This window comes from Scleropages formosus, chromosome 25 (assembly GCF_900964775.1).
Source record: "Scleropages formosus chromosome 25, fSclFor1.1, whole genome shotgun sequence".
NCBI classification, from domain to species: Eukaryota; Metazoa; Chordata; class Actinopteri; order Osteoglossiformes; family Osteoglossidae; genus Scleropages; species Scleropages formosus.
This window is the reverse complement of record NC_041830.1, coordinates 2,655,932-2,800,110: the sequence shown is the minus strand read 5'-3', so window position 1 is coordinate 2,800,110 and position 144,179 is coordinate 2,655,932. Positions and strand designations below refer to the sequence as shown.

At 44.2% G+C, this 144,179-nt stretch overlaps 5 protein-coding genes across 11 annotated transcripts; 1 reads left to right on the top strand and 4 right to left on the bottom strand.

Annotated features, from left to right (window-relative positions):
• Positions 1 to 7,586: 7,586 nt before the first annotated feature.
• On the bottom strand, positions 7,587 to 17,405 carry tmem82 (transmembrane protein 82). Its single transcript, XM_018741871.2, has 6 exons — positions 17,026 to 17,405; positions 16,850 to 16,922; positions 14,491 to 14,674; positions 12,601 to 13,018; positions 10,337 to 10,521; positions 7,587 to 8,346 (listed from the first exon to the last, which is right to left on the bottom strand). Exons 1-6 carry the CDS (start codon positions 17,105 to 17,107, stop codon positions 8,254 to 8,256), a joined length of 1,035 nt encoding a protein of 344 aa, XP_018597387.2. The 5' UTR covers positions 17,108 to 17,405; the 3' UTR covers positions 7,587 to 8,253.
• A 7,549-nt stretch (positions 17,406 to 24,954) lies between these two features.
• LOC108928050 (F-box only protein 42-like) lies at positions 24,955 to 48,556 on the bottom strand. Of its 3 annotated transcripts, none has more exons than XM_029249475.1 (10): positions 48,162 to 48,422; positions 46,280 to 46,536; positions 45,871 to 45,987; positions 45,549 to 45,683; positions 45,246 to 45,399; positions 45,044 to 45,154; positions 44,826 to 44,922; positions 44,658 to 44,714; positions 27,718 to 27,834; positions 24,955 to 26,861 (listed from the first exon to the last, which is right to left on the bottom strand). In XM_029249475.1, exons 2-10 carry the CDS (start codon positions 46,533 to 46,535, stop codon positions 25,812 to 25,814), a joined length of 2,094 nt encoding a protein of 697 aa, XP_029105308.1. In that variant the 5' UTR covers position 46,536; positions 48,162 to 48,422; the 3' UTR covers positions 24,955 to 25,811. The 3 variants fall into 3 exon arrangements, with proteins under 3 accessions (XP_029105308.1, XP_029105309.1, XP_029105307.1); XM_029249476.1 differs by having other exon boundaries at positions 46,403 to 46,536; XM_029249474.1 differs by lacking the exon at positions 46,280 to 46,536 and having other exon boundaries at positions 48,162 to 48,556.
• Positions 48,557 to 59,223: 10,667 nt separating this feature from the next.
• Positions 59,224 to 65,947, top strand: szrd1 (SUZ RNA binding domain containing 1). Of its 3 annotated transcripts, none has more exons than XM_018741851.2 (4): positions 59,224 to 59,407; positions 61,997 to 62,046; positions 62,367 to 62,639; positions 64,590 to 65,947. In XM_018741851.2, the coding sequence occupies exons 1-4, from the start codon at positions 59,357 to 59,359 to the stop codon at positions 64,702 to 64,704; spliced, it is 489 nt and encodes a 162-aa protein (XP_018597367.1). In that variant the 5' UTR covers positions 59,224 to 59,356; the 3' UTR covers positions 64,705 to 65,947. The 3 variants fall into 3 exon arrangements, with proteins under 3 accessions (XP_018597367.1, XP_018597366.1, XP_018597368.1); XM_018741850.2 differs by having other exon boundaries at positions 59,231 to 59,407; positions 64,587 to 65,947; XM_018741852.2 differs by having other exon boundaries at positions 59,399 to 59,513; positions 64,587 to 65,947.
• A 5,095-nt stretch (positions 65,948 to 71,042) lies between these two features.
• atp13a2 (ATPase cation transporting 13A2) lies at positions 71,043 to 119,463 on the bottom strand. 3 transcript variants are annotated; one of them, XM_018742140.2, is made up of 29 exons: positions 119,392 to 119,463; positions 98,321 to 98,382; positions 93,511 to 93,678; positions 92,832 to 92,890; positions 92,677 to 92,746; positions 92,508 to 92,587; positions 92,309 to 92,386; positions 92,074 to 92,143; positions 91,832 to 91,966; positions 91,019 to 91,085; positions 90,808 to 90,939; positions 89,668 to 89,829; positions 89,389 to 89,499; positions 88,588 to 88,634; positions 84,235 to 84,423; positions 83,670 to 83,876; positions 83,327 to 83,443; positions 82,946 to 83,102; positions 82,644 to 82,752; positions 81,848 to 81,972; positions 81,439 to 81,608; positions 81,150 to 81,242; positions 78,786 to 78,865; positions 75,872 to 76,024; positions 72,850 to 72,946; positions 72,367 to 72,590; positions 72,087 to 72,238; positions 71,748 to 71,920; positions 71,043 to 71,451 (listed from the first exon to the last, which is right to left on the bottom strand). In XM_018742140.2, exons 1-29 carry the CDS (start codon positions 119,399 to 119,401, stop codon positions 71,284 to 71,286), a joined length of 3,465 nt encoding a protein of 1,154 aa, XP_018597656.1. In that variant the 5' UTR covers positions 119,402 to 119,463; the 3' UTR covers positions 71,043 to 71,283. The 3 variants fall into 3 exon arrangements, with proteins under 3 accessions (XP_018597656.1, XP_018597658.1, XP_018597657.1); XM_018742142.2 differs by lacking the exon at positions 119,392 to 119,463 and adding an exon at positions 100,223 to 100,286; XM_018742141.2 differs by lacking the exon at positions 119,392 to 119,463 and adding an exon at positions 100,003 to 100,083.
• A 2,359-nt stretch (positions 119,464 to 121,822) lies between these two features.
• Positions 121,823 to 130,092, bottom strand: LOC108928062 (succinate dehydrogenase [ubiquinone] iron-sulfur subunit, mitochondrial-like). The gene is made up of 8 exons (XM_018741834.2): positions 129,942 to 130,092; positions 127,445 to 127,584; positions 125,500 to 125,585; positions 125,009 to 125,145; positions 124,485 to 124,601; positions 122,942 to 123,043; positions 122,637 to 122,759; positions 121,823 to 122,190 (listed from the first exon to the last, which is right to left on the bottom strand). The coding sequence occupies exons 1-8, from the start codon at positions 130,011 to 130,013 to the stop codon at positions 122,110 to 122,112; spliced, it is 858 nt and encodes a 285-aa protein (XP_018597350.1). The 5' UTR covers positions 130,014 to 130,092; the 3' UTR covers positions 121,823 to 122,109.
• Between the last annotated feature and the right edge of the window lie 14,087 nt (positions 130,093 to 144,179).

The window sequence follows — 144,179 nt, the reverse complement described above, 5'->3', positions numbered from 1 at the left end:
CAGTAATTTACAAGACTGGAGATACGTTGGGAACAATGCTTCACCAGTGATTTACAAGAAATAATCTGAAAGTGCATCACAAAACGGAGAACAATTGTAGGCCGGTACGCATACAGCTGGTGCACTATTAACAAAAGATCGCACGACTCGACATCAAAGGCAAGCTGACAGTTGTTGAAATGCTGATTCTCTTTAACCGAATTCCAAAATATCTGAAACTGCCGTAACAACATTGATTATCTGTTTCTTACAGTTTTAAACTTTTTTCATGTGTGAGATACAGTATGTGCGAAACTTATTAAATTCTATTTCGTAAAGTAAAATTGGGGGTGAGATATATGTGAGGGCGAGTTATATTCATGTAAATATGGTATATGGGCTAAAAAAACAGAAACTTAATTGGTTTTATGGACATATGAGTCAAAATCTGAAATATTTGGGACCAACTGCTCAGTAATTGTAGCATGCAATGTGATGAGAGTGAGCACGTGGATCTTGCCTGTGTTTCCACCGTCGCCATGAAGGTGTTTGGCTGTTTGATGACGTGGCGCTGCTTTGCTTTTGACAAAACTGCTGATCTTTACCCGGTCCATGGTGATCTCAACCAGCATGACCATGATATGACTGTTCCATGCACTTTTCCATCAGGATACCTCATTGGGCAGTCCTGTACAAGAACAACCTGGTGAAGAAGGACAGTGAAGGACAATTTAGGCTAATTCAAGCCCCATGATCTCACTTCCATAGAACTTGTAAGGGAGGACTGTACAGAGGGGTGAAGGTAAACCCACCCACAAGAGCCCTACATCTCTGGGAACTGCTGCAGAAGAGCTGAGACCATGAGTTGGCCAATTTGTTACTGAATCATGCTTATGTTTGTGAAGCTTTTATAAAAATGAATAATTATTAAAGCAAAGGGTGGTTTACTTGGGGAATCAAATACAGGTCGTCCCCAACTTACGATGGTTTGACTTACGATTTTTTTCAACTTTACGATAGTGAGCTGGCAATAGACATTCAGTAGAAACCATACCATCTCCCAGTCTGTCACGAAGAGGTGTGTATTAGGTAAACATTAAGTTGTCATGGAAACAGGAAGAATATGAAATGATCTAGGGAATCCTTATTTTTAACTCTCTGTGAACTGTTTGGGTTTTGAGGTTGCAGAGCAGTGGTGGTTACAAGTAAAGGCCCATTTAATAATATAGTAAATGTGGTAAATGAAATTTGGAGCTGTGTAATGAAACAGATAAGTCTAGAGTCTGCTTCTGAGTACCACAGTGCAGAAAAGGAGACATTCCTTCTCCACAGGTCAAAAGGCCACATTTTTAAATGTGATATATAGGTGTGTTTATGGAAATGTTGAAATGACCTTTTTATGGATTTCCCTTTTATGGCTTTAGCTTTCTTTAAACTGTACAGAGCAACAGCTTTTGTTAATTATAACAGATGGATGGATGGCATTAGATGTTATAGTTGTACAAGTAAATTTGTAGCTACAAACCACTTCTTAAAATGTACAGCATTTCTTACATCTTTAATTTTGAAAGAAATTTTAAGAAAAACAATTTTTTTCTGTTAAACTGGAGTCACAGAGATGTAGAGCACATGTATCCTCTAGAGGCCAATAAGGAAATGAGTAACACTCATCCATTGTCTGGTGAAGGTAAATGCATGTGTGTTAAGGTTTATGCACAAAATTAATACCCTAATCTATCGGTAGTAGTAGATAGCAGTGCTATAGACACTATTACATTTACATTTATTTATTTAGCTGCCACTTTTCTGCAAAGCGACTTCCAATGAACTCTGTGTAGTGTTACTATCAGCCCACACACCTTATTTACCATGGTGACTTACACTGCTAGATACACTACTTACAGTGGGTCACTCATCCATACATCAGTGGAACACACTCTGTCACTCACACACTATCGCTGAACCTGAACAGCATGTCTTTGGAATTGTCTTTCATGGAAATATAGGGTCAGATATTATTACCTGATTTGGCATTGTTGGGATTATAATTGATGTTCAGATACTTTTTCTTCAGAGACAATGGGAGATGCTAATTTTCACATCTTTCACTTGGATACTGCACATCTTTTACATTTAGATTGGATATGAAGTTGTCTGGTGCCTCAAACATAGTAAAGACAGCAACAGAAGGAGAATGCAGGTAGATTAATTTAGATTTAAGACACTGGTTCCTCACTTACTTTTGACAATATACATATGTGGTGACCATCCTGTATGTAATACACTTCACATTTCCTGATTGTATAACTCTGTATAATCCTTAACTCCCCATTTCTGCTGTGACCAGTGATTTCTAAAGACACACACACACACACACACACACACCGTCTAAACCGCTCGTCCCATATGGGGAGCCGGAGCCTAACCCGGCAACACAGGGCGTAAGGCCAGAGGGGGAGGGGACACACCCAGGATGGGACGCCAGTCCGTCGCAAGGCACCCCAGGCAGGACTCGAACCCCAGACCCACCAGAGAGCAGGACCTGGTCCAACCCACTGCACCACCACACCCCCCATACAAACTACTCTTGTTTGTCATTTTCCTGCAAGCAGACTGTAAAAGAACATGAGCTCAGACTGTAAAGGTTTATTTACAGACCAAATGTAACCGGAACATACTCTAAACATTAAAATTTTGATTACAGTCTCTCCCCATTTTATGAAGATAATGTGTTCCTAAAAAATCCTTTGTAAGGTGAGTTTTTATAAATCAGACACACAGTTACCATTAGTTTCAATGATATGACATTTATAGGTTTCTCATTTATTCTCAAATATGAAATCTCATTTAAATATTTAGTAGTTAACATAAATTACAGCACAATATAGCAAAAACATTTCTCTTCACTGATTACTGTGTTATACTTTATAGAGTGTGTCTCTGTGACCCAGTGAAGTGAATAATAATATTTTTTCCTTTCACTTTGACTAACAGGTCATAGTGTAACAGAACAGGGTCCCATTCAGAGTCTATCCCACTAAGGAAAAAAAAGCTCAGAGATGCTTTGTCTTGTTGGAACAGTGTGTGAGAGATGCTTGATTGTCTCCACATTATTTTTTAAGTTATTTGAAATTTCAAGTACTTCAAATAAATGTATAATACTTTAAATAATGTTTAAATTATTGAAAAGAAAAAAAATCACCTCCTCCTATTCAATTCCAGTTGCTGACCAGTTCATTACTGAAGCATGTCAAATTATATACAGCTTCCCGCCACTTTAGATGTGATATTTTTAAATTTCACACACACACACACATTTTCAGAACCGCTTGTCCCATACGGGGTCACGGGGAACCGGAGCCTACCCGGTAACACAGGGCGTAAGGCCAGAGGGGGAGGGGGACATTGGTTCTGTAAAAATCACGGACATAGCTAACAAACTGTCACTGGCATCCGCGTGCCTGACAACACGATGCAACACAACAACTCGACGCAACAACATGGTCACCGTGACCTCCTCCCTTGAGAACCCCGGGATGCAGTATAAAAAAACTTGCTTCGACGCACCTGGCTGTGGAACTTCCAACTGAGAGACGTTCTCCTCACCTATCTCTTCCAGGATGACATTCTGATCTTTTCCAAGTCCCAAGAACAACACGTTCACCAGGTAAGGACCGTGTTGCAGCAGCTCCTGCAAAATCACCTCTATGTCAAGGGGAAGAAATGTCTCTTCCACCTGTTGCGGGTGCCATTCCTGGGCTACATCCTGAGTGACGAGGGCGTGGCCATGGATGTGCAGAAGGTCAGAGCAGTGACCGACTGGCCACGACCGACAACCGTGAGGGCCCTACAACGGATCCTGGGTTTCGCTAACTTCTACACGAGGTTCATCAGGGACTTCAGCTCCATAGCTACCTCTCTCACGGCCCTTACAGCAGGTAAGGAAACCCGCCTGGCCTGGAGCAAGCAGGCACAGCGAGCATTCCTGGAGCTGAAAAGGTGCTTCACAACCGCACCGATTTTGCAACACGCAGACCCCACACCGCCGTTTATGGTGGAGGCGGACGCCTCGGAGGCAGGGGCTGGGGCGGTGCTGTCTCAACGGCAAGGCAACCTACCAAAACTGTCCCCCTTTGCATACTTCTCGCGGAAGCCATCTCCAGCTGAGCAAAACTATGACACTGGGAATTGGGATCTGTTAGCTATCAAATCGGCTCTGGAGGAATGGAGGCACTGTTTGGATGGGGCCTTGCACCCCTTCCTTGTACTGACTGACCATCACAACCTTGAATATCTCCAGAAAGCACGCCAATTGAATCCACGTCAGGCCCGGTGGGCCCTGTTCTTCACCAGGTTTGACTTCACGGTTTCATATCATCCAGGGTCTAGGAACACAAAGGCTGACGCTCTGTCACGGTTGTATGCCAGTGACGCATCAACCAAAAACCCTGAACTGATACCATCTGAGAACTGTGTTGTAGCCCCAGTGCATTGGCACTTTTTTCAGGAACTCCAAGATGCCCAAACAGCCGAACACAGTCCGCCCAAGGCACCAGAAGGTAAGGAATACGTGCCTGTAAACATGTGACCAACACTGTTGCAGTGGGCCCACGACTCCCTCACAGTCGGCCACCCCGGCACACTGGGGAGGTTCTGGTGGCTCTCCATGCAGAAGGACGTTCAGGAGTATGTCGCAGCCAGCACCGTCTGCTCCCAGGCCCGCACCCTGACACAGAAGCCCGTGGGTCTGCTGGAACCACTCCCAGTACCCTCACGGCCATGGTCCCACGTAGCAGTGGACTTCCTGGTGGACCTTCCCCCCATCAGATGGTAAGACTGTGATACTGACCTTAATTGACTGGTTTTCCAAAGCCTGCCACCTGATCCCCCTGCCATGGTTGCCCACAGCCCTGGAGATGGCAGAGGCACTGTTCCAACAGATCTTCCACCTCTATGGCCTGCCGGAGGACATAGTATCGGACCACGGACTCCAGTTCACCTCCCGGGTGTGGAAGGCATTCTGGACTAAGCTGGGGGTCTTGGTGAGCCTCACATCTGGCTACCACCTGCAGTCCAACAAACAGGTGCAGCAGCTGCAGCAAGACATCGACCATTTCCTCCGCAGCTACTGCACCCAACGGCAACACCACTGGACCCGGTATCTGCCCTGGGCCAAATATGCCCGTAACTCCTTGACCCACTCCTCCACAGGTACGTTGCCATTCCAATGTGTCCTAGGCTACCATCCTGCACTGTTTCCCTGGTGTCCCGCTCCGGGCAATGTCCCTGCGGTCGATGCCTGGCACCAGGCCAGCGGTGAGACGTGGAGCTGTCAAGACTCACCTCCAACAGAGTGCCACAAGCAACAGGCGGACCGCCACCGACATGCCCTCGCCTTTCAGCCAGGGCAGAGAGTGTGGCTGTCTACCCGGGATTTGTGCTTGCGTCTCCCTTCCAGGAAGCTCAGTCCCTGCTTCATTGGCCCCTTTGAGGTTCTTTGTCAGGTCACACCCATCTCCTACAGGCTCCGTTTGCCCCCGCACATGCGGATCCACCCCACCTTCCATGTTTCCCTGCTCAGGCCCTGTGGGACCTCTGTCCTCCAGGTGCCCGATGTTGTTGTGCCTGGCCCACTGGCCAAACCGCTGGTGGTGGAGGGGGACCCAGGTCTACGTTGTCCGGGCAATCCTGGATTCCCTTTGGTGGCAGGGGATCCTGCAGCACCTGGTGGACTGGGAGGGCTATGGCCCAGAGGAGCATTGTTGGGTGTCCCGCGTGTGATGTTCTTGACCCTGTACTGATTGCTGATTTCCAGAGGAGGCATCCAGACCAGTCCACGCCCCGCATCTTAGGGTGGCAGGCACTGCCTATCGGGAGAGGGGGGTACTGTCACTGGCATCCGTGTGCCTGACAACACGACGTGACGCAACAACATGGCCACCGTGACCCCCTCCCTTGACAACCCCGGGACGCAGTATAAAAACACCTGCTCCAACACACCTGGCCGCGGAACTTCCAACTGAGAGACGCTCTCCTCACCCGTCTCTTTTGAGGGTGAATGTTCTGCTCTGCTCTCTGGGTGCAACCCCGTGTGATACAAATAAAGTGAGTTAGCATCAGCACTTGAGTCTGCTCTCCTGATCCCCCACACTCGACAAAACACAAACGCTTTGGAAGACTTTTTATTTTAACATCCTTGTTAGCTTCCAGATACATTAAAATTAAAATACGCTAGTATTATAAAAACACCTTTTCTCCACACACTCCTCTTCAGTGCTGGCTTTCCATTTATCCCACAAACATGTACAGCGTTCCTTGTCTTGTTATTGATCACAGACTCTAAGGAATACCCAAAATGAGGTGTAAAATCATTTTCAGCTGCTTGTCATTTAAATCTGTGTTATATTAAATACATGCATGTATGAAACGGAACCTCTTTCAAACAACAAAGCAATATAAACATCACCACAATAATAAAGAGACTTATGACATACTGCATCAGGACACAAAAAAAAAATTGTGTATGTTTGTTGGAATAAATGCATATCTTATATGTATGTAAGCTATATTTTCATTATAATTTATAAATGGGAATAAAAACACAGCACCACCACGTACTAAAAATATTCCAGCAGATATTAACATAAAGCATTGTGGACGACCCCCTCACCCCTCTCATGGAGTCTCTGCCCTGTTGTAATCTGGCAGGAGGTACAGGAGCATCCACGCCCTCACCAGCCGACTCCAGAACAGTTTCTTCCCGGAGGCAGCTGTCTCTCAACGCTCACCTAGCACCGTCAAACAATTAACTCAGCACTAAACTACACCACAACTGCCTACACTTCGCAGCCATACCCGCATCCATGCCCTGTCCTGTGTATTATTTATTGTCTTGTGCTGTTCTGTGTTGCACCATGGTCTCCGAAGAAACATTTCATTTCACTATACACAAGCTGTATAGAGGAATGACAATAAAAACAACTTGAACTTGAACACACCAATTAATCACCAAACCAGATATAATAAGGTTAGTAAGTTTCCTAAATGAGCATGGGGTCATGGGGTGTATCGCAATGGTTTCATAAGACTAGACAAAATTAAATCAATTAACTGTTGAATAATTGGCCCAGGTTTATTTTATTTAATATTTATAAATATCCACAACACTGCACAAATGCTGCAGTCAAGAAGTTCAGTAAGTAAATGTCTTACTAAGTATGTAACATCTTGTACTGTTCCCCATATGCACATGCTTTACAAGAAGGCAATGATTTAAGAGCAGGTATTGTATACAAAGGTGCAAAAGACTTACATTACTATTTCAGATCTTATTATTTCAAATTAGATTAACATTACTCATTTTCAGTTTATTCCTGAATATTTTGAAAAATTAAAAATTGTATCTGCATCATAGTAATTAGAATGAATATAACTCAAAATAAAGCTTTTTAAACACTGTAGAAATACATACTTGATCAACTATAACTATCTTCCAGTAAGGGTATGTTTTGTTTATGGACTATAGTACAGTTGTTGAGGTGATTAGCAAGACCATACTAAAACAATACAAATGGGAATCTTTGTTATCCCAAGTTTATTTACCTGCATAAATATATAGTTTAACAAAACATGTAAACATTCTAGATGTTTTTTTAAAGACTCCAAGTAGTTTTCACACAAAAATACCCATTTTGCATGCAAAAATTATAATTCCAAGTGGGTGTAATTGAGGAAAAATTGACAAAAGCAGTGATTTCAAATCTTCACAGAGGTAGCATCTTAGACCTGCAATTTCACACATTTCATCCATTTGTCTAAGGTAACATTACAGATGTTTTCCTCATTCAGTGGCCATATTTAACAATCTGTAACTGCATTAGCCACCAACAGCCAGAAAATGATGATGATAAAAGCAGTTTAAAAGGAAAAACTTAGCAATAAACTTAAGACAGAGTGAAGTTCTAGTCATATTACTCAAAAGGTTTGTGTGTCATATTAATCTAAACATATTCTACTGCGAAAGGTGTGCTTTGTATCCACCCCGTTACATGATTTTCTTGACTTCCATTCATTAACATTTCCCTCCCCCAATTTTCTCTGAGCATTCTTATTAACACTCCATCATATCCTCGTGCTCTAGTTTCACATCATTTCTTAGATCTTTCTCTGCTGTAATGCATTGCCCTAAATGACAGGCTGATCCTTCACTGTAGATAATCAGATGCTCAACTCCACAAATGAATAAGTCTGATGCATCCTCCCTATTGTGGGCAATTAAAGGTCTTCATCTCTGGTGGGTGTATGGGTGACCTCAGAGTTCTTGGTATCAATCTGTCTCCTCGAAGGTTGCCATTCAGTATCCAGGTCCTGCAGATATATAGACAGGCTTAGGTGGCACATAACTTTCACCTTTTGCAAATACACAGCTTCCCAATATGTCAATTGATACATAGCTCACAACAGGAAATGTGTTTTTTTTATATTTTTATAGAGCGCTCTTCTCATCAGGGTGACACAGAGCACTGAACAACGTGCCAGGGAGCGACACAATCAGAGTAACAGCAGTTATAGTTCCCCAATAGGATAAGTCAGCTGGCAGCTAAGGAGAAGGGGAAAAAAAAAAAAAAAAGACTCTTTGCTATGTACTCACTGACATAAAAGGTTATTATTCAAAACTCTAAACTAACATCTGATTATCTGAGTTCTTTGTGTTATTTAAATATTAAAAATACTAATAGTTCCCAAAGTTGATAATTTAAAGAGTTGAGCCATCTCATTTTTAATCTGCAAGGTTATAAAGGTATTACCGCTACTGATCTCTTAAAGAAACAGCTGGGAAAAACATTTTTATAGTAATTTGTATTTTGTTCGGGGGTGCGGTGGTGCAGTGGGTTGGACCGCAGTCCTACTCTCCGGTGGGTCTGGGGTTCGAGTCCCGCTTGGGGTGCCTTGAGACGGACTGGCGTCCCGTCCTGGGTGTGTCCCCTCCCCTTCCGGCCTTACGCCCTGTGTTGCCGGGTAGGCTCCGGTTCCCCGTGACCCCGTAAGGGACAAGCGGTTCTGAAAATGTGTGTGTGTGTGTGTGTGTATTTTGTTCCTGAAGATTAATTTAAAGGGGGAAAATGGACAGCGTGTACCCGAGTCAGAAAAGTTTCACCTTTTACAGCTGAAGTAAAGATGTGTTTACTCTCTCAGGTGACCCACCTAAGGAAGAGGAGGATTGTAGGTGATGCAGTGTATAGCAGAGCAACAAAACAGGCTCTTGTTTCTGCCTGCCCCAGCTCCTACACACTTAGACAGCAAACATGAAAAAATCCTGCCTCGCAGGCAAGTCAAAGTCTAATTTAGAACTAAGTGCAGAATATCACAGCTGCTCCAGACATCTCTACATTCAGGCTTAAGAACCACATGTTCAAAATCAATTTTTGTATTTGCTGCAGAGTAAATACCTTTTTGATAACACATATTACTACTATCTTATCATAATAATATATATCCTATCATAATAATATCCTATCATAGCAATAAAACTATATCTTACTGTATAATCTTGCATTGACATATTTTCATTTTGCTCTTTTGTTCTGCTGTAAATGGCCCAAGTGAATAAGATGGATTTTACATGTTTGTGCTCTTTGGTATGTGGCTGTGGGGGATGTCAAAATTAAAATACTAACTACTATTACCCAGAAAACAAAAACGGGACAAATTGTGATTTTCCTAGGCCAGAGCAGCTCAGTTACAGAAGTAATGGAATATGAGGGAACCTTTCTTTGTGCCACTTGTAGGGAGGAGGCCCCCTGGAGCTTCGCACAGCCCCGAGAGTGTCAGTTTCAATCCCTCTCAGTGTGCGGAGTTTGCATGTTTAACCTATGCTCAAGTGGCTTTCCACCAAAGTAAGGAACAGAGTCCAAAGACACGTTTCTGGTGAACTGGTAAGTCTAAATTGCTCATAGTGTGTGTATGTGAGTGAATGAGTGTGTGTTACATTGCTCCATTGTGTGGATGGATCGAATTGTAAGTAGCTTAGTGTTGCGTGCGTATCGTTGCAAGTCCCCTTGGACAGAGGTCTCTGCTAAATACAAATTAAAAATAATACATTCTTTAATTTCGCGGTTATGCCTGTGCCTTTTGGGCATAAGAGGCAAGATGTAATCAAATTAATTGATTGATTAAATCCAAAGAGACTAACAAATAGACAGGAGAGAGCCTAAAACTAAGATGGACCAAAGTTAGACAAGTAGGTACAGAGAAGACGGATGAATCTGAACACGAAAACACTGGTTTCAAACGAGACACTGAAGAACGCTGTGGCAGAGGAGTATTAGAGTCAGACCGTACAGAAACTTGTGCTCACCTGTACAGCAGCATCCAGCAGGTCTCGACTGGGAAGTAGGCAGGCAGCCTCACCCAGAAAGCACAGCAGAATGTGGAGCACATCCACCCAGCGGCCAACGGTCAACATCAGTACCAGCAGTGCTCCCAGTCGGACCCCCACGGCCTGAAGGAGGGCATCTGTGCCAGGCCGCCGCCGCTGCTCATCTGCCAAGATCCAGGTTCGTACAGGAGAACAATAAATGTTACTTTCTTACTATTACTTAACTGGGAGTGTATTACATAGTAACATGAAGGTGCCTATCTTATCGAGAGACCATTTTCAGACACACCAACAGATTTCTTAACTGAGTTGTAGATTTAAATTTACACTTAGCTGACTATTCCAGCAACTTGCACACTGATATACCTATTTATACAGCAGGGAAATATTTACTGTCTCAATTCATAGCAGGTAACCTGACGAATGAAACTACAGCAGGAGGTGAAGTTGAAATTTGGGTCCTTCAAGTCCAAATGCAGCAGATTTAACTACTACACCGCTTGCTGCCCTAGTTTTGTTCCTGAGTAGCTACTAAGAGGCATGTGTTCTATTATATTTATCAATAGCTTGTTAATACTATCAAAATTAATTTAAATTTTATAGAAGGAATACAGGATAGGCTCTAGGTCTCTGTAACCCTGAGCAGGACAAAGGGTTAATGATAACAAGAGAGCGAGTCTATATATTCTGAGCCTTATCTTAAAACACTTGTACCTCATCTTACAAACAACTGGAATCAGAAATTTGTTCATAACTCAAAATTATTTGTAAGTCCACCCACTACAATTAAAGCCTAATAATACCACTCAATCCCTTAATTTTTCACAACTTTGATTCTGTTAAAAACATCAGAAGTAAAGGTATTACCGCTACTGATCTCTAAAAGAAACAGCTGGAAAAAAACATTTTTATAGTAATTTGTATTTTGTTCCTGAAGATTAATTTAAAGGGGGAAAATGGACAGCGTGTACCCGAGTCAGAAAAGTTTCACCTTTTACAGCTGAAGTAAACATGCGTTTAAAAATTCACTCCAAGACTATTCTATTTCCATTAGCAGCTCTTACAATAACACCAGTTTACTCTAATTCGTATTACCATGCAACGATGCAAAAGTTAAGCCTACTTTTAAATGGCGAAAAATAAAAATAATGTCCATAAATTGTATTCAGTGTGGGGTGCGGTGGCGCAGTGGGTTGGACCGGGTCCTGCTCTCCGGCAGGTGTGGGGTTCAAGTCCCGCTTGGGGTACCTTGCGACGGACTGGCGTCCCGTCCTGGGTGTGTCCCCTCCCCCTCCGGCCTTACACCCTGTGTTGCCGGGTAGGCTCCGGTTCCCCGCGACCCCGTATGGGACAAGCGGTTCAGAAAATGTGTGTGTGTGTGTGTACATTCAGTGTGTTGTTCTGCTTTACACACACAAAACAGTGCCAAGTAATTCTAGCATATCAGGTAACTCAAGGAAATGAAACAAAGGAGGGTGAGTTGCAGTATAATGGAGGATCACGTGGGGAGAACATATTAAACAGCCTTTTGACCTTAAATGTGGAGTGTATGTCTTATGTTAAACTTTAACAAAACTTGCCACAAGGAAGAGACCAATTTATTGGCCGGGTAGCTTTTGTAAGTCTTGGACATACTTATACCACCTCAAAATATACACACACACACACACACACACACACACACACACACACACACACACACACACACACTGAAATCACACACCTACTGTTTTAAGACACTGCTCAAAGCACAGAACTGTTTCAGTTATGAATGTTTTGCTCTCTATTGGTGCCAAGTGGTAATCCAGGCCATAGTTTGTTCATATCTTCAAAAATTCATAACTGAGATGTTCATAACACAAGGTACAAGCGTATTCAGAACTACAAGTAATTAGCAATCCAGAAAAGGCTCAGAATAATGAATGTATTTTTAAAAAAAGGGTAACTCAGTTTCTCCCTGCTTACACACCATCTTGGCATTTCTTCCGGCTATCATTTTCTGTTAGGGTCATTCCATGTCAAATCAACTGAGGAATTTAGAGAACCACAGATACATGGGTCATAAGACCAGCAATTTTTTCTTACTGCTGCTGCACTGCTTAAAGCATAAGTGTGACAGCTGTCCTCTCTCTTATACTGACAGCCAGCAGTGTGGATCTCCAAGCTTCACTTTCCATGGACCACCAGCAGTGTCTTATATAGACAGTTCCCTCTCCATGGACTACAGCAGTGGCCTCACTCACCCTGCATGTAGACCACTAGCAGTGTGTAGCAGATGGTTAATGGCGTCCAGAACTTCAGCGCTTCCGTGGCAGACAGGAAGTAGCGGTTAACAATTGAGAGCCCAGCAAAGGCCCCCACGCCAAAGCTCATCACAACCACGCGTGTCAGAAGGGGCAGAAGGGAATGCCTTGAGGTAAGGAGACCAATGCACAGACCACAGTAGCGCTGGGAACTATGGAGCAAGTACAGGGTCAGTACGTGGCGCCACATGCGTGCACTCAAGTTGGCTAAGAACCAGCTGAGCCCCATTGCAAGCAGGAGACTGAAGGATCGCTGTGGTGCGCCCTCCTGGAGGAACTGAAGGCTGCAGGTCAGGGCACAGCCCAGGGAGAACTGGCACTGGGTGAGGAATTGCAGAGTGCTGCTGTGCTGCAGATCCTGAGGTGAGGAAGGAAAGACAGTACCAAAACACTGTAGAACCCCTGCATCTGTCATTCAGAAAATAAATGAACATGTTCTGTCAATAATACCAATTATTTAGATTATGGGTACCGTAAAATCCCTATTTAATGCCCCCGGGGGCGTTACATTTTCCAAAGGGGGGCGTTTATTGGAGGTCATATATTAGTGAAATCGATCATCATTTCTTTCCCTAAAAAGTTAATGCAAATGCCACAAGTACATCAGGTATTACCCCTTAGCATCCTGAGTGAAAATGTGCTTGAGAACGTTGCTGGGTATGAAATTTCGGACTCTGAATCTGACCACTCGCATGTGACAGACGTCAGGGAGGCGTCGGATTACGATAGTCCGGGACATTAATAAACCAGTGGATTATCTTTGTTATTTAGTGTGTAAATGTGTTAATACAGTTTAACAGTTGTCAATGTCAGTGTTTTTCACAGAAGTTCAACATGTTCACAGTTATTAATAATGTGTTTGTGGATTGTTTCATGTTACGGACTACGGAGGAGAATGGGATTTAAAACTTGATACCGGCAAGTTTTTTTTTCCCATTCTTTTCTGATTACTTGAAAAAAATATACTGGGTATTTTCAAAAATGGGTGGGGCATTAAACAGAGATTTTACAGTATATGAATGCATCAGATTCAAAATACCCTTGTAACTTGTGTAATGAACAGCTAAACTACAAATTTTTGAAGATATGACTATTTCTGAGTTTATTTTTCATTTATTTTGTCGCATTATATTGCATTAAATAAATTAATGTAAAATGGAAATTTCGCATTTATTCATTCTATTTTCTGAAATTTCTCTTTTGTGGAGCAGAGGGGGAGCAGGAAGCACCACGATTTGATATCATGCAGTGTATCTTTTTATTACTTATACTTATTATATTACTTATTTATAAATGTTTTAGAGAGTACATGATGCATTGATTGTGGTCAGTTTTGTGAACTTCACCATGAGACACACGACAAATATTAAAGGTGAAACGCTTTTTAATAAGTTCTCCCCACACAACCCTCCATTACACTACAACTTACCCTCCTTTCTTTTTATTTTCAGTTTTAAATTAGACTTGGTTTCTTCATGTTAATAAAAGATAATAAAATAAACTAGCATCCACGTTGTATCCTGTCTTATTCCTAGTGTTTCCAGTGTGGAGAAATATTGAGACTAGGACCTGTTGATTAAAATAGAATAAAGTCTTACAGCAAATTTTAAATTCATCTGAGCTTTATCTGAAGTTTTATCAGAATCTTACCCACAAATAAATGGAAGGATTGAGTCATATTATTAAGCTTTTACTGACTGTGACTTAGTGGATGGGCTTACAAACAATTCAGAGTTACGAAGTAACCGCCAGACCTAATTGCATTTGTAAGAGGATGTATAACGTACATGATTTTGTGATTTGGATTTTCCCAAAGCCACTGGGTCTTACCGGTCCTGCTGTCACTTGGGCCATGGCAGCTCTGATGATGAACTCCAGAACAACCAGGGAAGCAACCCGAGAACCCACCAAAAGCAGAATGCCAGTGACAAACCAGAACTGGAGAGTTCCACTCAGCCTGGCCTTGGCACCACTCCATGGCCTTTCACTTTCCTTATTGTTCCCATCATGCTCACTGTTGCCAAAAGACCCAGAAAAAAAAATGGTAGGATGAGGGAAAGGAAGAGAAAGAGCAAGAGATGTCCGTGTCCAGTGTGATTAAATTGAAATTGAAGGCAAGTGAAATCAGCAAAGTGTGCTGGTGCATGAACAGAGAAAGCTTCAACTCAACAGCTCACAAAGCACAGCTTATGTTGCATGAGATTCCCAGCATCCAGGAGCTGAATGGTTCTCCTACAGGCTCACAAGTCTGTGATTCTGCCTAATTATCTGTAAGGTTCTGAATGTATTACTGCTAGAAAATAAACCAATTAGCACAGGTTGTTACACTGTAACTTGAGAGCTTCACAATTTTCAAAATATATTTGATCTTTATGTGCAATATAGCACCTGGTAACCAGCGTTACGCCACTGATTTACATGACTTAATAAGGTGGGCTGAGTTTGTAACCCAACTGTTTGCTGTCACATAAGATTTTAACCGGCAAGAACGTTTGCACACGCGAGGCATCTGACATGGTGGGTGCTCCTTGAAACACACTTTAACAGAAAATCAATGTGGTAGGACAACCACATAGTACACAAAGTCTGAAGAAAAATGCAATAAATATTACCCAAACATTACTTACAGTAGTTGCAAGACTGAAGTCAAACAGTGCAGTTGAAGACACTTCAATATATTATTTCAGGACAGGGGTCCGATGTGCAACCCAAAGGAACATTTGTAAAATTAATAATACAGACAGCCCTCTACTTAGGCAAATAGACCATTCTTCAACCCCTTATGCAAGTCAAGTTACGTATGTCGGCTCCCCCTCCACCCCCACCATTCAACATAATATTAATTATTCCATCTCAGTTATTGCAATTTCACATTTCTTCATTATCAGTGTTTTCATGCTAGCTGTTCTTTTCAGGTTCTCCTTAATACGTGCAGCATGCTACACTATCGTATTCACAATCGATACAGCTATACCTGGTTCCCGTGCGAGAGACGATAATCTTTGCCCACCTTCATACTTCCTTTTTATTGTCAATTTCATCTCCAAATCGATTGCTGTACACTTGCGAGACAGTTCTCATTTTCCTTACATTTGGTCATTTAGAAGAGACTTTTCTCCAAAGCGACGTACGTCTCATAGAAAATGCAATGTGTACATTACATTAGGAGGAAGACACTTAGATGCAGACGTATGATTCTTAAGTTCAGTTAGTTTGTTTCTTTCCACCACATGAATGAATGTACTTCACACGAATGGCTGTATAAAACTATCAGAATATTGATGATTCCTTCCTAGTTATATATAAATACTATATAAACATTTACGTTACATTACAGGAGTAGTTGCGTGAAGGTTTATCCATTGTTTAACAGGCATGATTTCAAAGTTGTAGTGCATGAACATTTACACCTTACGTGAACTTAGTAGGTCATCGTCAAAGTGAGCCCGGAAGAGGTGAGTTTTAAGAGCCTTTGTAAATATGGACAGTGATTTGGCAGAAAGTGAACCCTTCAAGTGCACGTTTACCACCAGGCATTGTGAATAATGAAATGGGTAAAAAATCTGCAAAAAATGCACTACAGTAACAAGAGGAGGTGCGTTCACAGCTCAAAACACGCAGGAACTGGGAAGATGCAGCTTCCTGCCTTGTCTGGTTACACTGACTTGCGCTTCACATATTTCAAATGTTTTGCATAAAATAAAAGCGCTATCCGTAAATAATGTGTATGCTGAGAATTTTTTACGTAAATCTGGCTTTACACAAGTCAAATTTACGTAAGGGGTATCTGTATACACTATAGCTACCTACCCTAAAAACCATGAATTCTCTTGAATCACATGATGAAACAGTTATAGTTAGACACACACTTGGAACACACCCTCACCTAAATAAAAGATATATACTTTTTCCAATGTAGACATTTAAGATTTAGCATCTCTTACTATGACTTTTACACCAGCAGGCCTGTGACCAATTCTGAGACCCCAGGTGAAGGACATTACACTACTGTACCTGAGCAAAGTCTTCATTCATTCAATTGTATTGTTAATTCAACAGAGACTACAACAGTGGAGTCTTTGTGTCCTTTCCAGTCACAATATGGATTATGATATGCACTTCTTGAGAGGAAGAATCTATGCCATGAACTTCCTGCACGCATTACCCGGCCTGTGTTACCCGCTCTCACCTTGCTGCCTCGAGGAGCACGTGGACCCTCAGCAGACTGCAGAGCACGGAGATGCCGCACGCGCCCACCAGCCCTGCAGGCCACACACACGTTCAATAGGCTACGTGACGCAAACTGAGCACAAAAACACTTAGCTAATTGCCACGTTTGCGGAGACGGTTCCACAGTGGGAGGACCTTGCAGCAGGCTGTCCAGCGGGTTTGCCTCCAGGACCATCCAGCGGGGGGTCCCGAACAGCCACGAGAAGGGGGAGATCATCGCGTCTCCCACAGCCTTTGCACTTCCACTCACTGCGATTTAGCACAGACTCTCACACTCGTAGCACTAATGACTCAGAAGGGGCCCGCTATTACGTCAGTAACTAAATGCTTGGCAGCGGAGACGCTGAAGAGCGCACTAAGTTACTTCCCGCAGTAAAACACTTATTTCCACGCTTCGTTCCACATCACGTTGTGTTTTTCACTCGCCGCGTATAGTTTCACCGTCTTTTCCACGCGCTTCGCTCCGCCAGCGATTATTTGGACGTTTCAAAGGTCGAGGGGGGCGGTTCGCCCGTGATAACTTGCGCGCAGTGAACGCGCGCAGGTGGTGATGCGGGCGGATCGATGGATCGTGACGACAGGTTCAAAGTAGAACGCGGCCGCCAGGTACTGGCTAACACCGCAACTGTGCGCGGTGGTAGGAGTGCAATACATTCACTACAGTTGAGTACAACACAGCAGAGTGCAGTAAAATACAGTGCAATACAATGCAGTACAGTTGAGTACAATAAAGTAGAGTACAGTGCGGTAGAGTTCAGTACAACATTGTACAGTACAGTGCAAATGCACTACAGTTGAGTACAACACTGTAGAGTACAGTTAGGTACAACAATAGAGTGCAGTAAAGTACAGTGCAATATAATGCGGTACAGTTGTGCACAACACAGTACTGTATGTTTTTAGATACAGTAGTATACAGTGAGTACAGTTTAATACAGTGAAGTAGAGTTCAGTACAACACTAGAGTATAGTATAGTGCAATACAATGCACTACAGTTGAGTACAACACACAGTATAGTTCAGTAAAATAAAGTGCAATACTATGCAGTACAGTTCAGTACAACACAGTAGAGTGTGGTAAAATACTACGCAGCACAGTTGAGTACAACAAAGTAGAGTACAGTGCAGTAGAGTTCAGTACAACACTGTAGAGTGCAAATGCACTACAGTTGAGTACAACACAGTAGAGTGCAGTACAGTGCAATATAATGCAGTACAGTTGTGTACAACATGGTAGTGTATGTTTTTTAGATACAGTAGTGTACAGTGAGTACAGTTTAATACAGTGAAGTAGAATTCAGTACAACACTAGAGTATAGTACAGTGCAATACAATGCACTACAGCTGAGTACAACACAGTATAGTGCAGTAAAACAGCAGAGTACAGTACAGTGCAGAACAGTTTAGTAGAGTGAAGCAGAGTTCAGTAGAACACAGTACAGTTTAGTACAGCACAGTAGAGTTCAATACAACACTGTAGAGTTCAGTACAGTGCAGTCTCAAGTGCACTTGTATCATCTCAGCTTTGCGTTGGGGGTTGGCCATATTTATACATTTTTTGGGCGCATGTCGGTGTCGTTGCTGTTCATAAATATGTTTATAATTATATGCACTGTTGTAGTTTTATCCACCTAGCAGTGTGTGTTGGTACAGATCACATAATATGTTCACTGTCACATGCTGATGCAACAATACCTGCTATTTTACCACTCTTTCTGTTAATTATTTAAATAATTCAAGTGAAAAATTCCCTGCCACACCCATGCCATCACCATAATCAGATACACCTGGACCTGGCAAGATATAAGGCAAAAACAAACAGAGAAGGATGTGGAACCTTGTTTGCTGACCCAGCCAGCGCACTTGCTTAAGTTAGCCTGCTCCTTGCTTTCATCCTTGTTCCCAGTCCACCCACCCGCCCGACTCCTTCTCCCATGACCCCTACCTTCCTGTGTTTTGATCTGTGTTTTCGTGTTTGACCTATCGCCTGTATTCACCGACAACGATTCTGGATTTCCCAATAAACAACGTTTGCAGTACGAAGACCCATGCCTGTCCCCGACCACGGTTCCTGTCCTGTCCCTCAAACTCCTGTGTGCTCCGCAATTGAGTCCGCCTTCTACTTCCGGACGAGAACATGGCATTCCCTTCCTCCAGGGGAGACATTCACCGAACATTCTTTGAGTGCGAAGTTTTTACCAAAAAGGCTCATAAGATTTTAATATGATTATGGTCTATCCTTTATTACACACATAAATTCTTCATGCAGGATGTTTCCCAAAACAATGCAAAACAGGTTGCTGCTTTTTGTTCAAGATAACAAATACTATATTGGTCCATATAATTATTTATTCAGTTTATGACTTTTCCAAGGTGGCTTACAGTGTTTATATTGGAATGAAATGCAGATGCAGGTTCAGATCATCATCTCCTAGTCACAAGACTGAAGATGAAACTGAATAAGAACTGGAGAGGAGAGTTGACCCAGCAAATGAAGTTCAACACAGGACTTTTGAAAGATGCACCAACCAAAGAGAAGTTTTGAATAACCCTCAGCAACAAGTTCCAAGCCCTCCAAAAACTGGTAGAAGAAGAAGAAACTATTGACAGCAAGTGGCAGAAGGTTAAAGAGGCAGTCAGATCATCGTGTAAACAAGTACTGGGGCCAAGAAAACACCAACACAAAGAGTGAATTTCTGCAGACACCCTACGGAAGATTCAAGTGAGTAAAGAGAAGAAAGTAGCGGTTAATAACAGCAGAACCCAAAACTCAGAATGTCAAGCCATAGGCAGACTATGCAGATACAAATAGGGCAACCAAAAAAAGTATTAGATGTGACAAGAGAAACAACATAGATCATCTGGCAGCAGAAGCTGAGGAGGCAGCCCAACATGGAAAAATGAAGGAGCTCTATGACACCACCAAGAAACTCTCAGGGAATTTCAGCAAGTCGGAGAAACCAGTTAAAGACAAAAAAGGTAGACATATTGTTGGAAAGGAAGGACATAAAGCTAGATGGATGGAGTATTTTGAAGACCTATTAAACAGACCAGCTCGACATCCCCCCAGTGGAAAACAGCTTGCCCATAGACTGCTGCAAACCAACAAAAGAAGATGTCCGCAGTGCCATCAAACAACTCAGGAACGGCAAGGCAGCAGGACCTGATAACATCCCTGCAGAGGCACTCACGGCTGACTTAGAAACCACCATGGAGATGCTTACACCCCTTTTTGAGAAGATTTGGGAAGAAGAAGAATTGCCATCAGAGTGGAAGGAGGGTTACCTTATTTAGCTGCTAAAGGTGATCTTAGCCCCTGCTTGAACTCTAGAGGGATTACTCTACTGTCCATCCCAGGTAAGGTGTTCAACTGTATCCTCCAGAATGAAGAAGGCAATATATGCAACTTCTAGATCAGCAGGCCAGCTTCCACAAGGACAGATCATGCACCAGACCAAATAGCAACACCGGGCATCATGGACCTCTCCCTTGTATGTCAACTTTGTCGACTATGAGAAGGCGTTTGACAGTGTGGACAGAAAGACGCTCTGGAAAGTGCCAGGGAAGATTGTCTACATTATTGGGAACTCCTGTGAGGGAAGGACCTGTTGAGTAGTTCATGGAGGGCAACTCCCTGCTGCATTTAGAGTGAAGACAGGTGTCAGATAAGGCTGCTTGCTCTCCCCTTTCCAGTTCCTGCTGGTTAAAGACTGGATCATACGGACATCCACAGCTCATAAGCAGAATGGAATCCAGTGGTCACACTAGAAACAACTGGACGACCTCGATTTTGCAGACCATCTGGGTCTATTCTCACACATCCACCAGCAAATGCAAGAGAAGGCCAACGAGGTAGCAGTCCCCTCATCACGTCTGGGACTCAACAACCACAGAGGGAAGAGCAAGATCCTCAAGGTAAGTGCAGCTAACACAGACCCTATCATGCTGGATGGTGTAGCACTGGAAGGAGTGGACACAGATAGATAGATAGATAGATAGATAGAATACTTTATTGTCACTGTATACAGTACAGTGAAATTTCATATGGCAACCCTCAAAAGAACAGCAGCGGAAAGAACACTTGATACAAACAGTCTTGCTGTATGGGGTCGAGACATGGAGAACCACAGTGGCTACTACCAACATAGTCCAGTTCTTCCTCAGCAACTGTCTGTGAAGGATTCTTGAAATCTGCCAGCCTGACATCATCAGCAACCAGCAGCTGTGGCAGCAAACAAACCAGATCCCAGCAGAAGAGGAGACACTCAAGCGACAATGAAGGTGGATTGGACACACTCTTCATAAACCAGCTTCACACATCACCAGACAAGCCCTCTCATGGAATCCACAAGGAAGAGGAAAAGAGGTGGACCACAAAACACCTGGTGCTGAGACCTGGAGGCTGACACCAAGAGACTGGGTTATACCTGGGGTTAGCTGGAGAGAAATGCACAGAACAAAGATGCTTGGAGGACCCCAGAGGGGGTAATAGGTGTAAGTAAGTACTGTGACCTTATACTGACTGGGTCCACACACTGCCTGCAAAGTAGTACTAGTCCCTAAAAAACTAATTAAGAAACAGTTTAATATACTCTGTGGGTGAACCCTTTGCACATATTTTAAATCCTTAATTAAGGAAAAAAAAATCACTTACATTCTAAAAGAAATTACATATTTGACTTTTTTTGTCAATGAGTTTTCCACATACGCTTTTTAAGCATCCCGTTACTATTATTTACAAAGTCATTTATTCAAGAAGCACACACACCTTTCTTTAAATTCATGGTACACCATTGCCGTTCAGTAGAAGCTGTCACACTTGACATCTTGGTGTGGAGCGAACGTGCTTCTTTTCTTCAAACAGTGGTAGGTCACAACAGACTTTTTTTTTAATGTCAAAGGTGTTTATTAAATAGTTTAATTAGTTTATTAAAACTAAATAAAATTATTAAACTTTATTAAAGTAAGACAGAAACAAGAACTATACGGACACAATATTTACAAAAGTCCACAATACTTTTCATTTCTTTGCCGCTGTCGTCATCGTTGTCGTCATCACATCATCACACTATATTGTAACGACCCGCTTTACTGATTCAATGTAAATAGTTGCATTATGGGAAATAATGTTAAATGCGTGAAACCACTGGGGGCACTTAAGGGGAAAATGGTAGGGTGACCGTGTCTCCTAGGGTGGTGAGAAGAGTCTAGGAGTGCTGAGGCAGGCTAGCTGTAAGCGCCCTTCCTGGAGGAAAACGGGGTTCTCGGATCGAGAGCATTATTTTCCTTGTGCTGGTGTTCAGAAAAAAACGTTCGTTATGAACGCTGCCTCCGCGTCCTTCTTCGCTTTCTCCAAATCCACAGCGCTCTGCGCCACAATATATACCTACACCTTTCCTTTCTGGAGCGCAGAAAGAGACCGTTACATAGCCCTCTTTGTTCTTTACTGAATATTAAGAAGGCAGCGCGACAGCATTTCTGTTCTTTCCACTTTTCTTATAGACACCGCGTATGGTGTCAAAAGGGAAGCTCCTTCTCCTCGCGAAGTTTCCTCAGTAGTTCATTCGATCACGTGTCCGCCTCCCAAAGGGGCTTTTATTGAGCACCATCTGGCCACCAGGTGTCGCTGTGGTGTCGTTTGTTTCAGAAGGATGAATGAATGAGTCAATGAATGAATGAACGATGTTCGAAATGCACAGTTCAGTTTTAATGAGCTTTGATAGGAAAGAAAAAGGGAAGTAACTGATGTTTAAACAAAAAGTGCTGATTGGGTTAATTACACATATGTGGCTTAATTACACATATGTGGCTTAAATGTGCTAAAGTGTTTCATATGTTTTAATAAATTTACACTCTGAAATAAAGTTTGATGAAGAAAGGCCGTAAGAGCCCTTGCTTTATAATCAAGATAATCTGCTTTAGTACCACACACACACACACACACACACACACACACACACACATTGGCTGAAGCTGCTCGTCCCGAGCAGAGTCGCAGCGAGCCGGAGCCTAACCTGGCAACACAGGGCATAAGGCTGGAGGGGGAGAGGACACACCCAGGACAGGATGCCAGTCCATCACAAGGCACCCCAAGCGGGACTCAAACCCCAGACCAACCAGAGAGCAGGACCCGGCCAAGCCCGCTGCGCCACCACGCCCTCTCATACTTTAGTACTAATAGACCTTAAAATTTATGCTGTAAATAGTTTATAATATTCTGCAAATACCACAGCTCTTTGTAAACAAACTAGGTTTCCTTAAGAATCACATGTCTGCAACTATGTCTCTTTCTCCTAATGTAATGCACAAATTGTATTTTCTCCGAGATGTACGTCGCTTTGGAGAAAAGCGTCTGCTAAATGAATAAATGTATATGTAAATGTAAACACTGAGTGCCAAATTAAACTATTATCATATTAATAAATTATCCGTTTCACTTGAATCCCTCAAGATTATGTGTATGATATGTGTGTATTACATACTGTATATATGCACATAAGCACACACACAGTGCTGTCTGGAAGTATGTGAAACTCTTGCGTCCTTTAGTTTTCCCATGAAATGGCTATTAATGAGAAGCAGTCTTTCTCATGTGACATAACAAGTGTGTAATGACCAATTCTGTATATTTCTTTGGAGGAAGTCATGCCTGTAGTAGAAAACACAGAAGCAGTGTAGGTGCAAAAATAAAAGAAGCCCATGTTGCACTGGTTACACCAAGTAGGTAAGTAGAATCAGGTGTGTAAATTATAATCATTTAATCATTTAATCAGTTTAAGATTTAACAGTTAAATTTTTAAGCTTATCTTAATATTTTATACAAGAATAATGACCACCCCTACAGGGTTTGCATACTTTCAAGAAGCACTATACCATATATACATTTACATTTATTCATTTGGCTTACGCTTTTCTCCAAAGCAACTTACAATGTTAAGGTCACAATTATTAGAGGCTTACAATCATTTACAGAGCTGGGTGATTTTACTGGAGCAATTTTAGGGTAAGTACCTTGCTCAAGGGTAGTACAGCCATAGGTGGGATCAAACCTGCGACCTTTGGGTCCAAGGGCTCTAACCACTACGCTACCAGCTGTCCCCATATATATATATACACACTTTTTAAATAAAGATGATACCATAGACATTTATTCATGAATAGCTTATAACTTAAGTCATTCTATTATTTTTGCTTTTTTAAAATAAACTATGCTTACAAAGGATCTTACGAAATACCAGATAGCAAGTGGTCCGTCAGAAGTGGAAGTGCAATGGTTTGTCCGCTGCAGGCCTCAACAGAAAAAAAGTATTTTAAAGTCAGGAGAACAGGCAGCCATCGGCCCTCCTTCTGACACCTCTGGTTGCTTCCAGCAGCAAAGTTCTCACTCTTTCAGAGGAACTCGGGGGCCTTGCAAAGACACTGTCAGGCACAGAGGAGCAGTTGGCAATGGGGCTGTACAGTTTCATCAGTGGAGTTCTCAGGTACATGTGCCCCATGAACTATGCAACGCGACACACTTCCCTTCTGGGATCCTACCAGAGACATTCAGGGTTGTTATAGGGAAATGGCGAGAGGGAGAAAAAGAACTAGGGAAAGCATTTCTCCCTACAGACACTATTTGACCCATTTCACTGTATCTGAACCTGGTGTGGTTTCACAGTTTAGTAACTGACATTTTCTGCAGCACAAATGATCTTATAACAGCTGTGTACATTTCTTCAAATACAGTAACAGTTATAAGGTGAGGAAAGACTGTAATTACAATGAAAGGCAAGGTCAAAGGTCAGACTGTTCTCATTTATCTGACACTTTTCTCCAAAACACCTTATGGTGTTAAGCTGCTTACAAATATTGACCCATCTGTAACAGCTGGGTAATTTCACTGGAGCAATTTAGGGTTAAGTACCTTGCTCAAGGGTATTGCAGCTGGAGATGGGATTCAAACCTGTGACTTTTGAATCCAAAGGCAACAGCTCCAACCACTACATGACCAGCTGTCCCAAACAATATTCTCTTGTATTTACATTCACATCTTTGTTGTTCTGAAATAAAGACAGCTGTTTCAAACCTAAAAATATCTCTTTTTCAGCACTTCAGTGATAGGAAAGAAATCTACGACTTCATCTGTTTGCATAGAAAACCTTGGGCGTGTTCCTAAATAAATGAGATCGTAGACTTGTGTTAAAACAAACACATGTATGCTATACATAAGAGTTATAGGTTACAGTACATACATCCGCCACACAAGTACTTGGCAACTCAAGCTCCACTTCCTTTTTTTATTCTTTCAAGAGCAACATTCATATTTATCTTTACAGAGCCACATGTATTGTTTCCTGACCACCGTCTCTTGCTCCATTCATTAGTCATACCAAGGCCAGCCTTCTTGTACACACACACACACACACACACACACACACACACACACACACACACACACACACGCACACGCACACACACAGAGATCACTGTAAACAATGCACTTTAAAAGGTTTCCTCCATTAACAGGAAAGACAAAACTGGGCAGCACTCTTGTCATCTTATTGCTCCAGCTGCAGAACAATAGGAGAAGACCTGGATCGTGTGTTGTCTTCTTTCTGACAGAGAAAGACATCAGGATGGACAGGCCCATCCTCCATTTGTCATTCTACCTCTGGGGACAGCGAACAGAACGTTCAACCACTTTCTGATGCGACCATGACCATGGCCAGGCAGTTCATTCCACTCTTTTCTTTTTTCACTGAACAGAATTTGCGTAAGGTAAAAGGCAAGCAAGAACTGAGCTAGAAACCATCCCATATGTTCCCTCCATCGCCAAACAGCCTTCCATCTGGAAGCGTTGGTGCCCACCTTGTGCACAGCTCTCTGCTCTCCCCATCAGTGTTTTCCCCGTACCGTGTCTCCTTCTCATCACTCGCTCATTATCTCTTTGCACGCACAAAATACAAGGCGTTGGTTTTGGGGTAGTACTTAACATTCTGCTTCTTGTCCATCAAGCCACCGAAGATAATCAGCTCCCCTCGGCCTTGGACCACAGTGTGGAGGCTGGTCTCAGGGGGCCCCAGCACTGGTCCACTGCTGCCCACGACCCCTCCTCCACTCCCAAACACCTTCCAGGAAACAACACCATCTTTGTGGGCCCGAGACACATCCAGCACATACATCTGCATGGGCTTGCAGTTGAGCGACTGGTAAAGGGGCTTGCCAACATTAAGACTCTGGGGTGGGTGGTGGCCCAGGCGCCGAGCAATGGGAGGGATTGAGTGTCCATCGAGCCCGACAGCTTGGGGCGGGCTGCTTGAAGACGAGGAAGTACCCGATGACCCTCCTGTTCCAGTACCTCCAGCCGTTTGAGACTGCATGGCAGACGATGCCGGCGATGACAATGTTGAAGAGAGAGCTTTCACTGCTTCTAGTCCTCGGCGCAGTGCCCCAGGTGACACGCCCCCAGGAGGAGTGTGGGGAGATCCAGGTGGGGTGTGGACACCGTTTGAACTGGCCTGCTCAGGGGCAAAACTCAAGGCAGCTGTGGAAGAGGTAGGGGAGTCCCAGCCCTGATCAGAGGGACCTCGGGTGTGCAGCCGAGGTGGAGGTGAGGCAGCTTGAGCAGGGCTTGTACGCGATGAAGAAGAGGAACCGTTGAGCAAGGAAGGCAGGGGTGGGCTGTCTGAGCCCCGACACGGTGACAACTGTTGTGAGGAGGAGGGGCTCCCATCTCTGGTGCCCCCCCTGGGAGATGGCCGAGGCCTCAGCGTCCCCCAACGGCCATTGACACAGGGCATCTCCTCAGCAGCACCTAGAACCATGCCCCCAGCCCCACCCCGCACTGGGGACTGGGACCGCAGGGATGGTGGGTCTGGGGGTAGCACTGGAGGTGTAGCACTGATTGGGGAGGGGCGGGAATTGAGACTAGGGCTGAGAGGGGCACGGCCTGATGGTGCCTGGGAGAAGACCACCACACACTGGCCCACCTAGAAGAGGGTTTTAATAGAAGAAGACAGAGAGAAAACAATAAAGACAGAGCCTTAAAATATAGCCATTCTTCTCCTAATGGGATTAATTTGTTCTGCGATATCTCCCAGTTAGGCAAAGTCCTGCTGCAAGGAGGTCAAATTCCCACAATTTTTAACAAAAAATAGCAGGTTTCTAGAGAAAAAAAAAAATGTAATTGAAATGTGATCAAAATGTAATGTGTTTTAAGCATGACAATGATAGCACTAATATACTTTACATTTCTAAAAAAAATGACTAAATTCTATCTTAATTATTACAACTGAAGGAATTATGTTGAGTGTAAGGAATGAATAATTCCTGCATGACCTTTGGTCTCCAACAAACCACAAGAGAAACGATTTATTCATAACACTGCAGGGGTATTCATGCTTCAAAAGCTGTTTATTTAAATAAGTGAGTCAATGTTTCCATGTTAATACAGTTTACTTCTGAAGGTTTTTAGCAAATCTGCTTTTTTATTAGTGAGTTGGGTTTACCATAATCAGTGTTATGATTGGTCCAGATTGTCGACGTGACAAAAAGTAGAGCTGGTTTTCTTATGGCAGAAGAATAGTGCCCATGTGCATTGCAGAGTGAAACACACAGTGGGCAGTGAATAAAATTACCTCACTGCCAGGAAAAATGCTATTGCACTGAAAAATGGTACATAGTGTGTATCCACTGTAGAGGTTTTTCATTGTACGGGACCCTGTTATATGAGGTGAAGGCTGTACAAGTCTACAGTTATGTAAAGAATTGACCTATTGGCTCTATTTGAACATGTAGAAAACTTGAGCATGGAATCAGTGGCATGTGGCGTTTCCCAAAACATACCCTGCAGGCTGGGTGGCACCACAGCTCCGGGGCACCATGATCTTCATTCTCCACCCGCAACTGCTGCCAGGACCAGGGGGATGACCTCATGTGCAGAAGCCAGGCATCCTTTAGCAGCTGGGGTAAGAAGACAGGCTGAAGTCAGTACAGAATACAGCCCTGGAGAGACTGCAACATGTTGGCAAAAGCATGAACAGGACACCAAAAGGTATTCTGGCTTCTGAATTTCCGACTCTCCTGATTTAAACTGCAATGGTTATTTTCATAATCAAGTAAAACTGAGCCCCCGACATTAACAGGCAGAGATATTCCCAATCTGGTTTTCTAAACCTAAAGACCTGTGCTAACAAACTCCGTGAAGACGGCTTGTTTACTGTGACTTTACTGTGTTTGGAAAACCCAAACTAGGCAGCTTCATTCAAATATTTACACTGGTTAAAAAGGATTAGCAAATTATCTTTGAATAAACACATATCAAATCAATACATGCAGTGTATTAAAAGAATCACATACACTATTAATGTACTGCAGTTAAAAACAACTTCAGTAAAAACTGACAAAATGTTTTTCTTGTGTCAATGAACAATGTATTTAAAGAATTTACAATTTTACCATATTATGAACATCCAACTTATGAATTTTCAAAGATATAAACATTTTCAAGCGTACTTATTTTTAATTACATTTTCTAAAATTTCAGCTGCAGAGCAAAAATATCCCACATTTCTGTTTTCTGCCAAAAGGAGCAGCTACACACACTCAGAGAGAATCTAAACTCAAGGGGAGTAGGGAGGGGAAGTGGGGGGCTGGCAGTTTCTCCAACCAATTTGTCAGCATGTTTTCCATAAAATACCCAGTGAATAAACAGAGGTCTGTTTCTGTTACTCTATTTTGTCTGTAATCTTAAACATGTTTGTCAGCATTTGGTTTATGAATGAATAAACCTTTATTAATCCCAGAGAGAAATTTGGTCTGGCTGCAGCAGCACACAACATGCAACATAAATACACAAAAAATAGGTACAGACACACACTGAAGAGAGAGAGATATATAAGCAGATAAGAAACAAATAAGGTAGATTAGCCAGTGTATTTACACAAGTTCAGGCAGAGTGAGGATTCATTGTGGAATCTCATGGCTGCTGGTAGAAGCAAGAGCGCAACAGCAACAACGGACTGGTAGAACATTTCCAAAAGAGCTGCATACTGCAACTGCTGTATAATCTGAGAACTCTGGCAGATGAAACAATTTGGTGTTGTAGCTGAAGTCTGAGGTAGACAGGATTATACATCATGCATCAGTCTCCTTCTCATGGGCAGTTTTGTTAAAGTTTACCACAAGACACAGTCAGCATTTAAGGTGAAGCGCTTTTTAATAAGATCTCCCCACATTTTCTTTTGTTGCAACTCGTGGGAGAAAATGACACCATCATGCGAAGAACAGCGCTTTGAATGGGAAGTTGTGTAAATAAGATTTTTCTTATCCATCTTTTTAAAGGACACAATTTTATAGTTGCTTCACATTAATAAAAAGATAAAATAAGCCGTTGTCAATGTTGCATTCTGTCTCTCACCCAATGTTTGCAGTATACAGGGATACTGTATTGTATGAGCTGTTCATGAAAACAGAACTAAGTGCAATAGTCTATTTTCTGTTCATTTCAGCTTTATCTGATGTTTTTTAACATGAACTAACCAGTTAATAAATGTAATGATTGAGCTGTACTAAGATTTTCCTGATTGTGATTTAGTAGATGGACTTCAGAACAATTCTGAATAACAAACTGAAATCCAGTCCCAACTGCATTCGTAAGGTCAGGTACAGTTTCAAAAAATAAAATTTTAATACAAAACTTTAAGAAGAAAATGATCACAAGGTCGTGCAACAAATACAGTGGTACTTCAATGTTTGTGAACCCTTTAGAATTTTCTGCTTCTGCATAAATATGACCTCAAACATGATCAGATTTTCACACAAGTCCTAAAACTAGAGAACCCAATTAAACAAACAGACAAAAACATTATACTTGTTCATTTATTTATTAAGGAAAATGATCCAATGTTACATATCTGTGTGTGGCATGAGTATGTGACACCAGTTATTGATAGCAAAGGCTTACATACTTTTCCCACACATACTGTGGACCAAAAAAAAAAAAAAAACAAGTCAGACTCACAAATTTGTTTGTTCTTACCGAAACGTGGCTAAACAACAATATCCCAGACTCCGCCATTCAGTTGCACGGGCTTACATGCTACCGAGCGGACAGAGATACAGCACTGTCTGGTAAGACTCGTGGTGGCGGCTTGTGTGTATATATTAACAAGGAATGGTGCAACAATGCTGTGTTAGTGTCAAAACACTGCTCGTCGCTGGTGGAGTGTATAATTGTGAAGTGCCGACCCTTCTATCTGCCGAGGGAGTTCACAGCCATTGTCATCGTTGCTGTGTAATACCCCCTTGTGCAAATGCTAAGGACGCGCTTCGCGAACTGTACAGTGCTATCAGCGAGCAACAAACAAATAACCCTCACGGCTTTTTCATAATATCCGGTGACTTTAATCATGCAAACTTAAAGACAGTTTTGCCAAAGCTCTACCAACATGTGAACTTTGCAACAAGAGAAAACAACACATTGGACTTGGTGTACAGGACTGCTTCTAGGACACAGACTGGAACATGTTTAAAGAGGCAGCCACCTACCACGACCACACAGACCTGCAAGAATACACTGAAACAGTGACTGCTTACATCAAAAAGTGCACTGATGATGTGACAGTCACCAAGACCATCACCACACGTGCCAACCAGAAGCCATGGATGACAGCAGAGGTTCGTGGGCTGCTAAAGACCCGTGATGACGCATTCAGATCGGGAGACAAAGCAGTCCTCAAAACAGCAAGAGCTAACCTGTCCCGTGGCATCAAGAAAGCAAAACGGTTATATGCACTAAAAATCAATAATCACTTCAGTGACAGCAAGGACACACGGAGTCTGTGGCAAGCTATTCAGACCATCACAGACTACAAGCCCCTTCCACAGGCCTGTGATGACGACACATCCCTCCCAGATGCACTCAATGAGTTCTATGCACGGTTTGAAATGCAGAATGACAAACCTGCACACAAACTACCCACACCTCCCAATGACCAGGTGCTCTATCTGTCTCCAGTCGATGTAAGGAAGACCCTATCTAGGGTTAACCCACGCAAGGCTGCAGGTCCTGACAACATACCAGGCCGCGTACTGAGAGACTGTGCTGAACAGCTGACAGATGTCTTAACAGACATCTTTAACATCTCATTAAGCCAAGCAGTTGTCCCCACATGTCTCAAGTCCACCACCATCATCCCAGTACCAAAGAAGTCACCTGTGTCCTGCCTGAATGACTATCGTCCCATAGCACTGACCCCAATCATGATGAAGTGCTTTGAGAGGTTAGTCATGCACCATATCAAATCCAATCTCCCCAACACACTTGACCCGCTCCAATTTGCATACCGTCCAAACCGCTCTACGGACGATGCCATTTCCTCCACCCTCCACCTGGCTCTTACCCACTTAGAAAACAAAGACTCTTATGTTAGATTGCTGTTCATCGACTTCAGCTCAGCATTCAACACAATAATCCCACAACAGCTCATCAGCAAACTAAACCTGCTGGGCCTAAATGCCTCCCTCTGTAATTGGATCCTGGACTTTCTAACCGGAAGACCTCAGTCAGTCCGTGTCGGCCACAACACCTCCAGCACTACCACACTACCCACAAGGCTGTGTGCTCAGCCCGCTGCTCTTTACGCTGCTGACCCACGACTGCACTGCCAAGTTCAGCTCCAACCACATCATCAAGTTTGCTGATGACACAACGGTGGTAGGTCTCATCAGCAACAATAATGAAACACCCTACAGAGAGGAAGTGGCACAACTGGTTGAATGGTGTGGTCCAAACAACCTATCCCTCAGTGTGAGTAAGACAAAGGAGGTTGTGATGGACTTCAGGAAGAACTCTGTTGACCACCCCCCACTGACCATCGACAGCTCGACTGTGGAGAGAGTCAGCAGCACTAAATTCCTGGGGGTGCACATTACAGAAGACCTCACCTGGACCACCAACACTACATCACTCTCCAAGAAGGCGCAACAGTGGCTCCGCTTCCTGCGCCGACTTAAAAGAGCAAGTCTCCCTCCTCCCATCCTCACCACATTCTATAGGGGAACAACTGAGAGTGTGCTAACCAGCTGCATCACTGTCTGGTACGAGAACTGTAGTGCAGCAGACCGCAAGACCCTACAGCGGACAGTGAACACAGCTGCAAAGATCATCGGTGCCCCTCTCCCCTCCATTCTGGATATTTTCCTTGCACGATGCTCTAGTAAAGCCACCAGTATCGTGAAAGACCCCACTCATCCCTCTCACAGTCTCTTTCAGCTCTTGCCATCAGGAAGACAGTATCGGCGCATCAGAGCCCGCTCTGCCAGACTGCTCAAAAGCTTTTTCCCCCAGGCTGTGAGAGCCCTCAATTCCAATCACCTTACCCCCCTCTGAAATCTCATCCATAACGTTAGCTCCTAAAACCAGGATCCTCTCTCCCCCCCATCCCACCGCACCACACGCACCACATGAAAACTGTTGGAAACCTCCTGTAGAAACACACTCTTTTCCTCTCTATATGCAAACCACCTGTAGAAACACACTTTTTTCTCTCTATATGCACCAGACACTTTCTTATAAAACCCCCCATGTTACAAGGACTTAATAAGATAACACAAATGTTTACTTGTGAATGCACTACAAATCATATTGCACTACTTACTTCTTAAATACCTCTATTGCACAATATCATGTACAGTTATTATGTAAGTACTTGTATAGTCTGTCTTAGGTTATGTGTATGTATAGTTAACTGTTTATAGTATATGTATATTTAGATTACCGATTTAGTAAGTTAGCTATGTAGGTCTAAAAACTGTCCTTATGTCTAGTGTTGTATGTTTATATTTATGCTTATTTACACAGCACCATGGTCCTGTGAGACACGACATTTCGTCCCACTGTATGCCCACAGGGGGTGCGGTGGTGCGGTGGCGCAGTGGGTTGGACCACAGTCCTACTCTCCAGTGGGTCTGGGGTTCGAATCCTGCTTGGGGTGCCTTGCGGCGGACTGGCGTCCCGTCCTGGGTGTGTCCCCTCCCCCTCCGGCCTTACGCCCTGTGTTGCCGGGTTAGGCTCCGGTTCCCCGTGACCCCGTAAGGGGCAAGCGGTTCTGAAAATGTGTGTGTGTGTGTGTATGTCCACACATGTAGTGGAATGACAATAAAGCTCGACTTGACTTGACAAAATAGATTAATCTCTCTTTAATGAGACACCTCAGCTAGTTTGTCTTTCAATGCTTTGACAGTGCTATGGGTAGTGTGGCCATGGCTGTAATCAGTATGTTTGCACTGTGTCTGCTCCTTTGTTTTGCTGATTAGAATCAGAGCTGAGGAAGCCACTTCGCACAAGAAGGTGAATCCAAACAATAAAATTTCATTGTATATTTCCCCAACTCGGGGTATTCCTTTTCCACATTACATCAGAACTGTGTCAGTCTCTTATCTGCATGTTTCATGTTTAGTTCAGTCTGAGGAGACATCCATCAAATGACCCTGCAATCTGGAAAGAAGCCTGCTGCTGATCTCAGTCATACTGAAAAGGTTGCTGACTCTGTACAATTTAGCTGACCTGGTTTCAATGTTACTGAAGCATGAGTTCAACTGACTTCAGTTGAGACATCTGTGCCATCACAATTTTCAGTACAGAAGCCGTCTGTGTCGCTGGTGGTAAGATGGACGTCAAGTACTGGGAAAGGGTTCATATGTCCATCCTCACATTTCCTCCTCCACAGCATAACCTTCCTTATGAATCCATTCATCTTGACATACATTTCAGGATGCATGTGTCTTTACTTTGTAGGGATAAATAGTTTGACAAAACTATCAGCAAGATACACTAGATATGCAAACAACTCTGGTTCCTTGAAAAATACAGCAAGGGGTTGCAGGTGTACCTTCAAAAAAAGCACATATCTCCAGGAGAACTTTAAACAGTCTCAGAATTTACCATAGGACAGACACCATGCATTAAGCTTCGTGAAGCTGGCCCCCCTACAAACAGCACAAATGGGGAAAAAAAATCACACGATTCATTAGTGCTACATTTGTGCCATTGTTGTTTTTGAGATATTAACTTATTTATTCCAGGAAGTGATGTTACTCAGCCCCCCCACAATGTTGGACACACTTTCTAAACCGCAGTTCTATCTCCTTTGGTTCTGGAGATATTAAAGGTTGTTTACGTGGCACGTGAGGTCACTCCAGTCCCCCTACAACGCTGCAGACACTCAAATTCGGGCTCATTCATGAGTGCTATGTTTGTGCCGATGTGCCATTGAGGACAACAGTTTAATTTCTTCTACTTTTTTTTTTTACATTTATTTACTGAGATACTTTTCTCCAAAGCGATTTCCAATGAACTCTATGTAGTGTTACTATCAGCCCACACACCTTATTCACCAAAGTGACTTACACTGCTAGAGACACTACTTACAATGGGTCACCCATCCATACATCAGTGGAACATACACACTCTGTCACTTACACACTCTGGGTAAACTTGAACAGCATGTCTTCGGACTGCGGGAGGAAACCCACACAGACATGGGGATCGAACCCATGTCCCCTCACACCACTGAGAAACAGCAGCACTACTTGCTGCGCCACCGTGCCATATTTATATTTTTTTTAAATATACAGCATAGCATTTCACGTGACGTTACCCGAATCTGTGAAGCTGGCCTCCCTACAAACAGCACAAAGAAAAGCACATTTTCCTTTATGACTACTTTTGTGCTGGTTTTGTGCCATTCAAATAGCCGTTCTCTTTTTTTACTTATTTTAAATATATAGGAATATATAACCCCAAAAACCCCTTATGAAGAAAATAAAATCAAGGCTTTCGTTTACCCCGCCCGGTATGGGGTCACCGGGGCCCCACCCTGGAGCCAGGCCTGGGGGGGGGGCTCGCATGCGAGCGCCTGGTGGCCAGGTCTATGCCCACGGGGCCTGGCCGGGCTCAGCCCGAAGCCATGACGTGGAGCCGCTCTTCGGTGGGCTCACCACCTGCCGGAGAGACCGTAAGGGGCCGGTGCATTGTGATTTGGGAGGTGGTCGGGGCCAAGTGCCCGGCCGACCCAAACCTCGGGCGCCAACTCTGGTTTTTGGGACTTGGAATGTCACCTCACTGGCAGGGAAGGAGCCTGAGCTGGTGCGGGAAGTTGAGAGATACCGTCTAGATATAGTCGGGCTCACTTCCACCCACAGCTTGGGTTCTGGAACCACTCTTCTCGACAAAGGGTGAACTCTCCACTATTCTGGCGTTGCCCAGGGTGAGAGGCGGCAGGCGGGTGTGGGCTTATTAATAGCCCCCCAGTTTAGCCGCCATGTGTTGGAGTCTACCCCAGTGAATGAGAGGGTCATCTCCCTGCACCTTCGGGTCGGCCTTCTTGGAGTCCCTGGAGGGCGTGCTGGAAAGCGCTCCCACTGGGGACTCTGTCGTTCTACTGGGGGACTTTAACGCCAACATGGGTAGCGACAGTGACACCTGGAGGGGCGTGATTGGGAGGAACGGCCTCCCTGATCTGAACCCAAGCGGTGAGTTGTTACTGGATTTCTGTGCTAGCCACGGTTTATCCATAACGAACACCATGTTCATGCATAAGGGTGTTCATCAGTGCACTTGGCACCAGGACACCCTAGGTCGGAGGTCGACGATCGATTTTGTAGTCGTTTCTTCTGACCTTCGGCCATATGTCTTGGACACTCGGGTGAAGAGAGGGGCTGAGCTGTCAACTGATCACCACCTGGTGGTGAGTTGGATTCGATGGCGGGGGAAAAAGCTGGACAGACCTGGCAGGCCCAAACGTATAGTGAGGTCTGTTGGGAACGTTTGGCGGAGGCCCCTGTCAGAGAGGTCTTCAACTCCCACCTCCGACAGAGTTTCAACCAGGTCCCAAGGGAGGTGGGGGACATTGAGTCTGAATGGACTATGTTCCACGCCTCCACTGTCGGGGCGGCGGTTCGGAGCTGCGGCCATAAGGTCGCCGGCGCCTGTCGCGGCGGCAATCCCCGAACACGGTGGTGGACACCGGAGGTAAGGGATGCCGTCAAGCTGAAGAAGGAGTTCTATCGGGCCTGGCTGGCTCATGGGACTCCTGAAGCAGCTGACGGGTACCGACGGGCCAAACGGAGCGCGGCTCTGGCAGTCGCCGTGGCAAAAACTCGGGCTTGGGAGGAGTTCGGTGAGGCCATGGAGGAAGACTTTCGGTCGGCCTCAAAGAGATTCTGGAAAACCGTCCGGCGACTCAGAGGGGGGAAGCGGTGTTCCACAAATACTGTTTACAGTGGAAGTGGTGCACTGCTGACCTCAGCTGAGGATGTCCTCGGGCGGTGGAAGGAGTACTTTGAGGATCTCCTCAATCCCTCCGACACGCCTTCCGTAGAGGAAGCTGAGGCCGGGGACTCGGAGGGGGACTCGTCCATTACCCTGGCTGAAGTTGCTGAGGTAGTCAAAAAACTCCTCGGTGGCAAGGCTCCGGGGGTGGACGAGATCCGCCCCGAGTTTCTCAAGTCTCTGGATGTTGTGGGGCTGTCTTGGCTGACACGCCTCTGCAGCATCGCGTGGAGTTCGGGAACGGTGCGCCTCTGGACTGGCAGACCGGGGTGGTGGTCCCTCTTTTTAAGAAGGGGGACTGGAGATTGTGTTCCAACTACAGGGGGATCACACTCCTTAGTCTCCCTGGGAAAGTCTATGCCAGGGTACTGGAAAGCAGAATCCGACCGATAGTCGAACCTCAGATTCAGGAGGAGCAATGCTGTTTTTGCCCTGGCCGTGGAACACTGGACCAGCTCTATACCCTCACTAGGGTGCTGGAGGGTTCGTGGGAGTTTGCCCAACCAGTCCATATGTGTTTTGTGGACCTGGAGAAGGCATTCGACCGTGTCCCTCATGGCATCCTGTGGGAAGTACTTCGGGATTATGGGGTTCGGGGCTCACTGCTACGGGCTGTTCGTTCCCTGTATGACCAGAGCAGGAGCTTGGTTCGCATTGCCGGCAGTAAGTCAGACCTGTTCCCGGTGCATGTTGGACTCCGCCAGGGCTGCCCTTTGTCACCGATTCTGTTCATTATCTTCATGGACAGAATTTCTAGGCGCAGCCAGGGAACGGAGGGTGTCTGTTTTGGTGGCCGCGAGATCTCGTCTCTGCTTTTTGCGGACGATGTGGTCCTGTTGGCTTCATCAAGTCAAGACTTGCAGCGTGCACTGGGGAGGTTTGCAGCCGAGTGCGAAGCGGCGGGGATGAGAATCAGCACCTCCAAATCCGAGGCCATGGTTCTCAGTCGGAAAAAGGTGGATTGCCCCCTCCGGGTTAGGGGGGAGTTGCTCCCTCAAGTGGAGGAGTTTAAGTATCTCGGGGTCTTGTTCACGACTGAGGGAAAAATGGAGCGGCAGGTTGACAGACGGATCGGTGCGGCGTCCGCAGTAATGCGATCATTGTACCGGTCTGTTGTGGTGAAGAGGGAGCTGAGTCGTAAGGCGAAGCTCTCAATTTACCGGTCGATCTACGTTCCTACCCTCACCTATGGTCATGAACTCTGCATCATGACCGAAAGAATGAGATCGCGGATACAAGCGGCAGAAATGAGTTTCCTCCGCAGAGTGGCTGGGCGCACCCTTAGGGATAGGGTGAGGAGCTCAGTCACCCGGGAGGAGCTCGGAGTAGAGCCGCTGCTCCTCTGCATCGAGAGGAGCCAGTTGAGGTGGCTCGGGCATCTGTTCCGGATGCCTCCTGGACGCCTCCCTGGGGAGGTGTTCCGGGCATGTCCCACTGGGAGGAGGCCTCGGGGCAGACCCAGGACACGTTGGAGAGACTATGTCTCCCGGCTGGCCTGGGAACGCCTTGAGGTTTCCCCAGAGGAACTGGAGGAGGTGTGCGGGGAGAGGGAAGTCTGGAGGACTCTGCTCGGACTGCTGCCCCCGTGACCCGTCCCCGGATAGCGGAGGAAGATGGATGGATGGATGGATATAACACGTGACATCACTCTGGTATTTCAGATTTCAGGTATTAGCGATCATATGACACATTATTTGTGGCGATATCCATAATATGGATATTATGACGCCCAGTCTGTGTGACACTACTGCCTTTTTACCTGTCCCACTGTACTCAGCGATCCATGTTGTGCTCGAACACGATGGAAAAACTGGTGCAGTTCAATGAACAGTATTGATTCGCCCAGTTCGACATGAGCGAAAAACCAACACTGTACAATTTACATTAAGTTTTTTTATATGAACAGAACTCAAAACGGACAAATTCACTGCAATGTTTCCAGAGTCCCATGTACAGAACATGTATTTTTTTTGTAAAATAATGCCAGAAAACAAACAAATAAATAATGTGCTGGAAAATGGCTTAAAACAAAAATTATACAATATCAAAGTGCAAGGTCTTTTTTTGGAAAGTTTCAAAGTTAGTGAATTCCAGCAGACATGATACATAAAATCAATAACGGGCATCACAATGACAAATACAACTTTACCAAGTAGTGGGAAAAGTTGGAAACGTGGCTTTTGGCAAATCTTTTGAGGAAAAAAGTTATGAATACGTCAAACTAATCTTACATGCCCAGTTCGAACCAGTTTAGAGAGGAGATTAGTCATCAAAATGTTACAATTATCACAATACTTTAAAGAAGTGAAAAAAAATCAAAATGGACACTGTACCGTAAACACATACACTGAAAAAAAAAATAAGGTGCAGGGTCCTAGCATCCTTTTTTTTTGGGGGAGGGTGTCCATGTGACATCACAGACAGTGTTACTATACTATTAAAATGTATTTTATCAACATTCATTAGTAAAAATATGTCCAAAAACGAAAATGATATGGAAAGAAACTTTAGACTGCACAACTACATACAAACGCTATACCATAGAATGAGGCCGCATCTGGGTCCGAGTGCTACATTAGTGGAGGTCGGGAGGCGTGACTGTCCACGCTCAGAATAACTTCAAAACAGGAGTGAGAGAACGAGCAATTTGCCAGCACATTTTTAATTCTTTATGTTCTCTGTTAAGTTGGCATTGCTTTACAAAAAAAAAAAAAAAGAAAAAAAAGAAAAAGAAATACAGGCGTAGAAAGGACTCAAGTTCTTTTTGTCATTCCTCTATACAGCTTGTGTACAATGGAACAAAATGTTGTTTCTTCGGAGACCATGGTGCAACACAACATAGCACAAGACAAACAAACAGACAGGACAGGATGTGGACGCGGGTATGGCTGCGAGCTGTAGGCAGTTGTGTAGTGTAGCATAGTGCTGAGTTAATTGTTCGATGGTGTCAGGTGAACGTTGGGAGGCAGCTGCGTGTTGAGTACTCTGACTGCCTCAGGGAAGAAACTGTTGCAGAGTCTGCTAGTGGTGGCGCAGATAGATGCTCCTGTACCTCCTGCAAGATGGGAACAGGACGAAGAGTCTATGGGAGGGGTGAGAGGGTTCGTCCACAATGCTGGTAGCTGTCACGTCCACGCCCACAACACAAGCAACAACACCTGACTCTGCACTAGCTCCTGAGTAATTGCTCACCCTGTAAAGACCCTCTTCAGCTCCCGTACCGTTGCGGAATCTCATTTGGGACAACCGCGTTACTTTGCACGCACACTTGCTCTATTCTCTGTTCACGATCTCCGGTTTTTTGACTCTTTGCTTCATTTTCTGACCACGTGCATGGATCCTCGTTCCTGTCCTGTTCACCCATCGACCGACCCTTCGCCTGTCCCTGGTTTTGAGAACTTTCCTCTTCCCTCAACTTCAGACGAGCAACGCTGCACTTGGGTACAGCCGTCCCGGCTCCCTCTGTTCCGTGTGACAGTAGCCTTGCAGATGCAGTTTTTGTACGTGGAGTCGATGACAGGAAGAGGGACTCCGATCTTTTCAGCTGTTCTTACCACTCGCTTCCCATACCACACGGTGAGACAGCTGGTCAAGATGCTCTCTATGGTCCCTACGTAGAAAGTAGTGAGGATGGGAGAGGGAGTTCGGTTCTCTTCAGCCTTCCTAAGAAATGGAGATGCTGCTGGGCCTTCTTGGCTAGGCAGGTGGTGTTCAGGTTCCAGAAGAGGTCCTCCGTCATGTGCACACCAAGAAACTTGGAGCTTTTGACTCTCTCCATAATTGTTCAATTGATGTGCAGAGGTGAGTGGTCTACTCAGGTCCTCCTGAAGTAAAAAATTCTCTTTAGTCTTAAAATTTAGAGATAGATTGTTGTCCCTACACCATTTTGCAAGCTGGTTCACCTCCTCTCTGTATGCTGACTCATTGTTGCCGATAAGGCCCACAACTGTAGTGTCATCAGCAAACTTGATATGATTTGAACTGTACTTTGCAACACAGTCATGAGTCAGTAGGGTAAACAGCAGTGGACTGAGCACACAGCCCTGGGTAGCGCCAGTGTCCAGCATGGTGGTGCTGGAGGTGAAGTTGCCAATCCTGACGGACTGTGGTCTCCCAGTCAAAAAGTCCAGGATCCAGTTGCAGAGGGAGGTATTCAGACCCAGCAGGCTCAGCTTTGTAATCAATTTCTGAGGGATGATTGTGTTGCATGCTGAACTGAAGTCAATGAACAGCATCCCTACATAGTTGTCCTTTTTGTCCAGATGGGTCAGGAAAAGGTGGATGGCAGCAGATATGGTATCTTCTGTTGAACGGTTGGGAGGGTAGTCATACTGGAATAGGTCCGGTGTGGTTGGAAGACTGCTATTTATGTGTTTCATGACTAGCCACTCAAAGCACTTCATGATGATAGGCATGAGTGCAATCCGTCGGAAGTCATTCAGACAGGACACCGATGATGTCGTTGGCACAGGGATAATTGTGTCGTCTTGAAGCATACAGGGACAACTGCCTGGCTCAGGGAAATGTTGAAGATGACCGTGAAGATATCTGCAAGCTGAAAAGCATATTCCCTGAGTACCCGGCCAAGTATGTTGTCAGGATCCGCAGCTTTCTGTGGGTTGACTCTGGACAGAGTCTTCCTGACATCTGCTGCAGACAAAGTACCCAGTCGGTGGGAGTTATGGTGGCTTTACCTGCCGGCATGTTGCTCTGTGCTTCGAACCATGTCTAGAAATAATTCAATGCATCTGGGAGCGAGGCGTCGCCATCACAGACAAGTGATGTAGCTTTTTAGTCTGTGATGGCCTGAATGCCTTGCCACTTGCGCTTTGTGTCCTTGGAGTTTAGAAAATGACGGATTCTTCCTATGTAGTTGCGTAGACTCTGGAAACGCTGCAGTGAATTTGTACGTTTTGAGTTCTGTTTTTCATTTGTTGTGTTGACCTGGGGGAATCAATTCTGTTCTTTGAACACCAGCCGTTTTTCCATCGTGTTCGACCACAACATGGACCGCTGAGTGAAGTGAGACAGGTAAAAAGGCAGTAGTGTCACACAGACTGGAAGTCATATCCATATTATGAATATCGCCAGAAATAACGTGTCATATAGTCACTAATACCAGAAATCTGAAATAGCGAAGTGATGTTGCATGTTATATATCCCTATATATTTTAAAAAGTAAAACAGATAGGACCGTGGTTCGAACGGCACAAACGGGCACAAGTGTAGCACTAACGAAAAATTTGTTTTTCTTTATTTGTGCTGTTTGTAGGGGGGCCAGCTTCACAGATCTGGGTCACATCACGTGTCATATTATGCTTTATATTTAAAAAGTAAGCGATAGAAGCGTGGTTTGAACGGCACAATTGTAACACAAACGAAAGAGCCCAAATTTGAGTGTCTCTGGCATTGTGTGGGGGGGGGGGGGGGGGGGGTGACATCACTTCCTGGAAAAAATGTTTATATCTGAAAAACAGCAGCACAAATTCTAATTTTTACGCAACAAACGAAAAATGAGCTCTTTTTTGTTCTGTTTGTAGGGAGGCCAGCTTTATAGATCCCAGGCACCAGTATGAAGCAGTAGCTGCTCATGCTCTGATCCAATGTCTTGAAAGAATATGTAATTCAAAGGCTTGGATTAGATGAAGTTTATCAATGTAATTGCATTGTCCAAAACAGCACTTAACTCAGGGCTCATTCCCTTAATGGCCAATGCCTCCTGTTGAATAATGCAGTGTGTTTGCTCTATGTCAGGCTTCACCTTCTTGACAAGCCTGCATAGCCCATGCACTGTCCCTGTTATTGTTGCCAATATGGCTGCACAATCTCCAATCCAGATCACTGTCCTTGAAAAAATGACCCTTTCAGAAAAATCACGTGGCTTTCTCAGAAGCTTCTTGCAAAACAGAATGTTCTCATTTATAAGACATTATTCTTTGTAATGTCCAAAGGCAACCATTAGTGCGTTCCTGCTAATGCTTGATTTGTCCAACTGCAATATGAACTAACCTGCTTGTTTAAGTTTATCCCCTGCATGGTTAACAATATTAAGGGACACATCACCCATCCAGCAGCAGACTTTTTTTAAATAATGGAACTGTTTTCATTGCATCAGCTGCTATCATCATTTCCTCCAAAATTACAGCTGTAGAGAATGAGTTTGTCAGCAATGTAATTGCATTACTTTGACTTCACCATAGGTAGCAACATATCAAAAGAATCCTCCAGTGCTTTGACTGACACGCTCATGGCTTTCTTCAGTTTGTTTTGACTTCACTTGTTCACCAACAATTTTGCTAAGAAAAAGTCTTACCAACATAACAGGGTTGTTTTGGTGCTCAGGTGATGTTGTCGATGGGATGGCTTCGTGGAACCATTTGGTAACACTTCACCACAGGAAAAAACAGTGGCTGGGGTGGTTGTGACCTTAAAGCCATACCAAACATACTGATCTTGGAATCAGCGATGTGTGGGCTTTGTCTCCTTTTTTTTCCCCTCCATAGGTTCACCTAAGTTTCAGTTCATACCATTCCTGCCATTTGGAGTGGCAGCAGTCAAACATTTCAACCATTTATCCATTAACGCTCTACTTTTGCTCCCTAGCTTTCACAACTCTTTGTCATAAGAAGTCATTTTACAAATGATACAGATAGACAGAACTAGAGATATGTGCTATGAGACAAGCATAATTATTGTGAAAAGCAGGGTAGGATAGACCTCAATGTCAACAAGATCTCAGCTATTGGGCCTTTTATTTTGTGCCTAAAGTGAAACAGCTGACTTTTTTTTTTTTTTTTTTTAAATGTCAAGTATGAATTTCTATTTTTTAAATTTAATCCACAATTTTCCCTCACACACCCCTGGGGTACAGTACCCCAACTGGGAATTACTGATCTATAAAAGTATAATACAAACACAGATCCATTAATTTGTTGGATAGGCTTCTTTAAGTCTCAGCTACAGCTTTTATAAATTAAAAAATACTCTTGTAATCCATCTTACATCAAGATTCAAACCAATTAACTAATTTAAAATAAAATGGTTAAAAATAATTATTTGATACTGATTGTTGTCTGATTTGTCCCATAAACACGGGAAATGTTCCTGATCTTGTACTGCTCACAGGCACTCAATAACCCCACAGACACAAGCTGAAAACAGTGAGTTGAGGTAATTAGGTCTCACAGTCCTACTCTGTTTGGGTGCTCTGGACTGGCAACTAATGCATGGATGTGAAAACACTGGTAATGTTAACAGCAAGAAATTTTTGAAAATAGTGAAGTAAATATAAAAAGAAACAAATGGTACTTCTGCAACACAAGGACCCAGTATATCAGAGGCGGAGGGGGGGAAGGTCTAATGTTAACAGCGAGGTGGCACGGTGGCACAGAAAGTTTGGCCTGTGCCTGTTCTCTGGTGGGTCTGGGGTTCAAGTCCCAGTGCCTTGAGACGGACTAGCGTCCCGTCCTGGTTGTGTGCCCTCCTTTTCCAGCCTTGTGCCCTGTATTGCGGGGTTAGGCTCCGGTTCACCGTGACCCCGCTTGGGACAAGCGGTTTCAGTCAATGTGTGTGTGTAATGTTAACAGCACTGCATTACCTAAGCATTTCTCTAGTATCATGAAGTGACAGATTAAAATAGTACTTCATGCACATAACTGTGATATTGAGCCTGATGGAAACTCAGTTGAATGTTTAGGTCATTAACAGAATGCTATTTAATAAGAGTTCCAGCTGCTGTTAAGTTGTGTGATATGGGCCAATCTCAACTTTCGGTGTACAGTCTGGCTTTAAAATGCAAATACATAATTTTGAGTATCACTGGCACATTGAGTATTACTTTGCCGCAAATAAAAGCGTGCTTAAATATCTGTCCTTCAGGATAAACTGTACTGTCTGCCCTTGAAGCCCAATTTCTAAACTGGCTGCCATAGCAACTGACTGATTTGTCAATCAATAGTCTTCAGCAAAAGCAAGCACAAAATCGCAGTGTGAAAATTGTTTCTGTACAGCCTAATTTAGCCTTTTCACATGACACAACAATGCAATCATTCAGTGTATGTATTCTTACCAATTAGAAGGACAATTTTGAGTACCACTGTGGATTATCCTATATGCCAATTAACTAAGTGGACCACTTCCATATTTAGCTTCACTCAGCCCGTACATGAGACTGAACATGAGAATGAGACGAACTGAAACAGATCAACTGAAACTGGAAAGTGTGGAGATTACGTTGCAGTACATTTGATGCAGATTTAAAATACAAATGCAACTGTACACACTTTGAGCCACATATGTCTTACACCATTTGGTCATAAGAAAGTGCCCCCTTCCAGCACAGTGTATTTCTGGTCCCACTGCACACAAAACTCAATATTTTGCATTTCTCACAAAATTAACTTTGAATTTGTTTTATAATTATTCACTTGTGACCTTGTCAAATGATACTCACAGCATTAGGACCTCCGCAGCCTCCCAGAATCAACAGCGTTTCGTCATCAATCACGATCTTTGAAATGACAGAAGAGGCTTGCATATTAACATGGAACAAAGTAAAAAAAAAAAAAAAAGATAACATGTGGATGAAGACAAATCTGGAGACAGTTCTAAAAATGTGCACCTGTGACTGGCCCCCTCGGGGATGTGGGGAAGATCCGAATATAGGTGGTTTGAACCAAGACCACTGCTCCAGATCCAGAACCCACACCTCATTACTCCTGTCAAAAAGAAGCAGATGTGGTGGTGTGTGACCAAAAGAAAACCTGTGTGCTTGGGATATGGTTTACAAGTCAAACATCAGTTTTACATTTAAAGTGTGAAACTTCAGGAGTTACATACATTTGCCGTGCACCAAGGGAACCTCCAAACACTATCATGTTGCTGCCTATAACAGAGGAGGAATGCCCCGCCATAGGTGGAGGTCCATGGGTGGTTACTATGCAGTTCCACCTGGAGGTTAAAGAAAGAATGGGATAGGGAGGGTCAGTCCAGCTGGGTTACATTTGTCTCTTGTCCTTCACTCTTTTGCTTTCAAACTCACCAGTTCTTGGATGGAGAGTATGTGTGGATCTCATCAAAGAACCTTTCTGGCTGGTGTAGGGGGTACGGGCTGGGACGGGTCCAACCCCCAAAAAGGACCAACAGGTCCTGGTACACAACAAGTGTTGCCCCTGCCTTTGGTGAGGGGTAAGAGCCTAAAGGGGCCAGAGGGAGAGTTCATGATTCCTTATGTTCACAATTACAAGGCCAGAAAGACTTAAAAACAAATACTACTCCCTGTGAGTCAAGAGGACAAAAAGGTGCACACCAGCAACTGTCCTTGGAGCTGGCCCAGGACACGTACCTGATGCAAGTGGTCGGATCCACTCTTTGCTGTTGAGGTCAAGCCTCCAAAGGTCATTGAAGGCAGCATTGCAGCTGCTCTGGGTGCAGCCTCCAAACACATACATTGACTGGTTTAGGTCGTAATAACATGCACCTACAGAAAAAAAGGGGTTGAAAACTAGTTAATTTCTTCCATAGACATCTGCTTCTTAATGAAAAAGTAAAAAAAAAGATGAGTAGAAAAAGGATCTTAGCTGTACTTAGCTGATCTTAGCAATTAAACACAATATTGCAAGTAAACCATTGATAATGTGACAACTGTAAAGGAAAGGAATACTGACTATGTGAGAAGCGCTGTGTAATGGGAGTGCCAGGGTAAGGGTATGTACGGCTCTCCCACTGGATATTACCCTCCTGTATGGCCTTCAGAAAACCATGGTAACACTGGTGTGCCACACCTTAAGGGATGAGGTAAGAAAGGCAGAAGACAAGATTAAATTCCTAGTGTAATAAAACATTTTTAAAAAGTGGTTTCATACAGTCACACTCCAAAGCTAATGGTGCTATAGATGAGATGAAAGGTTGTTACCATGGTACAGCCTTATCTTCATCAATGATAATGCTCTGCATTATACTATGCTATGTTGATGTACACGCAGCCTATGTTTTCCTATGTTTGCTGGCAGTCGTAACTGTCAGAGCAAATCATAAAAAGATTTAAACAGACTTAAGCCCCATAAGCCAGCATACCTTTAATAAGTCGATACCACTTTTTACACACTAGGGCAGCAGTCTTGTGCTCCTGGTAGGGAGACAGGAAGGACAGGATATACTCCAGCACCTCCTCAGGTAGCTCTCCCATTGCTCTCTTACACGTTTTCTCCTTGTCTCCAGTACCAGGCGTTGCATCTTCCTGTACCATGGTGACCTGTCCAGGTCCTTCCCCGAACTCCTCTGTGTCCATAGCAACAGAACCATTGTGTTCCTTATCTGAAGCACAGGACATGCTGACCATTGGAGAACCAGGGGACAAAATCAGAAAGAATGAAGAGTGTCGTGAGACATCCACAGCATTTCACTTGTATTCAAAAAAACCACCACGTGGACAAGTTTGAATCCAAGTTGTGAGGGACGGTCAAGGAAGATCTGAGAGGGGTCATGCAAGTACTGATTATCGATCTATTAATCTGAAGATTATCTTTCACTCACTGCCAGGTCACCACCACCATGAAGTACAGTTAACAACTCTATTACGTCTTATACTTATTGAAGTACTTTGAGTCGGTCTTCAGGGTAGAATGCTAAATAGGAATAAACTATACTGCATCGTGTTGTAATTAAACTGAAATGGTCATCAATTAAGCAAGTCACAATAATAATGACTCAGGACTAATCTGAATATATTTAAGAACTTTGATCAACAATGTCTCAGTAAATTCTAAATGCTGTGGTCAGCACAGAAGTCAGTCCCTGGTTCCCAGATGCAGAAAAAAGAGAGCACAAGGAGATGATAATGCACTGCGACGCCAGAGAAATGATGGCAAATGAGGTGGAAGTCCATGCACGGAAATGCAGACAAAGCATAAATAGCAAAACTCTCTCTACTACATTCTGTATTTTAAAGGTCGATGAAAATACCTCCTCTGCAATAATGTGAAATAAAAAAAAAACATACATTTCAGGATAACTACATTTCTGTGTCAACTGGGGAGAGGAGATAAATAAGATTTTATGCAGGAACACCTGGCACTAATCAATAGGATTTAATATTAAACTTGGACATTGAGCTGTAAGTTCAATAGAAGAAAGCCTGATATTGCCTCTCCATTTTCCATCTCTGCAGAAAGGAAAAATGACTGATCTTCAAAGTGCTCCTCTGTTTTTACTGTACTATATTTATACCACAGGCAGCTATTCATATTCCAGCTCTTAAAGTACAGTGTTTAATGTCTGACCCTTGACTAGTCAGCGATATCTGGCCAACAGAACAGTTGCTAGTGTAGTGGTTAGGGCTGCTGCCTTGGACTCAGAGGTCACAGGATCAAATCTCACTTTTGGCTGAAGTACCCTTGAGCAAGGTACTTACCCTAAATTGCTCCAATAAAACTACCCAGCTGTACAAATTAGTAAATAATTGTAAGCTTGTCACAATTGTAACCTTAACATTTTAAGTCGCTTGGAGAAAAGCGTCAGGTAAACGAATTAATGTAAATCATAAAGTACATCTTTAACAGAAGCTCCTAGCACAATCATTTTCATATTTTACCAGACACACTGGGAGATGACTGGAAAAATATTCATTGGCAAGCCTGCTGTAACACAACACACACCCTTGTTCATGACAGGCTACTTTTAATGATATGATCATGTTTGAAGCTGTAGAAAGAAGCTGCTTGAACACAGTGGTTCTGTCACTGCTCGACCCCACACACACGCGGGTGGTATGCTGAAACACACCGCAATGAGCCTCACAATCGAAGGAATATTTTAAAGCGTGAATAGTAACGGACACATTAAACAATGCAGGGTAATGAGTGTGCACGCGCAGCAACAAGGTTGCTGAACCAGGCCACCGCCGCCACAGACAGAGACATCCGTCTGCGTCCCCCGTCCAGGACCCCTCGCTGCTCACCTCGGCCCGCCGCAGCCGGCCTCCCTGCGGCTTCCCGCCACCGCCTCCGAGGCGGGCCGCTCCGTAGGTGCCACTCGACGGCAGCAGCCCCACCCCGAGAGCTCCTGCTCGAGCACCCAGGACCGGCGGCGGCGCAGGCAGCACTTCCACCCCGCTCGCTGCGTTCCTTCAGCTGCCACCGCGGGGAGAATGGGGGGGAAGGAATCCCCTTTCTGCCCGTGTCCCTCCGCAGACTTGCGCGTTTTCCGCCCACCCCACTCAACCAGTGCCCCCTTTGCTGCAATTTCATCTACAGTCACTTTCGTAATGGTCGCAGCCGCTCGCTCGTCGACAACCACAGAAACGCCATCTTCCCGGGCGGCAGCATCACTTTTCCCCACAGCGTCGGGAGCGCGCACGCGGAGCACGCCGGAAGTAGCAGGAGCGAGCCCGTCTAGCCCGGCCCGTGATAGAGGAGACGCGCACGAGGAGTCAGGGCAGCATCCGCGTGAACGAGCACAGCCGGAAAAGACTTAAATATAATCGTTACGTTGTCATTGAAGGAGTCACCTCCAAAAATTAGTTATGTACAGTGGTTTTACCAAGTGTAAAATAATTATTTTAAGAGACATTTGTTCAAACAGGTGAATGACAAATTTTGTGTTGTAAACGCAGTTTGTACTTTTAATTATGAACGTAAACGATAAAATGAGAACACGATGTTACACATTCCCTGTAGTATTCAAATTGTATCAACATTCCCTATAATTACGAATTACACTAACATTTTTCCAATCTATTTTTATTGTGATCTCATGTGCTGTAACACTAAATTATCAGAGCCAAAATTAGTTGTCAAATACAGAAAATGAAAAACTGAAATATGCCACTTGCATAAATACTCAAACCCCACACATTAATATTTTGTTCTGATTCTGATGTACTTGTTTTTTCTTGCCTTATGCCAGTATTAAACAATCTATAAAAATGAATTGAATTAATATTTAGTGAAGCCACATTTTGCTGCAGTAACAGCTTCAAGTCTTTTGGTCCAAGTAAGCAGTGTTGCACACTATTTTTTGCACACCGCAAGCTATTTTTCCCATTATCTTGGTAAATCTGTAGCAGGCTGCTCCTATTGGTTGGAGGACACTTGTGGATGGCAATTTTCAAATAGTGCCACAATTCTCAGTGGGACTGAGGTTAGGACTGACTGGGCCACCGTAAGACATTCACCTTTTTGTTTTTGAGCTATTCAGTGTTGCGTTGGTCATGTACTTGGGATGACTGTCCTGCTAAAAGGTGAGCTTTCTCCCAAGCTTCAGGTGCTCAGCAGACTGAAGGGTCAGCTATTGCCTATTGGCTGTCAGGTACCATCAATAGAAGATGTGTTCACTACCAGGGCAATGAAGAGAGCTGGCAAGATTACTGGTGATCCCACCATCCCAGAAGTCACCTCTTCATCAAACTGCCATCTCAAAGGAGGTACAAATCCATCAGCCCTTGGACTTCACGGAATCTCTGCAGCTTCCTTTCTGAAGCCATCCAACCAAGAAATGTCAACAACCACCTGTCCCGAGCGGGGTCGCGGTGAGCCGGAGCCTTATCTGGCAACACAGGGCGCAAGGCCAAAGGGGGAGGGGACACACCCGGGACAGGACGCCAGTCCATCGCAAGACACCCCAAGCAGGGCTCAAACCCCAGACCCACCACACAGCAGGCACTGGCCAAATCCACCATGCCACCATGCCCCCCTGAAGCCATCTATATCCTCAATGAATTCAGCTAGATGCACAACCCCAACCACTTCTGATCATAGAATAGTTTTGCTTTTGAAGACATCGGCAGCCCCTGGGGAGGATGACAGGATATCGTCTGCGGCAAGGACAGTGGCTTGTAGGATGTACACACTGAAGTACAACATTTGCTTTCACCATAAGAACCAGGACAACGTTGATAGATTTCCTGAATGCATTCCTTTTGTTAGGTAGATCGTCCTTGGACTCCTGGGACTTCCAGTGGAGGACACTGTCTGTATCCAGTGGAAGAGGCCATTGTCCATCTTCAACATCACGTTGTCAACTGACAACATTACTGAAGGGTGCTGGAGACATGTAGGGTGAGTGCTTTGCATTCTAAGCTGCTTCTTTACTCCACTGAACCTTTGTGGAGGATAAAAGAGTAGTGACTGTCCACGTTTTCGGCCCCTTCATGTCGGCAACATTGTGGCAGCCTTCCTGGGGACTTTGTTGATGTCTTTCCTGGATGTGAAAAAGACTGGGATATTCTGGGCACCTGGAATGGACGCAGATGCTTTTTAGTTCCAATGCGGCTTGACTCTGTGGGGACGGATGGGTTCAGTTACCCTCTGGCATACTTCACCTTAGGCAAGGCAAAAGGCTACCTATTTTATCAGGGTCAGCTTCCCTCCTACCATTTGTGTTTCGGCCAGGGAAACACTAGTAGAAACTGTAAAAACATGAAGTTCCAGCATTGTTTGGAAATCGGCCACCTGGCCAAAGACTGTGTAGGCTCTCGCCTCTGTGCCTGGTGCGGGTGGAGAGGATCATCTTTCCCCACAGCTGTTCGTAGCACATGCCATCTTATGCAAGAGCGATGTGAGCTTGGGCAGCGCTGACAGGGGATGGTGGAGGAACCCGGCCTTCATTGGACAGTGCTGCAGAACAGAAAGGACCTGTGGTGGCAGCTCAGGTATGCGATTTTCCAAGACCAGTGTTACCAGGTATTCTTTGCTGGCCACTTTTGTGGAGTCCCTGGCTGAGGAAAAGTCGAGTACTCCTGGTCACTTGAACAGTGACAGAACTTTTCAAGCATGACCAGGAGAAACAAGAGGTACAGGAGGGAGGCTGGATCCGTCACCAAGACTGCACTGTAGGAGTCAGTTTTGACTACAACCCCGAAAAAGGGGAGAGAAGATCCCCCAACCTCCCAGGTGTTACCCGAGCATTCAGGTTTATTGGTTATTGATCTTCCCCAGGTGGGGTCTCCCCCAGGTTCAGTTTGTCAGGGTCGAGGGAGAAGTTCCTTCTGGCAGCTGGGGAGGTGGATTTTTGTTTTGAAAAATTGTTTGAATGTTGATTTTAATGTTTTGTTAGTATTTGATATTTAATAACATTTTAAGAATTTGAGAGTTTATGGTGTTGTATAAATGTTTGTGAGATTTAATGTAATTCATAACTTATGATGGAGTTTTAATGTAATTTATAACTGACCCCTCCTCCGTGAACCGCCACCTTATCGTGGTGGAGGGGTTTGAGTGCCTGAATGAGTCCAGGAGCTATGTTGTCTGGGGCTACATGCCCCTGGTAGGGTCTCCCATGGCAGACAGGTCCTGGATGACAGACGAGACAAAGCGCGGTTCAAAAACCCCTTATGACAAAAAAATCAAGGCGTCCGTTTACCCCGCCCGGTATGGGGTCACCGGGGCCCCACCCTGGAGCCAGGCCTGGGGGGGGGGCTCGCATGCGAGCGCCTGGTGGCCAGGTCTATGCCCACGGGGCCTGGCCGGGCTCAGCCCGAAGCCACAACGTGGAGCCGCTCTTCGGTGGGCTCACCACCTGCCGGAGAAACCATAAGGGGCCGGTGCGTTGTGATTTGGGCGGTGGTCGGGGCCGAGTGCCCGGCCGACCCAAACCTCGGGCGCCAACTGTGGTTTTTGGGACTTGGAATGTCACCTCACTGGCGGGGAAGGAGCCTGAGCTGGTGCGGGAAGTTGAGAGATACCGTCTAGATATAGTCGGGCTCACTTCCACTCACAGCTTGGGTTCTGGAACCACTCTACTCGATCGAGGGTGGACTCTCCACTATTCTGGCGTTGCCCAAGGTGAGAGGCGGCGGGCTGGTGTGGGCTTATTAATAGCCCCCCAGTTCAGCCGCCATGTGTTGGAGTCTACCCCGGTGAATGAGAGGGTCATCTCCCTACGCCTTCGGGTCAAGGAACGGTCTCTCACTGTCGTTTGTGCTTATGCGCCTAGCGGCAGTGTAGAGTACCCGGCCTTTTTAGAGTCCCTGGGGGGCGTGCTGGAAAGCGCTCCCACTGGGGACTCTGTCGTTCTACTGGGGGACTTTAACGCCCACGTGGGCAGCGACAGTGATACCTGGAGGGGCGTGATTGGGAGGAACGGCCTCCCTGATCTGAACCCGAGCGGTGAGTTGTTATTGGATTTCTGTGCTAGTCGCGGTTTATCCATAACGAACACCATGTTCATGCATAAGGGTGTCCACCAGTGCACTTGGCACCAGGACACCCTAGGTCGGAGGTCGATGATCGACTTTGTAGTCGTTTCTTCTGACCTTCGGCCATATGTCTTGGACACTCGGGTGAAGAGAGGGGCTGAGCTGTCAACTGATCACCACCTGGTGGTGAGTTGGATTCGATGGCGGGGGAAAAAGCTGGACAGACCTGGCAGGCCCAAACGCATAGTGAGGGTCTGTTGGGAACGTTTGGCGGAGGCCCCTGTCAGAGAGGTCTTCAACTCCCACCTCCGACAGAGCTTCAACCAGGTCCCGAGGGAGGTAGGGGACATTGAGTCTGAATGGACTATGTTCCGCTCCTCCATTGTCGGTGCGGCTGTTCGGAGCTGCGGCCATAAGGTCTCCGGTGCCTGTCGCGGCGGTAATCCCCGAACACGGTGGTGGACACCGGAAGTAAGGGATGCCGTCAAGCTGAAGAAGGAGTTCTATCGGGCCTGGCTGGCTCATGGGACTCCTGAAGCAGCTGACGGGTACCGACGGGCCAAACGGAGCGCGGCTCTGGCAGTCGCCGCGGCAAAAACTCGGGCTTGGGAGGAGTTCGGTGAGGCCATGGAGGAAGACTTTCGGTCGGCCTCAAAGAGATTCTGGCAAACCGTCCGGCGACTCAGAGGGGGGAAGCGGTGTTCCACGAACACTGTTTACAGTGGAAGTGGTGCGCTGCTGACCTCAGCTGAGGATGTTCTCGGGCGGTGGAAGGAGTACTTTGAGGATCTCCTCAATCCCTCCGACACGCCTTCCGTAGAGGAAGCTGAGGCCGGGGACTCGGAGGGGGACTCGTCCATTACCCTGGCTGAAGTTGCTGAGGTAGTCAAAAAACTCCTCGGTGGCAAGGCTCCGGGGGTGGATGAGATCCGCCCCGAGTTTCTCAAGTCTCTGGATGTTGTGGGGCTGTCTTGGCTGACACGCCTCTGCAGCATCGCGTGGAGTTCGGGAACGGTGCCTCTGGACTGGCAGACCGGGGTGGTGGTCCCTCTTTTTAAGAAGGGGGACCGGAGATTGTGTTCCAACTACAGGGGGATCACACTCCTTAGCCTCCCTGGGAAAGTCTATGCCAGGGTACTGGAAAGGAGAATCCGACCGATAGTCGAACCTCGGATCCAGGAGGAGCAATGCGGTTTTCGCCCTGGCCGTGGAACACTGGACCAGCTCTATACCCTCACTAGGGTGCTGGAGGGTTCGTGGGAGTTTGCCCAACCAGTCCATATGTGTTTTGTGGACCTGGAGAAGGCATTCGACCGTGTCCCTCGTGGCATCCTGTGGGGGGTGCTTCGGGATTATGGGGTTCGGGGCTCGTTGCTACGGGCTGTTCGTTCCCTGTATGACCGGAGCAGGAGCTTGGTTCGCATTGCCGGCAGTAAGTCAGACCTGTTCCCGGTGCATGTTGGACTCCGCCAGGGCTGCCCTTTGTCACCGATTCTGTTCATTATTTTTATGGACAGAATTTCTAGGCGCAGTCAGGGAACGGAGGGTGTCTGTTTTGGTGGCCGCGAGATCTCGTCTCTGCTTTTTGTGGACGATGTGGTCCTGTTGGCTTCATCAAGTCAAGACTTGCAGCGTGCACTGGGGAGGTTTGCAGCCGAGTGCGAAGCGGCGGGGATGAGAATCAGCACCTCCAAATCCGAGGCCATGGTTCTCAGTCGGAAAAAGGTGGATTGCTCCCTCCGGGTTAGGGGGGAGTTGCTCCCTCAAGTGGAGGAGTTTAAGTACCTTGGGGTCTTGTTCACGAGTGAGGGAAAAATGGAGCGGCAGGTCGACAGACGGATCGGTGCGGCGTCCGCAGTAATGCGGTCATTGTACCGGTCTGTTGTGGTGAAGAGGGAGCTGAGTCGTAAGGCGAAGCTCTCAATTTACCGGTCGATCTACGTTCCTACCCTCACCTATGGTCATGAACTCTGGATCATGACCGAAAGAATGAGATCGCGGATACAAGCGGCAGAAATGAGTTTCCTCCGCAGAGTGGCTGGGCGCACCCTTAGGGATAGGGTGAGGAGCTCAGTCACCCGGGAGGAGCTCGGAGTAGAGCCGCTGCTCCTCCGCATCGAGAGGAGCCAGTTGAGGTGGCTCGGGCATCTGTTCCGGATGCCTCCTGGACGCCTCCCTGGGGAGGTGCTCCGGGCTTGTCCCACTGGGAGGAGGCCTCGGGGCAGACCCAGGACACGTTGGAGAGACTATGTCTCCCGGCTGGCCTGGGAACGCCTTGGGGTTCCCCCAGAGGAACTGGAGGAGGTGTGCGGGGAGAGGGAGGTCTGGAGTACTCTGCTCGGACTGCTGCCCCCGCGACCCGGCCCCGGATAAAAGCGGAGGAAGATGGATGGATGGATGGATATAACTGACCCACAGAGATTGCATTGTCCAAGCATTCGCGACCAAGGTGGACCGCCAGTTAACTGTGGACAGTAATTGTGGCCTACCAGCTGTGGTTGAAATAGTGGGGGAGGCAGACCTCTTCAGCTTTGGCCAGCAGTCTGCCTAGGAGAGGGAAACTCCGACATAAAACCTACGGCCTGAGGACCTCATTGTCACCGTCCGAGCTTGCTAGGCTATGGCAGATGAACCTCGGGCTTAAAGAGTGGGATCAGTTCCGCGCACACTGCATTCCACCTAAAAGTTACTTTGCGTAGGCTTTAGGATACATCCACAACTTAAGTCAGGTCCTGTAGCGATGAGAAAGAGGCAAAAACAGCAGGTGGAAGATGTCACTAGAAGCCGCAGTGTCAATTCTGCATACAGGCGGCTCAGGTATATGGGCCGTCTAATGTTGACCCGGAGATTACATCATCAGGTTTGGAAGGATGATGGCTCAGCACTGCACACCAAACTTCACAAACTTTTCGTCTGCTGCTAGGAACAGAGAAAACTCTCCCAAGATCTACGACACAGTCATCATCACCCTGTACAAGAACAAAGGGGAGAAATCAGACTGTTCAAACTATTGTGGAATAACCTTTCTCTCCATTGCTGGCAAAATCCTTGCAAGAATACTGCTGAATAGGCTGGTACCAACTGCTGCAGAGGAACACCTCCTAGAGAGCCAACGTGGATTTAGATCTAATTGTAGCACAACTGACATGGTGTTTGTTCTGAGACAGATCCAAGTGACAGGAGGAAAACAAAGGACTGTACGTCACCTTTGTCGACCTGACCAAAGCGTTTTGACACTGTGAGCAGGAGCTGGCTCTGGTCAATTCTGGAAACGCTAGGTTACCCACCAAAGTTCCTGGGCATGATCGTGCAGCTCCATGAGGGCCAGCTCAGCTAGGTCAGACATATAAATAACATCTCACGGCCTTTTCCAATCGCAAATGGTGTAAAACAAAGTTGCGTCCTTGTGCCCATTCTTTTCATCCCATTCTTCAGTATGATGCTCCAGCAGGCTGTCCAAGACCTCAATGACAATGGTAGTATTTACATTAGCTTCTGCACTGATGGCAACTTATTCAACCTGAGGCAACTGCAGGCTCGCACCAAAACCAGGGAATAGCTGATCCAGGAGCTTCTGTTTGGTGACACTGCCCTTGTTGCTCACACTGAATCAGCCTTGCAGCACATATCAGCCTGCTTTGCAGAGGCTGCCCAGCTCTTTGGATTGGAGGTCAGTCTCAAAAAGACAGAAGTTCTCCATCAACCCACACCCAAAAAAAGAGTATAAGCACTCCAGCATCTTCATCAGTCAGACAGAGCTAAAATCAGCCCAACAGTTCTGCTATCTGGGGTGTGTGATAGCCTCTGATGCAAAAATCGACAAAGAGGTGGACAACGGACTGGCAAAAGCCAATAGTGCTTTTGGTAGTCTTTCCAGACATGTCTGAAACAACAAAAACCTGAAAGTAGACACAAAAGTCAGGGTGTACAAAGCCACTGTTCTGGCCTCCCTGTTGTATGACACTGAGTCTTGGGTCACCTACCATCGCCACTTATGACTTCTTGAGCGCTTAAATCAATACTGTCTCTGCGCCATTCTCAATAACCGAAGTCCTTCACAGAGCAGAGTGCACTTGCATGAAGGCCATGCTCCTCAGTATAGAGCTGCACTGGGCAGGTCATGTTTCCACGATGGATGATCATCGCACACCCAAGATCCTACTCTATGGCGAATTGTCCACAGGTTCTCGCAACCAGGGAGCACCACGGAAGCGATACAAGGACACTCTGAAAAGGTCCCTCACGTACTACGGTCTAGGTCACCGTTAGTTGGCATCCTAGGCCGCCGACATAGGCTTGGGGGCGACAGACAGTCCAGCAGGCCGCTGCACAGTTTGAGATAAACCGCAGGGCCAGCATGGAAGAGAAGAGAAGAAAGCAAAAGAAACCTATTCCCTCAGCACCAACCATAAACCAGTCGCTCCCATACAGCCACTGTGGCAGACTCTGCCTGTCTTGCATTGGCCTCATCAGTCACCAGCATGCCTGCAGCAGATGTGGATCTTATCCTTCCTAATCTTCATTCGCGAAGTCATGCCAAGATAACTTGTGACAGGGAAACACTGGAGTGTTAAATGGGTGTTAGGATACAACCTGTGGTACTTTTCTTCCAGGGTTTTTGTAGTCATATTATACATTTCTTAGAATACTTTTAAATTTATAGGGTTTCAAAGTCCCAAGTTTGTATTCCTGTGTTATTTACAATTTCTGTTTTAACCTCTGATAACCTTCACAAGCTTTGATATGACTTTTTTATTCTTTCTTGCCACAATCACATACAGGTGGGTTTTATGAAGTGCTCTTGATACTGTGGACTTTTCTTTCCTCCACTTTCGGCCTCTGACCTCTGTAGCTCCTTCAAAGTGATTGTTGGGCTCTCTGTGGCTTCTCTGTCAGCTCTATGTCTTGATTGGACACTGTTTTGAAGAATGGCCTTGTCTCATCTGTGTTTGGGCTGCCGATTATTGATCCAACAGTGCTGACTGCAAGATGCAAACACTTGGAAATCATTTTCTACTGTTTTCCTAATTTATGCTTTTCTATGAAGTTATCTCTAACTCATGTATTATGTTATCTTTATTATCACACCTTTCCTTCAGGTTCACAGCTTCACCAGTGATCCTTAAAGCAAGTTTTTTTTTTTTTTTTTTCTCTTTTTTATCTAGAAAAGTAGTACTTACTTTAATAGTTTACAGGCAAAAACTGGTTCATGCTTTTGTTTCAAATAGGCTGCACTATTGTAATGCTTTATTATTGAGTTGTCCATACCAGACTGTATCCAGGCTACAGTTGGTACAAAATGCTACTGTGAGAACTGTCACTAGAACTAGGAAGTATGACTATATAATACTGGTACAGAAATGGTTGCATTGGTTCCCAGTTACACTGAAGAATTGATTATAAATTCCTATTTTTGACCCATAAGGCAGTACATGGCATTGCTCCAACTTACCTTTCTGAGATTATTGATTCTTACATCCCAGAACAACATCTTCGTTCATTGGATGCGGGTTACCTTAAAGAACCTGTGATCAATGAGACCTCAGAAGGAGGGCGTTCCTTTAGCTATAGAGCACCTAAACTGTGGAATAGTCCACCAGTTACTGTCAAAAATGCCCCATCTGTCTCAGTCTTCAATTCCAGACTTTACATGTTCACTCAAGCATATCACCACAAAATTTAATTCCACTTGGCTGTGTTTCTGTTTTTCCTACCTCTGTATCAAAACGTATTAAACATTTCTTTAAGCTATAAATTACTAACAATTCCTTCTTGTTGAGCATTGTTTCCCTACAATAAGGGCCGAGGAGGCCGGCCAGTCATTACAGAAGCACCCCATGCTGACTGAAGATGATGACCAACTGCCATGATGGACAAGACGTACCTTGGTGAACTGGGAAATCAAGTTATCATACAGCAACAATATCATTATTAGTTGTAAACTGACTTAAAAGTCTCATTTAATCTAAGGGGAGGGGTGGGCAGCCACTGGCACTTGGACCCCCAGAGGTTTTTTTTCTCCCTCAACTTTCAGTTGGAAATGTTTTGTTCCTTTCTGTTGTGGCCAGTAGACATACTTATAGCTTTATAAAAGAATATAGTCAACTGTCTTCTTTGTCTGATGTATTTGTTTCTTTCCCTTATGCCTGTGTTCAAGCACTGTGTCAGTGTGAGAAGACCGCTCTGTAAAAATAAACAGAATTGCAAAACCAAGAATGTTCAACTAAGACATCCTTGTTAGTGTTTTTCGTTCCTGTCAACTTGTAACAGGGATCAGAATACATATATCAACAGTATATTTCTGCTTTTCTTTAAATATCTGCAATCAAAAAAAACTTATTTTGACTTTGAAAGCTTAGTGTTAGAGTATAGCAGTCCACAATAAATAAAAAAAAAAAAAAAAAAACACATTGATAGGTGTAATATGTCTAAGTACAATTTGTAATGTAAGCAATGCTGATAACGCTCAGGGGTTTGAAAACGTTTGCAGGGCTCTATATAGTCTACTCAGTACATGCATGGTGTTGCAAAGTTTGAAATTTACGGTGGCTCGGCGGAGAGCCTCGCATCTCCTGAGCTCTAAGGCAGTGAGTTACTCAAGACACCGATGATGATGATGTTGATGTTGAATAACAAATGTGTGTTAATGTGAAATTGAGTCTAACATATGTTTACGTTTTGCTGCTGTTACACTCAAACATAACTGTTCGACATCTTCAGTAAACTATGGGTGAAGTTGTGTTTTCCTTTTCCTCGCCGCCTCCGCACGCCGCAGCTCACTGCCTGCTACATTAAAACACAGCCATTGCCCTCCAGAACGTGAGAGGACACCACGCGCCAAATGCGCGCGCCACGTGGCTCTCGGCCGCGCCCGGTGATCCGAAGGCGAGGCAGACCTCCGGCGCAGTGGGAGGCAGTATTGCTGTATCCGGGTGAGCACAGAGTACTCGAACGCGGCGGAAGAAGCACAGACACAAGAGCGAGAGCGATAGTTCGGCGTGCGCCTGGGCGTGTGGGACATGGGCGATGAGGAGCTGTCAGAGAGCCGTGAGGAAGCAGCGGAAAGCGAGGTACGTGACGCGTTGCGCCGGCGGACCTGTGCCCTGGTCCCCTTCACAGCGAACGCGACCAGGGCTCGCGATATGAGGCGCGAAGAAGGAGCTTGTCGCTAAAAGGGTAAGCGTTAGGCCTATGGTCAGAGCAGACGGTGGCGGCCATGGAAGAGAGAGAGAGAGAGCGAGCGAGCGAGCGAGCGCGCGCTGCACGTACCTGCGTCTGGAGCGTCTGGCGGAAACAGTACGGAGCGGCTCGGCGTGGCCCGTTTACGGTAGAAAGGCTCGCGCTGCTGCCGCCAGTGGGTTTGTGTCTAGTAGCCTTGGCAACGGGTAGCGCGCGGTTACAGGCTGGCTGTTTCTTTGCGACACGTCGTCCCGCTCCTGTATTTAGTAACTGGGTGGCGGTTTTCTTGCTTAGAAGGAAGCGGTCCAGCTGAAGTATCGGCAAGCGTGAGCGCGCTATCCGAGTCAGTATTGCTGTATAAAGGATTCGTATATTACTGGATGCACTTATTCCCAGTTATCCGGTCCCGATTTGTTCTCGAAAACCTAATACCGAAAGTGGAGGATGAATTACATCCTCCATTCAGTTCGTTGTCCAGTCCCCATTCCAAGTTCTCCCAGGTCTCAAGTGAAGGGAAAAGTTGTGTAAAGCATAAGAATGACACAGAAACAATGGTTTCATAACGTAAAGTTATTGGGTCATGTTGAGTGGACTGACCTGATGAGTGTTGGAGGTGTTGACATTTTTCTCTCTCTTCCATCTCTTGCTTTTGTTAATCTCACAGAATAGTTTGCATTGTTTTAGACAAACTGAATGCTAGAGAACTATCTCTCTTTCGCCATGCTGTGTATGCTTTTGCCTTTTTAAGTTTTTTCCTGGTAGTGGAGCAATTAGAGCTGTTGCCTTTTGACCCGAAAGGTCACAGTTTTGAATCCCGCCTGCGGTACGCTTGAGCAAGGTAAATTGCTCAGCTCTAAATGGGTAAATTGTAGGTAGCTTAATATTGTGAAGTGCCCTCTAAATGAATAAATGTGAATCAAAGTGAGCCATTCCTAAATGATTCACTGGTGATTTGATGGTTTGTCTTCTCCATTTTAGCTAATTCTTTCTTCTAATTGCTCCTTTATTAGGACACACTCTTCAGAAATGCAGCACTGTAATAAGTAAATAATTGTACAAAAAGCAAAACCACAGTGATGTGAACAGGGCTGTGGAGTCAGTATACAAAACCTCCGACTCCAGTAACCCAATAATTGCTTCCGACTCCATGGCACCGCCCAAAAGTTGGACATTATTTTAGGGGTCAACTTACCGGGCGAATATAGGCCTAAATCTGTATTACACCTCTAATTTTTGGGGGCTGATTTATATGCCAGCATACACAATGCATTTAGTCGGAGTCGCTACATTTTTACCAACTCCGGCTCCAGAAACCCAATAATTGCTTCCAACTCCAAGACTCTGATCCCACAGCACTGGATGCGAACCTCAAACAGGTGGTGTAGCACACGCCAAGTGTTGGGTTCGAGCAGTGAGCAGATACAAGGCAATATGGGCTACACTGGGACGAGTTCTTCATTACAGTTTGAAACAAACAGTGGAACAGACATATAATTGGACCATAAACCAAGTCAGGTAGCAGCTGCATCCCCACCAGTTCCAGCTCCGCAGTGCGAACGCTCCAGTCGTCTGATTGTTTAAATACTGCGGCATTGCTGCACATTGACATGTATTCGTGTAGCAGACACTTTTCTCCAAAGCACCATACATCTCAGAAAACGATACAAAAGTACATGACATCAGCAGAAGAGAGATTTGGATGCAGAGACTTGTGATTCTTTAGTACAGTCCGTTTGTCTTTTACCACTATATAAACCAACATATGACCCGCCATCAGCCATATGCAGCCGATAATCCTGGAGGTGGACGAGTACCACAGCTGGATATGCAAACCAGACTGTAGAGTTCGTTCATTAATTCAGTAATCCTCTTCTCTCCAGGTGGAGCATAAGGCAGAAATGAATCTCCTGTAAGACTGTCGAGTACTGCGCTGCAACCGAGCACAGGAGCCCTGTTCCCATATTGTGTTGCATTTCAGTCTCTTTCACAAAGCCAACTTTCAAATGCAGTCTCTGCTTATTGTTCCAGACTGAATGTCACCAGCCTGGACTGGATTCCATAGACCAGTCAAATGGAAGTCTGTGCTCATTTGTGTATCTTATAATATTAAAAAAAGGAAAAAAATGGTGGGAGGGTATCAGGATTTGTCTATCCTGTGTTTTATGCACCTACTCGAACGATGAACCTTGGTGCAGCAAGTGGTAGGGAAAAAACTAGATTTGCTTGAGATGTTCATGTCTGCAGCTATGTCTCCTTCTCTCAATGTAATGCATAAATTGTACTTTTGCTGAGATATACGTCGCTTTGGACAAAAGCGTCTGCTGAATGAATAAATGTAAATGCAATGTACTCACTAATGACTAGAGTTGTTAATATTTTGTATTACTGTTTGTAGTGTTGCAGTGTATTATTGCGTCCAGTGACTGTAGCATAATCCCTGTGATCTGTGGTCACACTTTGGCTCATTTCTGCCTATGCAGGACATGGAGAGGTGCCTGGAGGAGAAGCTGAGGATCACGCAGAAGCAGAAGTGGGTCTCACTCGCACAGGGGTACCAGGACACAGTTAACAGTGGTCATGCTCATACACTCATTCATTGCTTCACTCCGCTGTACGAAGTAGAATTTCAGTTGTCACACATTGTTCTTTGCATCTTTCTAAGTAATTTTAACCCATATGGCCTAAGGGAAAATATTTATGTTAACAGTATGATGCACGATCAGCGACTGGTTAGTTAAACATGGGTTTTGAATGCCTGCTGTTGGACCTTTCACAGTGGTTCCCTGTCTGTGCCCGGGGGTCAGTTCTCTTTGGGGAGCTGCTGACTGTACCTTCCTTTCACTCTTGTAGAGTTTCCAGTGGAGGTCCTGGTCGATCTCCCCTGAAGACAGCAGCCGTGATGATCCGGGACGAGTCTGTGCCGGCAGCAGCACCGCCCCAGATCCGCATTCTTAAGCGACCTTCCAGCAACGGCTCTCTGGGCTCTCCCGCTGGGCCCATGCGCCCCATCCCCCAGGTCAAGTCCCTGGCCCAGAGGGAGGCAGAATATGCTGAAGCACGGAGGCGGATCCTTGGCAGCCCCAGTCCTGAGAAGAGCCCTCAGGACAGGCCTGCTGCAGACAGGTAAAGACCCAGTGCCTGCTGACTGCCCTGACCACACCTGGAGGTAAAGCAGACAGCAGGGTTCCATGCATCTCCTATGTTAGGTGTAAACTGGGCACTAGTGTGGTCTGTGTGGAAATTTTTTTTTGTGTGTGTTTTTATAAATTCAACATTTTCATTCTAGTTTTACAGTCACAGGATTTAATTTTGCATTAATTTAATTTAAATTTCATTTTATATTAAATCCAGCCTGTCATTTGGGAATATTTTTCATTTGTCTGAAGCAATTGTGCTTTTGGAGGGGCTGCTTCAGAACGGTGCAGGACCAGTTTTATTAAGCATATTTTTTTTTTTATTATTGCAGCTTTATCCAACACTTTTTTAAAATATAAACTCCCCAGGAAATAAATCAAGTCACATGCTACTATGCTTTTTTCGAAAACGAAAGTATGGAACAAAGTACTCGAATGCTGACAAATGTTGCACATATTTATGTGATGAACTGATCTATCCTCATGGCCATATTTGTGTCCTCAGTTGCATGTAAGACACAGTTGGTATTTAGTCAGTTTACATTTATTTATTTAGCAGACACTTTTCTCCAGAGCGACTTCCACTGAATTCTATGTAGTGTTACCAGCCCACACACCTTATTCACCATGGTGACTTACACTGCTAGATACGCTACTTACAATGGGTCACTCATCCATATATCAGTGGAACACACGCTCTCTGTCACTCACACGCTATGGGTGAACCTGAACAGCATGTCTTTGGGAGAAACCCACACAGACAACATGCAAACTCCACAGAGACTGAGCGGGGATCGAACCCACGTCCTTTTGCACCACCCAGGTGCTGTGAGACAGCAGGGCTACTCGCTGTGCCAGCATGCCACCCTCAAATTTGTGTTCTCTTAACACTGTTCTCTATTACACTTCTCTCCTGCCCTATATACAGAAGGAACATGGAACTGTCTTGCAAGTATAAAATAGAGCACAATTGAACAGGAGGTCATGGATGCAGCATCTCATCCATCACATTTTCTAGGATAGAGGGATGCTGAGATCCTGCATTGTGAGTTTTGTATGAAATTGGAAGAAAGCTTTAATTTTAGTTCAGTATAGCTGTTTTTTACAGGGCCTAACCTGTGAATAATTTGAGGAACACACACACACACACACACACATTTTCAGAACCGCTTGTCCCATACATGGTCGCGGGGAACCGGAGCCTGCCCGGCAACTCAGGGCGTAAGGCCGGAGGGGGAGGGGACACACCCAGGACGGGACGCCAGTCCGCCGCAAGGCACCCCAAGTGGGACTCGAACCCCAGACCCACCACAGAGGAGGACCCGGTCCAACCCACTGCGCCCCCCTTAATTTGAGGAACATGTGTTTTATTAAGTTATTGTGACATAATGGTTAGGCTTAGAAACAGTATGAGTTACAATCAGAATTCAAATCCCAGTTGTCAGCACAAGTTGAGGCAGAAGTGCCAGGAGTTTTGAAAGTTTCTGCTGGTTGAAATGCCACATTGTCGTCTTTTACATTACATTTATTGATTTAGCAGATGCTTTTCTCCGAAGCGATATACATCTCAGAGAAATACAATTTCTGGATTACGTTAGGAGAAAGAGAAACATAGTTGCAGATGTGTGATTCTTAAGTAAGCTTAGTTTCCTTCCACTATGTGCACCAATGTTCATTGCACAAGTGGGTGCATAAAACTCAAGAGTAGACAATTCCTCATCATCATCTGCTTTTACTGCACAAAACCAGAGGGGTGGCACTTACCAGAAGACTTTGGTCCAAAACAGTTTTAAAAGTGGTGGTTTGCAAAGAATTAAAAAAAAAAAGAAAACTACAGAACTACATTTCTGTTGTGACAATGCATACTTTCCGTTTCTCTGAACGTATTTGTCTTTGTGTCGGTCTGCCGGATAATCCTGTGCCCTCTGTCACTCAGCAGCAGGCCCATGCGTGTGAGCCCCCAGCAGCCCCCAGCAGACTCTCGAGCCAACAGCCACTTACTCCGGCAGCCTATTGGCCCAGAAGGCACGCAGGGCGTCCGCCACCGAAGATAGAGAGAGCAACGGGACACGAGTGGAGGCTCTGCGTTTTGACCACGTGGACAGCATAGATGTGCATTACGTGAATGAGAGCCACATGGATCAATGTTTTGCTCATCAAGCCTTCTTCGCTTTTGAATCCCAAGCCCCCCCAGAGGACAAAAGAGTAAAGGGACAAATGCGCAGGGAGGGTTCAGGGCAACTCTGTGTCTCCGGTCAACACTGTGACAAGAAAATTGCCTCTTCAGGACTGTGCTCACTGTGAAATTGCTTCACCTACCAGTGCCCTGCTACCCCCACAGTTCTCCTCACCGTTCCCTTCACTGTGGCCCTCTATGTCATGCTGGCAAGGAGGGGGGCCTACAAACCAGGCAACAGACCTGGACCTTGGACCTTTATGGCGTGGAGAATGGACATAAACATGTGCAAGGGATACCGCTGCCGGAGCGTAAGCAGCAGATTGTAAGAAAAGGAGCACGTGGGATGGTAGCTGCTCCCAGCAATAATAATGAACAACAATATCATGAATGATAATCATCCCCCTTCCCCCATCCCGTGCTGACTAACTGTCAAAATTGTTTCACTGTCTGTTTTAAATTGTTTGGTTGGCTGCTTATTACCAGTGTTTTTCAATGAAGAGAGAGGGCTGCAAACAGACACACAAGTGAGCGTCCATTTTTGGTGCTGTACTGTTTACATTTGCCCTTTTTTAATTTGTGCTTCTTTTCATGTTTCTCCAACTCAGATTTTCTATTTATGAATAAAAGCAAAACTTTTTTTTTTTTAAAACAACTGCTAGTAGAGTGCAGGTCTATTTTTAGGCATCTTTTTTCTATTGTTTTGGATTAAATGGTTTTAATTGAGATCAGAATGATTTTATTATTATTTTTAAAGTTGGTGTCAGTGTGTAATCTTGCTTCGCCCAGGTCTTCCCTACTTTTGCAGTATTTCTGGCTGAGGCTTCATCCTTTTTCTTTCTACTTGTCATTATTTATATTGTCTTTGCTCCAATGTGCAGCTCACGTACAGGACCTCAGGTGAAAATGCAGGCACTACATATGCTGGAGTAGATTTTGTCACTTGCCAATATCAGGTGTCTGTGGAAAGGACAAATGCAGGTACCTTTGTGGTTAAGCTTTTATTGACCTTCAGTTAGACTGAACAAAGGGGGTGTCTTAAGTGAGTCACAGTGGATGGTCTCAGGCCTGAAACATTTTTTTTTTTTCTTTTTAATTGATAATAAATATACCTTGAACAGAAATGGACTGAAAGTTGGATGTTTTTCTTGTCTTCTCAGGTATACTTATACACGCATTTAATTTTGTGCTGTCTTCATGTGTTTCCCACTACTTTTGTCTTCAAGAACATCTTGAAGGACTTCCTGGATCTTCTGTTTAGATGAATGACTCAGTTTGTAATCTCAACTGCTTTGAACTGATACCAAAGAAATTAAGCTGACATTTTTGAATGAGACTGTTGTAATCAGCATGTTAACAACTTAAAGGGTCTTGAGATTCAAGTTTAGGTACACTTTGAGTCAGAAATGATCACTGGGCTCACTCTTCAGGACAGCATGAGGGGTTTTATCCAGAAGAGTCTTGCAGTAGTCATTACTCTGAATTAAGAGTAAGTTGAGGTGGTTCAGATATATTGTAAGTATGGCCCTTGGTTGGCTTCCATTGCAGTTCTACGGGGCACATTCCCATTGGGCCAGACTCTTTCCAGACACTGGAGAGATTACATCTCCTGGCTGACTAGGAGCTGGAGACCATTACTGTAGAGAAGAAGGTTTGGGTCTACCTGTTTATCCTGCTGCCTCTGGACCATCACCAGGATGAGCAGAACCAAACTGAACAAAGTTTTGTTTGTGTTGTATTTACTTCTGCCTCATCCCCCAGTGTGATGCAGCCGATTTACATCTATTCATTTACCTGACACTTTTCTCCAAAGCAACTTATGTTAACATTACAACTATTTACACAGCTGGGTAATTTACTGGAGCAATTTAAGGTAAGTACTTTGCTCAGGGGTACTACAGCCAGAGGTGGGAATCAAACCTGCAACCTTTGGATCCCAAAGCAGCAGCATTAATTAATATGCTACCAGCTGTCCCATTTCCCCTCTAAAGGGCTCCCTCTGCAGTACTAACAGACCTTTAACCTGCAACTTCTTTACCAATCTGTGCAGTCTTTCATCATAATTCAGGGATGAAAAATTTATGCTTTTTTCTGTACCACCTGGGTCATTTTTGAGATCAGTGTAAATCCATGGAGAAAGTTTAGGGGTAAAATATATGTATAATGCATGGATAGTCGGAACTGGGAAAAGCATGTGAAAACATCTGAACTGTGTGATTTGACAATCGAGTGACGGACAGATGAACAAATACGTCCCTTGTACAGAGACCCAATTGTGATGTGCGATCCGAAATTGCGAAGCACTTGAATATCCCATCTTCTGTAATTGATTAGTCCAACAAGCACAATAGCCACCCTGAATTAAAATGGTAGCCCTAAGTGAGTCCATGCTTGCCATTCTCTTTCCGCCACCAATGGCTGCAAGAATTTTAGATCACAAAAATGATGTGCAAGTGAAAGAAATCGATTTCACAGTTTAAAAAAAAAAAAAAAAAAAAAACATTCCAGTGCGATTGGTTAGCTCAAGTGCTAAAAGTCAAGATCGGCAATGATGAGAGATACTTGGACTGCCTACTGAGCAAGTGCTTTCGCAAGATTGATGTGCCAAGGAAAGCTCGCTGCAACGTTTGCAAAAACAGTCAGTTACACCTCCAGTGGCATGGAGGCATTAAGCAGTCATGTGGCCAACAGTAAACACTGCAAGATGTCAAAAGCAGAATGACAAACTACACTTTGCCTAGTGCAGCAGCGAGCCAGTCTACATATGGAATCCATCCAATGTTCAAGAGTGTCAGAACCAGACTGCATATAACTAAACCAATTGTTTCAGTGGATGAAATAACTAGAAATTTAATGACAAGTAAAGACTGTGCTATAGCTTTTCCTTTTTTTTTTTTTTAGAAATGTTGGAATGGAAATACTTTTGTATGGACAAGAAAAAAATGTTTTGCAGAGTGTTGACTTAAAATGAATATGTCAAATAAGTAGAAGGTTTCTTCAGTAGTGGAAACTTGAAAGCGGCAAATGCAGAGTCTTGTACAGAAACAAGCAGTATTGAGCTTGTGTAGATGCAGTAGCTGGCATTGCTAAATTTTACAGACGCTACATGTACTTCTATACATGTACATGAACAAGTCAGTAAATATTTTCCTGTCTTAACATGATATGCTCTTGATTTTTTTTTTCAGTGAGTACCCATTGAGATGTCATTTACAGGTAGTCCCCAACTTACGATAGGGTTATGTTCTGTGAAACCCATCGTAAGTCAAATATATCATAAGCTGAAAATGCATTTAATACATGTAACCTACCGAACATACGCCTAGCATACGTGCGATGGCCATTATGGGCTTGCCATCTTTATGCTGGGCAATTATCTCAAGTTTCTCTTCAAGAATAATTGCCCTCCTCTTCTTCTTCCCACCAGTAGCAGGAGACACAGATGGGCATTTCTGTGACATTATGGATGCACAAAATACAGCATAGATACAGGGGGTATCTGTATAGTGACTACGTGAGAGACTGGGAGATGCGGATCGCTGCCGCTGCCCAGCATTGCGAGAGAGTATCGCATGCCTGGGAAAAAATCTAAATTCAAATTCGAAGTACGGTTTTTACTGAATGTTTATTGCCAGCTCACCATTGTAACGTTGAAAAACCGTAAGTCGAACCATCGTAAGTCAAGGAGCATCTGGAGATGAAAATTCCCGATGTATGGGTTTTGTAATAATCTTGTTTTCAGTTTCAGATATTATCCATTTCTATTACCTACTTCACCTCTGAAAACAGTATTTGAACACGAGTACACTTTTGGGGAAATTTGTCTTAAAAATTCTCAACATGATAAGGGTGTAGTGGCGCAGTGGGTTCAGCCAGTGTCTGCTGTGGTCTGGGGTTCGAGCCCTGCTTGGGATGCCTTGCGACGGACTGGCATCCCATCCTGGGTGTTTCCCCTCTCTCTTCAGCCTTGTGAGGCTCCGGATCACTGCGACCCCAGTCAGGATAAGCGATTGTTGACGATGGATGGAATTCTCAACACTTAAGTGCCTGAAATAGCCCCAGATTGCTGTGACTGCCTTTAATGTCTATTATTACTCTGGTTTGTGCCCCAGTTCACCACTGACAACCTTCTGGACCATTCTCCTTACGTTGTCATTGAACACTCCTACATGGCTCCCATCACTTCTGCTCCCACACAGTGCCCACTGTATGCAACACATGGATGAAAGCAGCTAGACTGAAGGTAACGGGAGAGCTAATTTGGGGAATATAGACATTGAATACCATCTACCAGTCTACATTTCTAACCGTGAGATTCTCCATCTTCCTGCTGATTCATCCACCTGTCACCTTGTCTTCCCAGCTGGAAAACTTCCTCAATTTCTTGGCTTAGTCAGTAAAAAGCTGACATTTAGCTGATGCTTTTTGCCAAAGTAACTTACAGTGTTAGGGTTACAATTATTTACCCATTTATACAGCTGGATAACATTTTACTGGAGCAATTTAGGGTAAGTACCTTGCTCAAGGGTACTTCAGCTAGAGGTGGTGATTCAATCTGCAACCTTTGGATCCAAAGGCAGTAGCTCTAACCACTATGCTACCAGCTGTCCCCTTAAAACTTAGAAGTAACAATCTCACGTGTCTGTTTCTCTCAACATGAATGGCAGAACCCAGACTTACAATCAGCTCCTCTGCTATATTTGTAGAATCTGCCCAGCTCCTGGTCCAGGATATGGCTGTCTCCAGGTGAATATCCTCTCCAGTCTGATCTTCTACATACCACCTGCCGTGAATATCTCTATACTTACCGTTACAAGACTCTGCTTTAATAATTGTGTCTGTGTCTAAAGCTCTTCTTCTGTTATAGACTGTACTTGTACACCCTCAGTTTGGGCAAAAACATGTACCAATTGAATAATTCTAAATGGATCAAGAACGCTGCCTGTACTTGCCCTGTATGTGTAAGGTTTGGCAAAAGGGAATGAATAATTTGTTTTTTTGCTCACTTAGTTTGTCTCCTTAAAGAAGCCTTGTCCCCAGCTTTGGTCCCGACTGTATTGCACTACCCATGTGGCCTCCTCTGCCCAAAAACTAGTCAAAATACGCTTACGCATAACTACATGCACTACCATCACAAGTCTGGTGTAATTCTATAGCTAACCATACTCAGACTGTTGTTTTTTTTCTCCCCAGAATTGCCTTATTATTGCATGATAGTTAATTCCTACATCATGTCCTTTTTGAAACTTGACAATCACTTTCTATTTATATTGATATTGATACTGTATTAGCTTTTGAACACTTTCACCACTTTTGAAATTATGATCGCACCCATTTCCTTTCAGCACTGTTGTTTTATCCACCCATTTCTAGGTTCCACACAGACACGCACGCATGCAGTCGACAACCGCTTGTCCCAAATGGGGCTGCGATGAGACAGCCTATGCAGCAATGCAGGTCACAAGGCCAAAGGGGGAGGGGACACACCCTGGACAGGACATCAGTCTGCCACAAGGCACAGGAAATATACTGTATACATCCTATTCCAAACATCCACACTGAACAATAATTAACAGTTCTGGATTTAGAAGTATTGTTTAGTACTGGCTTATGACTAATTATTACTGGTGGCTGGCTTATGACTAATTATTACTGGTGGGTCCATTAAAATGATTGGCTATACTAAGGCAAGACTGAAATTTAAGACCAGGTTGCAGCCAGGGTGGTGCTCCATATAATCTTCCTGACAACGTTTTTGCATTTTTCATGATAAAATTAAAGATCCCCTCCAGTTAGGTTGAAGGATCATTCCTGTTATAGAATCTCAGCTATTCTCAGAAATCGTTCCAAGGAAGAATACACACCTAGTATGTATAGCAATTACCCTGTTATCTAAATGGCTATATTATTGTAAGTAGCTTCACTCTCTAAGCCACTTTGGAGAAAAAAAGTAAAAAGTAATAAATCTGTGGTTTCAGTTACATTAGATTTATATTTATAGTTCTATTACATTTCTATCTACATTTACATTATTCAGTGATTCTGACTGTCAGTATAAGACATTGTTCTCCCAGGTTGACCAATACCAAACTTAAGCTTCTGTACATTGTTAGTTTTTTGTATTCTGTAATTTCTGTGAAAGTTCCCAGAAATATACCTGGCACACCCTTGATACTTTGAAAATAGGTTTTATTACTGTTAAAAAAGTAAGCAGTGTTGATTATATTCCTTAGTTCTAGACACAAACATATGAACTTATGTGGTTTGTATATATACTGTAGCTGTATATATATTAAAATGTTTTAAAATAAATGATAGGTGTTCAAAAAAAAAAAAAAAAAAAAAAAGTGGATCAGCTGTCAAATGTTAACTCCAGTGTGAGTTTTTCACAGCAACAGCAGAAGTCCAGAACACTGATGACTGGATCTTGACGTAGGATCAGCACTGTCACCCAATGCTAGCTTAAGCCAATTATAGAGCACTGTGAGGGGGGCAAAGGTTGATCAATGGGGGGCCAGGAAGGCGTTCCTTTCAGGACAACATCCAGACGCTTGTACTGCTTTTTAGAGTGCTTCTTCCGCTGAACAGCTCTTAGGAAATTAAGTATACCTCTATCAATCAAAACCTGCAGAGAACAGAGAGAGAGGGTGATCACTGGCCAGTCCACATTTGGAGGAACAGGGGAATTGTGGAAAGCCAAAGTGGACAGTCATTACTTTGCAATAAGTGGTTCTTCAATGTAGGGTTACAGTGGTTCAGAGCCTATCCTGGAAGCATAGGGTGTGATAGAGAGTACAGCCTGGACTGAACCCACAGGGGTTCAGTGATAGCTGCTATGGAACTATACATAGAAATTTGCAAATTGCACTCTTCGTACTGAATTGTGCAGCCCAAAGTACTGCAGTGTTCATGATACTCTACCTCCAACAGGTAACAGATGAAGAAGTTGAGCGCAGCCAGGGCCACCAGCAGCAGCTTGTAGTCCATGTCCTCGATATCATGGAGCTGCAGCAGCTGCTTCATGATGAGCCCTGGGTACAGCACCAGCCAGCTCATGACCCCAAACAAGGCCAGGAGGACTACCACAAACAGCACTGGGTGCACAGAGGGAGATCAGCAGGTCAGACAGCAAAGAAGAGAAGTTGTTACGGGGCAAATGAGTTTGGCAATGCATACAGTGCACTTAAGACATGTGGAGAGAGAAGAATGTTTGCTACTTATTACAAGGGGGGTCAGAAAACAAAGGTTGGGACATCTTACCATTAGTATAGAGGGGTTTCCTGTATGGATACCCCTTAGTCACTACCACCGCCATGATTATGTATTGGAACCCAGATACAGCAAATATACTTGTGTCCTCTAGATTGGGCAGGTTACCTGCCCCAGACACAGTGGTGTTGAGGGGAATGTACCTATAAGAGAGGTGCGGGATTTTACTGTCGTGTTTCACTCAAAACAATTTATAGATTTTAATATTTTATCAATTTTTACAAGTTGATATTTAACGTAGGGTTAAGTTCAAAATTGCCATCTCTCTCACCAGTTCTGGGTCCTAGTGATGAGCAGGGCAAACACCTGGATGAGCACCAGTAACAGGCAGTGAAGCAACAAGCTAGCAAAGACCTGCAGGCTCAGGAGGCTGGCTGGTGGACGCTGTGGGTGAAGCTCTGAACTAGGCCCACCCCTCCCCATAACAATGGCTAATGATGTCACCAGCACCAGATCGAAGAACAGGAACTGCAGGTCACTAAGGTTGGTCTTCACCTGAGAGCAGATGCAGTGTAAGAGTACATGGTACATAACAGAGGCTTACAGCTCACAGGTATAGTGTGTATTATACTAAGGGGTACTGAGCAGGACACACAAACGCTAGCGGGGATTTCGAATGCACTTTCACTTTAATGGAATGATTGCTAAGCCTACCCCAACTAAAGAAAAGTTTTGGCTATTTTAAAAGGGTACCTTGCTGTCATCCTAAAAAGGTCAGTTCTAATCTTTCCCATGAAATATCACACACACTTACTGTGTAAAGGATGAGCACAGAGCAGAACTGAATGAGGCTGTACAGGGCCATGTATTTGAAGAGACTGAATGAAGTTACCAGAGCACACCTTCCTTCCCTGAAACAGAAAACAGCCTGCAAAATATCCACTTGTAACACTGCTCAACAGATGTACACCCTGATTGCTAATCATTTGCTTGTGCACGTCTTCCTCGCGTGAACATACTAATGAAGCAGTGGCGTCACTAGGGTTGTGTGGCAATTCATGACATAACCCCCGCCATGGACCTGCTCCTGTACCAGATCATACAGAATCATTAAAGTTTTTTTGTATTAATGTTACTTGCATATCATAATCCCTGTATGTCACTGAATGCATTACTAATGACAAACAAGTAGCAAAATTAAAATTACACCTTTAAATTACAATATCATACACACAGCCTAAATGTATTTACATTTACATAGTTTCATGTGGTTAAAGTGAAAATTCAGTAAGAAAACAATAGAATTTGAAATAATAACATTTTAGAACTACATCAAAATTATGTGTATTTTAACATTATTGATGTAGGTTCCAAAATACTAATTACCACAATGTTGTAGCTAAAACACGAGAAAATCTGACAAAATCAGCGACCATAAAAACAGCAGCAGCAATGAAAACAGTGCAGAAGAAACTACGTGATTCCATGCGTCATTGTAATTCTAACTGGGTAATAATGAGAGCTCTGAGCGGAGCGCATTGGAAGGTTCAAAAGGTAAATGAGCACAGAGTTTTATCCTTGTAGGCATATTGATACATGTAAGCTGGGCTTTACTACAAAAAATGTTTTTTTGATCTTATAACTAACTACAGGGATATTTTTCTATTAAAAAAATAATACAATTCTGCTGAAACACTGCACACAAATTGTATAGACAGTCATTTTGGTGTCACCCCCTCTAATGGTGTCACCGGGTGCGGTCCACACCCCCCTACTGACGCCACTGTAATGAAGGAGGAGAAGCCGATCAGTCCAATGTATTTTAACATCCCCCCATGGAGCTACTAGAAACAGGCTCAGGAGTCAAGGTAACAGGAACTTGCTCTTCATTGCCCATGTACATGTCTTTCTAGTAGCAGTCTTAAAGATGCTCATGACAGTACCAAGCAGTCCCTGAATACTGGAGAGTTCCCCCAGGTCACTCTAAGCCCCCTTACCCTGCACAACGGTTAGGAAGTCACCCCTTGAACTCCCCAGCATTCCCCTCATGGCAAACTGAGCATAAGCAATACAAACACCCATCAGAATGGGGCACAAGGCTATGTACATGAATAAACACAATTACAAAGTATTTACATTGAACTACAGCATATCGTCTCCCCTCAGTGCCGTTACAGTATTATATACGTCCTTTTTCAAAATCATTTTGACATGACAGTGTGATGTTATATGATAATATAATTTTTAAACACACACACACACACACACACACACACACACACACACACACACACACATTTTCAGAACCGCTTGTCCCAAACGGGGTCGCGGGGAACCGGAGCCTACCCGGCAACACAGGGCGTAAGGCCAGAGGGGGAGGGGACACACCCAGGATGGGACGCCAGTCCATCGCAAGGCACCCCAAGCAGGACTCGAACCCCAGACCCGCTGGAGAGCAGGACCCGGTCCAACCCACTGCGCCACCGCACCCCCCATGTTTTTAAACACATTTCTAACAAATTTTAATAAAATATTTTTGTGTTATGGGAGGGGCGTGGGGGGACGGTGGGTGTCAGCTGTGTGGAAGGTCTGGGGTTTGAACACTGCTTGGGGTAACTTACGACAGACTAGCGCCCTGTCCTGGGTGTGTCCCCTCCCACTTCGGCCTTGCGCCCTATACTGTCGGGTTAGGCTTCGGCTCGCCGTGATCCCGCTCAGGACAAACGGTTTTTGACATTGGTTGGTTGGCTGGCTGCTATTTTTGTGCTGTGTATTTTGAGTTGTATGTTTGCAATTCTCTTAAATTATTGAAAGAAGGGTTAGGGATTAAGGTTAATTTCTATTTTATTTTGGCCAATATCCTACCACTGAAAGGGAAAAGTCTGATGCAAAGAATACAATATCACTATCCAATTCTGCCTTTCCAAAAAATAATATGTATTGAGATTCGCTACCTTGCAAATCACCATAAATATTTAAATTGCATTTTTGACACAATTTTGCTCTCATTTTCTTAATGAGCCAACCAACTTTTTGCAGTTTTTAATTCTGGAAAATACAGTGCTGCTTTAAAGTATGTGAACCCCCTAATGTCCCTTAGTCTTACCACGAAATGGTTATTTAACGAGAAGTAACCTTTCTAATCTGGCATAATAGGTGTGTAATTACCAGTTCCATATGTTGGTTTAGAGGAAATCATGTGTAGCAGATAAACCATTCTAAATTTATAAGTTTAAAAGAAATGAATCCCGGGGGGGGGGGGTGCGGTGGCACAGCGGGTTTGGCTGGGGCCTCCTCTGTGGTGGGTCTGGAGGGGGGGGGGGGGGGAGTCCTCCTTGGGGTACCTTGCGTTGGACTGGAATCCTGTCCTGGGAGTCCCCCTTCCCTCCTTGGCCTTGCGCCCTGTGTTGCCAGATTAGGCTCCGGTTTGCCGCGACCCCACTCGGGAGAAGCCAGAGAGTGGGCACAGGCCAAACCCACCACGTCACCATGCCCCCCCCAGTCAGCACAGATGAACTGTAAACACATTTTCTATAATTCTTTGGACATGTCTCACTATAGCTTTGACATAACTTTAAACCTTAACAGTACTCAAGGGCTATCAATTCACAGAATATGTATGGATTTACTGATCACTTCTGACCACCCGCTATATAACTGGGATTATAATGACAGCAGTTTACCTTCCTGAACAACCATGATCACAACTGGGGCAAAAAGACAACAGAAACTGCCTCAGCAGCAATCTGCCACATCTGGGGTGTAGCAGTTAAAAAGATGAACTACTGAATGAAAAGATGTTTTGGACAGAATTGGTTTGCTGACATTATGCTTACCGGATGAGCAGTGGAACACAGCTAATGTTGTTTGTCTTGGAGGTGAAGGGGGATGCGACAGACGCCTCGGCTTCAGACAAGGACACGCCCACATCAGCTGCCCTCAGGGCTCCACAGTCATTGGCCCCATCACCACACATGCCCACACGATAGCTGGAGATCAAGAAACAGTAGGGAGCAGAGCACAGCAGATATTTACCAAGATATTTACCTAGAGATTAAATAGACAGTAAATTCTAACAAAAATATATGTTTTGTACCTTCATAAATTTGACAATAATATACACTACATCCATCCCTCATCTAACAGGGATACTTTGTTCCATGAAATGACCCCATCAGGCAAAGCTAAACTGTGAGGGAGCATAAGGTGTACTTAGTTTTTCACACATGGCTTCTCTATTTTGGCTTTATTTTTGTTAAAGAAATCATGACACGGTGAAATATGTTCTGTGTTGTTGTTCATCTGAGGTTGTATTTACCTAATTTTAAGACCTGCTAAGGACCAGATGATTTTTTTTTATTATGTCCCAATACATAAAACCATAGAATTCAAAGAGGGTGTACTTTCTTTTTTACATGACTGTATATCTGAAAGAATCATTAACCTGGTGTTTGGTATTTGTCAGGTCTCGAAAATATTATTAAATAATGCATATTATTTAACCTCAAGAACTCAAACGACAAATTACTCTGGGCAAAACCGCCATGAAGAGTTTGGACAAAACTGTCAAGTGCAGGGATGAGACTCTGAATGAAAAGGTCCAACTAGTTCAAGCCATGGTCTTCTCAGTCACATCATATGGATGCGAGAGTTGGACAGTGAAGATGATGGAGAGGAAGAAAATTGATGCCTTTGAACTATGGTGCTGGCGAAGAATGTTGAGTTTACCCTGCACGGCCTGGAAAACAAACGCATGGGTGTTGCAGCAGATTAAACCAAAGATGTCATTGGAAGCTCAGACGACACAGCTTCAACTCTTACTTCAGACACATCATGCGGCAAGAACAGTCAATGGAAAAGGAGATCAAGCTAGGCAAAGTGGAAGGTCAACATAAAAGAGGAAGGCCTGCTACGTGGTGGATCGACAGTCACCATAGCCATGGATACCCCACTTTCAAGTCTTAGCCAGCTGGCGGAAGCTTGGACGCTTCTCAGGACAACTATCTGTACAGTCGACTCGACAGCACCTATTATATATTATATTATTACTTAACCCAGTCCAATGAATTGAGTCGTGTAGTTTGAGTGTCATCTTTGGACTTTGACCTTAAACCACTAGAGAAAGACTTGTTTTGAGTCTGGAAGTGGAGGCTTAAGGCCTTCATTTAATTTCCTTAACTTCACTTTGCCGTTTTTGCTTTGTTTCTTTTCTATTTTTTCCTCATGTTGAGAATGACATATCTATGACAATTTGTCACCATCAGTTAAATATGCCATAAAGGAGGAAGACTTAGTTTAGTTGGACTCAAATGCAGAGTAATGTAACGACCCACGTTACTGAGAGTTTGAGCAGGAAAATGGGTCTATTGTAAATAGTTGTATTGTGGGAAAATCGGAATTAAGCGTTCAACCGCTGAGGGGACTTACAGGGAATATAAGGTGGTGAATGTGTTTGCCAGTGGGAAAAGGAAAAAGCCCTCAGTGTGCTAAGCAGGCTGAGAGGGCTGGCTTGAGGTATAGGTCCTTGAGGAAAAGGGGTCCTCAGACCAAGAGAATTATTTCCCCGTGTTCTGGTGTTCCAATAAACATTCGTCATGAATGCTGCCTGCGCGTCCTTCTTCGCGCCATCCGAACCGAGAGCACAATGCGCTACAGTATGTTATGGTAAAAGTGGACATTGTGATGGAGCATCAGCAAACAAAGCTAAGTTCCCTGAAGCAGTGTGTCCACTGTGCTCTCTTTAACAGCAGAGATGGTGCAGAGTTTCAGAGAGGGGAACTAGCAGAGTTCCCACAGTGTCCTCCTGCCAAGCCTCGTGTCAAAAGTTTCTGCACGTCTATTTTTCTTAATTCTTGAAAAACTGAGGAAATAGTATGTCAGCTGAACCAGTATTTGCAATAGTACCTTTCTGCTCCTCAACACATTTAATGTGCTTCATTATTTCTAAGTTTTTTTTTTCTTCTTCTCAATTCATCCTTTAATCTTCATGTCTTTGCAATGTTTTAGGAGGCATTTTAATAATTCATTGAAAGATCACAGACTATGGACTGCATATACAAGAGGCACTGTGTAATGTCTGACCTTAAATTACCTTCATCTCATCGTGACATTAAGGCTTCATTTACTGTAGTGTAAGGGTATTCATGTTAAAATAATTGTTTGCATGTCTTAAATAATTAATGTTTTACATTTATACTATTTCTTTCTAAATGTTACTATTGGTTCTGCTACTTTTGTTATTATATTTACCATAATAAACTTTGTAAATGGATGAAATTGTCAATGTGTGAGTAAGTAGGAAGTAATTACAATGTAAAGCAGTTGGTTTTGTTGTGGAAGAAGCATAGCATCCATATGCTTTGCAGAGTGAAGTAAATAGCAGGCAATGAGTAAAGTATATTTTGTGGAAATAAATGTCATCATACTAATGATAATTCCATTATAGCTCCCATGTTTATTAAAAAAAAAAAAACAGGGTTCAATATTATGGTATGTTTTCATAAGCCATTGCAGCAGTTTCCTATTGTATGGGACTCCATTATATGAGGGAAGGGTGTACATAATGTAAAGTTAAATGCTGATGTCTTTTTGGCTGCTTGGTTTTGCTTCTTACACAATACAGTGCATTATTACATTACTTTCTGTCAAATAATTTTCCTTTCTGTCCTTGTTCTTTTGCTTGTCTCTTTTGACTTGTGTACCCAACTCCTACTTTTTTCTTCCTCCTCCCATTTCCTCTTTATTACTCACTTGAGTTTCTGAAGCTCTTTGACCAGCTGGGTCTTCTGCTCCGGAGCCATGCGTGCATACACTGTGCCCCTCATGAGTACCTGCAGCCAGAGCAGAGCAGCCAAGACAGAAAAGTCAGAAGAGCCAAGGAAGCCAGAGAAATCTGAAAACACCAATTAGAGAAAAAGACCAATGGAAAGTCAACCAGTGAAAGATCAACTCATCATTAAGTACAGCAATACTTTCATTAGCCTTCTGGATATGATCTTTGACAACACAACACTACATGAAATACTGTCTACTGGGTCATTGTAACATAGCATAAAAGGAGATGTGATCCTAATAGGTTATTTTTAATCAAAGACATATAAAGTACTGTGTATTTCACAATATATGAAGAACATGAACAATAAAAAGGCTAATATAGTAATATACCTTTAATAATAATGTACACACCTAGAATTTTTTTCAACTTCATTGAAATCAACAAATTTAACACATCAAACAAATGCAAAAAAAAAAAAAAAAAAAAAAAAAAAAAAAGTTTGTATACAAATAAGTATGAGTAAAGAATAAATCCATACTCAAAAATCCACACAAACACACACACACACACACACACACACCACCGGAGCCTAACCCGGCAGGGCAAAAGGGGACACACCCAGGACGGGACGCCAGTCCGTCGCAAGGCACCCCAAGCGGGACTCGAACCCCTGACCCACTGGAGAGCAGGACCCGGTCCAACCCACTGTACCATCGCGCCCCCCTCCACATAAACTTACATGTTAAATTTCATTGACTCATTCAAGTATCAGGTACAGTTGCTTCTGCTATAACACAATTCAAGTGTTCCCATAAAATGTTGAACTATGGAAAACAGTTCAATGAAAATAATGGGGCTTATGAGAAAAATGGTGTTTAGACACGCCACTAATGTAAACAAAGCATTAGCAATTTTCATCACCATCCTAATAAAAATGTCAGCTATGTTAACTTAAAAGCATGTTAAAATCCTAATAAAGAAATAGTACAGTAAATTTTGGACTTCACCTTTACTTTTGGATGTAGCTTGAACGCAACACTAACTGCTTTAGCCAGTTGAGTGAACAATATCATGTGCTGTCATTTTGTTAAAAACGGTTTATAATAGTTTAGAAGTTTTTCTTCAAATGTTAAAGCTTTTCTTTTACGCTCACCCCATGACATTTTTCTTTTACGAAATTAAAATAAAATAAAATAAAAAAAAAAAAAAAATATAGGGAAAATTGCAACAAACCACACAAATCAGCATTTCCAAAACAAACATGAGGGGAGAGATGTAAATCATGTATATTCCTCAAGTTTAGTTAATTTACTCAGTGATGGATAAACAAACATGAAGGGGATGAAATCGTGTATAAGTCAAAACAAGTTTCTCATTATACTGACATCATTCCCGTTTACCAACTGTGCCAAGCTGCATGCGTAATGAAAACTCATGAATAGTAGAAGGAATGAATTTACTGAAACAGTAAAGACCAAATTCTCACTTTCATTTGAAAAAGTATAACCATTAAACATAAAATCATTAACACACTCCTCACAACCAAAACATCAAATCATCTGCACCTTAAAGATCTGTCAAAATCACCATTTATACAGGGAAGCATGGTAGTGGCAGCATCATGGTAATGGGGCTGCTTTTTCAAGAGAACTTGCTTCAGTCTGCTAAAATACTGACTCATGGGAGATAATGCACTTCATAGCAGTACAGTGATCCCAAGAACAAGGCCAAAGCAACATTGGAATGATTCGAGAACAAAAAACTGAATGTCCTTCAGTGGACAGGACAAATCAAAACCCTGATCTCAGACACACTTAAAATCTCTCACTCCTTCAAAAACGTTAAATAAAAACGTACATGCATCATCCGAGCAACCCGAAGAACCAGTAACAAATATAATTAAGAGAAGCAAGTACAAGCAGTATGCAATACAAGTACATACTTGCTCCTAAAGAATCTGACCTGTTATTGTTCCAAACAATTATTCTTCCAAATATTAATGTACAGGTATTGAATACTTAGATACAAACAGCACAGTTCAGTTTTTGTTTTTCTTAATATTTTAACCCAAAACAATTTCACTTTAATTTTTACTTTCAATATTTTGAAATAAAATAGAGATTTTCACAGAATTTACAGTGTACAGCAACTCGGTACAAGAGAACTGGTATATGCCATTCCAATTGTGAAATACAGAACTGACTGTATTACCGATAACTATTTGAACACATCTAACTGATCTGCAGCAGTGACATCCTTAGACCATGTTTATGGCTAATAAAGATCAAGGAATTTTCACCCTTTCTGCAGAACCAAAACCAAGTCTATGCGAACCTTACCTTGGGAAGGTATTCAGGGAAATACTCGCATAGGACAGAGAAGGACTTCCCATTGATGGCCAAATGATACTGAACACCAGTCTGATAGAGACCCTGTGGAAAGGAAGTATAAGGAAAACAGTTCCATTCTGTTGCTTTTGATAGTTTGTAGTACATGCAAGATTAACACTGTTGCCACCTGTGCCAATGGATTAAAAGACAAATACCTTCATCAGAATTTTGTAATTAACTTAGAGGTATATCAGAACAGTGCACTGTACCTTACCATGCATCTATAACATGTACTTACCTGTGTAAGACCGTCTTGTTCAGCCGCCCGTGAGCTTTCTCCTAGGTGGAATCGTAGAGTCGGCTGAGAATGATTCCCAGGTGGCGTTGCATGCACATAAATGACTCTTTCCTCTGACTGCATCATCCCACAAGTCCGTGCCACATTCACAGCGGTCAGGATGTTGTCACCTTTGGAGAGTGCCGAGTGCGTGTAGTGAGAGGGGTTGCAGAGAGTAGAAATACGGTGACATTTATACAAAGATGTTACTGGGAGTGTTCACTTAGTTACAACAAGGTCAGTTAGAGCTAGGACAAGAATGCTACAAAGAGGCAGCTGTTCCTTCCCATATCTGAGAGCACAAATTCCATCAGTGAAAATCGCTGCCTTCTTTGTTGCCTATTCTCATGTGTTCCTCCCAGTCTCTCACCAGTGACCATGACCGTGCGTAGGTGTGCCTGCTTCAGAGTGCCGATGACACCCGCGCTTTCAGGCTTAACCTGGTTCTTCATCACCAAGAGACCCAGGAACCGCAGCGAGCTCTCCACTGTCCCCCTGGAGACAGGATTACAAGTGCACCATGTCATTGTGTCACAGTATGTGTATTAACTTCAGATGAGTGTTTTTTATCTGTACTGTATGCTGTTTTCATACCAGCGGAGCCATTATTTTTATTCAGTAGAACCGTTGAACACATCACATGTTTAAAATGAAACTAAATCAAATGCTTTGATTAAAATATTTGCTGTGTTGTTAAAGTAGTTTTGTACAGGGTGATTAAAAAAACTAACATTTTTAAAAAACTTATTACTGAGCAGCTAAGCATCATTGGATCATGTGGTATGTACCAAATTGCAGTGTTACCCTTTTCCCCACATTGTGAGAGGTTGTTTACACTACATGTTCATATGGTACTTTGTTATTGAGTAATACATTTTTTTTAAAGTGTTTGATGCTTTTTGAATTCCCCTTTATTGCGAGAAATGCCTATCGCATAGTGGGAAAAGGATTAATTAAAAAGTTTGTGCTTCTTATACTGAATTTAGTTATTATTCCTGTAAAACAAAGTCACAAATCACAATCTTTTTTTAATATCAAGCTCGGTGAATTTACAACTCAGCTGGACCAAAAGCAGCATACAGTGTCACCGATATCAAAAACCACTGCCCAGATGGTGTCAGACAGACACGTGTCTCAGGCTAATTCCAGTGAATCTCATGCCTGACCTCTCAATGGTCTTCACACACGACTCGTTGAGGGGTTTGTAGGCCAGTGCCAGCACCCTGAACCCTTCGCTTGCAAAATGTCGCAGTGTGTCTGAAAACTGTGCAGGTACTACATGAAAAAGAGAAAAACAGAATCATCTGTTTTACTATTATTTTAATATTAAAAAGACCACAACTGTGAACAACTGTTAGGGCCCAAATTTCCATAACTGCCACAATATTTACCCCTGGTTAAAAGTGTGAAATACATGATAACCTTCACTTTTCCTTATAACCCTCTGTATATTAATTCCATATCTTACCACTGTCCTTCACGCAAAGGCTTGCCACCATCTCTGGGGCACCCTTGAGGAACACGAGAGCATTGCTGCCCCCCAGACCCACAGTCACCACACTCATCCTCTGCAGACTGGAGGAGAAGGGGAAACGCTGCACTATAGCCACTGGCTCGCTGATGGACTGTAAGAAGATGTACATACATTATCCTTAAGCACAAAACAAAAATAACACAACCCATTTGCAATGAAGCACTAACACAAGTAACTCACTCAAAGTCTTTTTACATCTTCCAAATATTATATATACTCTGTGTGTGTTTATGATGTGTGTGTATGTACAGCTTAGCCTTATTCAGAAACATTGGAGAAAGCAGTGCCACACCATTCCCCTGGAGGGTTACCCACAATGCCAGCAGGCTGGAGTTCAGATGCAGGGGGTCTCATCACTGCCAAGACTCGAACATTCCCAAACTCCATCACCATCTCCACTTGCTCCTCACTTTCTGCAGGCTCTTCCAGCTCCTGGAAGTGCAGGATTGAAGGCAGTCAAAATACACCACAGATAGTGTCCCCACAAACTGAATTTGTGTTCTGCACATAGGTTACAACAGCATGGTAAATTTTCAGTTATTTATACAAACTTTTTTGCATCACCACAAATGCATCTTCGCCTACACATTTTAATCCACATTTTTGCAAAGGTACAGAGCTTGACAGAATTCCCTGGGCAACCAGAGCTAACCCTCACCCAGCCTGTGGATTCAATCATCTTGAGCTCTAGGGGGTCTCCCAACAGCTGTCCCTCCAGTAGTGCCACTGAGTGACACGACGCCAAGGCGGAGAGCAGGGGTCCTGGGGGCAACAGGCGAGGGTCTGGTACGAGCTCAGCAAAACCTGACCCGCTGCCTTCCATGATACCCCACACATCTAGACCCTCCTCGGTGAGTGTGCCCGTCTGGGAGGACGACAGGCATAAAGGAATAAAAAGGGCACCAGAAGGAGCAGTGAACAAGTGGAATCACTGGAGTCATACCCATGAGATCCAGTAAATATTCAGCTGTGTCAATTCGTAAACAATGATCAGCACAGCATAAAAATAACTACTATTATTAAGAACAACACAGAACAAACACTGGATGCCTTCACAAGACAGATTGGTACCTAAGAATAATTTTATGTAAATGATATTCTTTTGTTCACAGCAATTTGGTAGTGAACCTGAACATTGTCCTCTCTTGGCAGTTATTGTCCAGGGAGAGAGCACATCTCATATGCTCACAAAGCACATCTGTAGCCTCGCCGCAGCCAATCACCTTGTCGAAGCAGAAGACTGAGACCTTGCCACAGACATTGATGCGAGGCGGGCTGATGCAGAATACGCCACTCTTCTTGAGGCGGCTCTGAGCATAGATGGTGCCTGTTGTCATGGCGGCTGGCAGTGCAGGGGGCACCACGATGGTAACGATGTCCAATGCACGCACCAGCAGCTCAACCCACGTTGTCTGGAAACAAGAGAAAACATGGGACATGGCACGAGGCTGTGGACCAACTACCAACGAGCAATGATCAGGTAAAATCATGGACAAGCTGGAGATGCACCAGGAAAGGGAAATCCTAAGAGTGTAAATGGCAGCAACAGTCACTGCAAAGAGAAATGACAGAGGGAGCACCACATGCTCCTAGCAAGTAGGAGAAATTTTTTTTTTTTTTTTTTTTGAAAAAACAGTTTTCAGCTATTGATGCTTTTTTGTGCCACTTAAGTCATTTTCAAAATATGGCTGCCCTTTGGTCAAAAGTCTATGGTCAAAAACTTGTACTAAAGAGCAACCAGTTCAAATCCAATGAAAGACCTGTTGTACTACATTTAATTATTGGATTGTCCTCTCTTTGCACTATTATATTGTATCATATCGTTTTTACACCATTGTACTTGCTGTACTTACTGTACCATTTTTGCACTATTGCACTGTATTGTTTTTACACCATTGTCTTGTTTTTATACTGTTGTATTGTCTTTGCTCCTCTGGACTGCATTACCCTATATTACCTAGTCACTGGGGATCAGGAAGAACCACCTCCTCACGGTGACCCCCGGGCAACGTCCCTGACAGCTAAGCGCTCTTCAAATTGATCAAACTGGTCTCACTACTACTATGCAAGCAACTTCACAAAAAAAGAAAAGAACTTTGCTGAGAAAAGCCTTCCAAGTCTTGACCGGCCCAACAGCTCTACAACTTAACGTTGAAGGACTGACACCTGCCAAACGTGACATCATCAAGCAACTTGCTACTGAACACATTGCAGTTGCAATCTTGCGTCAAGAAACACACACCAACTCCGATGATCAGGTGAAGATACCTGGCTTCAACATAGTTAAAGCTATACATGAAGAACTTCATGGTATAGCCACACTAGCAAGGTCAGATGTACAAATTTCCAACGTGACAACTTCACCAAGAAACAACAATATTCAATGTATAGTTGCACATATCGATGGACTCAAATTCGTGAACGTGTACAAACCACCGAAAGCGGTTTTTACATCTCTCCCAGTTTTTAGCCACCCAGCAATATATGCTGGCGACTGCAATTGTCAAAACGTCAACTGGGGCTACTGCAATAATTCAGCCTGCGGAGAACAACTAGTCAAGTGGGCATCAAATGCTGACCTGCAACTTCTTTATGGCAACAAGCAAACAGCCAGTTTTCACTCAGTAAGATGGAACAGTGGCAAATCCAGACTTGGCTTTCGCTACTAAATGTGACAACCCACAAACCATAAGCCCAACATGAACAGTGTTGGGTATTTTCCCAAGATCACAACACAGACCACCTATAATACAACACCTGCACTGATCACGCCCACACCAAGCTACCCAGTTAATCGTTGGAATCTGTGGAAAGCCGACTGGAACAACTTTACCAAGGATACTGAAGAAGCTATAAGCAGTCTCGAAGAACCAACTACAGGTAACTTAAATGAATTATACAACAAATTCACCAAAATTATTATGGAAAAAGCCAAAAAGCACATTCCTAGAGGTATCAGAAAACTCTTTGTTCCCAGAAACTAATGAAGAAAAACAAAGCGCAGCTACCAAACTAATTGAGCACCTAGACAAAAGCAGACAAGACCACCGAAGAGAAGCAGTGGAAAGCATGGATTTCTCACATTCTAGTAGGAAAGCATGGACAGCCATCCATAGACTTACTGGCACAAGGAAAAAGACAAAAACTAATAACTGTTGTAAGAACATAGAACACTCACCAATGTGCCACCTTTTGTAACTAGAGTTGGACTGTTCCCGCCAAGCACACTGGCACATTACTTACACTGTCACTTTAAGCACTCTCAGTTTTAAGTACTCTGGCTGTCTATTGTTACTTATTGTTACTGTTATTTATTCTTATTGTTTTGTGCAGTATTATCTATTGGTTTTTTGTTCACAGTCTGTGCAGAAGCACTCAAAGAAGAATTTCATGGTACTTGTACCTATGACAATAAACCTTGAAACTATTTAATCAAAAATGGCAAATTTGCAGAATGTGATAAAATTTTTATCTATAAAATGCTCAATAAACTAAAAGGAGAGCTACACAAACCTTCAGCAGATATGGGCCTATATCAAGAATTTTCCCCTCAAGAAATGGATATTGCAATGAAATGCCTCAAACCTGGTAAAGCTCCAGGTCCAGACGACATACACCCAGAATTTATCATAAATGGTAGCAAACAGACCATGAATTGGCTTATGACATATGTCTTAAAGAAAACAAAATTCCTAAAAGATGGCGACATGCAAAAGTGCTTGGGATACTTAAACCAAATAAACCACCAGAAGAAGCTAGTAGCTACCCACCTCTCAGCCTGCTGTGCATCACAGACAAACTATGAGAGATTAGTCTATAATCGTATCCAGCCAATAGTCGACCCGCAGCTGCCGGATGAACACGAATGACATTGAAGAGAAATCTCAAAGGCCTAAAAAGCAGCGCTGTGTTTGTTGAGCTGTCAACAGCATGCAACACAGGCTGGCACAAAGCTCTAGCACTGAAACGCTACCAAAGAATTCCAGACAAGATATTAAGTTTATACTAACTCCGACAACCAACCGAAGCTTCACAATGACAGTAGGGAAGGACAGCAGCAAGAAAAGTTTCCTGAAAAACAGTGTTTCCCAAGGATCGGTTCTTGATCCCCTGCTGTTCAACATATATACTGCTGATATACCAACAACAGTGTCCAAGAAGGTCATCTACGCAGACAACATTGCTTTATTAACTGCAGCAAAAAACTTCAGAGAAACAAATGATATTAAGTTCTGATTTTTTCCAAAACTGGAGACTTCAGCTCAATGCCAATAAGACTGTATGTAGCTGCTTCTACCTCACTAATGTCTTAGCAGACTACAAACTGAAAGTTACATGCAAAGGGAATGCCATTCCTTCAAACAATTTCCCAAAATACCTTGGAGTAACACTTGACAGAACACTCTCTTACAAACACCATTTAGACCAACTGTCAAAGGAAGTAAATGCAAGGAACAACTTACTGAAGACTAGCTGGCCTCTCATGGAGAGCAAACTTCCAAATAACCTCAACAGCACTCGCATACTCTGGAGCATAATACTGTGCACCAGTATGGGGTAGCAGTGTCCACAATAAAAAAAAGTAGACAGCGCTTTGAACACCACAATGAGAATTCTATCTGGTTGCATCCACTCCACGCCAACAAATTACCTACCTGTTGTAAGCGGCATACTTCCTCCTGATATCACGAGAAATGTACAATGCACAGCATTGACAAAACACTCCTTCAACGATGAAAGCTCATTGCTTTACAGTCACCTAACCGCTATTACCTCTGGCCAACAAAAGCAAATCCGCCTGAAATCTCGAAGGCCATTCCATCGGTGCGTGTGGCATGTCACCAAAGGTCTGGGCGGAAGCTGAGTGTCAAAAGCATTGGACAAAGGATGGTGACTCATGGCTACACAGATTAATCCCAGTGCCATCCTCTGAACTGCCTGGAAGTCAGCTACACCGACACTGCTGGGAGCGCCTAAACCGATTACGCATCGGCCACGGCCGATTCAGGGCGCACATGTAGAAAATGGGACTAGCAGACAGCCCTGGATGCCCATGCGGAGGGGAGCAACAAACTGCAAAATATCTGCTGGATCACTGCCCCACATACACACCCACACCAGTGGATTTGATGAACATCGATGATACAGATGATAAACTTTGGCTACATGCAGCCAATTTTACAGCTTAAAGCTTGCCCTATGTTGATAAAGATCTGCTTTTAATCAGATGATAAATAAATAAAATAAACCTAGTCACCATATTGTTTTCCTTCCAATTTGTTTACAACCTTACATCGCCCTCCACCTGTACAGTTTGTTTATAACACTCCACTCCTCCATACTCCCCCAGCCCCAATGTACACTACTGTAGGAAAAGAGAACTAACACAAAAGTTTTCATTTGCTAAATACACACACAGACACACTAAAATTAAGAATATGAATCTATGAGCACTATGTAAATTAATAAGCAACTGACACACACACACACACACACACACACACACACACACACACACACACACACACACACACACACACACACACACACGTGTGCAAGGAGTAGAAGAGACTTGCCTTGCTCATGCTCAGGACCACGATGCTGTAGATAGTACCCGCCAAGGCTGCAGTATGCAGGGATAAAACAAGATTTTGTTGATTTCGGGAATTAAAATGAATAACAAATATGCACTAGCAGACAGACAGGTGAAAATGAACACACTTAGAAAACTTTCATATGTACATACATTAGAATTGACATAACCAGAGATTGGACTTGATTTTTTTTCTTGGCCTTGTGTGTTTTTTTTTCAGGTGCACAAATCCACATATTTTTGTTGGTTTGTCAATGCCTAAATGAGCCAGACAAATAATTCAAATATGCTATTATAACAGTATAAAATACATAATTACACTGCACTGACCTCCCAGTTTAATCACACAATAAATATGGGAACCTAGTGAACTGGGCTGATCAAGACCACTGGATCATGGCTTCTGTTTGCCCTCAGGCTGGTTATGAACTGTCTACCAAACTGAACTTATTAGGTATAGATACCCCACAGAGGTTGACTGTAACAAACCAGAATGCCCAGGAGGGGTGGGCAGCCACTGACACTTAGACCTCTAGGAATTAGTTTTTTTCCTTTTTATGGACAGGGAGGTTTTTTTGTTTTCCTCTCCTCAGTTTCCAGCTGGCTTACTTCTGAAAAGTAGACCTTTGCTTTCTTTCATCACCAGTGTGTCACCATATTTCCTCTATTGCTGAGCTCTCAGAGTACTTCATAAAAATAAACTGAAATAAACTATGCCTTAGATATAAGATGTGCCATGTACAATAGTTACTGACACAAAAACCATAGCATTATGTAAACTTACCCAGAATTCCCAGGATAAGAAGGAACTTCAGTGCATCCTGGTAGAAACGGAAACTGATTGGCTGAGGGTAAAGGATGGAGTTGATCAGGCTACCCTTAGCCGTAAAAAAACCTGTGATGGAGAGAAAGAGCAACCAGTTCATCCTTTAACAACAGGAGGGAAAAACATATACATTGGTTATTTTTAAAGGACTCTTTTCCATTAAGCCATTTTGGTTTAGAGTCCATACCGCAGAAGTGCAGCACATGAAAGTTGCAAAGGGGCATATCGACCTCTCACCTGTGCGTGTGACAACAGCAAGACCCCCTCTGCTTCCCTGGCGCCTCCCCTTGGCCTGGATCACTTGTGTGCCACAGAACAGGGTGTGTCTGCGATGAAAGTCAGGACTATAGGTGTCTTCTCCGACCGGCAGAGGGGTCTTCATAACAGGTATGCTCTCACCTGAAGAGGTGAAGAAGAAGGGTGGGAGAAAGTAATTTTCCAACCACAATATGCCTTCCATCTTTGATTCCGATTTACTCATATATTTTAAGGTCCATCATATCAGGAAATTACTATATAGATGCTTCAGTATTCCCAAGTATAAACAGTACAAGACTACACACTAGCACCGACCAGTCATGCAGTGTTTAATGCCTGCATCCGGAGCTTATTTTTTTAATCTATTATCAACCCTATCCAGGTGCCACCGTCAGTCCAGGAGATAGGAGTGTGGCCTGGGCCCCTACATGCCCCACCTTCTTTCATTTATGAGCCGCTCAGTGTTTCATTAAAGTGTGTGTTCTGAACAGGTGGTTTACTAGCCCAAAACTGCATGTATTGTGTGTGTGTGTGTGTGTGTGTGTGTGTGTGTGTGTGTGTGTGGTGCAAGGCAATACTGTATAAAAGTGTGAATGACTGTAGGAAGTTTAGTGCAGTGTATCTAGTACTTTAAGTCGCCTTGGATGAAGGTGTCAGGAAAACACTAGTTGCAAATCATTATCAATATGGAGAGAAGCATCTGGTAAATGAATAAATACAAATGTGAAGTCAGCAGGGGGGCACAGTGGCACAGCGGAATGGGTCAGGTCCCGCTCTCTGGTGGGTCTGGGATTCGCGTCCTGCTTGGGGTGCCTTGCGATAGACTGATGTCCCGTCCTGGGTGTGTCCCCTCCCCCACCAGCCTTGCGCCCTGTGTTGTCGGGTTAGGCTCCGGTTCATCGCGACCCTGCTTAAGACCAGTGGTTTTTGCCTGTGTGTGTGTGTGTGTGTGTGTGTGGGTGAGAATTACACTGCTGATGTTGTAAGAGAGTAATAAGTATGATTTCCTGTACGTGAGAGCCTAGTGGTTTACACTGGTGAGTGAAGAACTAGTCTTCATGTATGTAAAAGGCTCACATGTCAACACACCACGTTCGCTTGTTTACAAACACGCCTCACCAGTCAGCATGCTCTCATTGACCATGCACTCCCCGACCAGCAGGGCAGCATCGCAGGGCAGCATCAGTCCCTCTGGTGGTATAAGGAGGCAGTCACCAGGCACCAGCTCCTCTGAGCTCACATTCTCCTCCTCTGAAGTGGGAGAGAGACAAAATATCATTCAGTGGTTGGTCAGGTGCCACTGGGGTGTCCAGGACTTAATGATACTTACCACCCGTGTCCCTTTGCACCGTCACTGTCACAACCAGGCGGGCCATGTTGCGCAGGGTTGTGCTTTGCTGAAACACAGCCACAGCCCACATCAGCCCATGTCACCTTTGCTGTATTTAAGGATTTTATAAAAACACACACACACACACACACACACACACACACACACACACACACACACACACACACACAGTGGCTTCTCCCAAGAGGGGTCGCGGAGAACTGGTGCCTAACCTAAGAACACAGGGCGCAGGGCTGGAGGGGGAGGGAACAAACCCAGGACGGGACGCCAGTCTGTTCCAAGACACCCCAAGCAGGACTCGAACCAATTAATGCAGAAAAACTGAGTGTAATATATATATACTATGTTTCTTCATGAGAGTTATGTGCACTGTAAGTTATAGCTGCAAAAGAGATGAATTAGTGCTGGCACACTGCCATACAGTATTAAAGATAATAATTAATACTGTAATTATTAATAAGTGGTTAATTAATTAATGAAGGGAAACCATCTTGCTACATTATGATGATCAATGTTAATTACTGAAATAATTGTGTCCATTTTAATGGAATTTGGTGACATTTCAGCTTAAATGGCTGACAATTTTAGAGCTCAGGGACACAATTTTTTAACATTGAAACTAATGGTAGTTACATATTATAGAGTATTCAGGAACAAATGAACTTTGTACCGCAAGGGAAGATGATTTGATATAATTTTCAAACATTTAATTACACCCATCCACACACACACAGACAAGGACATAGACAGCGTAAGTTACAAGTCCCATGGCCCGAGATGCCCCTCCCTCACCTTGCGAATCTCATAGAGGGAAATACTGATAGAGATGAGGGAAATGAAGAGGATGCAGGCTGCATAATAGTAGTATCTGTCAGACATCCATAGGATAATACTGAAAACCTGGAATATGTAGAAGGGGTTGAGCACCTGGAGGTGGCAAAGAGTAGACAGAAGGTCAGTTAGGACATGAGGGACCTCAGATGGCACTGCAACACCATATATGTATATACAGTATAGGCAAAGAGGTCCAACACCTCCTCAAGCAGCAGCCTGGCATAGGACTTGACTGGCACATCTATGAGATTCTGTCCATACACCTTCCTCCTGGAAAACAGAGAACATTGAAGATTTAATGGCAGTGGAACAGAATTGAAAATCGTAGTGTGAAGGCAGATGCCTGTTCTTGCACGAGCCTGTGCATAAGTGTATACATTTGCATACATATACATTATGTGTGTGCAAGCTTTTATGTTTGGAAGCGAGACTAACCTGGCACTCTGTACCTGGCGACTGAGTCCCCCTTGCTGGCGATAAAGGTCTACACACGTCCAGTCCTCACTGAGGACACTGAAGACAGAGACCACAGTGACATCATGCATCTTGTACTGCACTTTAAAGTAAGCATATTTTTCACACAATCAGGACACCAGCATTATCCAGAGTCCCCCAGAACACCAACCCTCTCTACCTGACAGGACAGAATGCACCTTTCTTCGTCACCCACATGTAACGAATCCCCTCAAACACAAAGTAGCGCAGCAACACTTTCTGAAAGACACAAGGTCAGCGTGGTCAACGGACAGCCCATCAAACATCTTGCAGAGCCTCCCAGCAGTGCCCCAATCTGCTTCCAATACCTGCTCTTTGTGAAGCTGCACGGTGTCCCTCCAGTCATACTCCTCGCCCTCAGGGACCGGATGCTCCGCACTAGAAAGGGACCAACAAGCCTGGTATTAGATTACTCCGCTGCGACAGAAAGACCGTAAACGAGAGCAGACACTCTGGGGCATACCTGTCCTCTTCCCACTCCTCTACTTGCACTTCTACAACGAAGCACTCACCCTGGGAGTTCTGCAGAGGGGGAAAAAGGAAACATGCTGACATGTCCAAAGACATGCTGTTCAGGTTCACCGATAGTGTTTGAGTGACAAAGAGAGTGTGTTTCACTGATGTATGGATGAGTGACCCACTGTAAGTAGTGTATCTAGCAGTGTAAGTCACCTTGGTGAATAAGGTGTGTGGGCTCATAGTAACACTACATGAAGTTCATTGGAAGTCACTTTGGAGAAATGTATCTGCTATATATTTAAAATAAATGGAAAATAAATAGAATGTAAATAAATACATAACAGAAATGACACCCCCAGCTTCCAAAATGGCAAAAACTTAAGGATAATATTTGACGTGACAATACAATTGCATATCAGTGCGCCAGAAGCACAGTATGCTGGTTTAGGGATGGGGGGTCTGGGATGAGGGTTAATCTCCACCAGTAAGGATAATGCTAAGTAATAGCATAGTAATAGCATTGTGTATCAATTTTTAGTCAGGTTGATGTCTGTGGGGGGGGGGAGGGGGAGACTAAAAAAAGAATGGATTTTTCAACTTCCTCAGTATACAGGATCCTTAAAAGCCAACCATGTTCAGTACTACCAAATGGAGTGGTGTTAATAAAAACAAATTTTTCTCACCCGTACGAGGAGTGTATCACACATGGCCAGGGGACACAAGCTGCAGCGGGCAAGAACTGCCCAGCGGGGCCGCCAGTAGAAGACGAGCAGCAACAATCCAGCAGAGAGCAGAGCAAAGATGCGGCACAGCCACATGCGCCATGGCACAAGCCGGTAACCCTGTAGGTCCTAGAGTAGAAAGGCAACAAGATGTTACCATGAGTGCAGGCAGCCCTCAGCAGAGGCGCTTTCAGACATGGAAACACACAAACATCGGTAGGTATAGGTAGGGCATCCCCAGGAGAACAGGGCAAAAACTCAAACTGTGGGGGACAAAAAACGGGTGGACAGAATAACAGAAACACCACATACAAAAGGAGTTTAACTACAAACGTACCTGCGAAGGGGAGTCAGATTAGGCTGATTGCAAGTTATCAGTATGTGTGTGTCAGCTATAAAAAAGTTTAGCGCTTTCATATGTGAGTTTTCATAGCAACAGTTTTCCGGAGAAGCCAAAGAGTCAGTGCCTGAATTGCAGGTGCCTCAGTCACAAAAACTGCTAAATTATAAGAATAATTTAAATTCAGTTCATTTTTATTCAACACTCTTGTCATATAGTGACAGAGTGCGCTGAACAAAGGAGATATAAAACAAAAATTTTGCTATACATTAAATTAGTACAAGAACTCTAGGTATTAAAGTTTAAGTAATTCAACTGACTGTGGAGGAGAGGAAAACAAAACACACCCAAACAAAAGGATAAGGAAAAACCTCTGGGGTTCCCAGTGCCACTGGCTGCCCATCCTCCCAGGTATTCGCAATAGAAAAAGGCTTTGAACGTTACTACACTCACTAGAAGCTAATAAGTTGATGAGCTGATTTTCAAGCTAAGATATGCACTTAATGTGCCAACGGGAACAGTTTAAAACACAATAGTTACACCTTCCCCAAACAGAAACTGCAGAGCCAACAGGAACAGCGGTCACAAGTCAAAGCTCATCAACAACACTTCACAGGATAGTTGATAAATGCCACAAAAGTACAGCCTCAAAAATTACCACAGAATCGAACTGACACCTGTGAGCCAGTATCAAGAAAAACTATATGTTGTGAGCGTCACGTAACTGGACTTTACCACCAATACCGAAAAACACATGACCTGATGTACGGAGCACAAAACCTCAAAACCTGAGCAATGTAAAAAAAGTTATATAGTCTGATGAGTCATTTTTCAGTCTATTTGCTACATCTGGAGAGGTATGTTTTTGGAGGTGGACAAAGGATGGCCTTCCACCTACAAAGTCCAATTACTAGGTTTACACATCGCTGAGGTTTTATGGGAAGTTCTAGTGTTCAGACTGCAAAGTAAAGTAGATTTCCACCTCCTTGACCCCTGAAAGAACTGGAGGCTTTTCTTCTCAAAGAATGGTGCAATATTCTACTAAACAGAGGTTAGAACCTGTATGACAGCATTCCAAGAAGGACAAAAACTGTTATAAAGGCAAAGGGTTTCCCTACCCCATATTCGGTCCGTGATATTCATATATTAAATGTTTTTTTCTCCACCCCCTGTAATGCCTTAGACAATCTTCATCCAACAAACCTTTCACACTTTGTTTCTGTTCACCTCGGTTCCTGTTGAATTAAAATCAGAACTGGTTGTTCAGGTAGATTGATGACTGTAAGTCACCCATAGTGTGTGAGTGAGAGAGAATGTGTTTCGCTGATGTATGGATAAGTGAACAACTGTGAAAAGTGCATCTAGCAATGTAAGTCACCTTGGGTGAATAAGGTGTGTGAGCTGTTAACAGTATAGTGTTCTCTGTAAGTTCCTTTGGAGAAAAGCATCTGCTAAATGAAGAAACGTAAATGCAAATCAAGTAACAGCTGGATTTCAATGCCATTGTCAGTATGAAACTTATGGCCAACAGCCACTGTAAGACCAAATGTAGTTAGAAAAGATGTACATAATACAGTGAGGTGTGTTGTAGTTACAAAAGAGATTTGTAACAGAAAAGATTTCAGGCATTCTAGGAATGAGGACTCTGCTAATGAAACACTCAAAAAAAGAAAGAAATACAGGCATCCCTTGCTTTACAAACTCTCCTTATCCAAAACTTTGGCATAATCCCTCTGGGTTTTTGATACCCAATTTTCAATTTATGGAACCAAAAAAAAGAATCTATATAACATAATTAACCAAAGCGCGTGTAAAGAATTTTGAAAGTTGCACCTCGCACAAGTAAAGCAGTAACACACTGTAGTTGGCATGTCTGCATCCAGACCTTTTAATCTGTTGGTGTTAGGAGTGTGATAGTGTTGATTTAAGAGAGTGGGGCATTATAGGAAGTGTATAATATTTCACAGGTGTTATTTAATTGAAAGATTGGGGAGCAGCAAAGCAATTAGCAACAGAAGTTATCAAGTTTTTTCCATGCTATTCATATGCATTTTAGCAGTAGTGCATAGTTTTAGGAAGTTGTTTACAATAAACACAAACGTGTTAAGTGGATTCTTGCTTGGTTTATTGCTCATTCTGTGGGGAACTAATTGAATTAAAAGAAAAAAGCAATTCTCCTGGGGTAGTAACTCCAGTGCTGGAGATTTGAGACACATGAAACTGCCCGGTAACAGGTTTAATGAACTTCTGTATTGTTTTCTGAGATGTGTAACTTTGGAGAAAAGCATCCACTAAAACAAATGTAAATGCAAATGTAAGTGAGGGGTTTGGCTGCAAAATGAGACAAATCCTTTCAACTGTTTTGAGAAAAACCTAGTTTTGTAATCCTAATATGCTACTTTGACCTGGTACAAAGCAAAAATCATAATAAACAGTTTGTGGGGATTCTATTTAAATCACCATATATTGAAGAAAATGTTGCTGGAATAGAAATTTGGAGAAAGATAATTGCTTGTTCATTTATTGCAAAATGACATAAATCCAGCAGCAAAACGCTACAAATACAAACATCTTTCCAACTTTCCTTTCAAACTAAATGAAACCAATCAAAATTTAACAAGTTTAATTAGAGAAACACACACGCACACACACACACACACACACACACACACACACAAAAACATTTTCTGAAACCGCTTGTCCCATACAGGGTCGCAGGGAACCGGAGCCTAACCTGGCAACTCAGGGTGGAAGGCTGGGGGGGGACACCCAGAACGGTACGCCAGTCCATCGCAAGGCACCCCAAGTGGGACTTGAACCCCAGACCCACCGGAGAGCAGGACCCAGTCCAACCCACTGTGCCATCACCCCCCGCACATTAGAGAAACAATACTTCAATAAAGGATAAAAATTAAAGCAATAATGTCACTATTCAATCATTCTCATAACTCATATTTACAAGTCACAGCCAACACTCCTTCATAAAGGAGTCCTACAGTCTTGAGCCCCACCTTGTCTGACCCAGGTTGAATTGTCAACACTTTAGCTTCAGAAATTTTAGTCTTTTGTCTTTTTAATTACTGACAACACTGCAGATTGAAACTCCTTTGCTGAATGTTTATGGAATGGATATCATATTTATGTTTGCTTTAGATTCACTTAGATCTAATGTTAGTTTCTTTACGCCATGTGTTCACAGATATCACGAAATACATGCGCGCGTGCCCACGCACGCCCGCACGCACTTTCAGAGCCGCTTGTCCCATATGGGGTCACGGGGAACCGGAGCCTACCCAGCAACACAGGGCGTAAGGCCGGAGGGGGAGGGGACACACCCAGGACGGGACGCCAGTCCGTCACAAGGCACCCCAAGCGGGACTCGAACCCCAGACCCACCGGACAGCAGGACTGTGGTCCAACCCACTGCGCCACCGCACCCCCACAATAAAAAATAGTAACTTTAAATATTAAAGCTCATATTTCATAAACATCATAAAGCTCAGAAATATTTCTATTCTCCCACCCCTTTTTTTGGCACTCCCACACTCAAGCACACGATTATCAAAGCTATAACAACGAAAGTGCTCTTAAATCTATTATTCTTTGTCGGTATTTAAAATTCTACTTTAAGACTATAAACCTACAGCTGGTCAGGAGATTTACTTACCAAGGCTGAATGAATTAGCAAAGTCATGCCTACGCACGTTAGTGATTGGCTACAACGATGACGACATCACCCTTTGGATTTATCTCGATTTGCCAAAGTGGATGGCTAAGCGTTTATCGCGGTTTGCAGAAAAGCTTAGTTAATAGGGCTCGTTTGATGTTGGAAATATTGCAATTTGTGAAATATTTTTACAGCTGAGGGAAAGAAGGCAACCTGATACATTTTACTGTTCGGCTGTCTCAGAAGTTATGGATATAGCGCTTAGCGCGTTTTGAGGTCAAATCCCTCAAGTGTTATATAGCATGCTGAAATCATATGCTGACTTATATAGATGTTTTGAGTTATGTAGATTCATATAGATTATTTGAGTTATACAGATGTTTTACAGTGTTCTAGTGATACTTTGGAGTTTCAGATGGGCTGGGAACAGATTGATTTTCCCCATTTAAAATAATGAGAAACAGGATTTCGGTATCCTAATTTTCAGTGTGTACACTTTCCAGGAAAGGAATAATTACGTAAATCAAAGTATGCCTGTATTAGGTTGGCATTCATCCAAGCTCGCCTGATATTTCGTCTTCCTGCAGTACATTATCTGCAATGTGATAAGCTGATAACTTGTCAACCAGCAAGTTTACGATGCCACACTCAACAGATTGTGTTTCCCATTCTGAGTATTTTCATAAATACCAACTCGGTCTTGCAGCTGCCATATTCTCCCATGGTTCAGTCATATCAGTGATACTGGTAGATGAGGAACGTACCATGTTTGAGATGGTACAGTAGCAGGGGTGGCCAGACCCGGCCAGGATGGGCTCGCTGTTATCTGCAAGACAAAGGCAAAACTTCAGATTCCTTACCACTCATAGACAGATGCGTTAAGTTTTTTTTTTTTTTAAATTTCTTAATATTAAGAAAATTGCACATTTTTCAGCAATGCAGCAATTACAGCACCAAATTTGCCTTTTCCCCACTACTTTTAGTTCTAAAATCTTGTAATAAAGAAATTGCATGACGATACAGCAGCACACAACTACAAAATTCAGTGACAAATGGTTGCTGGCAGAAATGACTTCAGGTACCACAGCTGAACCAGTGTGTTGCTGTAGGTGCTCCTCTGTTTATCCAGGGAGGGGTGCAAAGGCATACAGTCATAGTCCATGATGGACAGGAGTTTGGTTAGGGACCTTCACTATAGTATTTCCTCCATGGAGTCCAGCCCAACTACCAGGGCTAAGCCAGCCTTCCAAACAAGTTTGTTCAGTCTGCTGCCATCACCATCATGCACTCACATGTCAGTTTGCTGTGACACTCTTTCAAACCCCCTTTTAGACCCCAGATACACTTAACAGTTCTGAGCTCAGTCAGTGACTGCAACCACCACACAACAGCCAGCATGCACTTCAGCTGAACAGAAAGTGTCACCTTGCTTAATGGGTGTGCCAACAGCCCATGCGGGTGACCGGTTCCCAGTCCAAACCCAGACATTTTAACCCGTATTCTCCAGTTCACCTGCAAGACATCAGGCGAGGCTTAAACGACTTCCCCAGAAAGGGACTGAGAAGCATCAGGAGACACAGAGGCCATCCATGCCTATGTGCGATAAAGGAAGGCAGTTTGCGCAGCACAGCGTGGCACGACAGGGAGTGCACATTGGCAAACACACGCCGTGTACTGTAGTCACACTGTTGGCTCTTCCGGGACATCTAAACATACACCCTGCAGGGAGGCGCTACTCACTTACACAACCCTGAAAATAGAGGCATTGCTGGCTGGCTGCTGTATGTTACTGGAAAAAGCAGTTTAAACAGCTGGGTGCCTGAACTAAACACACACACACACACACACACACACACACACACGCACGCACACACACCGACTGGCAAGCTGGGCAGCCACGTGACAACGAGGAAAGGAACTCGAACCTGTTCTGCTCCTGTTCCCATATGACACGCAGCACATTGACCGCATCCTTTTTATTAGTACAGTACTATATCCACATGGCTTTTGCCTTTCGCTTTCCTTTCATGATGGTGCACTTTACACAACCCAGCTCATCCGCACACACCGAACTAACGAGACTCGTCGGCACGGAACTGCGACGCTCATTTCACACAGTTTTTCGCACAGCCAGGTTCCCGCTAAAAATAAGACTTTAAGTTTGGGGCATGATCTGGCAATTTTAACTCTTGATGAAAGTTAATGAGCCGTACAACTGTAAGTAAGGAGGTTATAAAATTACATACTGTCTCCTACAGAGTCGGGCAGATCGGTGCGCGATTGGATTGCGGATTGCGGATTTTCGACCACGTTCGATTCGCCCTGTACTATTACTACTACTGCATTAAAACTGACGACCACGAAAGATAGATGTGCGGTTGGACAAAAGCAAACGAACGTCTACAAATTACTGGACTTCATCTACGCCAACTCACTGTCTCCGCACCTGTATCCCAGTGAGATGTCCGCAGGTTTACCGCACCAGGCGCAGTGGGAGCGCTTTAGTTTACCGCGTTCGCCGTCTCTCGCCGCACCTTCTGAGTACAATGAACTGCCCTATTTTCGATAAAAACTGGCGCTTTGGGATACGTTTCCTCGCGGAACCGGTAGTACCAGTATTCGCGGCGCTCGTGTTCATTTAAGTAACACACACTGTTCAGACTCACCCGCAACGGCGGTGCCACGCGCTTTCTGACGCTTTCCGGATCCAAAGCAAAGGTGTGTGGGGTACAAGTGAGGTACAAGTGAAGGACTAACACCCGAGTTTACCTGTGCGCGCGGGCCCGGCCGGCAACCTGATCCCGCCTCTCGAGGTGCGCGTCCTTAACCAAACACCCTTCCGAGCACGTCTTACAAATATGGAAACATATCTTTTTGCAATCTCCACGTGTCTGTTTCTCTCATATGGCATGTATTCCACCATGCCAATCAGCATCAATATCAGACAACATGTCATCACTGTTACATGTCATATATAATTTTAGACTTTGCTGAAACATTTCAGCTTGAAAATTTGCAAACATGATCCTCCTAAAACAGAACGAATTGCAATCGCTTACAGCACCGTGAGGTCAATTTACAAAGCGTGAATTCTGTATAAAATTCTGACCAAATCTTGTTATACGCCAATAACAATGTATTATACATACATAACAAACCGTAGTACGCGATGTTTCCTGGCAGCGCTGTAAAACAAGCGCAAAGAAAGTTTTGCTAATATATCAGTGTATGTGCTGAAGACACCTGCAGAGGATGCAGTGGCAATACAAGCTGGTTGGCAGCAGCTATGGATTTCCCGTACTTAATAACATCACTTTTAACAATTAAATTTTTACAGTTTGAAACATTTTCAGGAAGAACACGAATTGAGTAAGGTCGCCAATAAATACTTAGTTGCGGAGAACGCTCGAGATTTTTTATTTTTTAAAATTAACTCTGATTTAAATTAACACGGTTTGCGATTTTTCTAATCAGGCATCAATAAACATTTCATCATTGCAATAGTCCCTTGCAGAGTGGACCTTTTAAGGTTTTATTCTCGGAAACACTGTTGGTAATGTAATCGTTGGCAGAAAACGTGAGGTTATGCCACAGCCACCTGCCTAATATTGTGTAGGTCCCCTTCCTGCCACCAAAATAGCTCTGACTCATCTAGGCATGGATGCCACAAGACCTCTGAAGGTGTCCTGTGGTATCTGGCACCAAGACATTAGCAGCAGATGCTTTAAGTCCTAAGGTGTGAGATGGAGCTGTCGTGGATCGGACTTGTTTTTCCAGCACAGCCCACAGACACTCGATCGGATTGAGATCTGGGGAATTTGGAGGCCAGGTCAACACCTTGAACTCTTTGTCATGTTCGTCAAACCAGTCCTGAACAATTTTTGCAGTGTGGCAGGATGCGTTGTCCTGCCGAAAGAGGCCACCGCCATCAGGGAATACCGTTGCCATGAAGGGGTGTACGTGGTCTGCAACAACCTTTAGGTAGGTGGTACGTGTCAAAGTAACATCGACATGAATGCCAGGATCCAAGGTTTCTCAGCGGAACATTAGCCAGAGCATCACACTGCCTCTGCTACCTTGTTTTCTTCCCATAGTGCATCCTGCTGCCATCTCTCCCCCAAGTAAACAACGCACCCAGCCATCCACATGATGTAAAAGAAAACGTGATTCATCAAACTAGGGTGCCTTCTTCCATTGCTCCATGGTCCAGATCTGACACTCACGTTCCCACTGTAGGCGCTTTCGGCAGTGAATAGGGGTCAGCATAGGCACTGTCACCGGTCTGGAGCTACACAGCCCCATACGCAGCAAGCTGCAATGCACTGTGTTCTGACACCTTTCCATCATGGCCAGCATTAAGGTTTTCAGCAATTTGTGCTACAGCAGCTCTTCTGTGGGATCGGACCGGACAGACCAGCCTTTTCTCCCCACGTGCATCAATGAACCTTGGGCGCCCACGACCCTGTTGCCAGTTCACTGGTTGTCCTTCCTTGGACCACTTTTGGTAGGTACTAACCACTGCATACCGGGAACACCCCACAAGGCCTGCTGTGTTGGAGATGCTCCGACCCAGTTCTCTAGCCATCACAATTTGGCCCGTGTCAAAGTTGCTAAGATCCTTACGCTTGCCCATTATTCCTTCCAACACATGAAATTCAAGTGACTGTTCACTTGCTGCGTAATACATTTCACCCCTTGAGAGCTGCCATTGTAACAAGATAATAAATGATATTCACTTCACCTGTCAGTGGTTTTAATGTTGTGGCTAATCGGTGTATAGATTTGTACAGTTTACTTAGGAAAATAGGTCTACACAGGAGCACACTAAGGCACAAACTGGGTACAGAAAATGCGGCAAAATTTGTGGCGTGAGCAAGATCCGACTTGGGAAAAGCCATAATGTTGTGTAGAGCTGCAGAGACAGTAAAAACACAAGCTAAAAGCACTGGTCGGTGATGGCACGTGCACCATGGACACATTAAAAAAAAAAAAAAACAGGACACATGTTAAAAGACAAAGAATACATATGCTAAAAAAAGGATTCAATCAAAAATAAAAGTGATACAGAAAGTGATCAGACGCAACTGTGTCGCCGAAGCGGAATGCAATTCAAAAAGTGACCAGCTCCTGGAAAGACTTGCCAAAAATGCAACAAACGTAATTGTTATGCACAGTGCTGTAAGAGCCAAGGCAAACCACCAGGAAAATGACGACGTGAATATTTCTAAAATGGATTTCAAAAGTTTGCAACCCAGACTGAAACTGCACGTAGCCAAAGTGAAAGTGACAGCATATGGAGGTGCAGACATATCCATGGAATGGAAGTGCATAGCTAGGCTGTCTTACAAGAACAGAGTACATCCTTTCATTTACTGTAGTACAGAAAGATTTGAAGGCACTACTGGGTTTGCTAGCATGCAAGAGACTGAATCTAGTAAAGAAAGTTCTTGTTGTACAATATTGGTCAAAAACAGACTACAATGAAATGATGGAAGAATACAGTAACTTGTTCAAAGGACTAGGTTGTCTGCCAGGAGAACACACAAGTTCAAGGTTTGTCATCATAAGTACCGTGTATAAAGTACTATGAAATTCTTGCCTGAGTGCTTCTCCACAGACTATTGACACCACAATAGAACTACACACACAAAAAAGCAATAAATAATGCCAATAACAAATAGCCAGAATACTTAAAAGTGACAATGCAAGTGATGTGCTTGGAGGGATCAGTACAAATTCTAGTTGCAAAAAGTGGCACGTTAGTGAGCGTTGAACACTCTTACAGCAATGGGGTAAAAGCTGTTCCTGAACCTAGCAGTGTGGGTTTCAATAGACCTGAGCAGCTTTCTAGAGGGCAGAAGATAGAAAAGTGCAGATTGACTGTGATCCTCCTTGATGCGCTTTGTCTTTGAGGCAGCGTGTGGTGTAGATGTCCTGTAGTGCTAGTAGCTGTGTGCCGATGATTTCCTGAGCTGTTTTGACCACCCTCTGTAGGGCTTTCTTGTCCTGTATGGAGCAGCTGCCACCCCAGGACGTAATACACCCTGTGAGGACGGACTCCACAGCACACCTGTAGAAAGTGGTGAGGACTGTAGTGGACATCCTGGCTTTCCTCAGACGACTGAGGAAGTGGAGATGTTGATGGGCCTTTTTGATGATGGACGCTGTGTGCTCAGTCCATGTGAGTTTTATAATGAGGGTGACCCCTAAGAATCTAAAGCTATTGACCCTCTCTACAATATCCCCTCGTATGTAGATGGGTGCATGAGCCATATCCTATTTCCTGAAGTCAGTCACCAGCTCCTTAGTTTTACTGACATTGAGAGACAGGTTGTTGTCCTGGCACCACTCTGCCAGGAGCCTCACCTCCCCTCTGTAGGCTGTCTCATTGTTGTTGGTGATCAGACCCATAATGGAGTTATCGTCAGCAAACTTTATAATAGTTTTGGAGGTGTGTCTGGCCACACAGTCATGTGTGAATAAGGAATACAGCACCGGGCTCAGGACATTTCCCTGTGGAGTGTCAGTGTTGAGGGTCAGTGGGGAGGAAGTATTTCTGCCAATCCACACACACTGGGGTCTGTTGGTGAGGAAATCCAGGATCCAGTTGCACAATATGCCACTCAGTCTCAGACAAAGTAGTTTGTGGATCAGCTTGGTTGGGATGACAGCGTTAAATGCTGAGCTATACACTTTAAAAAAAGTATTTGAGGTTTTAGGTACCTCAGCTCATTTTCCTAAGTCAGTTCAACTAAAAATTTGGGTTCACTTTAAATATCAAGTTTAACTGTTTCCAACTAATCAGTTCAATCAGAGTAATTCAGGCAACATAGATTTCTTAGCCGACTCAACTAATGTATGTGTGGCCCCTGCAAAAACACACAGAAAACCCTACAGAGCAATCATCCACTTCTATACAACACATGTGCCACAAGAAACTTCATTTTCTGATCACCAGTTCCCAAGGTCAGAACAAACTGTCACCCCTCTTGTATTTATCAAAATGCTTGTTAAGTATTTAACAGGTAAATGTTACCCAAGTTGTCAAAATGAACCTTGCAGCTGCAGTTTTTAGTCACGTTAAAAGCCAAAGATTGGCTATAAACAATTTTAGAAATTGTGTGATTTTAGCTACTAGTTAACATGGCTAAATTATGGATTTAAATTTGTGGCCCATTTCAGTTTGTCTTCTGTCATTGTTTTTGTGTATGAGACTTCAAACCAGAAGAGAAGAGCAGCTGCTTTGCTTGGACTTCCACATTACCTGAAGGAGGATCCCTATAGTGTTATCTGTGTCTGTGAGGTATGTGATTTGATTTGTGTGGTTCTTTTGATGGGATTTTTTTTAAACAAAAATAATTATGTCTTATTATGGCAACAATTATGGTCTTATCTGTTAAAACCAAGGACAAAACAAATTGTGTATTTTCAATGTATTTCTCCATTGGTCTGGTTTTTGGGACCAGAAATACAGCCTACTCCTGCAAGAAATTACATTGAAATATGTATTCTCTCATAAGTGACAGTAAATGCTTAATAAAAAAATACTCCATTATGTTCTGTAGACTTCCAGTTCGGCGGAGGAAGCTACGAAAGAAGTGGACATTGGCCTTCTCATTGTTGCCGAGGAAAGTGGAAGCAAGCAAGAGTTGCTGGAAAAAGATATTGTCGATGTTGCCATTGTACTGGAGGAGCACGTTGTTTTGTATGAGCTACAAGATGTTGCTAATGCCTTTGCAAAACTGATTGGTCTTCTGTACTGCCTTAACATAGACTATCCCAAGGAATTAAGTATTCATCTGAGGTAATACAAAAAGTATTCATGGGCATTGGTACTGGCAATTGTCCAACCAAAGTTAATAGACTGCAAAATATGATGCATGAAAACAAAGTGTAGTGGCAAGTTGGCCAAGTTACTAGCATCACCGTTTGGTTTTGTTTGCTTGAATTATACAAATGTTCATGTACTAAGATGTCATAATTCATCTTCTTTAAGTTCTGTTTCATCCAGATCCTGATGTCCTTTACCCCTGATTTACTTAGACTTTATACTTCACAATTTATGTTTTTACACCTGCGGTTGTTTTCGTGGTAAAAGCACAGTAAGGCACATTGCATTTGTGAATATTCTGAGTCTTATATACATAAATATCAAAAGGCCACTGTAAATTTTGAAATTAAATAAAAGTGCATTTTGAATTGTCTTTGATGTGGTAGCACGTAGCGGCCACTTTGGGTCCTTAGATATGGTGAATGTTATGTATACTCTACACCAATTGGGAAACTCTTACCAGAGATGTGTCGGAAACAATGGTGAACATGCCTATCATCGCCAACTAGTGTCTGACCGCAAGACCCTACAGCGAGTTGTAAGAACAGCTGAAAAATCATCGGAGTCCCTCTACCCACCATCAACATCTCATGCAAAAACCGCTGCATCCGCAAAGCCACCAGCATTGTGAACAACTCCTCTCGCCCCCTTCGGCCCTGTTGGCGTCTGGCAGGAGGTACAGGAGCATCCATGCCACCACCAGCAGTCTCCGCGACCGTTTCTTGCCTGAGGCAGTCAGGTTACTCAACACCCTCCTGCTGCCTCCCAATGCTCACCTGGCACAGTCAAACAGCGAACCCAGCATGACTCCATACATTACAAACTGCCTACAGTTCACAGCCCATGTACACATCCATGTCCTGTCCTGTGTATTTATTTACTGTCTTGTACTCCATTCTGTGTTGCACCATGGGCTCCGGTGAAACGACATTTCGTTCCACTGTATACAAGCTATATAGAGGAATGACAATAAAAACAACTTGAACTAATTTCATGTACAACTATTAGAAAATAGAAACTGAAGATGTGTGGGTAAATTATACAGTTCAGTTTGTTGGATGAACTATTCTTGATAGCCTAGCTGCCTTAAAAAGACAAGTTAATTCAATTTTACGGCAAGGTTAAGGGGACTCTTAATATCATTTTTGTCCAACTTGAACTCTCTTGTTGGCATCATTAAAAGAACTTGTTGATTAGACTTAAAATGTAAAGTTGATGGGAAGACTTTAATTGCACCTTGGTCAACCCAACTCATTTTTTCTAAGTTTAAAGAACTCAGACACACCCCATCAAAACTTGAACAAACTCAGATAGTCATATACTAACAACTGAAGTAGCATTTCATTGCAATGGGGGTCAGTGCCACTGGGTGATTGTCATTAAGGCAGCTCACTTTGTTTTTCTTCAGAACAGAGATAATGCTGGTGTTTCTGAAGCAGGTGGGTAAAGCTGAGCGTTTTTAAGGAGGTCTTAAATATGTCCATGAAGACAGCAGCCAGTTGCTCACTGCCTGTTTTTAAGACACATCCTGAAATTGCATCCAAACCAGCAGCTTTGCAAATGTTGACTTGCATAAAGTTTTTCTCACATCTGCCACAAAGATGGTAAAACTGGAATCACACAGCGCTGTGGGAGCTCATACTGGAAGGTCTTGTTTGTGAGCTCGAAATGGCTGTAAAACGCATTGGGTTCGTCAGAGAGAGACTCACCAGCACCTGTGAATGTCCGCATCTGTGGTTTATAATCCATATTTACACAGGGAAATATTGCTCTTGGTCTGAGGACCCCGTTTCCTCAAGGACCTGCGCCTCAAGTCAGCCTTCCCAGCCTGCTTAGTGACCCGAGGCCCAATACTAAGTGACAAAAGACATTCACCAGTCATTCACCCATATAGAAAAGGTCTGTGTACGTTGCGTTCATTGGTATTTTTTATTCGAAATTAGGGGAGGGGGGAGGAAAAAAAAAAAAAAAAAAAAAAGCTAATTACAATGCCTTTTTCATTTTTAAAACAAAAAACGAACAAACAAATTATGAATCAACTATGTTTAAAAGCCATTTTTTGCTCAAAATGTAAAATACTGAAAATATGCCTTATTTATAGTTTCTTGCCATCTTATTTTTTCACTTATTTCGCTTTGTGGTATTCTTGAACAACCCAGGTGTAAATGAATTGAAACTGCGCATAATCCATCAGTGGCTTCATTGAACGTGCTGTCTTCACTCGAAGTTATTCATAAGTTAATATGGATCACTAGGTGCTTTTCAAAAGCAGCAAGAGAGTGACAGTAAGGAAGGATGACATGTCCACCGTGTCAGAAACAATAAAAGCCATTTTCTCACTATTCTGCAACGTACACAGACCTAATGCACATTTTTTTTCCCCAATTTCCAATCAACAGAACTAATGAACGGAACGTACACGTACCAGAAAGGTACCGGCTGCTCTTCAGAACGAGCTGAAAGCAGAGTTGGACAGGATGGTAAAACTGAACATGATAAAGAAGACAGACGAACCAAGTTGGTATGTTCTCTGGTTATTGTAGACAAACAGAATGGATACCTGAGGATGTGCTTGGACCCTAGACACTTGAACCATGCAATAAAAAGAGAACATTTCAAATGGCCAATATGAGAAGAAATAATGTCACAGTTCGTGATGCCAAACACAAATTAGATGCATCCTCCGGATTCTGGTAGTTGAAGCTGGATGAAGCCAGCTCAAAACTATGCACGTATAACACTTTGTATGGCCGATATAGGGTCCTCGGACTCCCATTTGCACAGAATCAGGTGGTCCCCGATTTATGATTGTAAAGTAGAAAAAATCGTAAGTCAAACAAAGGTGAGCTGGCAATAGACATTCAGCAGAAACTGGACTTTGAATTTTATAACGACAACAACAACAACAACAACAACAACAAACCTGCTAATAACTCTGCTGTCTCCCCACTAATTGCAGGGCGGACAGCTGATGATATTTTTTGTTCACTTCATAGAAAAAATTCAGCAGCTGCTGACATCACCTCCACGTAGCACAGTAATTAGAGCTCCTGCTTTTGGACTGGAAGGTTGCCAGTCTGAATTTCACCTACTGGGAAAAACTGGGAAATGTCCCCGTTTTGCTCCAAATATTTGATAACATAAAAAAAGTTTTGATAGGTGATGCCTTTATGCAAGGAGATTATACTGTTGGGTTTACAAGAGGCTTACAATTGTGCATCCTGTTATACAGCAGGAAATTTTTCCTGTAACAAGGCATGATGGGTATAGTCACACTCTCACAGACATGCACCCACAAAGGGAAATATAAAAAGTCACCAATTCCCCCACTCACAGACAGTCCCTGACCTACGATGGTATTACGTTCCGATAAATCCATTCTAAGTCGAAAATGTAGTTAATACATCTAACCTACCAAACATCATCGCTTCATATCCTTTAAGATGGTTGAAATCGCCAATTGCAAAAGTCCAAGTTCACATGCGATGACCATTACGGGCTTGCCGCTTTTATGCTGGGCAATTATTTTGAGTTTCTCCTCAAGAGTGATTGCCCCCCTCCTCTTCTTCTCACCAGGAGCAGCAGACACAGATGGATGTTTCATAGACATGATGGATGCGCAAAACAACGTAGATACAAGGGGGTGTATCAAAAAAAAAACGACTGGCAACACAGAACACTGTAGAGAATTGGATGGGGATCTAGTGACCGTGTGGCAGACTGGGAGATGTGGAGCGCTGCCGCTGACCAGCAGCCCAGCTTCACGAGAGAGTATTATAGCGCATATCGCTTACTCGGGGGGGAATCAAAATTCGAAGTATGGTTTCTACTGAATGTATATCACTATCGCACCATCGTAAAGTCAAAGAATCGTAAGTCGGACCATTGTAACTCGGGGACTGTCTGTATTTGAAGTGTGCAAGGAAACCGGGGCATCATTTCTATAACAGGCTCCAGACTAGCGTGAACTAGACAGGACAAGAGTTTTGCAAAAACGGAGAAAAACACAGAAACTGAGTTTTATGGTTACTACTTTACTGAATGGTACACAACAGACCTAAAAAAATACCTATGGTCCTATTTCTTTTATAAATATCATTTTAAATTTTGAATTATGACCATTTAATTATAAATCAATCCAAAATCCCACCATTTGGTAAGTCACATTTACATATTTTGTTCATATTAAACAGATAAATATAAAAATTACCTTTATTTTTAAACAATTAGGATATGATTAATTTGAAATTTTCCAAAATCCTGTGACAGGCTTAGATGCTATTTTCTATACGGATGACTTCCCTGCTCTTCAGTGACCCAAGCAAATAAAAATAGAAGTAACAGACCTATAAGGGCAGCTCCTCTACGAGATGCAAGAGAGAATTCTCTGCCTGCAGGGCCATGCCACACATCCTTCTCCCTTTTACTAAACACTCACATACACGCAGTCTCTGGGATGTGTCTCACACACACCCTTTGCAGTACCTGCACAGATGAAACTCTCCAACAAACCCCTCACCTTGTTACGATCTGCACTTGATATGCACACTCCTGAGCAGCACGAGAGGGCTGACAGTTTGGCTGAGGTCTACCAATTAATATTTGCAGGTGCACAGTTTATTAAAAATAGCAAGGGGAAGTGCTAAAATGATGACTTAAATGAAAGCAGAAAACATGTATGAGAAAAGAGGAACAGTGACTGCAAGTCAAAACTTGCCAACAGTATAAGCGTTAAAAACACAAAAAACTAGTAGGAAATATTACCAAAAATTTGATTAAACACTTCTGCAATCAATCCTTCAAAAAAACTGCACACAAACAGACTCATATGTATTCGTAGGTAGGCTGCAATATAAATATGTTCATATTCATGCGCAATGTACAAAAACAGAGAATCTACAGAAGTGAGTACAGCCAGAGGATCTCCAAGCAGCTGGACAGCATAGTCTGGGGAGTCATCTGTTCCTCTCTTGCTTACATCCATAACTTCAAGCCACAATGTCTATGTTAAAAGCGTTAGGTCCCTTTTCCCAGGGCAATTCCTCTCTTCATCTCCAGATTGGACACCCATAAGTCCAGCACTACACACTGATCAGTACTTCTCACTAAAATCAAAGTCAACTTTATTGTCACTTCTACAATATGTTTACAACATACGCTGAAGTGAAATAGCGTCTCTCCTGGACCACAGTGTGACATAGAGGACAACATACACAACATATACCATTACTACTGCAGTACAATTCACAATACTAGCTACTAAAGACAATAAACAAAAATGTACAATAAAAAAAAAAAAAAAAAAAAAAAAAAAAAAAAAAAAATGTAAACAGATTTAAAAGTCATAATGCAAAAAAAGTGAGTTTTGCACAATAACGGTTTGGAAAAGAGGGTTATTGTGACCTAATGTAGGTCGATGTGGAAGGTACTAAAGAAATATAGCAGGATTCTGGTATGTAATGGGTGGTTATGGGTGGTACAGAGAGGTCAGGATCCTGACAGCTTGAGGGAAAAAGCTGTTGGACAGTGTGGTGGAGCCACCTCGTATGCTCCTGTATCTCTTTCCAGACGGCAGAGGAGGGTGTGAAGAGGCTGTGAGAGGGGTGTATGGGGTCACCCACAATTTTGGAGGCTTTTCGGGCGCAGTGGGCACGGTAGATGTCCTGTAAGCAGTGGAGTGGGGTACCAATGATCTTCCCAGCTGTAGTCACTATGCACTGTATTGTTTTGTAATCGGAGACACTGCAGTTCCCGTACCATGCAGTGATACAGCTGGTCAGGATGCTTTCAATAGTGCCACTGTAGAAAGTGTGCATGATGTGTGGTGGCGCACACACCCTCCTCAGCCTCCGCAGGAAGTATAGGTGCTATATAAAAAAATGGCTTTTCTTACAAAAACACAAGAAAAATTTCAAGAGCAACTAAAAATCATCCTGCAAAACATCAGCAGGATCTGTCCTTACCTCACAACTGACTCTGCGCAAATACTTGTCCAGGCCATGGGAACATCCCATGTGGACTAGTGCAACAGTCTCTTGTCTGGTCTTCCTGCTACTGCCATCAAACCTTTACCACTGATACAAAACGTTGCTGCCCGAGCTGTGTTTGACTTGCCAAAGAGTTTGCACGTATCGCCTCTGCGCATTTCTCTGCACTGGCTTCCCATAGCTGCCTGAATCAAAATTTAAGACTCTGGTTATGGCCAACACACTCAACAATGGAACTACTCCCAGCTATCTACAGGACTTGATCATTCGCTAAACGCTAGTCAGACTGCTACGCTCTTCCACATCTGCCCGCTTGGCGGTCCCACGCACGAAAGGTAAAGCACGAAGCTTCTCGGTTCTGCCTCCGTTGTGGTGGAACGACCTCCCCCTCTTGCTCAGAATTGCTGAATCTTTGTCCACACTTAAAGTCTTAAAACTCTTCTCATTCAAACTCATTTTGCCATGATCCCTCAAGTTCATGAAAGGTATAAATGTTCATGATCGTACTCAGATCAATCCTTTACAGAGCCACTCAATGTAATGTAAATGTTTATATGCATCTCAAAAAAGGAAAAACTCTAGGAAGGTGATTAGGAATCGGTGATATTCTGGTAAAGTTTTTTGCAGCTACTTGTGTGATGAATGTCAGTGCATATGGTGAAGGAAACTAACTGTACTTAATCACACATCTGCAGCTACCATATGTCTCTTTCTCCTAAGGTAATGCACAAATTGTATTTTCTATAAGATGTACGTCACTTTGGAGAAGAGCGTCTGCTAAATGAGTAAATGTAAAAAGTTTTGAAAAGAGTTCTTCTAAATTGTTTTTTTTTTTTCCCCCCCAAGAAATCCAGGTGGGTTACCTGTTGCTAGTATCTAAAGCTGAAACTATTTATAGGCAAAAAAATTTCCCACAATCAGCAGTCGTTTCATTTGCCCCTAAAAAGCATAAGGCACAATAAAATAACTTATAGTAAAGTTATTACTTTATAAAGCTTGATGGGTGTCATAGGAAACCTGTGACACTGGCTGCCATGGAATAAATGCTCTGAAAATTAAGTATTACATCTCCCCTCCAGTCACTAATACAATAAAAATGAAAAACCTATTTCACAGGGATGATGCAGGACCAAAAAACCTCTATCACATTCTAATTAACCCTCTGTAGCACGCAGGGGCGGTCAGAAGGGGGGGGGAGGTGGGGGGAGCCAGGGATGCTCCTGGTAGGGTCTCCCCTGGCGACCAGGTCTGGAGCGAAGATCCAGACTAACATGATCCAAAAAACTCCTATGGCAAATGGGAACAAGAGAACGTTTACCCTTCCCAGAATAGGGTCACCAGGACCCACCCCTAGTTAATGAGGTTACATTCCACGTGCTAAGGGCCAGTTTGTGCCTCGAGGGGCCACAACGCCACGCGCCACCCTGCCTCCTCCTGCTGCCTGAAAAACATCGCACCCCACCCTCATGATGGACCTTGCGGGTGGTGAGCCCCCATGGTCCCCCTAACACTACCTTTTTGGGCTGAGCTTAGCTGGGTTACGTGGGCTGCCTGGCCACCAGGCGCTCGCCAAGGAACACTACTCCCAGGCCTGGGGAAGAGCCAGAACTGGGGCAGGAGGTTGAGAGATACCAACTAGATATAGTTAGGCTCACCTCTACTCACAGTGTCGGCTCTGGAACCAAACTCCTCCATAGGGGGTGGTCTCTCTCCTACTCAGGAGTTGCACAGGGTGAGAGGCGCCAGGCAGGTGTGCGGATACTCACAAGCCCCAGGCTGGCTGCCATACAGTTGGAGTTTGTCCCGGTGGATGAGAGGGTCTTCACAATGCGACTTAAGGTCGCAGAGAGGAAAACCATTATGGGTGCTTATGCACTAAACAGCAGTTCAGAGTATTCGGCCTTCTTGGAGAGAGTGGGTGGGGTTCTGGACAGGGCCCCACCTACAGACTCCATAGTCCTGCTAGGGAACTTCAATGCTCATGTTGGCAATGACTGGGAAATCTGGAGTGGGGTGACTGGGAAGAACGGCTTGCCCGATCTAAACCCGAATGGTGAAATGTTATTGGACTTCTGTGCTAGCCATAGTTTGTCTATAACAAACACCATGTTTGAACACAAGGATGCTCATAAGTGTACTGGGTACCAGAGCTCCTTGGGCCAAAGTTCAATGATTGACTTTGTAGTTCTGGACACTCGGGTGAAGAGAGATGCCAAGCTGTCAACCGATCACCATCTGGTGGGGAGCTGGATCAGATGATGGGGAAAACTGATGGACAGACTCAGTAGACCCAAGCGTATAGTGAGAGTGTGCTGGTAACGACTGTCGGAGGACCCTGTCCCGAATGATTTCAACTTCCACCTCTATGAGAACTTCTCCCATGCAGAGGAGAAGGTAGAGGACATGGCATCTGAATGGACCCTGTTCAAAACCTCAATTGTGGAAGCAGCCAGGCACAACTGTGGCCAAAAGCTTGTTGGTGCCAGTCACAGCGGCAACCTAAGAACCCACTGGTGGACACTGGTGGTGAGGGAAGCCGTCAAGCTGAAGAAGGAAGAAGGCCCTTAGGGCCTGGTTGGCTCTGGGGACTCCTGACTCAGAAGATAAGTACCAGCAGGCAAAAAAGGTGGCAGCGGCTGTGGTTGCAGAAGCAAAATCCAGACCATGGGAGGAGTTTGGAGAGGCCATGGAAAATGACTTTAGAATCACATCTGCAACTACTATGTCTCTCTCTCTCTCCTAATGTAACGCACAAATTGCATTTTCACGGAGATGTACGCTGCTTTGGAGAAAAGCATCTGCTAAATGAATAAATGTAATGTAATGTAGAAAATTGTCTACAGACCTCATCTCAGAAAAGGAATATGAGTTTGGAATATAAGGAATATGCCTTTTTTTTAATTTATCACTTATCCATTATCCGGCCAATAGTTGAACCTCAGACTGAAGAGGAACAATGCAGATTCCATCCTGGCTGTGGAACAACGGACCAGCTTTTCACCCTCTCACAGATAACTGAGGGGGCATGGGACTTCGCTAATCCAGTCTACACATGTTTTGTGGACTTGGAGAAGGCCTACGACTGTGTTCCCTAAGAAATTTTTGTTGGAGGTGGTTCTCGGAGTATGGGGTACCGGGGCCACTACTGCGGGCCATTTGGTCTCTGTACACACAGAGCGAGAGCTGTGTCCGCATACTCGGCATTAAGCCAAGCCTGTTGAATGCGGGTGTGGGACTCCACCAAGGTTGTGCCTTGTCCCCACTCCTGTTTGTGGTTTTCATGGACAGGATATCAAGGGGCTGCCAAGGTCAGGAGGGCATTCTATGTGGGGGTTGGAAGGTGATGTCTGCTTTTTCGTAGATGATGTTGTCCTTTTGGCACCGTCACATGGATGCCTCCAACACACACTGGAATGGTTTGCAGCCGAGCGTGAAATGGTTGGTATGAGGATCAGCACCTCCAAGTCTGAGCCCATGGTTCTCTCATGAAAAAGGATGGAATGCCCCTTTCAGGTAAGGGGAGAGAATTTGCCCCAGGTGGAAGAGTGTATGTATCTTGGGGTCTTGTTCACAAGTAAGGGGAGAAGAGAGCGTGAGATCAGCTGCAGATTGGGAGCAGCAGTAGCAGTAATGCGGTCGCTGTACTGGACTGTAGCAGTGAAAGGGGAGCTGAGCCACAAGGCAAACGTCCCTACCCTCACTTATGGTTATGAACTCTGGGTAATGGCCGAAAGAATAAGATCGCGGATACAAGCGGTCCAAATGAGTTCGGACATCCGGGAGGAGCTCAGAGTAGAGCCACTACTCCTCCACATTGAGAGGAGCCAGTTGAGATGGTTCGGGCATCTGATCCCCACCTCCAGCTGTAGTACTCTTGAATAAGGTACTTACCCTAAATTGCTCCAGTAAAATTACCCAGTTGCATCAATGGATAAATAATTATAACCTCAACACTGGAAGTTGCTTTGGAGAAAAAAAAGCACCAGCTAAATGAATAAATGTATTTGTCACTCTAGATTACTTCCTTTCTTTTCTCATTCCACACTTTCAAATTAAAGCGCACTTACATATTTAAGGGAGGTATCAACATGGTGGTTCAAAACACAAATATTATAAAGTAAAAAAAATTCCAGTGAATCATTTGTCCTATTCCATATCTCATGTACATGCCTTCAAGGATAACTAGTCTTTGGACCATGGCAGCCTCACACAACCTGTGGTGCCAAAATGTCACATCAGACAAGACTTAAATTTTTTACAATTACATACAGATACCACAGAGGGGGCATGGTGGTGCAGTGGGTTGGACTGGGTCCTGCTCTCCAGTGGATCTGGGGTTCGAGTTCCGCTTGGGGTGCCTAGCAACAGACTGGTGTCCTATCCTCGGTGTGTCCCCTTCCCCTCCAGCCTTTCGCCCTGTGTTACCGGGTTAGGCTCCGGCTCCCCGTGACCCCGTATGGGACAAGCGGTTTTAGACCGTGTGTGTGTGTGTGTGTGTGTGTGTATACAGATACCGTTGTAGTATAGTACAACATTGTAATCTGATGGCTATGAGTGTTCCAACTCATGCTCACATAGTATAAGTACAACAACGTCTACAACTGCTTGTCCTGAGCAGGGTCACAGCAAACCGGAACCTCACCAAACAACACAGAGTGCAAAGCTGGAGGGGGAGGGGACACAGCCCAGACGGGAGGCCAGTCTGCCACAAGGCACCCCAAGCAGGACTTGAACCCCAGACCCAACGCACAGTAGGCCCTGCCCAAACCTGGTGCATGCTGCACCAATGCACTCCCCCAATAAGAAACAACTTTATTTAATGTAATGTTATACTTGATACATTGTGTCTTCTGGGCCCACCTGTTGCTCCTTACACAGAAATGTCATGTCATTAAATTTTTTAACTTTGAAACCTATGCAGTGTACACTTATTAGAATCTGCAGTGTGGCCTATCTCTCCAAATATACAAACAGATTTCTTTTTTAATAATAAAATCTTTAAAACACTTCACAGGTTCAGTATTTCTGAGAAAACACTGTTCCATTCAGCTGGATTTATGGAGCTATGCATTTGGGTCATTGTACTATTTATATTCTAATGTTTCAGGGTTTATGCTTAACTGAAGAAAAATATTGCTCTCCTTTCCAAGGCCATTTTGGGGCCTCTAGCCTTGAGTCAACGAGGCTGACAGCGGTTACATGTCTAACTTGCTCTTTTGCTGCTTTTGTCCTCCCCACATTCCTTCCAGCATGGTGACCATGTGAGAAAGTGTCAGCTGACAAATCGACCTCACCCCCCCCCCATGAGATGAAAAGGGAAAAGAGGAAGAAGGAACTGAGCAGGAATTGCCAACTGGACTGCACACTGTACATTCTCATAAATGGTACTTTTCTTCACTAAAGCATAGTACTACATACATTTGTAGAAGAGGAATACATGTATTCAAAATATAGTATATACAGTCATGTGAAAAAGAAAGTACACCCTCCTTGAATTCTATGGTTTTACATATCAGGACATAAGATGATCTGGTTCTTAGCAGGTCTTAAAATTAGGTAAATACAACCTCAGATGAACAACACATGACATATTGCACCATGTCATGATTTAACAAAAATAAAGCCAAAATGGAGAAGCCATGTGTGGAAAAACAAAGTGTACCTTATGATTCAACAGTGTGTAAAACCACCTTTAGCAGAAATAACTTGAAGTAATCATTTTCTGTATGACTTCATCAGTCTCTCACATCGTTGTGGAGGAATTTTGGCCCACTCTTCTTTACAATGTTGCTTCAGTTCATTGAGGTTTGCGGGCATTTGTTCATGCACAGCTCTCTTAAGATCTCGCCACAGCATTTCAATCGGGTTGAGGTCTGGACTTTGAGTGGTCCATTGCAACACCTTGATTCTTTTCTTTTTCAGCCATCCTGTTGTAGATTTACTGGTGTTCTTGGGATCATTGTCCTGTTGCATGACCCAATTTCAGCCAAGCTTTAGCTGTTGGACAGAGGGCCTCACATTTGACTCCAGAATACTTTGGTATACAGAGGAGTTCATGGTCAACTCAGTGACTGCAAGGTGCCCAGGTCTTGTGGCTGCAAAACAAGCCCAAATCATCATCCCTCCACCACTGTGCTTGACAGCTGGCTGCTGTGTTTGTTTTCCCCAAATGTGGGGCTGTGCATTATGGCCAAACATCTCCACTTTGGTCTTGTCCGTCCAAAGGACATTGTTCTAGAAGTCTTGAGGTTTGTTCACATGCAACTTTGAAAACCTAAGCCATGCTACCATGTTCTTTTGAGAGAGAAGAGGCTTTCTCCTGGCAACCCTTCCAAACAAACCATACTTGTTCAGTCTTTTTCTAATTGTACTATCATGAATGTTAACATTCTAACTGAGGCCTGTAGAGTCTGAGATGTAACTCTTTGGTTTTTTGCAATTTCTCTGAGTATTGCAAGGTCTGGCCATTGGGGCAAATTTGCTGGGATGTACACTCCTGGGAAGATTGGCAACTGTCTTGAATGTTTTCCACTTGTAAATAATCTTCCTTGCTGTAGAATGATGGATTTTAAGTTGTTTGGAAATGGCCTTATAACCCTTCCCCGATTGATTGGCAGCAACAATTACTTCTCTAAGATCATTGCTGATGTCTTTCCTCCTTGGCATTGTGTTACCACACACCTGAATGCTCCAGACCAGCAAACTGCTGAAACTTCTGCTTTTATAGAGGTGGTCACACTTGCTGATGATCAATTAATCAGGGGCATCTGATTAGCAGCACCTGCCTGCTATTTACCCTCTTAATTACTATGGAAGCAGTAAGGGTGTACTTAGTTTTTCCACACATGGCTTCTCAATTTTGGCTTTATTTTTGTTAAAAAAAATCATGACACAGTGAAATATGTCATGTGTTGTTGTTCATCTGAGGTTGTATTTACCTGATTGAGACCTGCTAAGGATCAGATGATTTTTTTATGTCCTGAAACTATAGAATTCAAAGCGGGTGTACTTTTTCACATGACTGTATATACAGATTTATAAATTCAGTATATGGGCATTGTTTTTACAGTATATATAAACAAACTGCACATAATGTATGTTACATTAATACATATGTCTATTGTATTGACTTTATAAATCATGTGATTTGTTGCATAACAATTTCTGTTTTTCAGATATACTGTATTTCATGCACTCTCTGATCCAACTTATGCTATTAACTTAAGTCTTAAGACGTGTAAGAATAAATCTCTGGAAGTTATGAACTGAACATATATTCAATCTGAGTGAGATCATGATGAAATCCATAAATCTGAGCGTGCAGCGGGAACAGGGACCTCTTGTTTTAGGGAGACAAAGCTTACATTTCAGTGTGAAGCTTCACGAGTGAGCAGTTTTTTTTTTTTCTTGTTGAGAATATTGGGAAAAGCAGTGCGATACGGAAAGTGAAACCGGGAGTCGGGACATGATGATCATGTACGAACACGAAGGGCTGAGGCTGCGGTGTGACGCGCGAGACGACGGGACGTAACGCAACACACAATGTCACCTCCTCTGCGAATTCCACCATACATCACATGTCATATCACACATACACATGTCACTTGTTACAGCAACCCCCACCCATACACAGCAAGAAAGCAGAGTGAGTGCAAAGATCGACGGATCCGAGGTTGGTGGTAACAAAATCATCAAACTGTCTCTGTGTGTTAACAAAGACGCAACTTTACAAGCCGCTGCCACTGTTTGTTTACTCAGGAGTGACTGGTAAACAACAGCCAGACTTCACCTTGGTGAAATTAACCATACGGAAAACAAAATCATGGTGCCGGCGGATTCACTTGGGATGCCATGGCAGTGAGGCTCCTCTTACGGGACAGAGCTGCTGACTGTTCTTGTACCGCTGCGATGGTGTCAAATAAGCCACTGAAACACACACGTACACGCGCTACATTCCCTTCCATGATATGTGTGTATGATCATGTGCTGTATGTCCACGCGCAGCGACGGTCGATACCTGGCTTCATGCTGCTCAATCATTCCTGCCCGACCGACTCCAAGACCCGCACTCCGCCGCCTGCGCTCTGCGACCACGTGACCTGCGCGCTACCCAGCGCCGAGCCAACGCTTTATCTGAGTGGGGGGGGGGGGCCTGCGGGCTATGACGTGTCGTGGCGCGAGGCATCGGTCTTCTTCGGTGGTGTTTCACTGGCGGAGGGCGAGAAGCGCGCGCTCTTTCTGCTTTGTGGACTGGGTTGCTGAGACTAAGGCCACAAACATCATGACAGCGTTTACACCTTAAATATTCAATCCAGTTTTTTTTTTTTATAGAGCACTCTTCTCACAGTGATACAGCGCTGAACAAAGGGATCAGACAAATAAACAAATAAGATAGTTGGCTAGACTTACTAGAGTACTACATTATCCATGCAGTTACCAAAGGTATAAGTATGCCTACCGGTCAATGGGGGAAAGGAACAAAAAACTGCCAGCTGAAAGTCAAGAGAGAAAAAAAAACCTCTGGGGGTCCAAGTGCCAGTGGCTGCCTGCCCCTCCCGGGAATTCTAGACTATTAAGTGAATTTACAACTAATGTAGATAAGTGTTAACTTGATGTCCCAGTTCACATAGGTATCTCTTGTCCATCATGGCAGGTGCTAACCAGCCTCAGTCAGTGTGGGGTGCTGGTATTATGGCTGGCCAACCTCATCAGGTCTTATCATAGGGAAACAATGCTCAGCTGGAAAGAACGTGTTGGTAAATGATGACTTAATGATTATAGAGGTTAATACAGAAGGAAAAAAGCACAGCGAACAAGAATTACACTGGTTATTGATATGTCAGAGTGAACATGTAAGTCTTTAGCCTGGATTTAAAGATTGAGACAGATGGGGCATTCCTGTCAGTAAATGTCAATCCAATAAAACACTCCGACAAGGTTTTCAAATCTATTGAGTTGGATACTATAGTCAGCAATATCAAATGTAGCACTCAAGTCCAGTAACATAACAACAGAGATTTGACCAGCCTCAGAGTATCCCAGCATCCATCATACTCTCTACTTTGGTCCAGGCCAGTGTAAGGGGTCCTGGCAATGTTAATATTAGATACTGTCTGCATCATTTCATTGGCTTTGACTTAGTTCCTATAAGAGAAATTACTGTGCTAATTCACTCAATGAAATGTACTACCTGTCCTTTAGACCCAATCCCCACTAAATTACTTAAAGCCCCAGTTTCCCCTTTCATGGAACCTATTGTCAATATCACTAATAGTTCATTACTTAATGTCTGTGATCTGTACACTTCTAAAGCCACCATTATTAGACCCCTACTAAAGAAACTGGAAAATATTTTCTACATCCATTCCTCATTTAAGGGGGTTAATTTGCTCTGTTAGGCATGCATTCTCATTGTGAGGTGTTCAAATTGTTATAATCAATATTTCTTACGGAAAAAAATATTACTTCATGGATGAATGTCACCTAAAAAAATAATTAAAATACCAGACATTTTTATATGACAATAACACAAACATATTGTAATATTTCTAACAGCTCTAATATTATTTTTACCTTGCCTTTTAATGTTTTATTTTCATTCATTCATCCCTTTTGAATAACTGCGAGTCCAGTGCAGGGTCAAGAAAGTCCAGTCTATAGGGTATGCAACAGTGTACTTCCTACATGGAGAATTACTGAGTTATAAGTTTTATTTTTTGTAATTATTCAAAGGACCTGAGTTTGAATCACAGCTCCTGCTGTTGCACCAACAGCCAAAGTACCTACACTGAATCGATACACTAAAAATTACCCAGTTTTATAAAATCACTGTGAGTCTCCCTGGAGAAAACTGACAAAATTATTGCAAATGTAATAACAAAAATATGGTGAAGAATGAGCACATGGGCCATCAGAATTTGCCTTACTTCTTTCTCACTTTCTACTACTAAGCTGGGAGAAGAGTAAATAGGCTGTTATTAATACACTGGTTAGTTGTTCACAGGTGTTTGGACAGTCCAGCTCTGCCCCCCTTTGCCACACACACACACACAATACTGTATCTCCATTTTTGTCCAGTCATTTAATCAGCTATGGACTTTGATCCTTTCTCTTGACACAAGATTCTTGTTCTGCACTTAGTAATGTCTTTTAGTTCTATCACAAACAAATGGATGCCAAACCCCAGTACACAAGTCTAACATAAGCACTTTAATAAAGAACTGAGTAATAGATAACTCAGGGACGAGAACTTGAACTCCTGCAGACAACTGCTTATGCCAGCAGATAAAATCTGCTGCTTCGGCATTGAGAAATTGACCACAGCTGTACAAAAGTAATGTGCTGCTTAGGAACCACATGAAAATTGCTACATTTCAAGAATGTACATTTTGAAAAAATAAGCAAAATGTCTTTAAATTTTTTTTTTAATGTTATTTTTAACAGTACAGGTCTCTTAAGTTGAATCACTCATAAAGCACAGACATGTGTAATGAACCAACATTTATTATAACACTGGTATATTAACACTCAGACACAAAGTTCTTCTAAAATATTTAATATACTCTTTTCCAAGTAAAACACACATACTGTACAAGACACAAGGACAGAGTATGAATTTTATTCTTTGATGCTGTTACATACCACCAGTGTTGGAGTGTACAGATGCTGAGTAAATAGTCTACAAGTAAGACAAACTTCAAAACAGATAATTTATAAGGAAGTTAGAGACCGGAGGTCACACAGCAGATGATCTCTTCTCTTTGTAAGTTGTCATCATTTTCTTGATCTCTGCTATTGCCTTTCCGGGGTTCAGTCCCTAAAGGAAACGAGAATGAAAATGGAATTATGTTACTGTGAAGTATACACCTGTTTTAATCATTTAGTTTTGGTTATTTCCTAGTTGCTTTTAGACATCACTCCAAATGAGCTCCTCTGTGTATAGCCTAGTCAGTGTCCAGGAACCAAGAATTAAACCTCTATATGGAGCATGACACCTAAAAGTTCAATATACTATCTACCCAAGATGGAAAAACCAGCAACTACCTGTCAGAGTACAAAGAAACAGAAAAAGGTTAGGTTGCTAAGCAACCCCATAGCATGGCAGGACTGGCCTTTGTTGAGGTTGAATTAGCTGTTTGCATTTTTGTAATATTGTGGCCCTTTACCGTATTTGCATAACCACAGAATCCCTGCATTTTCAAATTACATAAACGTAACTGCGCCAAAGAAGCGTCATGGGCTGCCTTGTAGATGGCTACAGACCTTGGGGCAAGTTTGGGTGCAGTTCATAATGGTGTGACAGCGGTATAGGGAAAAGGGATCCTGAAGTTTGGATAGGCGCTCTTCTGTGAAATCATCACGCGAGTCAATCATCCAGCGGTATGCCTATGAGGGGTGTCATGGAAATGCATCATTGCCTTGTATCACAATAAAAGCACATGACACAATTAAAGGATACTGCAGTGGAAAATGTGTCACAGAACCAAAGGATCATTGCAAAGGCATCCTAGAAAAGCACATTATACTGGTATTTATCACACACACAGTATTCTCTCCAGTGTACAGACCTGCATGAGGACAGCAGGGCCCAGGTACTTGTCCCCATTCCACCAGTAGCTGGGGCAGCTGGTGCTACAGCAGGCACACAGGATGCACTCATACAGTCCATCCTGGGAACATCAGTTATTATATCACAAGGCAGTTCCCTTCATTAATTACTCTATAACACTCTGTGGCTACCTACCCGTACTAGTTCAACACTTTCATAGCTGTTACATATTACACAGTTAACACATACTCTCACAAACTAAACATATACTAGTATTCAAAAGTTTGGAATGACCCAGAAATTTTCATGTGTTTAAAAGAACAGACTTTTTTTTAAAAAATCAAGGTCCCATTGAACTGATTTAACAATAGAGGAAAGACTTTACTACTAATGGATATTAGTGCTTCAAATGCCTGATTTACAGTATAACTTATTCACATGACTGCAGAGCCCACTGTCAGCAGCCATTAATCCAGTGTCCTAATGGTAAACTCAGATGGTAAGGGTCCTAATGGTAGAGAAACCTTTGTAATTGTGTTAGTACAACTGAAACTAATATTCTTTTCAAGAAACCAAAGGCATTGTCTTTCCTAAGGTTGCAAGGTACTGGCATTCCTATAATGCAATTCTGGGTTTAAAAATGGCCAAAACAAAACAGCTTTCTTAAGAAACACGTCAGCGTATTGTTTTGCGAAATGAAGGTTAATCCATGCCACAATTATTCAAATTGCCAAGAAACTCAAGACTTCATACAAAGGTGTCAGCTATTGTCTTGACAGAAGAGTGCAAACTGGATCTAACCAGGATGGAAAAAGAAGCAGAAGGCCCAGTTGCACAACTGAATAAGAGGATAAGTACATCAGAGTCTGCAACTTGAGAAACAGATGCCTTACAGGTTTTCAGTTGGCTGCTTTCTTAAATATTACATACAAAATACTATTGTCATCTGCAGTGAAAAGACACCTTTTGGGATGATGGCCTTAGAAGCAGAGTTTTAAAGAAAAAGCTATTTCTGTACCTGGCAAGTAAAAAAAAAAAAGATTAATACAGACAAAAGAACACAGACATTGGATGGTGGATGACTAGAAAAGAGTATTACGAACAAAGGAGTCTACGCCTTCACCATTGCAGGGGACAATGGTATTTAATGGTGCCTTGATAAGAAAAAATATCAGTTCTTTCAGAAACATTACAATTTCTGGGTGATTCCAAACTTTTGAATGGTAGTGTATTTACAATACTTGATGTTTACATATCAAAAGCACATATGAATACTACTATGCAGCAATGACTTTGCCATATACTACTACAGGAAAGCCACTTGCCTACAGTCTGATATCTGTTTTTCTGCAGGCTCACTGTTCCTGTGCGTATTTACGACACACCAAAAAGTCCAGTTAGTAACTGACTTCCTATCCCAATTGCGTTCCTAATTTGAGGACCCAGTGTAGAAACCACCCAGGCTGCATTTCCACCCTACCACAGCAGTAGGGTTTTTCCAGCCAAACCAACTGTATGCCAGCCTGTTGTGTCCAGATTAAGCAGCTCAACCTTCTCCATACCAGCTTCTGCCTGTCCTCCACAGACTGAAGATACTGCTCCTTGCCCTGCTTGGACTCATCCTTCTTCTTCAGGTAGGGCTCAATGGACTTGTACTGGGCATAGAAGTTACTCATGTCCTGGAATGCAAGACCCACAAAATATGATCAAACTACAATCTATAATCCTAACCAGACAAGGTGTTCTCCAATACTCACACACAAACTACATTTCACACACATTTTCTGAAACCACTTGTCCCATGTGGGGTCGTGGTGAGCCGGAGCCTAACCCGGCAACACAGGGTATAAGGCTGGAGGGGGAGGCGACACACCCAGGATGGGACTCCAGTCCGTTGCAAGGCACCCCAAGCAGGACTCAAACCCCAGACCCACCAGAGAGCAGGCACAGGCTAAACCTGCTGTGCCACCGTGCCCCCCAAAGAAGCAATTCTTATCATTATGCCACCGGCTGTCCCCTACACACAAACTAATATGGACAATTCAGTCTCTCAGTTACTCAGACGCTCAGGTACACAGATACTCACAGGTACAAGGTCCTTGACAACATACATGTGTGGCAGGGGGTAGATCTTTGCTGCCTTGCTGGTATTGGTATCGATCCTGTTCAAGCAGGCCAGCGTGTTGCCACCATTAATGTTCATAGCACAGGATCCGCAAATACCTGAAGAGCAGCACAGGACACAGATGACTGATGTAGGAGGTGCCTCCATGGACACTACAAATTTAACAAATCACTACAATGAAAGCACATCCCTTCACCAGATGCACTGCCAATGTGATGCTATTGCAGTGATAGCTCAAAGGAACCTGCTGACAGACTACATTTCCGATGGATCTTGCACCAGATGGTACCACTGAAACAATACTCTTTCCCAAACAACCAAACAGGACTGCCATTAGCAAACAGCACAAGTCATTGGCCTTCTGTATATAGACTGTAACAGAGGTTGAGCAGGGAACTGAAAAAACAGCCAACAGCACCAGTGGCATCTCATCTTTTCACTTGGTCCCTCACCTTCCCGGCAGGACCGGCGGAACGTGAGAGTGGGGTCAATCTCGTTCTTGATCTTAATGAGCGCATCCAGCACCATGGGACCACAGCTGTTGGGTAAAAGGGACAGCAAACAGCATGAAGTCAAGGCACATGGGTATGAAAACAAGTAGCAATGTTTCCTTCCTTACTTTCTTCTTCAATCCTCACAAAGCTGGTTTCCCTTCAGGGACATTTTAAAGCATTGACAAATTTTACAATGAATACAACATGCCTAGCATTAAAAGGAAATTCATATAAAAATTGATAATCCTTAATCAATATTCACTTTTTCATTACAGTCACACCCTGACACACAACCACTTGAGTTAGGAGAATTTAACTTTATGAGCAGTTTCCTCTAATGCTCCAACTTCAGCTTAGGAGACTTTTCTTTATTTTCTTTGGCTTTTTATGAGGACCATATTTGGATTTTGTGCACTCTGCAAACAAGCGAGCTGTATTTATATGGATGACTATCTGTAGTCCCAGTGTACAGTTGCACCCTGTGGTCATCTATAAAAATACTCCTTATTGAACAGGACATTACAGAAACTAACACACAGCACAGCTGAACCCCATGCAGGTCACTCCACACCATACAACCCTTGTCCAGCCTAGAACAGATGTCCCACAATGCAAACAGATTGAACACTAAACACTAGTAACAACCCAGAAGAACATTCTTCCCCTTATCAGAGTATAATGGAACTTGTAAATTCACTCAGCTATGTACACAGACAGTGTTGATGCAACGCACCACAAGGGAACTAAATTAGTTCTCCCCCTCAGCACCATCGTAAAATGTGTGGATGTTTTACTTATGTACTGTGCACGTAATGAACATTCACAACAGCTATTATGAAGATGGTATACATACAGTGTCAGAGTACTTAATGAAATAACTAGGGATACCTACTGATGTAATTTTGTCCATTTCAATGTGATTTGTTGGTTTCAGTATAAATAACTGCTCATTTTGGGATTCAGGAACCTATTACAAGTTTAACCACTGAAAGAAATGGTGATTATCTCTTTGATTTATGAGAATTCACCTATCAAAGTTTTTCAGGAACATATGACGTTTGCAAAAGTAAATTTTATGTTATTACATTATACACTTATTATTTACTCTTAAGGGGGGCAAGGAGGAGCAGCGGGTTTGACCGGGTCCTGCTCTCTGGCGGGTCTGTGGTTCAAGTCCCGCTTGGGGTGCCTTGCGAGAGACTGACGTCCAGTCCTGGGTGTGTCCCCTCCCCCTCCGGCCTTGTGCTCTGTGTTGCCAGGTTAGGCTCTGGCTCACCGCAACCCCACTTGGGATGAATGGTTTCAGCCAGTGTGTGTGTTTGTGTGTAATTATGTTATTTTATCCCATTACATATATTTTTCTTTTTATATTCTTATTTCATATGTATCATACATGTATTACAAAATATTGTATAAGCATTATGTAGTTATACATAACATTATGTAATATAGTGACGTATGACATGGCTGATCACTAAGACTCCATCCATCCATCCATCCATTCATCTTCCTCCACTTATCTGGGACCGGGTCGCGGGTGCAGTAGTCCAAGCAGAGCCCCCCAGACTTCCCTCTCCCTGCACACCTCCTCCAGCTCCTCTGGGGGAACCCCAAGGCATTCCCAGGCCAGCTGGGAGACGTAGTCTCTCCAACGTGTCCTGGGTCTGCCCCGAGGCCTCCTCCCAGTGGGACATGCCCGGAACACCTCCCCAGGGACACCTCCCCACTAAGACTCCAAAAAACCAAAAACTGTCTGAGAAGGATCAGTTCTTACACTCCATACAACAGCTCTGTCTATGGCAAAGGACAGACAGGTAATGCATGATGCAGATGTATAAGCCCTGTTCTTAGACCACTCCTACATGGCGGACAGGGCTCACCTCAAGGCCCTTGTCACACTCACCTGTTCAGATCAACCTCAAATGTCTGCATACGGGGCTTGTCCCCAGGGGTGTCAGGGTCCCACCGGTACACCTGGAACTTCTTCAGCCGGGGTTGTGTGGCTGGTGCTGCAGCAGCTGCTGTCTGCGCACATCGCATGATCTAGGAGATACACACAAGTGAGGGAGAGAAATGACAAAGCAGAGCTTAGTCTATGTGCAGGGAACCACAAAGAACTACAAATTGTACATGGAATATCATTACAACACTCCACACTCAGCAATCACATAACCCAAGCAGTGACACAGAAAAATAAGCACAAAATGAGGGGGAAAAAAAAATAGCCTTACTAATCAAACAATTTCCCTTATCAACCACTGAAGTGCGCATCACAACCCATATGCACAGCTGAATGGACGCCTACATGCTGGTTGGTCCCGCTCCTAAAGTAACAGTAATGTATTTATTAAAGTGTCACCAGTTACACCTAATTATTTAATCACCGCTGGCATTTCCCTTTTATGCCCGTACTTCTGAGAGACACTCATACACAACCCTGTATGTGATTGTGCTGTTTGTAGAGCATTTATTTATTGTTTCTTCAAGCTTTGAAACTGTATGTTTACAGTAAATTGTATGTTGAATAGGCTTATATTCCAACAAACCCATCATAAGTAAGCCAAACATTCCCATATATTACATGAACCATAAGGATATACAGTATAAACAATCCTTGCTTTTCTTCTCCACAGATGGCCTTCCCATCTGACGAGATCGGCCTTCCATCTTTTTGGGGGTCGTCCAGGTGGTCATTTTTGTTCGCTTGGGTACCACTCAGCTAGGAGTGTGGTCCTTTGGTTGTCCACTATTTGTACTGTGCCCTGCCCATCTCATCTTCTTCTGCCTGTATTGTACCACAACGTCGTTTACTCCACTGCTTTTCCCTCAGCGTGTCGTTGGTTACGTAGTCTAGGGATGTCACACAGACCATTCTGTGCTCCATTGCCCTTTCGGCAACCGACAACCTTTGCTGCTCTTTTTTTGTTAATGCCCATGTAGGGGCATAAACAAAAAATTAAATGATAAAATAATATGACAGGTAATGGTGTAGCCGTTGAAGGTCTAGGTGGTTGCAAGTAGTATGAGTTCTAAGTCAAGGACCACCTGTAGGTGCAAAGGTACTAGGCCAAATAAAAGCCTGACCTCATGTCTCAATTTTGCCGACTTTTCCTCCACGCCCCTTGGTAGTCGCAGGGACACATGACAGCAGTCACAGTCCCCCAACACAAGAGAAGGTGACCACCAGTGTGTGTTTGCATCAAAGTGTGACAAAAACCTATCTGCTCAGAACCAACACATTTACATTTTACATGACGATTATTTATTTCGGGGGGGGAGTAAAGGCGCAGCGGGTTTGGCCGAGGCCTGCTCTGTGGTTGGTCTGGGGTTCGAGTCCTGCTTGGGATGCCTTGCAGCACACTGGCGACCTGCTCTGGGTGTGTTCCCTCCCCCTCCTGCCTTGTGTCCTGTGCTGCCAGGTTAGGCTCCGGTTCACCGCGACTCCACTTGGGACAAGCGGTTTCAGACAGCGTGTGTATGTGACTTATTTATTTATCAGACACTTTTCTCCAAAGCAACTTCCAATGAACTCTATGTAGTGTTATGAGCCCACACACCTTATTCACCAAGGTGACTTTCACTGCTAGATACACTACTTACAACGGGTCACTCATCTATACATCAGTGGAATAGACACATACACGCTCTCTCTCTCACTCACACACTATGGGTGAACCTGAACAGCATGTCTTTGGACTGTGGGAGGAAACCAGAGCACCCAGAGGTAACCCATACAGACACGGGGAGAACATGCAAACTCCACACAGCGAATACGAACGAATAAAACGCTATAATTCAGTTATTTTACACTTTTGATTCGGTCACCTTTTTAAGTCTCTAAAGTCAACCAGGTAGCAGGGGGTCGTCAGCGCACCACCAGTGTGTTGTCTGCTCTACTTAGTAGACTACTAGTCTAGCACGTGCGTCTGTCTCGCGCTGAGATTATGCAGCAGCATGTGTCACCTGACACCTGTACACACAGCTCACACAGGTGTTGTTATCCGTTTTCGCGGCGATAAATCTGGACTGAAGAACACCGCGCAGGTCGGACAGAAGCCAGACCAAGGTTACTTTGCGGTGACTACCTGGATTCAGCTGGCCCTGAGCGCGCGCAGACACACACACTCAGACTCACTGCAACTGCTTGGTGAGGAGAGAGAGCCGGCGGATATATACACTTGAGGCACGAAACGGCTCGGTAGTAGGAATATTCGGAACGATACCCAAATACACAATAAAAACACTGTAGGTCCCAGGACATATCACACACACGACCGTGACGCCATCGCATCGAGGACGTCGTTGTGTAACATCATGATCATGTATCTCCTCCGTTTCTTGTCAACCCCCGAGTTCGTTTTTCCGATCACCGCTGCAGCCCCCCTCTGCCGCCTTCTTACCAGTGCGCCGGCGGGATGCCTGGCCGCCACGATGAGCCCACCGCGACTCAAGGTGAAAAACACAGCGGACATGTTCACAATCGAAGAACAAGGTCCCAAGTGCTCCAGTAGCCGCGCCTTCTGCTTACTTTTTCGTGAACGTCATTCGCTGAAATCAGGATTGCGTAATCTACGTCATCATTTTTCGCCGAGAGCGGTATTGTGTAATCTATACGTCATCAATGCTCGCCGAACGTATACGCGTAATTAAATATATAGTATTAATTTTTTAAAAGAACTTTATTGACAAAAAGCAGTAATTACAAAAATTTGGATCATAAAGAAAACACGGAACCAGATCCAAATACTGTATTACAAGAAACAACAATGCCAGAGGGAATACAGAAAGAAAAGAAAATTTACAAAAAAATTCACAAAATAAACAAGTACATAAATTTTCTATATATATATACACACACACACACACACATTTTCTGAACCGCTTGTCCCATACGGGTTCGCGGGGAGCCAGAGCCTACCCGGCAACACAGGGCGGAAGGCCGGAGGGGGAGGGGACACACCCAGGACGGGTATATCTATATCTATATATATATATATATATATAAAACAAAAATATACAGAAAAATTAAATAAAGACATTCATCACGAATGGGGAAAGATTTCAATAAAACTAAGGCTTTGGGGTTTTTAGAAAGTAAAATAGTGTTTTTATAATGTTTAATTTAGTGTTTAATATAGTGTGTAAGTGACGCAGAGAGAGTGTGTTCCATTGATGTATGGATCAGTAACCCATTGTAAGTAGTGTATCTAGCAGTGTTAAGTCACCCTCGTGAATAAGCTGTGTACGCTGGTAACACTACATAGTATCCATTGTAAGTCACTTTGAGAAAAGCGTCTGATAAATACACACACACACACACACACACACACATTGATAAATAAATAAATGTAAATATAATTTCTTTTACAAACGAGAAAGAGGATTTGAGTTACTAAATTTACACTTATGTATATAATATTTGGCAAATAAAAAGATAAGGTTAATTATAGGGTGCTTATCGTCATCTCTATCACATTTGTGAAATCCAAGCAAAACATGCTTAAAAGTAAAAGATAAATCTGACGAAAACCAGGCTTCCGCTGTATTGAGAAGGACCGACCCGATTTTTTGTGTGTATCTACACAACCAAAATTGGTAGAGAGCTGTTTCTGAGGGACCTTCACAAAATGAACACCTGGTGTCAATGCCTTTTCTAAGTCTTTGTATAAAGCATTTACGTGGGTAAAATTTGTGGATTAATTTATAGGAGACTTTTCTCGCTTTATTTGTCAAAAGGAATTTCACAGGTAACATCCATACGTTTGCCAAGGGATATTATCAATAAATTTATTCCAGTACGGGCCCACACATGGCACTCTAACAATATCCCTGTGGAACAAGGCTCTGATCGCTCTGTTGTTTCTGTGAAAACTGGTGAGAAATAGATCTACCCCACAGCAGAGGAACACAGATCCATGTCTGGAATGACAGGGGTTGAAGGAGGCTGTTAGTTTTTTAACAGCATGATGACACCTGATGGTGTTGCATCAAAAACTATGGCAAATTCCTTTGGCGTAACAGGTGTCTTGTACTTAGTCAGGAATTCATCAGAGCTTATTAGATGTCCACCAGAATTAAAGTGCTGTTTCAGCAATAAAACGTCATTTTTAACCCAGCTTTCAAGAAACAAAGAGTTGTGTTCATACAGAATATCCCTGTCGTTCCAGATGACATATTTACTTGGAGAGAAATTGTTTTTATAAGCCAGTGACCAAGCCAAGAGCACCTCTTTATGGAAACGACAGTTTGATGGGGATTTTACTACATTGTAATTACACATTAGGATAAATCGGAGGCCACCTATCTTAGTGAAGATATAATGAGGGATGGGATTCCAAATAGAGGATGGAGTATTAAAGAACAGTTTGAGCACGTTTATTTTAAAGGTGCTATTCAATGTTGCAAAATCAAAGAAATTGATACCCCCCACATACATATGTGTTAGTTTTTACAGTTTTTTTAATTTAATGTGTGCTGTCCTTCCATAGGGGGGCGTGGTGGCGCAGTGGGTTGGACTGGGTCCTGCTCTCCAGTGGGTCTGGGGTTCGAGTCCTGCTTGGGGTGCCCTGCGGCGGACTGGCGTCCTGTCCTGGGCGTGTCCTCTTCCCCTCCAGCCTTGCGCCCTGTGTTGCCAGGTTTCGCTCCAGCTCCCCGCAACCCTGTATGAGACAAGCAGTTCAGACGGTGTGTGTGTGTGTGTGTGTGTGTGTGTGTGTGTTCTTCCATATAACATTGAAAAGCATCTTGTCAATTGTTTTAGTCACTGGATAATTGATGTGGAGAGAAAGAGCAGTGCATGTTAGTCTGGATAATCCTCCTGCGTTTGTCAGTAAAGTTCTTCCTCTTAATGATAAATCTCTCTGTAACCAGGAGTGTAATTTCTTCTGCGTTTTCTCAATAACCGGATTTAGATTGATATGACACCTTAAATTTTCATCTTTAGTTATTATGACAATGGGGGGTGTGGTGGCGCAGTGGGTTGGACCACAGTCCTGCTCTCCGGTGGGTCTAGGGTTCGAGTCCCGCTTGGGGTGCCTTGCGACGGACTGGCGTCCCGTCCTGGGTGTGTCCCCTCCCCCTCCGGCCTTACGCCCTGTGTTGCCGGGTAGGCTCCGGTTCCCCGCGACCCCGTATGGGATAAGCGGTTCTGAAAATGTGTGTGTGTGAGTTATTATGACGCTCAAACATGTCACTTCTTTTTTTACAGTAATACCACATTTATTGGGGTCTGTATTATTCTTGATTGCCATTAATTTACATTTGTTGAGGTTCAGAGAGAGTCCTGGTGCTTTAGAAAATTCTTCAATAAGAGCAAAAGGTGGTATTAGGGAGGAGTCCCTGAGAAAGACTGTAACGTTATCTGCCAATTGACAGAGGATTTATCGGCTAGCAATGAAAATACCCTGTAACTTATTTTCCAACAAGTGGGTTCAAAGAAGTTGAGAGGCAAGGAGATAGAAATATGGGGAGATTGGACAGCCCTGTCCAATCCCGCGAGACAGACTGAATCTGTACAGTATTTCATCTTAATACAGCTATTGCCATTCTTGTGTAGAATGTTGATGCCATTACAGAAAAAAACTGCAAATTTTTCGAGAGCATTTAAAATGAATTTTTTCCAATGAATCAAAGGCTTTATAAAAGCCTAAAAAAAAAGTATGTAGCTATAGTATCTATGTATTCATTACAGTGCAATAAATCCAATATAGGCAGTCCCCGGGTTATGAATGTTCGATTTACGTAAATCCAGTAGTTATGAACCACCCCCCCCGTAAGGCCTACTATATTAAAAATTCAATATACATACAATCATTTGTAATAAGAAATGGGTACTATTTTGCGACATGCATCAAAACATTGCGTGTCTACAGCAGTTCGTGGGCACATGAGCTTAAGGTAGGACAAAGACTTCCTTCTTTTCAGTTGGACTGTCATGCCCATAACCTCACCCCAAATGTCAACACCTGCCTGAAATCAGAGCAGCGGGGTATAAATAAGCCACACTCACACACCCTGGTTGGCAATCTCATTTGAGAAACCTTTCTCTCCAGAGCTCTCGAGTGAACCCACGACAACTTACCCGTCCTTCCATGTCCCTTGTTCTCCCCAGTCTCCGCTTCTGACGTCCATGTATCCCAACACTTGCATCACCTCCTCAACTACAATGTTGGATCCTCCCCAAGAGCTATGTTTGTGCATTGACCAACCCACGCCTGTCCCCAACCACAAATCTTGTCTGCTCCCTAGTGTACCAGCAATAAAGATCCCACAGCTGGGTCCACACACACACCTCAGTCTCCTGCCCACTCAGTATGACACGGACCACGTTGCTGTTAAGAGTTTCTCCTGTGACTTATTGACGTTAGACACGAACCATACCTAACTGTTTGCATACAAATCCAACTGAAAGACAGACTTAGGAATGGAACTCATTCAAAATCCAGGGACCGCCTGTACTAACTTAATATTATTAGCAATGTGTTGCTTTCTCATGAAGCCATGTTGTGTTTCGTCTATAATACTTTTACATTTTTGATCCTTAGGGCAAATATGGAGGCAAATATTTTATAATCATTATTGAATATGGGACACCAATTCTCTAAAGAAGCCAAATCCTTTGTAGATTTAGGGATTCATGTAATAATTCCAGCGGGGTGCGGTAGCGCAGTGGGTTGGACCGCAGTCCTGCTCTCCCGTGGGTCTGGGGTTCGAGTCCCGCTTGGGGTGCCTTGCGACGGACTGGCGTCCCGTCCTGGGTGTGTCCCCTCCCCCTCTGGCCTTACGCCCCTGTGTTCCCGGGTTGGCTCCGGTTCCCCGTGACCCCGTATGGGACAAGCGGTTCTGAAAATGTGTGTGTGTGTGTAATAATTCCCTGAGTCATAGCTGGTGGAAGTGCCCCACTATTTATACTTTCAAGGAAAACTCAGAGCAAGAAAGGAGCAAGTTGTTCAGAGAGGATTTTATAGAATTCAGCTGTGATTCCATCATTACCAGGAGACTTATTGTTCTTCAAGCCCATAATACATTTGATTTACTCCTCTAGAGTCACAATATCATCGCAAGCCTTCTTGTCATCTTCTGCAATAACTTTGCAATAGTTAACTGAATGCAAGAATAGAGCTGGTAAATCATCATAGTATCTAGATCTGTAAATATCACTGTAGAATTCAATACAGAACAAGGAAATCTTTGCAGGGTTGTCAGTTATTTTGCCATCAATGTTCAATTGTTCAGTAGTAGAGCTTTTAGAATGACTTATTTCTAACCTGAAAAAGTAAGCTTAATTTTGCTCCCCATCTTCCATTCATTGTTCTTCTAGATCTCACAAAAGCTCCTTCAGCTTAACATATCATCCAACTCATCCTGTAAATCCATGTACTCTTTCTTTTCATCATCAGACAAGATTTCTTGGCAGGAAAGAGAACCAAGTTAGAAGATTACTTTGTTTTCCTTCTCTCTCCTCTTCTTACCAAGATCACTACCAACATTTCTGAAAAATTTTCCAACTTCAAATTTAAAGACCTCTCAATTACAGCAATAGGACTCTTTCAAAGCTCCCAGCTTTAGGGCTATCCCAGCTCCCATAACTATCGATTAACATATAAATTTCCTCACTGACCTGTGATAGTTCAAGGAGGGATGTGGTACGCCTGGGCTGCCGAAGAGGGGGGAGGAGAGAAGGAGGGACTCACCACACCTAGGGCTAATAACTACCTCTATTTCAATCCCTGTGCCCAACACTGAAGTACGGTGACAGAGCCGGACAGTGAATCCGAGACGGATGCATGACATGTACAGTGTAAGCAAGGAACCTCGACAACCCCACTCAGACCCACATGCCCAACAAGACCCTCTTTCTCTATACCAAATCCCGGTCTCCCCATTTCCTCCACTCCTTTCCCCCGAGACCTGTTCCACTGTCTGCGGCAGAGTGAAATAAAAGGAGCACGAACATGTACCTGCTGTCTTCTGTGTCATGTATCACATTGGTGCTAAAAGTCGGGAATGCCCTGATGTATGGTGAGCAGCTGGAGCATCTCCTGCAGAGGATTCACCTCCAACAGCAAGAATCCTTGGACACCATGTTGACAGCCCAGATGGCAGAGCGGCAGGTCCTGGTGGAGGCCCTGGTGTTGTTTGCGGACCGCACCGCTGAGCCATTGACTGCGCCATCAATCTTCCAAATATGACCTTGAAGAGCGACCCAGAAACCTTCCTAGTGGTCTTCAAATGCACCACCCAGGCCTGCAGGTGGGACCTGAGGAATGGGATTTGCGACTTACCCCTCTGTTCACAGGGGAGGCCGTGACAATGGCCCAGTAGGTTCTGGAAGCTGCGGAGAGTGACTATGTGGCCCTCCTGGAGGCGATCATGGAGCAGGTGGGACTTACTCCACAGGAGCACGACAACGTCTGAGCAGCCTGCCCTGGAAGGAGATGGCCCACCCATTCCTTTTTGCCCAGAGGGTTCTGGACTCCGCCCAGAGGTGGCTGCAGCTGGACTGACAGGACCTGGAAAAAACTGTAGAGCTGGTGGCCTTGGAGCAGTTTATGGCTGCCACCACCAACTAGTTACAGTGTCACCGCCTGGAGTCCCTCGTCGAGGTCATGAGGCTGGCTGAGAATCACCTGGCTGCAATTCAGGATGCCACTTCAGCCATGGCAGCCTCTCCTCGACCCCAACCCCTTTCATCCCCAGCCCTTGGCCCGTCCTGTCTGGTCCCATTCCCCCTTCCCTCCCTCCCTCCCCTTAGCCTCTGAAATTTTTCTCCTCGAGACAGCCTGCCCAGGTGGCCGGTGGGCAGGGATCAGACTGTTGGCAGTGTGGGGAGAATGGCCACCTTCACCAGGATTGTCCTGTGATGGATGTCGGGGCTATTGGCGCTGCTCATGATGGTTATGATGGACCCTCGACTAGCCACCCCCATGAGATATGATGGCTTCCCTGAGAAATTCCAGGGGTTTTTGTTGCAGTGTGAGTTAGTGTTCTCCAGCCTGACTCGTGTTCATAACACAGATGAAAGCAAAGTGACCTACCTGGTGTCTCTACCGACAGGCGCCACTTTTGACTGGGTGACTGCGATCTGGAAGACCCAAAGTTTCTGCCCAGTTTAAAAACAATTTGAGGCAGTATTCGATCACCCTGCGGCTCTCCTGACATGCTTCCAAAACGGCCTGAATCCCTGTATTCAGGCTGAGCTTGCCTATCAGGGGAGGACTAGATCTTTGAGTAATTTGTGGAGTATGCCATAACAATTGACAATCTTGTGCGACAGCATACTCAGCGCTCCCGGCTTGCACTGTCTTTGTCCAGCCCGTTCTTCGAGCCTCCAGAGCGTATACAATTGAGACAAGGACATCTGACCCCGGAGAAAAGATAGCACCGATTCAGAGAGGGTCTCTGTTTGTATTGTGGGAACCCAGATGACTTTTGTGTGTCTTGTCCCACGGAGCCAACCCCTGGAGCCACCTGGCAGGAATGGAAGGTGAGCGACCTCCTTTGGCCTGCCTCAGCTCTTGGTTCCCATTACGTTGTTGTGGGAGGGGAACTTAATCTTGACTCAAGCATTTGTTCACTTCGGGGCTGCAAGCAGCTTTATAGATATCAGTTTTGCACAGTTAACTCCGCCGAGGGGTTCCTTCGGGGTCCCCTGCCGGTCCCAAGCCCGGATAAAGGAGGAGGGTTGGGCATGGGGCTAGCGACCCCATCCCGTAAAAAACCCACACCGCTACAGAAACGCCAACAAGTACTCAACTGTTTATAACAGAAAAAACATGTTGGCGTAAATGCAAGCACTTTGCACAGTCACAGGGTATCCCCTTACACAACTGTGATGTGACGTTACGGGTTAGTATACTGCACAGGCAACCACTGGGAACAGGTGTTGTAGAATCTCGGACAGGGCTCCTTCACTTACAGGTAGGGCATGACATATTGTTTTTCCTGATAAAATCTCTCAATAATCCCAGCATATTGAGGTACACATCCCTAGCTAAACATAATCCAGTCTTTTCGTGGTGCACCGGGGAATTAGTGTTGTGGAGTTTGTGCTGTGCCACACTCTGTTTGTCTCTGCCTTGTAGAGCCATTTACATAGAAAGTCCAGAGATTATGCGACCCTTAGGCGTACCTGTGATTATTATGATGGATTATCATGGAGGTCTTTAGCAAATCAAGGGCCTCCACTCTTTCCCCACAACGACCGTGGGATTGCACGATGAATCACTTGCCAGGAACCTCACCCCCCAGGGGCAGAGTGTATCCTTTGTCCCTACCCAAGCAGAAGGCCATGCAAGCATACATCTCAGAAGCCTTAACATCTGTTCAGTAGACCCTTAGTTATCTGGACTCCTAAATAATTTGTTAACAGCGATGCCAGTAATAGATGTTTTTGATTACGGTCACTTTTATTCATTTAGCCACTTTTCCACAAAGCAACTTCCAATGACCACAATTTAGTTTTATCAGCCCACACCTTATTCACCCCAAGTGACTCATGTTACCCCTATCTCTACCTCCCCTTGTAGCGTCCGGACGGGAGTCCGACACGGACGCGCGTTGCTATTACGTCCAAACACAGACGAAATATATAATGACTTCACGTGCAGTGTGAGGTTAGAAGTGTGCTGTGAGTATTGTAAGACACTCGGTGGAAGTGAAACAGGAAACACGAGACCAGGAAACACACACGGTGTTGGAACTACGGTGAACAGTGAAACGCCAATCTGTGAGTATGACCGCAACCCTGAGACGTGACGAAATACCGGACAGGAACGATGGACCAGGACTGAAGAACAAGAGGCAGGAACTGATGGGACGGGCACTCGGGACTGGAACATGCACACCTAGGAAACAGACTGAGGGAACAAGAGACTACCAATCGCCAAGGAAGCACAAGAGAACTGCTGATTAAGAATCCGCAAGTAGTTCTGCTCCGCTGGCTCCTTTTATACCTCCATGTCCTACGAGACTGTGAGGTGATAGGTAAGCGTTAACTAGCGGCACTGAGTGGCGCCGCCTCTGACCAGGAGGGGCAGTGACCCCGTGGGATGTGACAGTACCCCCCCCTCCAGGGGCGGCTCCAGCCGCAGAACGCCGGCGGGTAGGCGGTCGCCCCCGCCGTCGCGGAGCAGGCCGATCTGGATGAGACTCATGGAAGTCCTCAATAAGAGCTGGGTCCAATATGTCCCGTGCTGGTACCCAAGACTGCTCCTCCGGCCCATAGCCCTCCCAGTCGACCAGATAGTACAGCGTACCCCGTCTTCGTTTGGAGTCCAGGAGGGCCCTGACGGAGTAGGCAGGAGAACCATCCACATCCAACGGTGGAGGTGGAGAGACTGCTGGGCTCTGCAGGGCGGAAACACAATGGGGCTTGAGACGCGAAACATGAAACGTGGGACAGATACGATGATGTGAGGGCAACTGAAGGCGGTAAGAAACCGGGTTGATCCTCTTCAGGATCTTGAATGGGCCGATGAAACGGGGGGCAAGCTTCCTCGAGGGCAAATGTAGTTTGAGATCCTGGGTGGACAACCATACTCTCTGCCCTGGTTGGTACAATACAGTCCTACGCCTTTTGTCGGCCTTCTCCTTTTGGCTGGACACCACCTCCTGGAGACGGACATGTGCGGATTCCCACACCGACTCACTCCTCTTGTACCAGTCGTCCACAGCTGGCAACCCACTGGTCTCCATCGTCCACGGGAACAGCGGAGGCTGGTAACCGAGCACACACTGGAAAGGAGTTAAGTTTGTGGACGAATGGACCAGGGAGTTCTGGGCGTACTCTGCCCAGGGGAGGTATCTGCTCCAATCCGCTTGATTCTGAGCACAGTAACTCCGCAGGTAACGTCCAATCTCCTGGTTGAGGCGTTCCACTTGCCCATTAGACTGTGGATGATAACCAGAGGAGAGGCTGACTGAGACTCCTAAGCGGGCAAAGAAGGCCTTCCAGACCCTTGAGGTGAACTGGGGTCCCCTGTCCGAGACGACATCCTCTGGCAGGCCATACAGCCGGAAGACATGTTGGAACAGCAGTTCCGCGGTCTCCAGGGCTGTGGGCAGACCTTTCAGAGGAATCAGTCGACAAGCCTTGGAAAAGCTATCTATGACGACCAATATGGTGGTGTTTCCATCAGAATACGGAAGATCAGTAAGGAAGTCCACCGCTATATGGGACCATGGACGGTTGGGAATCGGGAGTGGTTCTAAAAGCCCTGCTGGCAGCTGCCGTGGGACTTTGGCCTGGGCACATGTGGTGCAGGCAAGGACGAAGTCTCGTACGTCCTGTTTCATGGATGGCCACCAGAAGCGTTCAGAGAGAAGCTTCAAGGTTCGGTTGACCCCTGGGTGTCCTGTACTTGGACCATCATGGGCCCAGTGTAGGAGCTCGGACCGAACAGTGGACGGGACGTATTCTTTGTCTTGGGGCTGCTCGTTGGGACCGGGTTCTTGACGTTGGGCTGCTTGGATATCGTCCAATAAAGCCCAACGGATAGGAGCCACAAACTGCGTCGGGGACAAGATGGTGTCTGGTGGGGAGAGCTGAGGCGATACCTCGAACAAGCGGGACAGGGCATCGGCCTTGCCGTTCTTGGAGCCAGGACGATAGGTCACCGTGAAACGGAACCTGGTGAAGAACATGGCCCACCGCGCCTGTCTGGAATTGAGCCTCTTTGCCTTCTGCAGATACTCCAGGTTCCGGTGATCAGTTAACACTAAGAATGGGTGCGTAGCCCCCTCTAACCAATGTCTCCACTCTTCCAAGGCCATCTTTATGGCTAAGAGTTCCCTGTTTCCTACATCATAATTCTTTTCAGTAGGCGACATCTTGTGTGAAAAATACGCACATGGATAGAGCTTCAGGGGACTTCCCTGGCGCTGTGAGAGCACTGCCCCTACCCCGGCCTCAGAAGCATCAACTTCCACAATAAAGGGCAGTTTGGGATCAGGGTGCTTCAGGATTGGGGCAGAAGTAAAACGCTTCTTTAGGTCTTCAAAGGCCTGACTAGCCTCAGGAGTCCAGGTCAGGCGCCTAGGGGCTCCTTTTAACAGAGCAGTCAACGGGGCTGCAACGGAACTGAAGTTCCTTATGAAGCGCCTGTAGAAATTCGCAAAACCTAGAAACCGTTGCAGGTCCTTTACTGTCTTTGGCTGGGGCCATGACAGAACTGCCGAGACCTTCTGTGGATCCATCGTGACCCCGTTGGGTGTTAGGATGTACCCCAGGAAATCCACAGAGTGCACATGGAACTGGCACTTCTCCCCTTTCACGTACAGCTTATGTGCTGCCAGCTTTTGCAACACCTCCCTGACATGTCCTATATGCTCCTCACGGGACCGAGAAAAGATCAGAATATCATCCAGATACACTAATACTGAGCGATTAATTAGCTCTCTGAGTACTTCATTAACAAAAGCCTGGAATACGGAAGGTGCATTCGCCAGGCCAAAAGGCATGACCAGATACTCATAATGGCCGAGGGCGGTGCTAAAAGCGGTCTTCCACTCATCCCCTTCCCTAACGCGAATCAGGTTATATGCGCTCCTAAGGTCCAGTTTCGTAAAGATGGTAGCACCGGAAACCTGTTCGAGGGCCGACCTGATAAGAGGCAAGGGGTGCGGGTACTTCACAGTAATGGCATTTAGCCCCCGATAATCAATACACGGGCGCAAACCCCCGTCCTTTTTCTCAACAAAGAAAAAGCCAGCGGAAGCTGGAGAGGTAGACGGCCGGATGAGTCCGGCTTCTAGTGCCTCCGTTATATAAGCCTCCATTGCCTGATGTTCAGGTTGAGAAAGAGGGTATACCCGCCCCCTAGGGGGTGTAGTGCCAGAAAAAAGATCTATAGCACAATCCCAAGGTCTATGAGGAGGCAGTTCTGCAGCCTTGTGTTTGCTAAACACCGCCACTAGATCTGCATACTCCCTTGGAATCTGCAGGGGCAGATCTGCATTAGGGCTCTCTATGGATGTGGAGTTACAAGACGTCTCCAGGTGTTTGGGACACTGCCTTCCCCAAGACAGCAGTTTCCCCTCACTCCAAGAGATAATAGGGTCATGGGCGGATAACCATGGATATCCCAAAATAATGGGGTGATCAGGGGACTTAATCAGATAGAACCATATCTGTTCCTTATGGAGTGGCCCTACCTGCATAGTAACGGGCTCTGTGCGCTGCTCTACACGCCCCGACCCGATTGGAGCGCCATCAATAGCTTTAATAGCCAGGGGTTTGGAGCATCGGGCACAGGGCAAGCCCCAAGACGCGGCAATATCATGATCCATGAAATTCCCTGCAGCGCCACTGTCTACCATAACTTTTGTCTGCTGCTGCTGGAAACCCCAGGATACTGTAACTGGTAATGTCAACAGGGAGGTATGGAGAGATACATCACTCACCAGTAAGTCGGTCCGTTGGGATCCACGGGGTGGCCGCACTGGACAGGAAACCTGAACGTGATCCGCAGCTCCACAGTAAAAGCACAAGCGTTGCAGAAAACGGCGCCTCCTTTCCTCCTCTGTCAAACGCCCGTTACTGAGTCGTATTATTCCCTGCCTGACGCACTGTTCTTCAAGCCCTGCACAGCTGACAAGGTTGCGTGCTTTAGCCGGCTCACTGTCCACAGGGCTGTAGGGCACCTGCTGCCCTGGCGGCGTCGGGGTCCGGCTGGACCCGGAGTTGCTCCGGTAATTCGGCGAGAACTCCTGAGAGAGTGGTCTTGACAATCGGTGGCTGGATGTCTTCTCCACTGGAGACCAGGAACGCACCTGAAAACTCTTGGTGCTGGGGAAGAACTGTCTCTCTGTCTTTCTGTCTGGGCTAGAGGGTAACTCAGGAGAGTAGGGCCCTGGGAACAGAGAGGCTGGACTGGAGATTGAGTATTCTCTGTAATTCTGGTTCTCATCTCTGCTACCTTGCAAAGCCTCCTGGAAGCGAACGGACAGCTGCTCAGTAGCGCTGATCCCATTGGTCTGCACAGGGCTCGTGGGCTCCGCGCGAGGAACCGAGGGAGCATCAAGACGATCAAAAAGACATGTCTGCCAATCATAATGCGTTTGTGAACTGGTCGGATCGGCGCCACGCCCACCGTGACTGAGGAGTCGTGTCAACCGCTCCAATTGATCTGTGATGCGGCTAGCGGCGTTTGTGCAAACCAGGAGTTGTTCTTGGTTCGCCTCTGTCAGATCCGCCAGTTCACGCCATTCTGCTGAAGTCATATTAGCGGGCGGATTCTTCTGTAGCGTCCGGACGGGAGTTCGACACGGACGCGCGTTGCTATTACGTCCAAACACAGACGAAATATATAATGACTTCACGTGCAGTGTGAGGTTAGAAGTGTGCTGTGAGTATTGTAAGACACTCGGTGGAAGTGAAACAGGAAACACGAGACCAGGAAACACACACGGTGTTGGAACTACGGTGAACAGTGAAACGCTAATCTGTGAGTATGACCGCAACCCTGAGACGTGACGAAATACCGGACAGGAACGATGGACCAGGACTGAAGAACAAGAGGCAGGAACTGACGGGACGGGCACTCGGGACTGGAACATGCACACCTAGGAAACAGACTGAGGGAACAAGAGACTACCAATCGCCAAGGAAGCACAAGAGAACTGCTGATTAAGAATCCGCAAGTAGTTCTGCTCCGCTGGCTCCTTTTATACCTCCATGTCCTACGAGACTGTGAGGTGATAAGTAAGCGTTAACTAGCGGCACTGAGTGGCGCCGCCTCTGACCAGGAGGGGCAGTGACCCTGTGGGATGTGACACCCCTGGGCAGAATATGCTCAGAATTTTCTGCTCCACTCATCAACTAAGCTGCCACCCTTCCAGTGTGTTCTAGGATATCAGCCCCCGTTCTTTCCCTAAACTGCTGAATCCAGCAATGAATGGTACAAAAGGAGTGAGTCAGTCTGGGAAACTGCCCACTTTCAACTCCAGCAGGCCGCACAGGTCAAGAAAACCTAAGCGGACAAAAGACATCACATGGTGTTGTACCAACCAGGGTAGAGAGCTGGTACAACTCTTTGCAGCCTCAAGTAATCTTCCACTCAAGACCTCAAGTTACACCTCCATTCAAAAATGTTGTCCCCCAAGTTTATAGGACCCTTCCGGATATTGCGACAAATCAACCCTGTTACATATAGATTGCAGTTACCTTCTCGTTACAAAATCTGTCCAACATTTCATGAGTCCATGCTCAAGCCATATTCTACATCACTTTTGCAGGCTCAATCGCCCAGTGACCCTCTTCCACCTATTGATGTGACAGGTGCCCAAAGCCTATGCTGTCAAGGCCTTCCTAGACTCCAAACAATGGTGTAATTGTATGTATAAGGTGCCTTCCCTCCTGTCATCGGAGAGGACTGGAGCTGCTCCTAAAGGGAAGGTACTCTCAGTTACATTACACACACCTCTATCTTATTAAACACTCTTTAAAAGAGCAATGTTCCACCAAAATAGTTGTGGAATATCCTTGGAGACAACATGCCTTTCCTCATGATCCTTCTAATCACTCATTCTGTGTTCTTTGCCTGTTGAATTATGACCTCCCGCTCTTTGAACCTCCAACACGGCTTTTTGAATCTTAACTTTCACATTTTGGACCAGGAATGTTTTTGATGATGATCTTC

What these genes read in the sequence shown, in the direction of transcription:
- atp13a2 (XM_018742140.2), bottom strand. An exon ending in TGATTGAATCCACAGGCTGG is followed by an intron (nt 83,444 to 83,669) that starts GTGAGGGTTAGC and finishes CTGCACTTCCAG; the next exon opens with GAGCTGGAAGAGCCTGCAGA. An exon ending in CCTTTGCGTGAAGGACAGTG is followed by an intron (nt 82,753 to 82,945) that starts GTAAGATATGGA and finishes TTTTTCATGTAG; the next exon opens with TACCTGCACAGTTTTCAGAC.
- LOC108928062 (XM_018741834.2), bottom strand. Translation starts at nt 130,013, where the DNA reads ATGTCCGCTGTGTTTTTCACCTTGAGTCGCGGTGGGCTCATCGTGGCG. An exon ending in TTTGAGGTTGATCTGAACAG is followed by an intron (nt 125,586 to 127,444) that starts GTGAGTGTGACA and finishes TTTACCCAACAG; the next exon opens with CTGTGGTCCCATGGTGCTGG. An exon ending in CCGCCGGTCCTGCCGGGAAG is followed by an intron (nt 125,146 to 125,499) that starts GTGAGGGACCAA and finishes GCTGCTCTTCAG; the next exon opens with GTATTTGCGGATCCTGTGCT.
- tmem82 (XM_018741871.2), bottom strand. Translation starts at nt 17,107, where the DNA reads ATGATCTCCCCCTTCTCGTGGCTGTTCGGGACCCCCCGCTGGATGGTC. An exon ending in GCTAGTGGTCTACATGCAGG is followed by an intron (nt 10,522 to 12,600) that starts GTGAGTGAGGCC and finishes GGATCTTGGCAG; the next exon opens with ATGAGCAGCGGCGGCGGCCT. An exon ending in TGCTGGATGCTGCTGTACAG is followed by an intron (nt 8,347 to 10,336) that starts GTGAGCACAAGT and finishes ATATATCTGCAG; the next exon opens with GACCTGGATACTGAATGGCA.
- szrd1 (XM_018741850.2), top strand. Translation starts at nt 59,357, where the DNA reads ATGGGCGATGAGGAGCTGTCAGAGAGCCGTGAGGAAGCAGCGGAAAGC. An exon ending in AGGAAGCAGCGGAAAGCGAG is followed by an intron (nt 59,408 to 61,996) that starts GTACGTGACGCG and finishes CTGCCTATGCAG; the next exon opens with GACATGGAGAGGTGCCTGGA. An exon ending in AGGATCACGCAGAAGCAGAA is followed by an intron (nt 62,047 to 62,366) that starts GTGGGTCTCACT and finishes TCACTCTTGTAG; the next exon opens with AGTTTCCAGTGGAGGTCCTG.
- LOC108928050 (XM_029249474.1), bottom strand. Translation starts at nt 48,450, where the DNA reads ATGAAATTGCAGCAAAGGGGGCACTGGTTGAGTGGGGTGGGCGGAAAA. An exon ending in TACTCTCCATCCAAGAACTG is followed by an intron (nt 45,155 to 45,245) that starts GTGAGTTTGAAA and finishes TTTAACCTCCAG; the next exon opens with GTGGAACTGCATAGTAACCA. An exon ending in TCCCTTGGTGCACGGCAAAT is followed by an intron (nt 44,923 to 45,043) that starts GTATGTAACTCC and finishes TCTTTTTGACAG; the next exon opens with GAGTAATGAGGTGTGGGTTC.